The 109,195-nt window shown below is 37.8% G+C and overlaps 7 protein-coding genes and 1 long non-coding RNA gene across 9 annotated transcripts; 5 read left to right on the top strand and 3 right to left on the bottom strand.

Annotated features, from left to right (window-relative positions):
- Window positions 1-53,541: 53,541 nt before the first annotated feature.
- On the top strand, window positions 53,542-54,754 carry LOC130421360 (uncharacterized). The gene is made up of 3 exons (XM_056749191.1): window positions 53,542-53,884; window positions 54,007-54,315; window positions 54,465-54,754. The coding sequence occupies exons 1-3, from the start codon at window positions 53,542-53,544 to the stop codon at window positions 54,752-54,754; spliced, it is 942 nt and encodes a 313-aa protein (XP_056605169.1).
- Window positions 54,755-54,878: 124 nt separating this feature from the next.
- LOC130421345 (histone H2B-like) lies at window positions 54,879-58,971 on the bottom strand. Its single transcript, XM_056749175.1, has 2 exons — window positions 58,593-58,971; window positions 54,879-54,954 (listed from the first exon to the last, which is right to left on the bottom strand). The coding sequence occupies exons 1-2, from the start codon at window positions 58,961-58,963 to the stop codon at window positions 54,951-54,953; spliced, it is 375 nt and encodes a 124-aa protein (XP_056605153.1). The 5' UTR covers window positions 58,964-58,971; the 3' UTR covers window positions 54,879-54,950.
- An 894-nt stretch (window positions 58,972-59,865) lies between these two features.
- Window positions 59,866-60,451, bottom strand: LOC130421355 (histone H4). The gene has a single exon (XM_056749186.1). It carries the CDS (start codon window positions 60,175-60,177, stop codon window positions 59,866-59,868), a length of 312 nt encoding a protein of 103 aa, XP_056605164.1. The 5' UTR covers window positions 60,178-60,451.
- A 764-nt stretch (window positions 60,452-61,215) lies between these two features.
- On the top strand, window positions 61,216-61,694 carry LOC130420898 (histone H2A-like). The gene has a single exon (XM_056748430.1). The coding sequence runs from the start codon at window positions 61,229-61,231 to the stop codon at window positions 61,613-61,615; it is 387 nt and encodes a 128-aa protein (XP_056604408.1). The 5' UTR covers window positions 61,216-61,228; the 3' UTR covers window positions 61,616-61,694.
- Window positions 61,695-62,377: 683 nt separating this feature from the next.
- Window positions 62,378-62,737, top strand: LOC130420900 (histone H4). The gene has a single exon (XM_056748432.1). It carries the CDS (start codon window positions 62,408-62,410, stop codon window positions 62,717-62,719), a length of 312 nt encoding a protein of 103 aa, XP_056604410.1. The 5' UTR covers window positions 62,378-62,407; the 3' UTR covers window positions 62,720-62,737.
- A 651-nt stretch (window positions 62,738-63,388) lies between these two features.
- On the top strand, window positions 63,389-64,308 carry LOC130420899 (histone H2B-like). The gene has a single exon (XM_056748431.1). It carries the CDS (start codon window positions 63,389-63,391, stop codon window positions 63,761-63,763), a length of 375 nt encoding a protein of 124 aa, XP_056604409.1. The 3' UTR covers window positions 63,764-64,308.
- A 13,392-nt stretch (window positions 64,309-77,700) lies between these two features.
- Window positions 77,701-84,975, bottom strand: LOC130421287 (C-type mannose receptor 2-like). Of its 2 annotated transcripts, none has more exons than XM_056749091.1 (4): window positions 84,854-84,975; window positions 84,359-84,422; window positions 81,996-82,364; window positions 77,701-78,333 (listed from the first exon to the last, which is right to left on the bottom strand). In XM_056749091.1, exons 2-4 carry the CDS (start codon window positions 84,390-84,392, stop codon window positions 77,942-77,944), a joined length of 795 nt encoding a protein of 264 aa, XP_056605069.1. In that variant the 5' UTR covers window positions 84,393-84,422; window positions 84,854-84,975; the 3' UTR covers window positions 77,701-77,941. The 2 variants fall into 2 exon arrangements, with proteins under 2 accessions (XP_056605069.1, XP_056605068.1); XM_056749090.1 differs by lacking the exon at window positions 84,854-84,975 and adding an exon at window positions 84,533-84,568.
- Window positions 84,976-91,981: 7,006 nt separating this feature from the next.
- On the top strand, window positions 91,982-92,796 carry LOC130421442 (uncharacterized). Its single transcript, XR_008906812.1, has 2 exons — window positions 91,982-92,033; window positions 92,542-92,796. It is a non-coding gene; the product is annotated as an uncharacterized LOC130421442 (long non-coding RNA).
- Window positions 92,797-109,195: the final 16,399 nt, after the last annotated feature.

Genomic DNA, 109,195 nt, shown 5'->3' with positions numbered 1-109,195 from the left:
CAAACTTGAGCTTTGCTTCGTAACGAAATGCGAAGTATCTTCTAATGGATTCGCATGCGTATGTATGGAAGTCAATGGAAGGAAAAGTCAAGTATGTTGTGGCCCACGAGTGAATCTGAAAAACTATCTGTGTGTCAGCTCATTGTGTTGTGTAGGACACACTTTCAACACAAATAGTTGAATACTCACCGACTGTAAGATGGTCTCCATCACTGCAGGATCATTGACATTCTGACCAGATTTCAGCTCAAATCTCACAATCTGCTTCTTGGTGTCTGTTGGAAGATTAAAAGCTTTATTTAATTTCAACTCCTATAAAGTGTGAAGAAAACAACAATCACAAAAGTTACACAAATCTACAGTCAATCTTTCTAACACAACAGCTGCATGTGTTTAATACAAATAAAAATAATCATTCGTCAACTCCTCATTTTGTTTTCATAATATTCTGGCAAAAATGTTCTTTACGAAAAACTAAGGAAAAACAAATAAATAATCATTAATTCATCACTTTGTCCCCCGAGTGTTTCTGGTGAAACTTCCACTAGCCCCCCAAAAAAGATTAAGAAATTCAGAGCTCATATATAAATCTTTATTATGATTTTTTTATTTCATTTCTATTTCTTTACTCTTTCAGCCTTCAACGTTTTAACCAAAAATACATTTCAGAAGAACAAATCAGATAGATACAGTAGAACACTAACAATAGCTGCACATCTGACATTAAAACAGAATTTTCTTCTCTTGTGCTGACTTGTTCTTCGAGGAGACTTTATTATTACACTGAGATAGTTACAACAGACAAGTCTCAACACATTATTATTATTTACTAAACGGTCAGTTCTGGTCTTTGATTCTGATTGGCTGAGTGCAGTTCTAACCTGTTATAAAATACCCCGATTTATAACGGCTGACTGCACTACATAGCCTAAATATCATTTTCTTTATTTATTTTATGAAACCTTGCCACACATACGGATTAACTGTTTCATAAAAGTAATAAACATGTGTGAAGCAGTGGGTTAAAGCGCATTTTAAAACAGCTAAAGCGATTTTAATGACTCCGCTTCATGTCGTACAACATCGCCCTTAGCTGTTATATAATACACTGTAACCCACTGCTTCACATGACTTATTGCTTTACTAAACCTTTATTTAAATCTCTCATTCTGTGTATTTATGATGTTTGTGTTGTGAGTAGTTTATGATCACACATAAAAACTTACATGTCTTGCAGATGAATGGAAAAGTATTTGAACACAGTTGATCATCTATAAGACCATCAGGATGTATAACACCACAAGGTCGGTTCACGCCTGTAAAGTCAGGTTGTCCAGTCATCCAGTTAATGGAGGAAACATTTAAAACATTTCTTCCATCTGACCACTTCCACGAGTCTCTGAACAGACCAATCCATGATTCACTAATGCCTTCCATTGACATCTTCAGCGTCAGCACTTGATCCTCAGTTTGAATGTGAATGACGGCCAGATCTGTGTAACGCTGTCTGCAGTACCTCTGTGCATTATTCCAGGTCATTGGGATATTAACAAAAACAAACCTGTCAGCTTCTGTTACATTCTCTGTAGAAAGATGAGATTGAACAAACAACATTAAAGAAATAATCTTTAAAAACAGTTTCAGTATTTTTGGATTTGAATTGGATTGGATTCAATTTATTGTCATTACACATGTACAAGTACTATGCAACGAAATGTATCAAGAAGGAAATACAGCATAACATGAGGAAGGTGGGGAGAAAAACAAGCACACAGTACACATAGACAAGACTTGCAACAGGGTAAGTAATCCAGCTCCGGCAAGCAGCCATCCGGTTCTGCAGCCATTACGGCGCTTAACACAGACCCGCTTGCCAAGCTGGCGGGATCAAAGCGACGGAGGTTTGGAATCAGTCAGAGTCAGTGTTTGTGTGTGTGTCTGTATGAGGGATAAGGTCCAAGAGTCTGTGTGTGTGTGTATGATGGGGGAGGGAATGTAAGAGCGTCTCGCCACATTGCCCTTCAGGGTTGTTTCTCCAGTATCAGCCTCGGCCAAGGCCAATCCTGGTACATGGGGTCCGAAAAGATAAGATTGCAGTTGTTTCGTCTTGAGGTGAGTAAACCGCATTCCAATTCCACGGCTACTCTCTTTGTCCATTCTGGTCTCTAACATCATCAATTTTCCTTTCCATAGCCGTGAGCTTTTTCAAGATATAATCCATATTGCGATTAATAGTCTCAGTCTCAGTGCTGACTGCTCTTCCCACGGCCTCTGTCAAAACGGGAAGCCTTGTGAGGCTTTGGACAGCTGTTCCCGTTTAAAGAATTTTTCGATAACTCAGGGCAAAGCATAATCCAATCAGCATAATACCTGCTATCATGGTTCCGAAAAGGTAGATATCTTCAATGTCCTCCACGGAAAGAGCCGCCAGACACACGCTACGCCATCTCACCCACGCGTCCATCGTGTAGCCAGCTGCGAACTTTCCGTCAGGGCAGTCAGGTTCCCCCAAACCCAGGCGTCTCGTCGAGAAAAAGGTGTCAATAGCGTTGAGAGACATGTTGATCAGATTCATAATTTTCCAAGTTTGGTGAGCAGTGCAGAGAGAGTCTCTCAATAGATGAGACAAAATGAGACAGGAGACAAAGCAGGGAAAATAAGGGCAAGGACGGGGAGTGAAAAAAGCGACCGCCACCGATGAGAGCCAAACGAGAAAGATTTTTATATTCATATTTACTGATTTTTCTTTTCATTTGCATCTCATAGTTTAGAAAGACAGACACCAAGAATCAGTTTATGAATCTCAACACTGGTGACGATCAACAAACTATTCATATCAACAGATCAACACTCAACATCACTAAACAAGCTGGACAATTGAATTGATCTTTTTGATTATTTGATAATTAGCTTTAAGAACTTTGTTTGGTAGACCGGTTCTTATCTCACAGAACATGCTGCTCAACTTCTGGTCCAGACCTTTGTGATCTCTAGACTGGATTAATGCAATGCTCGTCTTCCTGGTCTTTCTGAGGGATGTTTCATAAAACAAGATATAAGAAAATAAGACAGACTGAGTTGAGTTTGTCAGACTTATTGCCAGTGGATTCGGTTTCATAGAGCAAACTTGAAATAGTCCAAACTCATTTACTATAGAAACTAACACTGGGAACTAACCAGGGACCAGATTCACAAGAGCTCCGTTAACACTGAGTCATGAGGACATGATGATATTTCAACTAATTCTCTTTCATGATGAAATATTTTATTACTCACTATTAATAAACAAATAATAAAATAAATCATGTGCATCGGAGGATAAAATAAATAAATGTGTCAACAGGGGTGAAGTGAGAAAGACGTGTGATGAGTCGTTTTGACACTTTATCAATGCGGGTTCAATTTCGCCTTTTCTACTCACTCTTCTACATTTTCTCATCACATATCTTACACTACAGCTGTTTTTTTTACAAAAATGAAGGAAATGTTTGATGTGAAAGGTGTTTAAGAATAAATCATGAGGATAGGGGTAATATGGAGGTTATTAATGTTCCAGTTAGTTGGCATCTAATAAATCATTTGAATAAATCACTTGCACAACTATTATTGTATGTTATACAGTAGGGCTGTGTTCAGCACAGACAAAAAATGTCAAAACATTTTCTTTACAACAGAAACGGTGGTGCGATTAAACACCTTTTTCTTATGAAGCAAGAGTTAAACTATGGCAGCTGAGAAGGACATTTTTGTTTTCTTTTTGAAGAACTTTTGGAGTCTGATGAAATCGATATAAATATGTGTTCAATACTGCAAAACACATGTCATCTTATATATTCAATTGTTGCGTGTACCGAGCTGAAGTTGACACATTTGTATACGACTTTACTTAGACCCATTTTGGGAGCTGATTCTTTAATACTGTGTGGGTTATTTACAGCCTGTTGGGTGGACGGACATTCTTGACAAACACAAAGAGAAAACAGCTCTCACACACGTTGCAAACCATTTCCAGGAAATGTGTCGTTCAAAACGTGCATCGGTTTGAGCTTGAAGATGCCCCAGTTCTAGCTGGTTCTCGAATCTAACTGGCTGAGAGCCATGTGATATTCCTCCAGTATCACCACTGGAAATACTTCAGCAAAAGCCGAGAACCTCCGTAACCTCATAGAAAATAACAAAAACAAGCCAAGGTTTTTATTTAATACAATTGCTAAATTAACAAACAAACAGACTCCCCCTGACCTGGCTATTCCGCCGGATCTTGGGAGCAATGAATTCATGAATTGTTTTGCAGAGAAAATCGAAAAAATATGAGACAACATAGCTAAAACCAAACCTCCAAGTGTGTCCGAAGAATTAGTATCGACCAACACCCAAAAAGAAAAGCTACAGTGTTTTTCTCCTGTAAGTCAGGAAGATTTAATTAAATTTATTGCAACATCCAAACCGTCAATTAATCTAGGCCATGTCCCAGGACCCTTTAAGCTGGCTGTAATTAAGCCTCTTATCAAAAAAACAAACTTAGACCCCAATGAACATGGAAGCTATAGACCGATTTCAAATCTCCCGTACTTGTCTAAAATACTAGAAAAAGTAGTGTCAACTCAACTGTGTACCTTCCTACAAGATAATGACATGAACGAAATGTTTCAGTCTGGCTTTAGACCGCATCACAGCACTGAAACTGCGCTCGTTAGAATTACAAATGACCTTCTTATTGCTTCAGATAAAGGAAACATCTCACTCTTAGTCCTGCTTGACCTTAGTGCTGCTTTCGATACTGTAGACCATAAAATACTATTAGATCGTTTACACAATTATACTGGTATTCAGGGACGGGCACAACAATGGTTCAGATCTTACTTAACAGACAGATATCAATATGTCCATTTAAATGGGAAATTGTCAAATTGTATATTATGGATTACCTCAGGGATCGATTTCAGGACCCCTGCTTTTCTCCATAAACATGCTGCCCCTTGGCAACATTATTAGAAAACATGGAATTAGCTTCCACTGTTATGCAGATGATACTCAGCTATATATCTCATCAAGACCAGATGATTCCTTTAAGCTGTCCAAACTGGCAGAGTGCATCGAGGACATAAAACATTGGATGACTAGTAATTTCCTCCTTTTAAACTCTAGCAAAACAGAAATATTACTTATAGCACCAAAATCACGTAAACAGAATTTCTCCGATTACAGGCTGCAAATTGAAGGCTGCACTGTTACTCCAACAAATACAGTTTAAGATCTAGGCGTTATATTAGATGGCAACCTGTCATTTAAAAATCACATCTCAAATATCACAAAAACAGCCTTCAACCTTAGAAATGTTGCCAAATTACGAAATAGTTTATGTGTTGCTGACGCAGTAAAGCTTATTCATGCATTTGTGACCTCACAACTTGACTATTGTAATCCTCTACTTAGTGGTTGTCCTGTATCATCGATAAACAAACTACAGTTAGTTCAGAATGCAGCTGCCAGAGTTCTTACTAGGTCAAGAAAATACGATCACATAACCCCAGTTTTATCATCGCTTCACTGGCTACCTCAGACCACTACATCCCCAACCAAGAGCAAAGACGGACTACTTGTAACATTAATGCTGAAGTTACAATACTTGTTATTTAATGCTAAACTTACATCACATGTCAGCAGTTTGAAGTTATAGCTGCATTCAGTGGCCCTGATTGGAGATTGTTGGGTGGGTTTTTTGTGGGGGGGCTCGTTGGTTGTGGGGCTGTGTCGGTCCGGTTTGGCCTTGTTTTGTGGTCGATGTCAGAAAACAGAGGAATAAAGCTACAACATGCCATTACTATTTTCCCTGGTTGTTCCTCTGTTTTCTGGTGTCGATCTTGGAGTGGGACCGGGTTGAACCAGCACGGTTTTTGGTGAGTGAGACTTTCTGGGTCGCGGATGGTGGGCTCTCCCTCTTCCTCAAAAATATTTGCTCGGTGGCTTTTAGAAAGGGGTCACTGAGTGCAGCTATGACATGTCAGAGGGAATCTTGCCCTCCAGGCTGAGCCTGGTTTCTCCCGAGGTTTTTTTCTCCATAAAACAATCATTGGAGTTTGGGCTATTCGCCACAGTGGGGCAGTGTTGGCTTCCTCATCGGGAGACTGCCTTTATTTATTTATTAATTAGATATTATTTATTAGAATGATCTTACTCGTTGTATAAATACCATGCACTGTGTGCTGTGTTTGAACTTTTCTGTTTTGCCTGTTTGCCCCTGTAAAGCTGCTTTGAAACAATACACATTGTGAAAAGCGCTATATAAATAAACTTGAATTAAATTGAATTGAACTTCACTAACTGGTTTTATCACTCTGAAACTAAACTAACTCTCAACTGCGACCCTATGCAGAAATTGGACAGCAAGCTAACAACAAATACACATACAAATAATAAAAAATTATAGTAAATAAACTTTAAAAGATTGTTTCTGTGCTGAACTGAAGCTGATGCTGCAGGTCGATCGAGATCTAAATCAACACTGTACAGTGTGCATGTATGGAAGAACAGAGTTCAATACTGGAAGATGGGCACTAGGTGGAGACATAACACCAGATAATGGACGTATACACATTTATAAAAGTGAAACTGTTGGCAGTGTCTTTTAGCAATTTATTCACAGTGCTCATGGTTTAAAAATGACATCGCAGACTCGAGGGTCTCGATCAAGTGCTTTAGAGAACAGAAACTGTCACGTCAAATTGCAACACTACACAAGCGCATGAGTTGCCTTTTAAAAGTCTCTCTCTTTCATTTCAAAACCACTTTTTAAAGTGATTTTTTATTAAACATCTCTGCATGGGTTATCAAACCACTTCAATTAAATGAAAACAGCATTTATGTGTGTCTTCCAGAAGTCCAAAACATCTCATCTCAACCCATCCCATCTTAATCTCCCCCCACTAGTCGTAGAACACATCAGGTTAATGTCACTAATGCTCATTCTTCTCACTGCTGGAATGATCTTTTAAGTTAAGTCTAACTTAAAGTCTAAAAAACAATATAATTTTTAATTCTATGAATATTTATTAGATTATCATATTAGCATATTAGAACATCTGCTAAATGCATTCTGGTCAATGAGAGGAGGATGGAATCAAATTACGTAGTTGAATTAAATAGCAATACATTATCAACTTAATCTTTTCATGTGATTGACATGTGTTGGTGTTATTTCTCACCTTTGAAGCAAAAAAAGGGAAGTTCAGCAGAGCATTCTTCATCACACCATCCATTAGATGATATAAGGCCACATTCCTCTTTTCCATTAAAGTTGTTTGGTTCATTTCCAGACCATCCAGAGAATGAAATGTCTTCATTTTGATGTGACCACCGCCAGGTTGAAATTCTATTGAAGAGTCCAATCCAGACGGTTGAAGTCAATGCTGGTTGAACTGCTCTCTCTACATTTGTCCAGTCTTCATTGTTTTGAACGGTGACCAGATCATATTGATGCTGTCTGCAGTAATCCCTTGCCTCGTTCCAATTCATATTCTCCCGTATCAGAACATATTCACATGAGACAGTCTGAATGAACAGACATAGTACTGTTGAGAGAGGGAGAGAGACCGGGAGAGAGAGAGAGAGAGAGAGAGAGAGAGATAGAGTGCGAAGAGAGAGAGAGACAGACCTTCAAATACCTTTTATTTTAAAAACATTATATTATTCATTTCATCCTTCAAATTATTAAAAAATAAAAAGTAAAAAAAGTAAAAAATAATAAAAGACATTATATTACCAGTGGAAAAACAAACTACCAGATTCATGAACAGGAACAATTGCTTCTTTAACACCCCATATCATTTCAAATAAAATATATTTTTTTGATTGCTGATAATACATGTACTCGGTAACTACTCTAGATTTTACCAATGATTTAAACAACATCCCCAAATCAACATTTTGGTTCTCATTCTTGCACTGGTGGGATTTTAAAATGGCAAGTTTAGCTTGTCCCAAAAGCAGGAAATTTCTGAGGCACTTCATCATTATAATTATACTCATTTAAAAAGGACAAGAATCCAGAAGGAAAAGAGACTTTAATACTATTTATAAAACCATCCATAGTCCTTACTGATCTAAGACCAACTTTGTCAGCAAGAGTCTGTACACTTTTCCATTGTTTTTTGTGCAAATCAAGCTAATCAATAATCCTTGTTATCGCTGCTTTAGAAAACACTGCAATAAATTAATTCAGTACATTTGATTTTATTTTAAACAATGGATTAAAAAATAAAGGTTCAAGAATACCATAATGTTCATCTTTTTCTCTCATAATCTCAAACAGTCCCCATGCTTTCAACACTGATGTATAAAAATCAACATAAGACAACCAAGTTCCTGATCTGACTTTTCAATCAGAAACAACTGTTTATCCAGCTTTACATTGGTCATATTTTGAAGCAAAATGAGACTGAATGGTATCCATGACACCCTCTCTGTCCAATAAAGTACCTTTTTTAATGTTTGCCTCATTGCCTTCATCTTTGATTCTAGATGGATAATGCCTTGTCCCCCTTCCGCTACAGGTAGAAAAAGAACTCCAGGTGGAAGCCAGTGATTACCGTTCCAGAAAAACTCAATAAATGCCTTCTGTATTTTTATGAAGAAATCTTTAAGAGGGTTCAAAACTCTGAGATTTAAGCAAGTTGTAAGGTTGTCTATATCCTCAACGTTGCATACAACAACAGTGACATCATCAGCATATGCTGTTAATTTTACAGGGGTTAAATCTGGATAATCAGACAATCTCACACCATGTAATCTATTCCTTAAAGAAACTAACAATTGTTCAATTGAAATGGCATATAGTAATCCAGAAAGTGGACACCCCTGTTTTATTCCTCGAATTACAGAAAAATGTCTGGTCAAGGAACCATTAATTCTGAGCATACTGAAAATATTATTATACAAAGGCTTAATAAGGGAGACAAAATTCAACCCAAAACCAAAAGCCTCCAAAGTTTAAAAAGGATATACATGATCTACCCGGTCAAAGCCTTTTTCTTGATCAAGTGAAAGAAAACCTATGTCCAAAGCATTTCTTTTTCCAAAAGATATCAAATCTCTTATCAAAAAAAGATTATAAAAAATTGTTCGTTTGGGAACACAAAAGGTCTGATCTTCATGAATGACACTTGATATAAAATGCTTTAGTCTATTTGTTATAGCCTGTGACAATATCTTCAAATCAACAGTTAAAAGTGATACAGGGCGCCAATTTTTCAAAAAACCTAAGTCTCCTTTCTTAGGGATTAGTGTCAAGACAGCTCTTCGGGAGCTAAGAGGAAGAATCCCCTGATTAAAACATTCTAACAAAACTTCTTAAAATCCTGTGTCATCAAATTCCAAAAACATTTATAAAACTCTGCGGTCAGGCCATCTATCCCAGGAGACTTTCCAGGATTCAGCTCTAAAACAGCTCATGAAATCTCATCAAAATTAAGAGATCTTTCTAAATCTTTTTTATCTTGCTCTAAAACTTGAGGAAGATCACATAGAAACTCATTTACAACTGGTTCTTCACACGATTCTGCCCGATACAATTTTTCATAAAAGGACAAAGCAACAGCATTGATTTCTCGTTGTTCAGTTAAAAACTCATTAAAAAGTTTTAAATTATGAATATATTTCTTATCCGTACTTTTAGCAGGATACATCTGTTTTAGAAGTGGAACTTCCCTTAGAGGTTGTATCAATGCTGTCTCCGCAGCAATCTGAGCCTCCAGTTTCAGAATCATAAAGAGAAAATCCATCAATATCTACACCATCTCTAGAATCATTATACATCAATTTATCTGGTATTTGTGAATCCATCAAATCCATCACTCCCTCAAATTCCACTTGTTATCCACAGTGCTCAGAAACCCTAACACTGTCAGCAACAGCAGGTTCTGCACCACCCTGTTTTTCTACATGTTCACGAGCCACATTTTCATACAATGCCTCAGTAAATGCGGGACCAGATCAGAGTTCTCGACACAACAAATAGAACCAGGTTCACCAAGACCATCACTAACTTCTTCAGAGTGCTGAACATTTTCATTTTCATTGTTTTCAACAGGAGTAAGATTTACCTGTGCATCACCAATGACTGACTCGTCCCCATGGTTAACTTTTTCAGTGTCCTTCTTTGTGGGACACGTTAGTCTAGTATGACGATGCTTTCCACAGACAAAACATCTCATTATGTCAGAAGTAATAAAGATAGTATAATCCTTGCCCGACACTGTCAGTTTCACTGCAACATTCAACTCCTTATATTCAGCACACAAAAACATGATATGTTTTAAGTTCAGATTTTTTATTCCCAGAGGAATCTTCTTCATTGAACCGACGATTTTGCCGTAATGCACAAGAATGCGTTCAAGCATGTCGTCGGGAATAAACGCCGGGACATTTGAAAGAATAACCTTTTTTGATGGGTTAGACAGCGGCAGTAAAGGCATGAAGTTATCTCTAACTGATACACCACACTCAACTAAATGATCCACCATAGTTAGCTCTTTCAGAAAAACAACAAAAGCCTTATTCATCCTTGACGCAAACAAAATATTTTGCGCACCAATTTCATTTCCGATTGCTATCAAGCAATCTTCCACCGACACAGAATCATCTGATATGCATTTGCAACCATATCGAGCGGTCAAAACTGAAAACCCATCTGAGTTTGGACCCATGATCACCACATGACTAGACGATAAATAAAACTACTACAAACTACTACGTAACAATACAAAGGAAAGTTTAAAGCACTCACTCAAAGATAAGACGCCGTCACTCATTCACTCGCACACTTTCCACAGTCACTCCGCACATGCACACGAGACAAAGAGAGAGAGAGAGAGAGAGAGAGAGAGAGAGACAGAGAGTGAGAGAGAGAGTGAGAGTGAGAGAGTGACAGTGAGAGAGAGAAGACTTTTGACTTTAACATCTCTTTTTATTTAGTCACATTTACATAACCATTTATTTAAATATTAAAAAGAAATAAAAGAAAGAAGCCTTAAATAGTTTAACACGCATCATGAAAGTTCAGTTTTAAAAACATTGAACTCTCAGACCAAAAGATGCAAACCACACTTGTAATCAATTTCACAAATACATTGGTTTTGTACACCATTTGAACCCCTCCCCGACCTGTGGATCAAGGTGTGCTCTGTGTCTGTTTGTAGCTATTATACCGTGCACTATCCTCCACTGAAGGTCTACAGACCTTTTTTCTCAATGGGGGGTTTGTACAGGGTCCTCCAGCAACCTTTAGGGGAAGCACCTGAGCCAAAGATGGACTCCCTCAGTTTTTCAAGCATTTGGAAACAAGTAACTTTGATACATAGAACATAGAGAGCCTTCTTTCCCGTATCACCAAAAAAGCCTAGCTGAGGCGTTGTGAAAGAGAGCAGTCCCCCCTCCATTTCCTGCCATTCTCCCATGTCCGCTGAAAGAGTCAGTTCTGGAAAAGCAGAAGTATCCACCTACGATGCCTCTAAAGATAGTCAATAGTCCCCTGGTAAGAAATCCCTTATTTGAGTTATCAGTCTCTCTGCCACTCTCTGCTAAAGCCTCAGCAGATATCCATCTGCCCTCTGAGATTAAATGTCCAACTTTGGTGATCCTTCCAGACCACAAGCCTTCTCTGAGGGAATCTGATTTAAAAATATCCATGTCCAATGAGGGGTTAAACAATGGTCAGCCAAAAACTCAAAAACTCAGCCAAAAACTCCAAAAACAACACCATTGCCTTCTCTTGAGAACTCAAAAAGTGACCATGTTCTTAGCACTGACCTGTAAAAGGATGTTAAACCGGTCAGGTTCAACTTATTAACGTTCAAGAGAAACAGGTGACTGTCCAGCCCCATGTTGCCTGCTCTTCTTAAAGGGCACAGGCTACTCCGGACCAACTTGCATCCTCCCCATACAGTAGTCTCTGAGCTGTCTGAAGTCTAAAAGCTCTTACTCTGGATCTAACGTTGACGAGTCCTTGCCCTCCTTCCTGAATGGGCAGATATAGCACTGATGCCCTCAGCCAGTGCTGCCCTGACCAGAACAAGTCCACTAGCTCTTTCTGGATCCTTCTCACCAGGTTCTAAGGGGGCTCAATGATCATCATCTTGTGCCAGAGGGGTGAGGCTACTAAATTGTTGCTAAGATCAGGACTCTCCCCCTGTAGGACAGCTGGGGTAGCAACCAATTCCATTGAGACAACCGTGCACACACCTTCTCCACAAGGCACTCCCAGTTCTGTTTCTTAAAATCCTTTGTGCCTAAAAACAACCCTAAATACTTAAAACCCATTCTCCCCCACTGCAAACCACCCGGACGTATAGGACAATTAAGAACCTCACCACACCATAGAGCGTTGCTTTTGTTCCAGTTCACCTTAGCTGAGAATGCTTTTCTGAAAAGTTCTAGAGCTTCTTTTCAAAAGGCTAACATCATTATGACTTTTAACTAACACCGTAACATCATCAGCATACGCAGAGATCTTAATAGGCTCTTGTAGGCCTGTTAACTGGCTTCTTAGTTTACACAACATAGGCTCAATGACAATGCTTTAGAGTTGGCCTGAAAGAGGGCAACCTTGCCTAATGCCTCTGTGAACATTTACAGGAACACTGAGGCCCCACGCAATTTTTATCATACACGTGGCCTCATTGTAAAGAAGCTTAATCATTAAAATAAAGTTCTCTCCTAAACCAAAAAATTTTAAGGTTTCAAAAAGAAAAGAATGGTCAACATGATCAAAGCCTTTTCCTGGTCTAGAGACAAAAAAACCAAGATTAACATTATTTTCAGAAGCAAAGTCAGACACATCTTGAACTAAATGTAAATTGTCTACAAAGACCTTCCTTTTACACAGTAAGATTGATCCTTGTGAATAATTGTACGTAATACATTATTCAGCCTATTTGACAAACATTTAGACAGAATTTTGTACTCGGAACACAAAATTGCCACAGGCCTCCAATTCTTTAACAGGGTTAATTACCCTCTTGAAACGTGAGGTCAGTTCCCAAAGGATTTTTGTGGTTTGAAGTTAAAATCGGAATATCCAGTAGCAGTTAATTTCTGCATTGTTCATGGATTGTTTCAGCAGCAAACAAGTTGGAATAAAAGTCTACAGCAATCCTGCGCATCACTACCGGATCTGAAGTGTTTTAACCACCATTGTCTTTCAAGCAGTACATCTGCTTTTCTTGTCCCACTTTTCGGGAAAAATAAGACGTTGAACCGACCATGTCTTTTAGTGTTAAAAAAACGACTCCTGATGAGAGCACCTTTATTTTCTCATTTAAAACATAGCTCAGCTGATTCTTTTTCTCAGTCCACAGTTCTTGTAGATTTACAGCTGCACTGATGGTCATACTCTTCTCAATGTCATTTATCTTTTTCAAGCAACTCTAATGTCTTTTTAAAAAAAGGAGGGATGATTTGCATATTGTTGACAGAATGTTCTTGTATGCACTTTACCAATTTCCACCATTGGGTAACAATTTCATACAGAAACTTTTCGCTCTTCCAAGTTTCCCAAAAAGACTTAAAACTCTCACAGAAATGTTTATCTTCCAATAATTTGTTATTGAAATGCCAGTAGTAACTCTTATGCGTCCTTTTCACTAAAGCACATTCCACTGTGATGAATTTGTGGTCAGAAAGGTTGTAGGGATTATAACTGTGTGCACCACCCTATTGTTCATATTGTGTGATGTATAAAATCTGTCCAACCGTGCTCCAGAAACCCTTCCATTACTAAATTTCACCCAAGTGTACTGCTGTGTTGATGGGTTGTGTTCTCTCCACATATCCGAAAACTTTAGATTTTTTATAACTCTGGCCAGACGAGAAGATGACTGCTTGTGAGGTTCTTCGCCATTCCTATCATAGGTGAAATCTAAAGTGCAGTACCAATCACCTCCAACTATAACAGAACCCCCATTGTTCTGCTGCTTTAAAAATTGCTCAAGCTTTGCAAAAAGCTGTAATCGGTCTGCTCCAATATTAGGAGCATAGATATTTTCAAACAAAAAAGACATATGACTGATTTCAGCTCTAACAGCTACCGGTCTCCCTGGTTCTATTTCAGTTTTCATTAAAACTTTTACTTTAAGAGCTGGGGAGAAAAGTACAGCCACACCAGCCCTAAGGTTAGTCCCATGACTAAGTACTCGCTCCCCTTCCCACCACAAGCCCCAATCAATTTCATTACTAAAACTGCTGTGGGTCTCTTGCAAAAAAACAACACTCAGATTCTTTATCTTTATAAACTCTGACAATACGTTCCTCTTTTTTCTATCCTTCAAACCATTTATGTTTAGGGAGCCGACACTCAAGACTTCCATAAAGAAGAGAGAGAGAGAGAAAAAGGAAACAGTAAAGAAGAAAATAACGCCACTTAAACATCATAATTACTTCATTTTTCCCCTTGCATTAACCATCTTTCTGCCTGACCTTATAATAGTCAAGTGCTTTTTGAGACGAAGGCGCTTTTGTTGTGACAGTTCAGTGTTGTTGCTTCTTTTCCTAGCCACCATTAAAGAAGAGACAAATGTTTCAATATCAGGACAATGAGCACTTATCTCAACACCAGCTTTTACTTTTGTTTAATCAAGAAAAGAGTTAATTTGCTCAAGGGTGTATAACTCATTGTTATTCATTTTTCTACCATCAGACCATTGCTCCTAATCTTCTCTTAATCCATCGTCAGTGCACTATGACAAATCCTCCATTTCATCAACCATATTTTCCTGTGAACCACCATTCTCTTCTACACTTCTACTCTTCTACCGCAGGCCTCCTGCTGGCCCTTCGTTTCGTCTGTTTCTCCTTCACCCCGCTCTCAAGATCTCGGTGTTACACTTGTGTTGGCTCGTGATGCGGGTGCTCGTTTTTTATCTTTGTATGGGCATGCAAAGCACTTATGGCCCAATTCTCCGCAATAGAAGCACCTCATGCTATCAGTACTTGCGTACACCATGAACAAATCATCTCCGTGAGTGACACGGAAAGAGACTTCCAAAGTTCGTTCAGGGGAATCCAAAAACATGTAAACCTGCCGTCTAATAGAAAGCACATGTTTTAGCGCGGCATTTTTACAACCGAGGGGAATCGTTTTTACAGGGCTTGCGATCTTTCCAAATGCAAGAGGAAAAAGTGTAAAGGAAAAAAATTAAAGGAAAAAAATACGATCAATCAGCCACGCTCTCACAAACGCGCTCACAAACACTCTCCCAGCATGCACCAGAGAAAAGAGAGAGAGTGAGAGAGAGAGAGACATAGAGTGAGATGAGAGAGAGAGTGAATGAGACAGAGAGAGAGAGAGAGAGAGAGTGAGAGTGAGTGTCAAGAGAGAGTGAGAGATAGAGAGAGATAGTGAGAGATAGAGAGAGTGAGGAGAGTGAACAGAGAGTGAGTGAGTGAGTGAGTGAGAGAGAGAGAGAGAGATAGAGAAGACAGAGAGAGAGTGAGTGAGTGAGTGAGAGAGTGAGAGAGAGAGAGAGAGAGAGAGAGGGAGGGAGACTTTTTACAATCCTTTAATTTTTACGTATTCATTGAATACAAGCACTACGTTATCCCCAAACAAATTGTATCATATTATAATGAGGGAAGAGTGACAGAAGAAATAATAATGTGATAAAGTATGACACTGAGTCAAGAGAGGTGATGAGAAGACTCAGATGAAACACAAGATAATTATCATAAGGAGTTTTATTAAGACATATGAAGAGGTTTGAGGTCACAAGTTCATAAGTTATAACTTGAATAAAAGACTGAAAAAGGAATCACATATCTGTACATCCAGGCTTCTAGATACACATTTGCTCAAACTGACTATGAACAAAACATCTGCTGTAACACAAAACCAGCACAAGGATTAACACACTGGCACCCTCCTCCTCTCTGGAGTGACTATAAGAGAGACTGACTCTAATAGACCAGATTCACCAGGTGAAGCACCAGAGCAGATCATTCTAACATCAGATACAATCCAAAAAGAGAAGAAAACATTACATAGATTGAAATCAGGAAGAATAAAGCATGTTTTAAAGCAATATAGTCTCCTAACCACTTATTCCTCAAACACATTTCCTGCCGCTTATATAAGAAAAAGGAGAAAAGCACCCCCACTGTGTGGAATAATGGTTTCCTCCAGAACTTTAAACATCTCTGAGAGCACCAGACCCCCTTAAGAGAACACACCACACCTGAAGCAGATGTCAGTGGTGCTCACATCATAAGCTCCATATACATCTGTCTGACTGCACAAATCAACACAATAAATTGTCAAGTTAAAAGTGTTTTGTCATTATTTGATGAAAACTAAGACAAAAGCCAAAATCACATCTCATCATCAAGGTCCACTTGAGAGGCCCATGTTTCATCATGTGTGTAGTGATAGAAACACAGCCGCACACAATGTGATATGATAATTCCTGAAGCCTTTGTGTGTTTAATCAATTTAGTTGTTACATAACAGTTTGTGAATATGTGTGTTGATTCTTATGAAAATATCACAGCCATTAAACTGCTTTAGCCTCATGTTGTAGTATCACAGACATCACAGGACAAATGTTACACATTAATAGACATTCAGACAATGTGCATCATCACTTAGACGTCATCATCTGATCTCATTGTATTTAAACCACAACACATTCATCTTAACACACTGTTACAATAGCAGAAATAAACCTTACTTAACATTAAACACAAGAGTCAAGAGCTCAACTAATCTCTATCACAATAAAGGTGATTCAATTGAATCAACATTAGTATGTTACGAAAGTGATACTGATTAAAAGTAAATAATATTATTACAACAAATAAACAAATAAAAGTCTTGCTGCATTCAGATCATTTAACTCAATTCATTTCAAACCGCCTCATTTAACTGATTTCTATCCTTGTGAAAAACTGAAACGGGTCTGAAAAACATTTGATCCAAATTTGAACATATTCAAAATTATTATTTATGTCTTTTTAACTTGAAATTAACTTAATTTGTATTAGTTTTTTGCATAAACAGTTTATGGTTTCTTACAACAAATGCTGATTTATTCATTTCATATTTGTACTTTATTTTGAGTTAAACCTTATAAAGTTCAATTAGTTTTGTAATTGAACAAACATAAATTCAAACATTTAACATTTAGATGAAAAGTGTAACACTGACCTGAGAACAGCAGCACATGAATGGGTTTTTCCATTGCTGATGGCTTCACAAGTATGAAATGAATCTGAAATGATGAAAATATCTTATTGAATCATAACAAACACATGAAAGTGAACAAAGTGACTCAAAGTGAAGCGACTGGTTTGAATTATAAGAAGAAAACACAAGTTTACCTTCAACAACACTCAGGAGTGAACATCAGACTGTCTTTGCTTGTTCAGTCTCAACATTTCAGCTTTAGTGTCCTACACAAATGTGTGCATTCACCTAAATGCAAAACCTGTTATTGGTTTGAGATCCTGAGACTGATTTCCATTTAGATTTTATTTGCATGGAAACTCTAGGATTGGCCCAGGTGTGTGTCTGTGTACATACATGTGTTTCTGGGTATTAAAATCATGTACTTCATGTGGTTTTAAGCAGAATGGAAATGGGAGGTGGGGGTTGGTGGTCTTGAAATAAATTGAACTTCAATGAATTTCTATCCTATTAGATCACATTAAACCACTGTGAAAGTTCAAAACACACAATTATTGTCACTAAATTCTGTAGTCTGAAGGAGAGACACACAGATCTGACTGAAGTCTGTTTCCTGTGTCATGAAACCACGTAATAAAACACAATATTTTCTCTTTCCAGGAGGATTAACATTTATAGATTTTGTCCAAATATTCAGTGTTTTAATGTAGATCATTTTAATCAGATAATAATCTCTCACTGGAGACTGTACAGGAGTCTTATGAAGAGAATCAAATAAATGATGCTCTTATCATCACACTGTTGATAAACAAGATTTTATAATCCCTAAACACTCCTGATAGAAATAATCTCACATCTTTACAGACACAGAAGCGATTTGAGTCAATGCAAATGCATCTCATTACAGACATAATTAAAAAATCATTTGCATTGTTCAACGAATATCTGAATTCCATTCACTTGATGGTATTAAAGAAATTAAAAGATTAAATAATCTTCAGTATATATGAGTTTAACTAGTAAACATGACAGGACTTGAACATCATAGTTTCCATTAGTGTCCTCTGCATATCATTTGTTTTTAAAACACGACGCTGTTTTTCATACATTAAAGGTCTTCGTGATCACCGTCTGTCACGCTCAATTGAGTTTTACTCGCGTCATTTAAGATGCATATTAGACACATCTGTGAGTTTGAACCCTGATCTTCTCGACACCATTTGAGAAAAATAACTTCATCTTAAAGTAAAAACTTCTGCATCGGACCTACGCCATAGCCTGACGCACGACTATGATGTTCATATGTGTAAAAGGTTTACTAGTTAAACTCATATATACAGGAGAATATTTAACCTTTTAATTTCTTTAATACCATCAAGTGAATGGAATTCAGACTTTCACTTATTTATGCAAATGATGTATTACGTAAGTGTTTTTTCCTAATGTCTGTCATTAGATGTATTTGCATTGACTCATACTGTAAATCACTTGCTTCTGTGTCTGTAAAGATGTTAGATTATTTCCTGGGAGAAATTGTTTAATGATTATAAATCTTGTGACAGTGTGATCATAAAAGCATCATTTACTTGATTCTCCTCAAGAGACTTCTGTATGGTCTCCATTAAGAGATCTTTTAAATTCTTATCTAAAAATAACATTGAAACAATTCATATTTGGATAAAATCTACTACTGTCATTAACACAAAGTAAAAGACTTTGTGTTAAAAAGAAATGTTACATTTCTGAATCAGTTGGACATGAATAATCTGTGTATGAATCTCAACAATGTTGACAATCAACAAAAGAAAACACACATCTGACGTTTACTTTGTATTAGTTTTTTCTTATTTCCATTTTCAAGAAAATTGTTTATTGTTTCTAATAACAAATGTCACTGATTAAAATGACTTATTAAAATGACAATCATTTTTGTAAAATACACATGGCATTGTCAATCAACCTCTGTTGTAAAGTTGTTTTATTTATTTATATTTTCTGTTGTCACAATTATATTGTGAACAAACAAGTAGTGAATTCAATGAGGAACAGTATTATTTAAGCACTATTCTTTATCAAATATGTAAGAATTATCATGAGCTTCGATCACAATTATAAGTAATATATTCTCCACCACCTTTTTAAGGGAATCAAATATCAGACCAAATTGGGATGAATTAAATTAATAATGATCAATTATACTTATATGGATGAAAATTCATTATGTGGGGAAATCACTTAGCATTACGAGCAGGTAGCAAGAATCGGCATGTTTAGGGACTCTGGATTATGAGCATGTGTAACAGAGTCAAGCCAGTGAAGTGCTGGGCAAGTATGTAAACCTCATCCCCGACCTCAAGGACTCTCTAGCGATAGACGCTAGGGACGGCGGTCTTTAGCCTCCTCGATAGAGCACCTGACTCCCATGCCGGACCGACTCGGTTTGAAGCCTGCCTGGAGCAGGTGTGGTTCGTTCCATCACACATGAACTACAAACAACATCACGTGTGAAATAAAACAGGGCTTATCTGTATCTGGAAATAGGAGGCCGCTGCCTGGCACAAACTTATGGGTTGAAGGTGAAGTCTTCTTCTAGTCCATACTTGGAGATGCAGAACGCAAGGAGAGAAAGAACAAACAGATACAAAGGTTTAAACCTTGTGTAAAGTCTCACACTGACCTGAGAACAGCAGCACATGAATGTTTTTTCCATTGCTGATGGCTTTACAGAAGCTGAAACGATGAAAATAGCTCAGTGTATTATAACAAACACAGTAAAATTTACAAATTGACTCAAAGTGAATCAAGTAAATGCATTTGTCTTCATCGCTAAAGATGAATGGGCTAAAATACCAGTGGAGACATGCATAAAGCTGGTCAGTAATTATAGGAAGCGTTTGATTGCTGTAATAGTCAATAAAGGCTTTTATATTGATTATTGAGAAGGGTGAGAATAATTTTGGCATTGCCACATTGTGGCAAAAACAACTTGCTGGTTGAATAAAAGTATCTTTACGTCAGAATTGCCAGGGGTATAAATATTTTCAGGGTGCAACAAACCTCTTCTTCTTCAGCTCTTGTCTTGGTTACATAAGAAACACGCCTGCGGACACTGATATACAGTGACAATTGCCTCTCGACGGGGACAACAACACTCAAGTATAAACATAGTATAAACAAACAAGTATAAACCAACAGCGTCTTGAGGTGCCATCCCAAAAAGGTAAAAGATCTCTCATGCGCACCTTCAGCAGGATCTGTTCCACCTGTGTGGAATGATCTGCCTGCTGCTACAAGATCTGCAGATTCTGTAACCATCTTTAAGAAACGTCTTAAAAAAAAACACTCTTCCGTCAACACCTGACCGTTTTTTTTCTAACTCTATTTTCTTCTCTACTCTTTAAAAAAAAATGAATAAATGGTTCTGTATACTGTGTTGCGTTATATGAGACCAGCCCTCTTTTTTTTATTGCACTTATGCTTTTGTTGTCCTTATGCTGTCCCAATTGCTTCTATTGCTTACCCCACCTGTAAGTCGTTTTGGATAAAAGCGTCTGCTAAATAACTGAATGTAAATGTAAACAACTTTATGTTTGTTTACAACATTATAACCGGCAATCCACAGCAGGCAGTCAGCTTGAGCACAGGATATGTTGTCCTACCAAAACGCGTCTTGTGCCTCTGAAAGTAACTGCAGGAAGGGAACACCATGTGACCTGTTGTCTCAGATGAAGGGAAAACTGTGTTGTTTTTATTACTGAATTCATTATGTATTATTGAAACAGCCAAATTTATTAAAAACATCTGTTCATCTCCCTCCAGAACTCTCACTTCAATGGATCTGCCAGATCGATTGATTCACATTATTATACGCCAGTTAAACGTCAAGGGGCAGAGATAACTTTTGTGCTGAAAGTAGTAGAGTTTTGAACTTTCATTTATTCAACCAAATATCTTCACAAATAGATTGTCTTCTTGAAAAAACAATGTCACCCACATCTTGGATGGAAGGGTGGTGAATTAAAAAGACAATATCCCTTTCAATTAAATATATTGAAAAGGCACACATATTGGAAGCAATTTTTGTGTGCATGTTTAAATATATGACCTATATGTTACGTATAAAATTAACAACATGCAATAAATAACAGAAATATTAAATAACAGATGAAATGAGGATGTAGTAAAAATTGGCCCACTTTTGGAATCTGGCTCTTAAATAAAAGTAGTTGAAGACCCCATGGGCTTTTTTCTCAAATGGTGTCGAGAAGACCAGGGTTCAAACTCACAGATGTGTCTAATATGCATCTTAAATGACGCGAGTAAAACTCAATTGAGCGTGACAGTGGTGATCACGAAGACCTTTAATGTATGAAAAACAGCGTCGTGTTTTAAAAACAAATGATATGCAGAGGACACTAATGGAAACTATGATGTTCAAGTCCTGTCATGTTTACTAGTTAAACTCATATATACTGAAGATTATTTAATCTTTTAATGTCTTTAATACCATCAAGTGAATGGAATTCAGATATTTGTTGAACAATGCAAATGATTTTTTAATTACGTCTGTAATGAGATGCATTTGTATTGACTCAAATGGCTTCTGTGTCTGTAAAGATGTGAGATTATTTCTATCAAGAGTGTTAAGGGATTATAAATCTTGTAATAATAATCTTGTGACAGTGATGATAAGAGCATCATTTATTTGATTCTGTTCATAAGACTCCTGTACAGTCTCCAGTGAGAGATTATAATCTGACTAAAATGATCTACATTAAAACAATCAATATTTGGACAAAATCTATAAATTTTATTCCTCCTGGAAAGAGAAAGTCTTGTGTTTTATTACGTGGTTTCATGACACAGGAAACTGACTTCAGTCAGGTCTGTGTGTCTCTCCTTCAGACTACTGAACCTAGTGACAATAATTGTGTGTTGAACTTTGACATTGGTTTAATTTACATTTACATTTAGGCATTTTGCAGACGCTTTTATCCAAAGGGACTTTCGTTGCTTTATCCTATACATTTTAAATAGGTATTTACAATCCCCTTGGATCGAACCCACAACCTTGCTTTGTTAACACAATGCTCTTACCACTGAGCTACAGGAACGTTTTAAATGATCTAATAGGATACAAAGTCATTGAAGTTCAATTTATTTCAACCCCCACCTCCCATTTCCATCCCTGCTTAAAACCACATGAAGTACATGATTTTAAAAACCCAGAAACACATGTATGTACACAGACACACACCTGGGCCAATCCTAGAGTTTCCATGCGAACAAAATCTAAATGGAAATCAGTCTCAGGATCTCCAGACGAATAACAGGTTTTGCATTTAGGTGAATGCACACAATTGTGTAGGACACTAAAGCTGAAATGTTGAGACTGAACAAGCAAAGACAGTCTGATGTTCACTCCTGAGTGTTGTTGAAGGTAAACTTGTGTTTTCTTCTTATAATTCAAACCAGTCACTTCACTTTGAGTCACTTTGTTCATTTTAATGTGTTTGTTATGATTCAATAAGATATTTTCATCATTTCAGATTCATTTCATACTTGTGAAGCCATCAGCAATGGAAAAACTCATTCATGTGCTGCTGTTCTCAGGTCAGTGTGACACTTTTCATCTAAATGTTAAATGTTTGAATTTATGTTTGTTCAATTACAAAATTAATTGAACTTTATAAGGTTTAAGTCAAAATAAAATACAATTATGAAATAAATAAACTTTAAAACACAGGTTGATTGATGCCCTGTGTGCATTTTTATCAGTTTGTCATTTAAATCACCATTTGATGTAAGAAACCATAAACCATTTTTTTTTCTTTTTTAAAGTCAAATGCAGATGTGTGTGTCTTAAACCGTGTTTAAAATGATAAACGATAAGATAATTAACTATTTCATTATTAATAATGAATAATTGTTCGTATGTTCAAATTTGGTTCAAATATGATGTTTTTCAGACTCATTTCAGTTTTTCAAATGGAAATAAATCAATTATATGAGGCGGTTTGAAATAAATTGTGTTAAATGATCTGAATTCAGCAAGACTTTTACTTGTTTATTTATTGTAATTATGTTATTTACATTTAATCAGTATCACTTTCGCAAAACTAATGTTGAAAAATATTGAAATTCAATTGAATCACCTTTATTGTGATCAGAGTTTGCTTTACTTGAGTTTGCTTTAAATGTTGAGTTTATTTCTGCTATTGTAACAGTGTGTTAAGATGAATGTGTTGTGGTTTAAATACAATGAGATCAGATGATGACGTCTAAGTGATGATGCACATTGTCTGAATGTCTATTAATGTGTAACATTTGTCCTGTGATGTCTGTGATACTACAACATGAGGCTAAAGCAGTTTAATGGCTGTGATATTTTCATAAGAATCAACACACATATTCACAAACTGTTATGTAACAACTAAATTGATTAGATACACAAAGGCTTCAGGAATTAACATATCACATTATGTGCGGCTGTGTTTCTATCACTACACACATGATGAAACATGAGCCTCTCGAGCGGACCTTGATGATGAGATGTGATTTTGGCTTTTGTCTTAGTTTTCATCAAATAATGACAAAACACTTTTAACTTGACAATTTATTGTGTTGATTTGTGCAGTCAGACAGATGTATATGGAGCTGGTTTACACCCGTGTTCTCATGATGTGAGCACCACTGACATCTGCTTCAGGTGTGGTGTGTTCTCTTAAGGGGGTCTGGTGCTCTCAGAGATGTTTAAAGTTCTGGAGGAAACCATTATTCCACACATTGGAGCTGCTTTTCTCCTTTTTCTTATATAAGCGGCAGGAAATGTGTTTGAGGAATAAGTGGTTAGGAGACTATATTGCTTTAAAACATGCTTTATTCTTCCTGATTTCAATCTATGTAATGTTTTCTTCTCTTTTTGGATTGTATCTGATGGTAGAATGATCTGCTCTGGTGCTTCACCTGGTGAATCTGGTCTATTAGAGTCAGTCTCTCTTATAGTCACTCCAGAGAGGAGGAGGGTGTCAGTGTGTTAAACCTTGTGCTGGTTTTGTGTTACAGCAGATGTTTTGTTCATAGTCAGTTTGAGCAAATGTGTATCTAGAAGCCTGGATGTACAGTTATGTGATTCCTTTTTTAGTCTTTTATTCAAGTTTCTTATGAACTTGTGACCTCAAACCTCTTCATATGTCTTAATAAAACTCCTTATGGGAATTATCTTGTGTTTCATCTGAGTCTTCCCATCACCTCTCTTGACTCAGTGGTTTACACTGTTAGCTCTTACCTGCTGTTTCTACAGTAGTATATTGTCAACACTGTTGCCAGCTAGTTACTGTAGATCATACATCTGCAAAACCTCTTATTGAGGTTAAATATGTAAGTCACCATTAGTGTGATCTGTGTTTATTTTAGTTGGACTGTTCACTGTAAAAAATTGCTGTAGATTCTACAGCAAAATTCTACTGAAATTTATTGTTTTATCCTTTTACAAGTTATTACTGTAATTCGCAATGCATTATGGGTCAAAAAGAGTATTACAGTTGTTAACAGTATATTTCCCTGTCAACTGTAAACTGATTTACAGCTAAGAGGTGTTTTCACTGTAGTTCATATGGTTTTACAACAATTAACTGTGATGTGGCATTATGGGATTGTGCGGGCTAAGATTTGAAAACTGGTGGACTGGAGCAGGGCAAGAAGAGTTGAAGATAAAAGGCACTATTTTTTCAATTTTTGGTAAGTTAACTTAAATTTACGTCCATAAATATTACAAACTAATGTACTACTTAATGCTGTTTTAGCAATTCATATTTTGAACAGATGTGAGATGCTATTTATTTTATCGACTTGTTAACAACTGTGTGTTATCAGGACATTTAGTAAGATGTAAAAGTGTTTGATTCCAATATTTTTGTCCGTCGAAACGTTACGTTTATTTAGTAAAGGAATGTGTCTTTAACTTTAAATTTCAGGCGAGTCATAGAATCGCGAGGGGCGCGCCGTAACAGCGGTTGAGACGACGAAGCTGAACTGTTATAAGGTAAAACCATCGTAAATATGGACGAATGCTGCAGATTGTTACAGTTTTATTCGCCTTTGCTCTCAAGAGAGTGTTTTTAGAGCATTTGCAGTTTGGCAGACCAGACAAATTCGATGAAGTGTTGGTGAGACAAAACTAGACGCACGTGCAGTTAGCTTTTTTGACGAAAAACATTAGTTAAGGCTATATGATATTAGCATCGTTAAATGCTGCTATTTTCTCATTTATTTCACCAGTTTTGATTTCTTATTAGCATTTTCAGTTTGGAAGACAAGATATAAAGTGCTGAAGTGCTATTGAGACAAAACTACATTTAATGCGCACGTGCAGTTAGCTTTGCTGATGATAAACATTAGAATATATGATTTTAACATCTTTGATGCTGCTATTTTCTCATTTATTTCACTAGTTTGGATTTCTTATTGAGAGCATGTAAAACCAGTGTTAAACAAATCCCTTATTCATAACTAAATTCAAAATCATTTTATTTTCTGTTCAAAGTTCCCATAGTTGTCGTCTTCGTAATATTACTTGAACCTAAATCTGAAAGAGAAATGTTTGACTGTAAATCGTGTCAACATGAGAGCAATACCATTGTAGGTTTTACCAAGCATATGAAAGGTCACAGTAATGTTCCAAACTGCTGTTTTACCTGTGGTGTACCTGACTGTTCTTGTGCATATACCAAATTTGCAGCTTTTAAGTCACATCTATATAGAGACCATACAGGTTATCAGAAGTCTCGTAAAGGTGCCAAATTTGACCAAATTGTCATGATTCCACTATCATGTCATGTTTATTCTTGTTGTTTGAGTGGAGTCATGGCATAACCTATGGTTTTGTGTGAGATTGAGTGATCTTTCTCGTGTCTTGTCATTGTTCCCTACATCTCGTTCCTTGTCAGCCTCTCCTTAGTGCTAATCCCCAGCACCTGTTTCTCGTTAACTATCCTTTGTCTGTTTCCCCTATAAAGAGTCCTCATGTTTCTTTGTCTCGTTGCTCGTGCATTGTATGCAGTACCTGTGAGTCTGTCTGCTGTTTGCTTCACGCCCCCGTCTTTACTTGTTCCTGTCTCCTTGTCTAGTAAGTGTTAGTTTAGTGTTTGTTACCAGTGTTTGTTTATAGTTTAGTAAGTCAGTGTTTCTTGTTAAAATTATATATATCCCTGTCTTGTTTTCCCCCCACGTGGGGTTTTGTTTTGCCTGTCTTGTTTAGTGTTTATTTGTTAATAAATATCCTCGTTTTCCATCAATACCGTCTGTGTCTGCCTGCACTTGGGTTCTCACGCCATGTCTCACATGAGAGTTCATGACAGAATGCACGAGCCACAACAGAACCCAGTAGGCAGCATGGACGGTACGACGTTGTCCTTGCGGTCTCGCCAGGCCCACTTGATGCTTGGATTCCGCCAGGGGAATTATGGTGACCAGGAGTTCGCCAGGGCATTCTCGGCGGTGGCGTAGGTGACCGAGTTTGGTGAGGCGGAGTTGAAGACGATCTTCAACTGCTGCCTCACCCGGCGCCTCACACCGTCAGAGAAGAGGCTGCTGGCTCCCTTGGGGTTTGCGGACATGGTCAGGTACGTGGCCAACCGTAGCGATCCCGGGGGTGAGGTTCCACATGGGACTTTCACCCCACGGTCGAGCGCTGCGGAGGGTATCGTCCTGGCCGCCGCTGCCCTTGGGGAGTCAGTACCCTCTGGCTCGAGCTCCACGGTCGCCAGCCCTTCTGGTGGAGTCCAAGGTGAGTGGGTGGCTAGAGACTCGAGGACGACGTCGCGGGAGTCCTCCTTCCCGGTACTCCCTCGGTTCCCCACTGGCCCGGCTGAGTCAGCCGTGGGCCAGACTGACCGTAGTGGGAGGAGAAGGCCACGTGGAGGACGTCCTGTGGTCCCGATTCCTGTGGTCCCGAGTCCTGTGGTCCCGAGTCCTGTGGTCCCGAGTCCTGTGGTCCCGAGTCCTGTGGTCCCGAGTCCTGTGGTCCCGAGTCCGGTGGTGTCAAACCCCAAATATTTTTTGGGGGGGCGCTGTGGGATGGTGACGGTCCGTCCGGCACCGAGCCCGGCAACGAGCCCGGCACCGAGCCCGGCCCAGCAGCCGCCGGAGGTCGCTGCCCAGCCGCCGGAGGTCGCTGCCCAGCCGCCGGAGGTCGCTGCCCAGCCGCCGGAGGTCGCTGCCCAGCCGCCGGAGGTCGCTGCCCAGCCGCCGGAGGTCGCTGCCCAGCCGCCGGAGGTCGCTGCCCAGCCGCCGGAGGTCGCTGCCCAGCCGCCGGAGGTCGCTGCCCAGCCGCCGGAGGTCGCTGCCCAGCCGCCGGAGGTCGCTGCCCAGCCGCCGGAGGTCGCTGCCCAGCCGCCGGAGGTCGCTGCCCAGCCGCCCGAACCAAGCCCGGTCCAGCCACCGGCACCAAGCCCGGTCCAGCCACCGGCACCAAGCCCGGTCCAGCCACCGGCACCAAGCCCGGTCCAGCCACCGGCACCAAGCCCGGTCCAGCCACCGGCACCAAGCCCGGTCCAGCCACCGGCACCAAGCCCGGTCCAGCCACCGGCACCAAGCCCGGTCCAGCCACCGGCACCAAGCCCGGTCCAGCCACCGGCACCAAGCCCGGTCCAGCCACCGGCACCAAGCCCGGTCCAGCCACCGGCACCAAGCCCGGTCCAGAGGAGACCGTCAAGTCCGGCTGCCCAGCCGCCGTCAAGTCCGGCTGCCCAGGCGCCGTCAAGTCCGGCTGCCCAGCCGCCGTCAAGTCCGGCTGCCCAGCCGCCGTCAAGTCCGGCTGCCCAGCCGCCGTCAAGTCCGGCTGCCCAGCCGCCGTCAAGTCCGGCTGCCCAGCCGCCGTCAAGTCCGGCTGCCCAGCCGCCGTCAAGTCCGGCTGCCCAGCCGCCGTCAAGTCCGGCTGCCCAGCCGCCGTCAAGTCCGGCTGCCCAGCCGCCGTCAAGTCCGGCTGCCCAGCCGCCGTCAAGTCCGGCTGCCCAGCCGCCGTCAAGTCCGGCTGCCCAGCCGCCGTCAAGTCCGGCTGCCCAGCCGCCGTCAAGTCCGGCTGCCCAGCCGCCGTCAAGTCCGGCTGCCCAGCCGCCGTCAAGTCCGGCTGCCCAGCCGCCGTCAAGTCCGGCTGCCCAGCCGCCGTCAGCACCAAGCCCTGTCCAGCCGACAATCCAGTCGGCCTTCCAGCCCTGGTCCAGCCCGGCATTCCAGCCGAGGACTAGCCCTGCAGTCCTGCAGGGGACTAGGACAGTTCCCCCCAGGACTACCCCTGTCAAGCCTCCTGGGGCTCCGCGCCCTGGCGCGTCCCCCAGGGCTGGGACTTCCCCGCCCGGCCCTGCCCCTTCTGGACTTCCTGTGTTTTCTTGTTTGCCCCCGCCCCCCCTCCCATGTCTGTTATTTTTGTTATCTCACCCCAACCCTTTTGTTATCATATCTTGTATGCCCCTTGTCATGTTCACCTTGTCTGTCTGGTTTTTGTCTGTTTCCCAGTCAGTCTTGTCTCGTTAGTTACCCCTTGATGAACACCTGGAGGTGCTCATTAAAGGGGGGGCTTATGTCATGATTCCACTATCATGTCATGTTTATTCTTGTTGTTTGAGTGGAGTCATGGCATAACCTATGGTTTTGTGTGAGATTGAGTGATCTTTCTCGTGTCTTGTCATTGTTCCCTACATCTCGTTCCTTGTCAGCCTCTCCTTAGTGCTAATCCCCAGCACCTGTTTCTCGTTAACTATCCTTTGTCTGTTTCCCCTATAAAGAGTCCTCATGTTTCTTTGTCTCGTTGCTCGTGCATTGTATGCAGTACCTGTGAGTCTGTCTGCTGTTTGCTTCACGCCCCCGTCTTTACTTGTTCCTGTCTCCTTGTCTAGTAAGTGTTAGTTTAGTGTTTGTTACCAGTGTTTGTTTATAGTTTAGTAAGTCAGTGTTTCTTGTTAAAATTATATATATCCCTGTCTTGTTTTCCCCCCACGTGGGGTTTTGTTTTGCCTGTCTTGTTTAGTGTTTATTTGTTAATAAATATCCTCGTTTTCCATCAATACCGTCTGTGTCTGCCTGCACTTGGGTTCTCACGCCATGTCTCACATGAGAGTTCATGACACAAATAGACACAACACTGATTTGCCAGATTGGATATTGTCATTTCAACTCTGAATGACTTAATTAGGCATTTAAAAGGCCATATCAATGAGGGGAGGGAAATAAAAATCCAAAATCTTTAAATTACTTAATACATTTTGCCTGTTGTATTTTAGCATACATTTTTATAAAGTGTTTCTTATATTTGTTATTTTTAGGAAATTCTCACTGCAACCCAGTGGTTGCTGAGTATTGAGGGTCAAGTTGTTATGAATCCACACCCCAATTTTATGGCTGGATTTGCTGCTTTGTTTGCAATCTACTACAACTTTAATCTGGTGTACCAGCACGAGGCATCCTGGACACTTGAATTTGTTTACAGGTAACAGTTAACTTAAAAATAAATGTGTATATGTTAAAGGATTAGTTAAATTTCCCAAAAATTTAATTTCTTTCAGTAATTAACTACTGACCTAATTTTCGTAACACAAATTAAGATATTTTTGATGAAATCCTAGAGGTTTCTGAACCCCACATAGAAATAAAAAATCATTGCAACTTTCAAGGTCCAGAAAGGCAGTTAAGACATTGTTAAAATAGCCCATGTGACTTCAGTGGATAAACCGTAATGTTATGAAGCCACGATAATACTTTTTGTGTGCAAAAAACCCCCCAAATAACGTCTATGTCAGTCTCTGACGCTGTTAATGTAAACAAAGTGCAGCGATTCCAGGTGCTACGTTAGAACAAAACGTATTCTCATCACTTCATAACATTAAGGTTGATCCACTGGAGTTACATAGACTATTTAATGATGTTTTTACTACCTCTCTCGGCCTTGAAAGTTGTAATTATGTTGTGGTCTATGTGTGGTTCAGAAACCTCTCTGATTTCATCAAAAACATCTTAATGTGTGTTCCTGAAAATCAATGAAGATCAGTAGATAATTAATTACAGATTAATGAGTAATTAATTACGGAAATGTAATTTTGGGGTGAACTAACCCTTTATAAAACATGCTTATTGTAAAGTGGTATGTTTTCATTAGTCTGCACATGATCCTAAAACTTCTGCTTGTGTTTTTCTGACTGATTTTTGTGCAGATGTTTTCTTGGAATCAACCCATCCACTGGTACCAAGACCGACAGAAAAAGTGGAAAGAGCTCAGAGAAGAAGAACAACACTGTCAATCCTCATGTGTCTACTCTTCTCAGAAGGCTAATGGACTTTGAGTGGTTAAACATGTGAGTTTTCAAATGTGTATATATATGAAAACATTTTTACATGAGGAGATGTCTATAAAATGACACTTAATTCTTTGTATAATCTTGTTCAGTTAAAATAGTTAAAATGTTTTTATAGGGAATGATGTCAATCAGACTGTAATATTTTTTGTTGTTTTTCACAAATATTTATACAAAAAGAAGAAATGTGAGTTTTAACAAGAGATGTGACTTAACCATAATGCCACTCTGTTGATTGAGCTTTTAGTTCACCCCAAAATGGAAATTCCTTCATCATTCTGTTTACTAACCCTCAATTTATTCCAAACCTGAATGAGTTTCTTTCTTGTGTTGAACACTAAAGAAGATATTTTGAAAAATGTTGGTAATCAAACAGTTGATGGCAGCCATTTACTTTCAGTTGTCTAGTTACCAAAATTCTTTACAATATCATCTTTTGTGTTCAACAGAAGTAAGAAACTCATTCAGGTTTGGAACAAATTGAGGGTGAGTAAACAGAAAGATGACAGAATTTTCATTATTGGATGAACTGTGCCTTTAACTTTAATTGAAACCAGAATCTTGCTTTTAAGTCTCACAAGTTATTTGTAGTCATTATGTGACTGACATTGAAAAGATTTCCTGTACTTAAAAAAGTAAAATTGTTACCAGTCTTGCAGTAATTTGCTTATTATTTTAATAAATATTTTTCTACAACAGCTTTGACTTTGTGTTGGTTTTTTGAATGTTTTTTTTAATTAAATTAAATGTTTTAATGCATTTACATCAACATAATGGTAAATAATAGAGAACAGTTTACTGTTAAAATGATTCTTTTCAGCTTTTTAAATGTTAAACTATTACAGCATCTTCTTGAATATTGGGGGTATTTACAGGATTCTATTGGCAACTTTATCGCCAGGTAAATACTGTACTTTAGTGAAATTACAAAATATTGCTGTAAAATATATTTACAGGATTTTATGGGCAACTTTATTGCCAGGTAAATACTGTACATTAGTGAAATTGCAAAATATTGCTGTAAAATAAAATACAAGTTTAATTCAATGTTACTGTAAAAAATACTACAAATAACTGTATTTCATATACAACAAATAACTGTAAATTGCTTTACAGTACTATACTGTAATACATTTTACAGAAATAACCAACATTTTTAAAGGACTTTATTGGCAACTCTTTTGCCAGTAAATTCCTGTAAATTCTACAGGAAATTTTTTACAGTGTTGGCTCTCAATATTTATAATGATTGTCCTGAAATGTTTACTCGAAACACATTTGTTTTAGAAAAGGACATTTTACACAAAAGCGACCACACTGTGGGACAATTGTCATGTAGTGATATAAAACAGTAATAAAAGTATAATATTTAAATTTCCAAAAGTGCTTCCATTATATTTAGTCAAAAGATTAAACTAGAGATTGAGTACAACATACAGATAGATCAACAATCCACTTATGAATCTCATCCATGGTGACAATCAACTGAACTGCATCATGCTGCAATGCATTCTGTGTAAATAGTACAAAAGTCATTCATGATTGTTTCTCAACATTGATGAGATTTGTATGTCATGTGTGTAAGTGTGTCTTAATTCCAAATAAATATTATTCGGACAGAGATTTACAATTAAAACAGCTGTTATCACTTAACCAAATATATCTTCACAAATAATACATGTTATAGTATTATTATATAATAATCAATTTCTTTATGATGTATTTTCAGTTACTGAGCAAACGAAAAGTTGCATTTTCTGAAAAGTCTCTTCCATTACAATAGTAATGTAATGAGCTGCAATACAGTCAACAGTCTAACTAAAGCAAACACTGATCATCATTATGATGATTTAAAACATATTAGAAACATTATAATGAATAGATTTATATTTCTGTTAATACGATATTACACAGATGACAGAAATAAAGTGAAAGTGATGTCTGAAATAAGTGAAGATGTGAATGATGTTTGTGTTTAATTCTCCTCTGGTGAGATCTTGTCAGGCTTAACGTTCATCTAAGACTTTGTGACTTCAGTGAGTTAATAGATTATTTTAATGATGTATCTTCAAACAGTCATTGCAGTTGTTTACTGTAAAACACCTACAGTAACTATCTGATAGTGTTGACAATATATTACTGTAGAAATGTCAGTTAAGGGCTCACAGTGTACTTTACCAACACTGTTATTTCTTCTTTATTTCTCTCCTGATTTTATTATGATACAGTTTGTTTGGGGATAATATAGTTTATGAGGATGTTTTAAGAAAGTGTGTTAAAAGTCTCTCTCTCTCTCATATATTGCAGCAGGTTTGAGCTTCTTGAGTTTTCTCCCAGTATGTATGAGATCTTGTCCTTTTGTTGAAACTGCTCAAAGTCTTTGTGTAAGTTTGTAAACTGGGTGTAGAATGTTTCTCTGATGTGTGTGTAGTTGGGACAGGAGAGGAGAAAGTGCAGCTCTGTGTGGACACAGTCGCTCTTCTCTCGGTGTCCATGTGTGTCTGTGTCTGCCCGTCTCTACAGTGAGCTGGTGATCACTGAGTCTGTACATGCTCAACACTTTTCTTATTTTAGGGTCTGATACGCTTGTGAGGTATTCTGTCACTTTATATTCTCTGTTTAGTGACAGAAAGCATTCCAGTTTACTTTGCTGAGCTGTTGCTTCTGTCCAGTGTTGGAGATATTTCTCTTTTTGTCTTTTCATCATTTGGTTTAGTCTGGCTGGGGTTTGGGGTTGACTTGGGCATGTTTGGGGTTGTAGAGTTAGTTGTGAGATCAGTTGGATGAAGGGGTTTCTCTCTGGGCTCAGCTCTTGATGGCTTAAGGCTTTGTGATGGAGTGTGTCTGTGTCGCTGTTCTTAAGGTGTGTGTAGAATTTTAAAGCTCTTTTTTGTATTTTAATAATTAGAGGATACAGTCCTAATTCTGCTCTGCAGGCATTGTTTGGAGTTTTTCTCTGTACCCGTAGAATGTTTTTACACATTTCTGTTTGCAGAATCTCTATTGGGTGTTTGTCCCATCTGCTGAACTCTTGGTGGGCGAGAGGACCCCAAACCTCACTTCCATACAGCGCCATTGGTTCTATAATTGATTGTATTATTTTCAGCCAGATTACGGTTGGGATGTAAATATTGATATTCTTTTTGATGGCGTAAAAGGATCTTCGTGCCTTGTCTCTCAGGTCATTCACAGCCTTGTTTAAGTTTCCGTTGTTACTAATGTTTATACCAAGATATGTGTAGTTCTTGGTGTGTTCTAGGGGCACGTTGTTTAGTTTGAAACGTTTATGTTGGTTTTGGCTACTGGGCTTTTTTTGGAATATCATGACTCGAGTCTTCTTAAGGTTAACCGATAGGGCTCTCTCTCTCTCTCTCTCTCTCTCTCTCTCTCTCTCTCTCTCTCTCGCTCTCTCTGTCCCTCCCTCCCTCTCTCTCTCTTTCTTTCTCTCTCTCTCTCTCTCTCCCTCTCTCTCTCTCTCTCTCTCTCTCTCACTCTCTCTCTCGCTCTCTCTGTCCCTCCCTCTCTCTTTCTTTCTTTCTCTCTCTCTCTCTCTCTCTCTCTCTCTCTCGCTCTCTCTGTCCCTCCCTCTCTCTTTCTTTCTTTCTTTCTCTCTCTCTCTCTCTCCCTCTCTCTCTCTCTCTCTCTCTCTCTCCCTCTCTCTCTCTCTTTCTCTCTCGCTCTCTCTCTCTCTCTACAGTACTCTGTCTGTTCATTCAGAGCATCTCATGTGAATATGTTCTGATACGGGAGAAGATGACTTGGAATGAGGCACAGGTTTACTGCAGACAGCATCACTTTGATCTGGTCACCGTTCAAAACACTGAAGACTGGACAAATGTACAGAGAGCCGTTCAATCAGACTTGACTTCAGCCGTCTGGATTGGACTCTACAATAACATTTCAAGCTGGCGGTGGTCATATCAAAATGAAGACATTTCATTCTTCAGATGGTATGGAGATCAACCAGACAACAGAAATGGAAAACAAGAATGTGTCAGGATATCATCTAGTGGATGGCATGATGCAGACTGCTCTACTGAATATCCCTTTATTTGCTTCAAAGGTATGAAATAACACCAACACATGTCAATCACATGAATATTTTAAGTAGTTAATGTATTGTTATTTAATTCAAGTACGTTATATAATTCAATCCTCTCATTGACCAGAATGCATTTAGCAGACGCTCTATTTTGAAAAATTTGAACTTACAAGAATTATTAAACAATGAAGTGATATGTTGTACTGAGAGTGCAGAACAACAATTGCTTAAACCAAGTTACAAGGAACAAAACCTGTTTAGAGAAAATGTTGTTGGGTGAATAAAAAAGCAGTTGATGCATGTGTTCCGGTCAAATATTCACAGAAATAAAAATTCAATTGTTTTTTAAATGTTGTGAGAGATAGTTGATGGGCCGACTTTGAAAGATCAGTCCAGCAGTGAGAATAATGAGCATTAGTGACTTAAACTTGATGCACCCGTGATAAAGAGATTAAGAGTGATGTCACATGAGATGTTTTGGACTTCTGGTAGACACGCAGATATATTGTGTTTTGAATTAACTGAAGTGATTTAATAACCCATGCAGAGGGTTGTTTTATAAAAGTCGCTCAGAAAAGTGTAGTTAAAATGAAAGAGAGAGACTTTTAAAAGGCAAATCATGCGACATGACAATTTCAGTTCTCTAAAGCACTTGATGGAGACTCTCGAGCCTGTGATGACATTTTTAAACCTTGAGCACTGTGAATAAATTACTCAGAGACCCTGCCAACAGTTTCTCTTTTATAAATGTGTGTCATGTCCATTATCTGGTGTTATGCTGCCACCTAGTGCCCATTTGCCAGTATTGAACTCTGTTACACTGCACAGTGTTGATTTAGATCTCGGTCGACCTGCAGCATCAGTTTCAGTTCAGCACACAAACAATCTTTGCTTTGGAGAAAGATATAGTCTGTCTGTAAGTTTATTTACTATTATTTATATTATTTGCATGTGTATTTGTTGTTAGCTAGCTGTCCAGTTTCTTCATAGGGTTGCAGTTGAGAGTTAGTTTAGTGGCGGAGTGATAAAACCAGTTAGTGAAGTATTTCCAGTGGTGATACTGGAGGAATATTGCATGGCTCTCAGCCAATCAGATTCGAGAACCAGCTAGAACTGGGGCATCTTCAAGTTCAAACCGGTGCACGTTTTGAACGACACATTTCCTGGAAATGGTTTGCAACGTGTGTGAGAGACGTTTTCTCTTTGTGTTTGTCAAGAATGTCCGTCCACCCAACAGGCTGTAAATAACCCACACAGTATTAAAGAATCAGCTCCCAAAATGGGTCTAAGTAAAGTCGTATACAAATGTGTCAACTTCAGCTCGGTACACGCAACAATTGAATATATAAGAAGACATGTGTTTTGCAGTATTAATCACGTATTTATACCGATTTCATCAGAAATAACACAAAAATGTCCTTCTCAGCTGCCATAGTTTAACTCTTGCTTCATAAGAACAAGGCGTTTAATCGCACCACCGTTTCTGTTGTAAAGAAAACGTTTTGACACTTTTTGTCGGGACTGAACGCAGCCCATTTGTATAACATACAATAATGTTGGTGTTAGTGATTTATACAAATGATTTACTGGATGCCAACTGGAACAGTAATAACCTCCATATTACCCCTAACCTTACGATTTATTCTTAAACACCTTTCATCAAACATTTCCTTCATTTTAGTGAAAATAAACAGCTGTAATGTAAGATATGTGATGTGAAAATGATAAAGTGTCAAAACGACTCATCACACGTCTTTCTCACTAAACCCCTGTTGACAAATTTAATTTTTGTTGTCCTTCCGATGCCCATGATTTATTTTATTTGATTATTTGTTTATTAATAGTGAGTAATAATACATTCCTTTATAAAAGAGAATTAGTTGTAATATCATCATTTCATCATGGCTCAGTGTTAACAGAGCTCTTGTGAATCTGGTCCCTGGTTAGTTCCCAGTGTTAGTTGCTCTAGTAACTGAGTTTGAACTATTTCAAGTTTGCTCTATGAAACCGAATCCACCGGCAATAAGTCTGACAAACTCAACTCAGTCTGTCTTATTTTCTTATATCTTGTTTTATGAAACAGCCCTCACAAAGACCAGGAAGACGAGCATTGCATTAGTCCAGTCTAGAGATTATAAAGGTCTGGACCAGAAGTTGAGCATCATGCTCTGTGAGATAAGAACCGGTCTACCAAACAATTCTTAAAGCCAATTATCAAATAATCAAAAAGATCAATTCAATTGTCCAGCTTGTTTAGTGATGTTGAGTGTTGATCTGTTGATATGAATAGTTTGTTGATCGTCACCAGTGTTGAGATTTATAAACTGATCTCTGTGTCTGTCTGTCTAAACTATGAGATGCAAACGAATAGTAAAAATGTAAATTAAACTCACATGAAAATGTTATTTATTTGAAGTTGTTCTCTAATGGTGTTTTTCAATCTCATCTTTCTCCAGAGAATGAAACAGAAGCTGACAGGTTTGTTTTTGTTAATATCCCAATGAGCTGGCATGAAGCTCAGAGTTACTGCAGACAACATTACACAGATCTGGCCGTCATTCACAATCACACTGAGGATCAAGTGCTGCAGCAGAAGATGTCAATGGAAGGCATTATTAATTCATGGATTGGTCTGTTGAGAGACTCATGGAAATGGTCAGATGAAATAAATGTTGTCAAAGTGTCCTCCATTAACTGGATGACTGGACAACCTGACTTGATGGACTCCAACAAACCTTGTGGTGTTATACGTCCTGATGGTCTTATAGATGATCAACTGTGTTCAAATACTTTTCCATTCATCTGCAAGACACGTAAGTTTTTATGTGTGATCATAAACTATTCACAACACAAACATGATAAATACACAGAATGAGAGAAGAGACATTAGACAAACATAGCTGTTGATAGTCAAAATAAATAGTTTGACCACAAATATACTGTTGAAAATATTGATTTCCATTTTGTATTAAACATCAAAGACAGTCAGAAAAACTGATGCAAAACACATTGTCACATTGATGATCATCTGATGTTAAACAGTCAGTGTCTAATAAAGTAATAAGTCGTGTGAAGCAGTGGGTTACAGTGTATTATATAACAGCTAAGGGCGTTGTTGTATGACATGAAGCGGAGTCATTAAAACCACATTAGCTGTTTTAAAATGCCTGTAACCCATATGTGTAGAAAGGTTTCATACAATAAAGTAAATAAATGATATTTAGTCTATGTAGTGTAGTCAGGTCGGATATTTTATAATATTTTATAACAGGTTAGAACTGGGCTCAGCCAATCAGAATCAAAGACCAGAACTGACCATTTTATAAATAATAATAATGTGTTGAGACTTGTCTGTTGTAACTATCTCAGTGTAATAATAAAGTCTCCTCGAACAACAAGGCAGCACAAGAGAAGAAAATCCTGTTTTAATGTCAGATGTGCAGCTATTGTTAGTGTTCTATTGTATTGATCTGTTTTGTCCTTCTGAAATGTGTTTTTGGTTGAAACGTTGAAGGATGAAAGAGTAAAGAAGGAGAAATTAAATTAAAAATCATAATAAAGATTTATATATGAGCTCTGAATTTCTTAATCTGTTTTTTTTTTGGTCGTGGAAGTTCCAGCAGAAACACTCAGGAGACAATATGATGAATTAATGATTATTATTTATTCATTTTTCCTTAATGTATCCTAAAGAACATTTGCTATGAAATCAAAATGAGAAATTGATTAGTTCCATTTCCGAACATGAAGTTGTTGTGTTAGAAAAGATTGACTGTAGATTTGTGTAACTGTTGTGATGTTGTTTTCTTCACACTTTATATGAGTTGAAAATAAATACAGCTTTTAATCTTCCAGCAGAGACCAAGAAGCAGATTGTGAGATTTGAGCTGAAATCTGGTCAGAATGTCAATGATCCTGCAGTGATGAAGACCATCTTACAGTCGGTGAGTATTCAACTATTTGTGTTGAAAGTGTGTCCTACACAACACAATGAGCTGACACACAGATAGTTTTTCAGACTCACTCAAACATGTTTGTTACTGGATTAAGACACAATCACACTTGACTTTTCATTCCATTGACTTCCATACATACACATGCAAATTTGTTAGAAGATATTTTGCATTTCGCTGTGTTTCAAAGTTCAAGTTTGGTGAACTTTGACCTGTGAATTTGTGTCACGTGAGTGCGTGAGACCAATAGAAGATCAAAACATCACAGCGTGACCTCTCCGTACTGAAATGTAAAAGATGAAGGAATCACTGACACATTTTCACACCGTCTGAAGGAATTAGACGTGCTCAAGTCTAGTGTGACCTCAGCATTAGTGTGTCACTGTGATTATTGTGTTGTCACCAGTGTGTTACTTAAGAAAAGAGTTTACAGATACAAACAAAGAGAACTCCAGAAAGCAGTCTTGTGACTTCACGGACTTTACTGATTCTTCTCAATTCAAACTACAAACAAGAAGGAAAATATGTATAAACTTTAAATTTACATCCATGACATATACAGTTTAATAACACCATCAGTGGTGTAGTGGTGCCTGGAGAAGTGGGTTTACTGTTCATTCATGCCCCATTTTTAAAGCAGCACAGCTTTCTGTGTTGTAAGATTATTACTTTTTGTCCCCCTATCTAAGTTTGAATATTCTAAGGTTGAAGAGTCGAGTCGACGGAACACACAGAGTTGCAGGCCTGGAGACCAAGTTTGACACAGACCAGAGTGCAGTTCAATCAGAGTCCAAAGTTTATTGAAAATAGTTCCCATATTTGTGACCCTGGACAACAAAACCAGTCGTAATTCGCACGGGTATATTTCTGACAAAAAAAATACATTGTTAGGGTCAAAATGATCAATTTTTATTTTATGTCAAAAATCGTTAGTATATTAAGTAAAGATCATGTTCCATGAAGATATTTTGTAAATTTCCTACCCTAAATATGTCAAAACTTTATTTTTGTGAGGCGATCCCTTAATATCGCGAACAAAAAATGGTCAGAAACATGCCTACAAACTTAACTCGCTGCTGTCCGCTCTATGAAAACTACCCATTCAAGTTTGGTATCTATGTAAAGTTAAGAGATTCCGCTTTCAAGTTAATCTACTCTCTTCTATGTCATTACAAGGGTAAGCCAATAGAGAGTGTTAAAACAAACCTGTTTCCTCTTAGCAACGGCCTGCTATAGCGTCGACACAATCCGTCATGATCGCGCTTCAAAACATGGATTATGATGGAAGCGCGTTTGCTCAATCTAAACGCTAATGACAGCAATAATTTAACGAACCTAGTAAATGATTGTTTCGCAAATCATTGGGAAGATAATACAGAATGTCCAGAGACCGGCTTGACATAAGGGGATGCCCCGGAAGACGTCGAATTCAATCAATGTTTAGATCGCTTCGACTCCGTGCCATGAAGGAATACAAAGTGTTCACTGAGGACTCAGAATTCAACCCGCTTGAGTGGGAAAATTCTTCAAAGTTCAGGTCAGTCAGTCACATACGTTCTTAAATGCCTTCTTTACAAAGTAGTGGTTTTCATGAGTTGTTTATGTCAAAGTTATGCCAATTTTGCTCTGACAAAATGTAAACAAAACATCATCTTAGCATGTAGATCTGCCTCTGTTAATGATGATTCGTGGCCAGCTCAAGTGTAAAATTTTATATGTTCCTGGAGAATTATTTTTATGAAATTTTGTGTGTATAAAGTTTAAGCTGTGGTAAATCAATGGTGTAAGTTTCATTTATTTCCCATCATTAGTAATATGCGTTGCTAAGGACTACTTCTGGAAAACTTTAAAGGCGATTTTCTCAATATTTAGATTTTTCCCACTCTCAGATTCCAGAATTTTAAATGGTTATATCTCGGCCAAATAGTGTCCTATCATAACAAACTATATATCAATAGAAAGTGTATTTAGTCAGCTTTCATGTGGTGTATAAATCTCAATTTTGAAAAATTTACCCATAAGACTGGTTTTGTCGTCCAGGGTCACATTTGTATTCATAAAAGAGGAAGTAAATATGTCATTGAAACTATTAATATTATTCACGTGGCTAATTATTTGTTCTTGGAGCTCCTTACAAGGTCTTTTAGGAACTCCTTATAAGTACATTAGTATTTTTAGTAGAAGGCAGCACGATGTTCAGAACATTCTGTTAACTTGGTGCATATAAGGCAGCATGAGTCTGCATATTCTGTTAACTTGGTCAGCACTTGACCTTGAGTAACGTTAGACATAATGTATGTACAATCATCACTGAAATTCATTTCACATAATGTGTGTGGGACACAGGCAAAACCCAAATTCTCACAGGTGTTATAATGTAGTCTGGTCTCCACTCTGGTTTTATGCAAATTGCAAACTTTCATATGAGAAATGAGTGATGACACAGAAAAGATTCTACAATCAATCATGGCCTACAGGCACATGAAGAGACATCAGGGCCGTACAATGTTCATTGATCTATATATCTACATTTTAAGACTTTTACTGTTTCAATTAGTTTTAAATTAGCTTACATTGCGCTCTTTCACAGTTAAACTGGTCTCGAGCTGGGGAGATATATCCTGCAGCACCACACGATCCACAGCACCACTCTCAGGCCGGAAATGAAGGCAACTCATATATGGTTTAGTGCAGATCGTGCCGCGGACAGTTTTTGTAGACTATGTTCTTATTGTCGCTTAGATTTTGTTGACTGTTATGTACAATATCTGAAATCACTACAAAATGCATAATCTACATTTTCATGTAGTTGTTATTTGCATAGTGCTTTCTATTTCACTAGATATAATATTAACTTAGTGTTTATAATATCTACATAATCAATATCTGTTCATTTTGTAAAAAACACTCAAAGTATAGACTTTTAATGTCAAATATATACATTCATTTTTCATAACATATACAAACACCGATCAGAACTCACTCTCCTTCATGCTGTCAATACATTTGACTTTGTCAGAAAACACCTTCTGTCCTGAGACTGCTGGTCTGGATTGTGTTAAATGAGTAACTGTGGGTCTGCAGCTGGACTTCTGTCAAAAGCAACTCTCGTCTTCTTTCATTTGATTGTTCATCTCTGTTAGATTCATGAGCGCTTGTAGAAAGCTGAGGTAGATCAACCGCTAGATGTCAGTGTACCAGACGGTTTCTTTAAATGTCACAAAACTACAGGAGCCATTGAACAAATTGTTTATTTAATACAATTGTCATTCAAGAGAACAATAAAATAAATTAATATTAACATAAATTCAATTAAATAGTTATTTTATTAGACGATAGCCAGACCGATAAACAAACACAGAGTGGAAGATAACTGCAGTCCAGGCACAAACGGAAGATAAAACAGTCGATTCATGGCTCCAGTGAATATTTAACCAAAATTGTAATCCTGTCATCATTTACTCGCCCTCAGATTGTTCCAAACCTGTTTAAATGTATTTATTCTGCTAAACACAAATGAGGATATTTAGAAGAATGTCAGTAATCTAACAGATCTCATCACACATTGACTCCTGTAGTATTTACAGAATGTTTCCTATTATGTCCATAAATGTGAGATGAGATCTGTTTGTATGTATTTGGCTCTAGTTTGTCTGGTGTCTCTGAATTGTTATAAAAGGACACTCAAAATGATTGACGGATGTGAAAAACGCAGAAAAGCGACCCGGTCCGATTTATTTTATGACGGACGAAAATATCGGAGGAAGTGTGTAAATGTGATTGACACAACGTGAGATCATATTTATGTTTTTAACGTGCAGAAATTTCGGACTCAATGTGCAATGAGCTTAAGAGTGTGTGTCATGATTGTTTGTGTTGTGTAGATTCAGCAGAAACTGACAGATTTGGGCGTACACAATGACACAACAGTGACCTGGAGAGTGCAGCCTGATGGAAATGTTTTCACACCAAAACATGAAGATGAAGAGAAACAGAAAGTGTGTTCAGACTTCTGACCGATCACGCCACAGTCGTTGTGTTTAAAGACGTCATTTTCATCATTTGAGACAAACTTTGAAATACATGTTTTATAGGATTTGAAATTACATGTAAACGTTTATAATAACTTCAGTTAGTCTCATTATTTTGTTATCCAGTCAAATATATTTAGTTATTCTTGATTGATCTTATAATTCAGCTTTGAAGATGTGTGTTATTAATAGTGGTGGGCATAGATTAATTTTCTTAATCTAGATTAATCTAGATTAATTCCAAAATTAATCTAGATTAATCTAGATTAAAATGGCTCATTTGAATTCTGCCGAAGGCATTCAGAATATGTGTGCTACCCAAATAATGACTAAAAGTAAGTCTTTGAGAACGGGTTTCTCAAGCCAGGTGGCGCATTAGACCAGGGGCTCATCTCCTGTTTCCAAAATGCATCACAAACTGCTGTTCTGCTGAGAAAGCTGTTCTACTCTGATAATTGGTGATGAAAATTAAATTATGTTCAATAAGATGAACTTGTGTTTACTTCCGCATTAGCTAAGGGATGATTTCCGTTTAGGTGCTACTTGAGACTGGAAGAGCTCCTACAGTACATTTACATTTAGTCATTTAGCAGACGCTTTTATCCAAAGCGACTTACAAAGAGTGAGGGAGCAACAAGCGATATGTCATACAGGAGCCATAATACATTGGATCTCAATACAAAGTTACTGGTTTCAACTAAAGCTAGACCACTACCTGTTGAGAGAAAGTGTTTTTTTTTAAACCAATTCCGCATTGCACAAGGTGCAAACAACCTTAGTCTTGTCAATGTTTCTATTGGGAAGCTTCTTAAAAATTAATATTCCCTGAAGCAAACCCGGCGGCTTCATAGCTGCATCCATGTTAGCACGTCACGTTTGATGCGGTAATTTCACAGTAACGTTATGTTGTGTTCAGACCAAACGCGAATGGCGTGTCAAGCGCGAGTGATTTATGTGTTAATGCAAAGAGGCAATAGACCTACTTGCGGCGCGAATCGCGCGAATGAAGCCCTGGTTATGAGATGATGAGGCGGCTTCTGCTTCCGCGAATGACGCGAATCACGCGAGTTGAAAAATCTCGTTCTCGCCCCATACAGTGCAGTTAAGCTGGTATACATCCGCGCTAAAATATCAAGGTGAAAGTCATCATAGCTTGCGTAGTATAGACCCAGCTCCAAACCCAACTTTGAGAATAGATTAACAGCGACATTTTTTTTAACACCGCGATAATAGTCTCACTGCGTTAACGGCGTTAACGGCCCACCACTAGTTATTAATGATATTATAGTGATAGTAGCGTGACAATCTATTAAACTACAATCTAATGATTACAGATTAAGACAATGACATGTGACAATGTGAGTTAAATGTTTATATTCTGTGTGTTTTATCTTGTGTGTTTGTGTTTGGTGAGGTGTGTAGACTGTAGCAGCTGAACATGTAATGCTTTTAGATAAAAACTTTTACAACATACAGTAGTAGTATTCATAACATATAGTAGTAGCAGACTAGGAAACAGCTTTTTTCCCAGAGCTGTTTCATTATTGAACTCTGCTCCCCACTGATTTCACTACCCTCATAACTTTAACTTAATGCTGCTATTACAATGTTTACATTGCACTACAGGGCTGCCATGCATGACGGAACTGTACACACCAGTACTTCATGTATCTGCTCTACCGGACTGTTTACACGCATCATTTGCACTCTATACTGCTCACTTGCACACAAGGAACATTACACTGAATGCTCATTTGCACTAATGGACTACTTTCATAACTGCATTAACTCATCTACTGCACTGTAACTTTCATAACTGCATTAACTCATCTACTGCACTGTAACTTTCATAACTGCATTAACTCATCTACTTCACTGTAACCTTAATACCTGCATTAACTCATCTACTGCACTGTAACTTTAATAACTGCACTAACTCACCTACTGCACTGTAACTTTAATAACTGCACTAACTCACCTACTGCACTGTAACTCATCTATTGCATTATTGCATCTATCGCATAACTAACTGCATCTACTCATCTATTGCACTATAACTTCAATAACTGCATTAACTCATCTACTGCACTGTGACTGTATATCTGCATCTACTCATGTATTGCACCGTACCTTTAATAACCACATTAACTCATCTACTGCACTGTAACTTTAATAACCACATTAACTCATCTACTGCACTGTAACTTTAATAGCTAATGTCTGTAACTAATGCACACTCAAGTCACTTGCACTATTGTATAGTCTATATTGTTATCTGTTCATAACCTCCTGTACATTAATGTTCACAGTATATAGCCTTCTGTATATATTGTTCATAGTACATACCGATTGTCATATTTTCATAGTACATGCCCAACGTAAATTATTTCCCTAATATTGTATTCTGTATTTATTCACACTGTATATCTGCACTTGCTAATTGCACTTCTGGTTAGACCTAAACTACATTTCGTTACACTGTACCTGTATATGTGTAATGACAATAAAGTTGAATCTAATCTAATCATCTAGTAACCATGTGTGAAGGGTAATTCAACATTTTAAAAACTGTTTTAATCATTTGGTTGTTTGAGAACATGAATATAAATTAAAGCTTCTTAATAAACACTGAATAGACAAAATGATCTTTGAAAATATTTGTGTTGAAGTGAACTGTGCAAATACATAAATAAATAATAAAACATGTTGAACATATTGTTGAATGATGTTTTTCTGAGTCTCATCAACCGCTTCTGTCTCTCAACAACACAATAAGATATTTGTATATTTTGTGTAGTCGACTCTGTGCTGGTTTGTATCTGTCATGGTTTCTCCTCCCCTTGTCAGGCATTTCTTGGTTTAGAGGTGGAATCATACAGAATCCTTTGTTTCATGTGGGAAAGAGACAATTTCTTCTCTCTCTGGTCTTGTCATCGTTCCTACCCTCCTGTTTCCTTGTTTGTGTTGATTAGCTTTCCTTGAGTATAATCCCTTGCACCTGTTCCCTCTTGTTATCTCTCCTATAAAACATCCTCATGTTTCATTGTCCTGTGCGCGTTCATTGTTTGATGTAAGACTTACCTTGTCTGTAAGCTGTGGTAAATATTACCTGTAGTTTGTACCTTACCTTGTTGGTGTTGGAGAAACTGTCTTTGTATCCTGTGGAATTACTTGTTACCTCATTCCTGTCCTGTTCTCCCCTGTCTAGTAAGTGTAAGTTTAGTTTTCATATTCAGTGTTTTTGTTAGTTTAGTCAGTCTGTGTCCTAGTTTACATTATTATTTATCCTGTATTGTTTTCCCCATCGTGGGTTTTGTTTTGCCTTGTTGTTATGTCTTGTTATCTATATATTAAATCTGTTAACCCCGTACCATCTCGTCCTGCCTGCAATTGGGTTCATCCTTGAGATTCATAACAGTATCAGCCGCCTCCAGTTTTCCTTTGGTTTTTTTCTCCAGCTAATGCTGTGACGTAAGTGTGACGTTTACACTAAAAGGGTCTTTGATTTACTTCATAATTTGGAAAAAACATCTGCAAACTTAATATCTAAATAATTGAATAACAGAATTATATTAGTGAAGGTTTTTAATGGGGTCCCATATTAGATGAAAAGATAATATTCGTAACACAATTATACTTATCATGTGAGGCGACAAATATATCCCTAATAAACACCTAAAGCTTGAACATAGTTTGTGGTCTTCTGGATGATCGCGGTGGTTTTAATGTGTAATTCAAATCATTTCATGTGTGATTTAATCAACAACGTTTACCATTAACATGTATTTAAATAATGTAATCTTAGGTGATTTAATTTTCACAGGAAATTCCTTCTGATGTGGTGCTTGTGAATTTTAAACATTTCCTCAAACGCTTTATTTTGAATTAAAAATAATAATTCTGATAAGAATGTGTTTTGGTAAATAATAATCTTGTTTATTTCTGTAAAATTCTGACAACTTTTCTTTTAAATTCCGTATAAAGATGTTTTATTTTTGAACTGGAGAAAATAAACTGGAGAAAAAAACTACATATTTAGTTTTAAGCAACACAAAACTAATGTTTGTACATTTTAGAAAAAATATGAAAATGTGTTATGAAATAACCCGGATATTTTTTATTCAATTATTAATTATTATCATGATCTCAGACTTTCTTAAGGTTTGCTTTTGTTAGAATTCAAATAACGCTGAAATATATGACTGCAATACATGCAGGATTTAAATGATTTAGGATGTTAAAAATATAGAAAACACGCATTCATAACTGAAGACTAAAAGCTTAAAACAGAAATAATTATTGTTGATTATAGTCCTTTATATAGTAATTGTGTGTGTTTGATTTCACTGATGTTTTACTCATTAATAAAGCGGTTATGTAAACTGGACATAAACAGAAGCCTGTAAAGTGGGCTCAGAACAATCCCCATCACTGGACGATCACTGCACAGTAAAGTCTCTGGTGTAAAAATGAGTTCATACCTATTAGTGTTAAACTTACACTGAAGCAGAGTCTTTCTGGTGTGAAATGTTTATTTATTCATGCAGTTAAATAATCAATTGAGTTCACATTACAAGTGATGATTGATCATTAATGATGAACACCTGCTGTTAACAAACACAATCACTGAAGAAACATCAACAATAAGAATTCACTCTGATAGTGTTTAGTGTTTCCTTTAGTTGGGCTCTTGATCCTTATAATCCAGTAATGAAAGTTTATCTTCAGGTGTAATATTGTGCTTAATTGGTGTCTTTATTACAGCAACACTGAAATAATTAACATCAACATATATCAATAGTCTAAGAGTAAGAGATTAACTAAAGGATCACTGTTCACTATAATAGTGATCTCAAGATCTAATGTTATTTATCATGTTTTCTTCAGTCACTGTGTTTGTTAACAGCAGGTGTTCATCATTAATCATCAATCATCACGCTCAACAGGTTAAACTGTCGCCTATTGCAACCAAATAATAGCTGTTTGTTAACATTACAAAACAAAATAAAACTGCAAAAACTCCCGATATAATAAATGAATCAGACTTTACTGTACAATTATGTTTAAATGTTGTTTATAATAAACTCAAAGCAAGTGTACAGTGCGCCTAAACATCCTTTGCACAGTATTTTTCTTTCTCCATATCATGTAGCTTCTCTGTTATAAACTAAAGCCGCTGTGTGAGTGAACAGTGACGTTGATTCCAGTCAATAGAAAAATACTGAATTTTTGGTGTTATTATTTTAATTCTCATTGGGTGGGCAACTCATACGTTTAGGTGGGCTCAGCTCACCCCTGCCCATGCCTGGAGTGGCTCTGTTAACACAATGAGTTTGTGTTACGGGTCCCGTCTGTGGAACTCATATGGAGCTAAACATTAAAAGGTTTCTTTAGTCAGCCAATCTTGTTTTCTGTTTGAGCATAAATGTAAAAAAAATAACTATTAACCTATTCAAACATTTTTACATCAATATGACCTGAAATACATCACCAGCTCATGTGACAAAATGAGCGTTGTATCAAATATACACTTTTCTTATTAACATGAATAAAATATATACAAGTTTGAGCCCTTTTACCTGAAGAGATTTGACTGTAAACATAAGTTAAAGTAGAACAATTGCATAAAACCCACACAGACATCAACAATCACCATATGAACCTCAACAATGATGAAATGCTTCACGCTGCAATGAATTCTGGGAGTCATGAAGGAGGTTTGTATGATGCTTCAGAACATGAAACACGTTACCATTGTTGAAATTCATTCATGAATCTTTATATTTCTGTGTGATCTTCAACTAGCAGAAGTTGAAAGTGGTAAAATTTTTATAACTGAAATATTCTGATTAAAGGTGCGCTGGCTCTAACCAAGATGATAAATGAAATAGTAAAGATTAACTCTCAAATAAAAGCCTTCCATAAGTTAAGTAAACTCACCACATCATAATAATTGTGAACTTGGCACAAAACAGCCGAAAGCATCAGATCAATTTCTCTCAGGACTTTAATGCCATAACAATATGAGCTACAGACATCAGACAGAAACATTTACATTCAGAGTCAAACCACCCGACTAAAACAAACTCTGATCACCATAATGGAGACATCAAACCTGTTATTTTCAATAAAACATTAACAGAAAAATCTCTCTTTATTCTTAATATAAATAAGTAAAGATGTTGATGGTGTTTGTGGGATTGTGGCTGAAGTCAGTTGTAGTTTTAGTGTTTTATTTCTTTCTATTCTTGTTGTTTCTGTGTTCATCAGTGATTCTGCATGTTATCACTTCATTATCTAAACTAAACATTCAGTGTCACATTCATCAGCCTGTAGTATGCACACTAAGCAGTGTTCATTTCATCTGGACTAACCCATGTGGGGTCTACATGGAACCTGCCAACAAAACCAGCTGAGGCCCAAAAGACAGACCACATCAAACCCATCTGGACCCCATACGTCTTCACTGGCTGCATGGATCACTCACTACTTCCTGAACACCTTAAAAACCACAGAACTAAAGCAACATCAAACTCACCACTAGATGGAGCTCTAAACCCTAAATAAAGTAAACGGGAGAATTAGTGCAATAGAAAGCATTAAGAAATTACAGACAAACAATTAAGTGTATTATCAAGTTAGACACAAAATGTAGAATCTGAAACATCAAACTTGTTCCAGTACAACAATTATTTATGCAGTTCATGGTGCATTAACTAATGTTAACAGGTACAATGTTTGATGTAGTAAATACTGATTAAATGATGTAGAAGTATTACAGATTCATTAGATTCATAGTAGATTCAACTGAAACTGACAGATTTTGCACTGCGACTTTTTCTTGTTTTCCAGTAAAAATGTTGAGAAATTCTTAAATAAAGATGCATCTTCCTAATGAGCAAAATGTCAGTGTACGCCACACTGCAAAAATGACTTTCTTACTTAGTCTTTCAACTGACTTAAGAAAATAAGTCTTTTTTTTAAGAAAAAAATATAAAATTTCAGTCAATTTGTGCCAAACAAGCAAAACAATCTGTCAATGGTATAAGGAAAATAATCTGGTATTTAAGGTTTAATTTATTCTTAGTCCCTCAATTCAAGATTTGTTTGCTGGTTTTAAGCACAAATTGACTGAGATTTCATATTTCAGTTAAAAGACTAAAGTCATTTGTTGCTGTGTGGTGTACACAGTGACACAACAGTGACCTGGAGAGTGCAGTCACACCAAAACATGAAGATGAAGAGAAACAGAAAGTGTGTTCAGTTTTCTGACCGATCACGTCACAGTCGTTGTGTTTAAAGATGTCATTTTCATCATTTGAGAGAAACTTTAAAATATTGCAGCAAACCTCTTATGCATTTAAAGAGAATTAAAGAGAACAACAGTTACAAAGTCAAGCAGAATCTTTAGAAAAATAAATCACATTTATTGAAACATTGTTTAGATGATAAGCAAACTGTAAGATATATGCATCAAGTTCAACCACCAACAGCTTTGTATGACTTCACTAAGACAAATGACAAATACAGTTATGATTCACAGCACAACACTACACTCTAGTGGTGACTCAAAGAACTGCGCCACAATATTTCCCCACATGAGTTATGAGCACACAATTTTTGATTCACACACTGATATAAGTTGTCTTGCTCCACGCTCTGTACATTCAACACAGGGTCATTGTAACCTCATCATATAAACTCTAAAACTAACACAGCAATTCATTAAATTAGATAATCATTCAAATACAACAATTCCCCATTTTCAACGTTTGTCAGAGCTTATCTGGACAGCAAGTCTGCTCCCACATTCATATGCCCCGGGATGTGAATTGCTCTGAGGGACAGAAATTTGAGATGGTGATGGTGGTCTAGTGGGTTAAACCACTGAACTGGTAAATCAAAGGTTGCTGGTTTGATCCCAGCAGCGACCACCAGTGTGTCCTTGAGCAAGACACTTTACTCCATGTTGCTCCAGGGGGATTGTCCCTTTAATAAGTGGACTGTAAGTCGCTTTGGATAAAAGCGTCTGCCAAATGACTAAATGTAAATGTAAATATGCCCTCCGCCCAGGGCAGAATCTGCTGGACCAATTTGTTCAAGTGGCCTGACCGCAGTCCGCCCTGGTGATTTATGTACGAGACTACTGAAGTGTTGTCCACCCGCACTAGGACGTGGTAGCCTCGCAAATGCCGGAGGAAGTATTTCAGGGCCCGAAATACAGCCATCATTTCGAGGCAATTGATGTGCCAATCGAGAAGATGACCTCTCCAGGTCCCTTGGGCTGGACGGCCATTTAAGACCGCACCCCAACCCGTGAGGGATGCGTCTGTCGTTAGCATCTTGCAACGACAACACGGAACGAGAGTGGGACCTAAAGTCAGAAACCGAGGTCTGAACCACAAAGAAAGAGTGCGAAGCCCCTGGCGCGTCACCCTTATATGCCTCTGGGGGTTGGCCCTTGGATGAAACCCCCTGGCTCTGAGCCACAACTGAAACGTGCCTGCATTTCAATCGAGCCCCATATGACCCCGAGATACGTTGTATTTTGCGTAGGGGAAAGAACGCTCTTTTTGACGTTGAGACTCAACCCTAGAGCTTTGAGATGAGCTAGGACGACATCCCGATGTCGAAGCGCTAGCTCTCGAGACTGAGGTAAAATCAGCCAGTCGTCTATGTAATTCAAAATGCGGATGCCCTGGAGTTGCAAAGGAGCCAGAGCTGCATCCATGCATTTTGTGTATGTGCGGGGTGACAAGGCTAGGCCGAATGGAAGAACCCGATACTGGTAAGCTTCGCCCCCAGATATCTGTCGTCAAGCTTTGAACGCTTGGGGGCCTCTTGTTCCTGCGGCCAGTCGAGGTGGAGCCTGTCGACTGCCTTGGTTACCGCCCCGATTAGATCCTCAAACGCCTTAGAATCGCGAGAGGAATGCTCGGAGGCGGTGCTATCTAACCCCGCAGAAACAAGAGAAGCCTCGTCCTCCGCTGGCTCAGAAGAAGTGCCGTGGCACGCTCCAGTAGCAGACGCTAGGACGTCGCAGTTCGGTGGATCGGACGGATCACACTAGGCTAAGTAACTCAGAGAGTGCTTGGTCACTAGTGTAAGAATCTAGGTAATATCTTCTTTTTTTTTTCTATATTTGTTTGTAATAATAACAGAGAGGGAGACTTCTCCATCACAACACACGCACACACCAAGAGGTCCTTGAAGACAAAATAACCTGATGACGCGTCCGCATTCACGCGTATTTATAATCGGCAGGTGCAGGTGTAATTAGTCACGTCACCTGCCGAGGTTATTTAAAGCCAAAATAATTTTTGGCGTGTTTGACACACGTGCTTCACAACCGGTCGAACAAAGACTGTTCTCCCATAGCGTTTGAAACGCAGCATCGAGTGTAGCTTTTGATAGGGAACTGCGATACACAAATAAGAATTGAAAAGCACCCTTGTGTGCAAAAGAAAACCCAGAAGTGTACAAAGCGCCAGACAATACTCTGAAACATCATTGGTCAGCTACAACCACATAACACATTCTCATTGGCTAATCCACTGCCCAAGAAATCAAGATACCTTGGCTCAGATATATTAACAGTTATGTGTTAATGTTATTTGTAATGGATCCTCAATTCTCCTGGAACAGTGCAAGCGAACATGTGAATGTGTCAAAAATATTCAAACTACTTGTTATTTTCCAGTGTTATAACTTCATAATTAAAGCATACGTGAATAATTTTGCATGATTATGAATAAGAGGCATATTTAACTGTAATAATTGTCATGTTACTGGAAAGGATAAAAACTCATTATTTGGTCATTTGGGTTCGGCGGTAGTAGTGTAGTACACCACCTTTTTTGGTAGGACTACACCACTGGAGTGCACATATTGATATAATCTGTGACAGAGTTAATGTGTTTATTAATATCTGTGTCTGCTGCATCATGGGTAATCTGTTGATCTGTGGTTTGTAAGAAGTGTGAAGATGACCTCACTCATGTCCTGCTTTTGTGTGTGTGTGGAGACAGAAGAAGAACGGAGGTGTGATCAGCTTTAATGAAGGCTGTGCGTCTGCTCTGCTCGGGCAGGAAAGTCTTGTGTTGAATGAATCTGGAGAAAACCTTCATCATGTTAGTCCTGTTAAAGTCTCTGACAACAAAAGTCATAACTGAGCTCTGTGTCCAATTATTTTAAGACAACAGAAGTATTTTATAAATATCACCATTAAACTACAGAATGTGTTCTAGTCTATAATAGTGTCATGAGAAAAGAGGAAATGAGAAACACAGGAAGAGTTACAAATGTTCTCAGAATAACTATAAGTGGATGATGAGAAGAGACTCAGTAAGAGAAACACAACATGACTGAGAAGAGTGATATATGTCTGCTGGGACTGATCCTTCTCTCTTCACTATTCACAGGTAAACTATACAACACATTTATTTCATCAGATTTCATTTCATTACTCTCACTGACATTCTGACAAACATGTTCAGTTTCATCTCATGTCACATTTATTATAGATTTCATGTGTCTTATTCTCACGTTCAAAAGTCTGATGTCAAGAGTCAATAGTCTCTTTCACACATACAGCCTTTACTGGTTAATTGCAAGAAAATTGCAGTTAACAGATCATGTGTGAACAGGACCTTTAGGGTAAATCGTACTTCCATTTTTCAGATATAAAATCATACCGTCACCATATTTTCAAACATAGCTACGGTTGAACGTCCGCCTGATGACATCATATTACTGGCTGTGTGAACGCTGTCTTACTCTTAATTTAACAGAATGCCATTGTTTGTGTGAACAGGACATTACCTGAATGACTTTACCAACTAATTTACCAGCATTTCTGAGTGAAAAGGGATAAAGGAACTAGATCACATGTTTTACTGTCAAATCTTCTGATTTATGTGATATTAAAATAAGAAAACTCTATCTGTCATTGAGAGATAAATATTGAACTGTTTGAATATATTGTGAAGTATTAATATGAATGATGTCATCTGCTGTTTCAGGTGTGAGTGAAGCAGAAGTGAATGATGTGTTCATCAGTTCTGGTGAAAGTGTGTCTCTGTCCTGTAATGATGCTCTTCATCAATGCTCCTCAACTACATGGATCTATAATAATTATACAACATCATCTACAGTAGAAGTGTTTACTGGAGGAATAAATCGGAATAACACTGAAAGATCTGAGAGACTGAGTCTGACATCTAACTGCTCTCTCAACATCTATAAAACAACACAACATGATGCTGGAAGTTACATCTGCATACAATATGTGAATGGACGTCTACATGGACCTTATTCACATGTTTTTCTACATGTTCTTCATGGTCAGTGTGTCTCTTCATTTATATGAACACATGTTTAACTTCAGATCACAGTTCTCTTTATCTCTTGTGTTTTCACTGAAACTCATGAGTACTGAGAGTGTGTTGTGTGATTTGTGTTTCAGTGTCTTCATCATCATCATCATCATCACAGACTGAGATAAGAGCAAACACATCTGTCACTCTCTCCTGTCAGCTGTTTTCATATGACTGTGATCATGTGTTCAGTTATTATGAATACCAGCTGGTGTGGATGAATCAGACTGATGTTGATCTACAGACAGACTCCAGATATCAGATTAGATCAGATGAACTCTGTCTCATCTCTCTGACTACAACACTCGTGAATGAAGACGACAACACAGAGTTGAGATGTGTGCTCAAACACAAGAATGACATCAAGACCTCAGTCACATATACTGTCAGATTTACAGGTAAGACATCACTCTGACAGGAGTGTCCTGAACTCAAAGTGACTTCAGTCATTAAACTCTGTACTGATGATGAAGAAATGACATAAACATGAAATATGATTGTGATGTTCTACAGTATGATGTCTCTGAACATTCATCATCTTCTACAGATTCAAACAAGATTCTAGTGACCACCACAAACCCTGAGAGATTCTCAACTCATAACACACCAGAAACTACACAACAACAAGGTATATCATCGGCGTTTGTGTGTGTGTGTGTGTTTGTGTGTGTGTGTTTGTGTGTGTGTGTGTGTTTGTGTGTGTGTGTGTTTCCACATTATGACTCATCTAAACTAAAACTAAACTTTGTTTTTTACAGCATCATCTACAACATCAATAATAATAAGAGGTATGAAGTGTTGATTGTGATCCATGTGTCCTGTTACATAAGTACATGAGTGAAACTCTCACTGAACTCATCTTGTGTTTGTTTCTCATGTGTAGTGTTTGAGAGTTTGATGGATTTAATGGTGTTCTTGTGTCTTCTAGTGATTGTTGAGGTGTCAGTGTTTGCTGCTCCTACTGTCATTCTTCTTCAGATCATCTGTGCAGGAAGAGCGCGTGAGTTTTCATCATCATCATCATCATTCACATTCACCTGAAACAATCCAGAAAACAAACAGCAGAACTTCATCACTTTTATTGACTTTTATCTTCTCAGAAAACAGAAGAAGGACTCAGAACGCTCATCCAGAAGACACAGTGATGTCAGCAGTTTAGGAATAAAATCCTCTTTATGATTAAATTACAGCGAGGTTTATTTGATCAGATTTTACACATATGTGTGTAATGCTTTTAGTAGAAACCAGAATCTTTGCTGATTTGATTCCTTCACTGAGGTTTATATTATTCTGTTAAGTTACCTTTCCTTTAGTTTTGATTTCAGCTGTATTTGTTCATTTGTATATTTTGATGTGTTTAGTGATATGTGGTAAATGTAATGTATGTTTGGTTGTCCCCTCTTGTTTAGAATGGGCCCATCTTTTTCTTTATAATGTATTTGTTTGTTCGTTTGTGACCCTGATTGACAAAACGTTAAGTAGCACAGGAACATTTTTAGTAAAAGACAAAAATACATCTTACGGGTCAAAATTATCGACAGTAAAGATCACGTTCCATGCAGATATTTTGTACATTTCCTACCTTAAATGTATAAATGTATATTTTTCTTGTTTTCCAGTAAAAATGTCTAAACATTCTAAAAATCAAGATGCATTTTCTTGACAAGTGAATTAACCTAAGAAAACAAGTTTTTTTTTTTTTTTTTTTTTTTTTGAAATTTCAGTGAATTTTTGCTTAAAACAAGCAAAAATCTGAGAGTGTAAAAACCTAAATATTGAGAAAATTGCCTGTGAAATTGTTAATGAGAGACACTGTGTACTGCAAAAAAATAACTTTATCACTTAGTCTTTGTTCTTGTTTTTCAGTGAAAATGTCAACAAATAAACTTGAATCAAGATGCATTTTCTTGATGAGCAAAATTACCGATGAAAATAAGTCTTGTTTTTAGTAAAAAAATATGAAATTTCAGTGAATGTTTGTTTAAAACAAGCAAAAAAAAAATATGCCAATGGGGTAAGAAAAGTAATCTTGAATTAAGGTTTACATTTTAGTAAGTCACTCAATTCAAGATTATTTTTCTTACCCCATTGGCAGAGAATCCTGAGTTTTCTGATCCAGAGAAGAGCCTGACAGCGTGTGTCCCACCCTGCGTTAGAGTTAGTGTAACCGGAACGCTCCGCACCGCTCTCAGCGGGCCTCGAACCGGTTTGGTCCTGCATGGGAGTCGGGCGCTCTAGCGAGAAGGTTAAAGACCGCAGTCTCTAGCATCTGTCGCTAGAGCGTCCTTGAGGCCGGGGAGTGAGGTTTACATACTGCACAGCTCTTCACTAGCTTGCCTCCGTTACATTATTAACCCTGCTAATACTAACTAAATAAGAAAGTGATTTAAGTACAAGCACTACATAAAAAAACAAAACAGAAAACTGCATGCAGATCTGTCTCTTATCTGCTGCACTGTCTTCAGTATCAGCTTCCTTGTCAGGGAGCTGTCAATCAAAAACTCACTAGCCAATGAGGGTAAAGTGGCCATAAGTCCTCCACATGCCTCTGAAAGTGTAAATAAGAAAATCTAGCCAATCAGTCTAGACCAACATTTAACTAAGGTAAACATTTAACTGAACGACTGCCTCCACAACCTCCTCATAGGCGGAACACAAGATGTGTGTGACTGGTCTACATCCCCTGAATCCATTCTCACCACATCTCATCTACCTCCTCAAAGCTAGAGGAGTGAAACACAGAAGCACAACCACTCACTCCTGTGAGAGACATGAGTCTAACCTAACACAAACCTTTCTGTCAAAGTCACCTGACATTATCAACATGGTTTAGTTCTGACACAGTTTAACTCTGAGTTCTTGACATATTTTATTACTGTTTTATAAACTATAGCGAATAAACTGTGATCGTATGAAACATGTTGAAGGTGTCTGAATACCTTTTGGTTTGACGTATATTTCTAATAAATGAGCACAAGAAAACTGAACATAATACAATTAAATACGTTTTGGTCTATGAAGAGACATCACTTCTCAATTTGTCAAATATTATTGCATCTGGTTTCACAGAAATACAACAATGTTGTCTCTCGAGAACATGCATCCTCTTTTGTCACCACATAATTCATTCATTTGTTGTGTTGTGCTATTGTTATACCTCAGAAGACCAGCAGAGGTCAGTGGTGGCGTGTGTTGTTGTGTAATGCATTGTTAAGAGAGATTGATATACACTCACTACCATTCTTTTTCTCCTACTATGACAGGCTATTGTGAAGTGGCTTTGTTTTAAAATATGAAACATGTATGTTGTAATTCTTAACATAAGAAATATTATTGTCAATATATTTTTACACATTCAGTCCCATATCTTATCACGTGTACATCAATATATAAAAAAGTATTTTATTGATTATGAAATTGCATATATTGGGACAATAACACTCACCTTAAGGATTATTAGGAACACCTGTTCAATATCTCATTAATGCAATTATGATGGTGGTGTAATGGTGTGGGGGATGTTTTCTTGGCACACTTTAGGCCCCTTAGGACCAATTGGGCATCATTTAAATGCCACGACCTACCTGAGCATTGTTTCTGACCATATCCATCCCTCTATGACCACCATGTACCCATCCTCTGATGGCTACTTCCAGCAGGATAATGCACCATGTCACAAAGCTCCAATCATTTCAAATTGGTTTCTTGAACATGACAATGAGTTCACTGTACTAAAATGGCCCCCACAGTCACCAGATCTCAACCCAATGGAGCATCTTTGGGATGTGGTGGAACGGGAGCTTCGTGCATCCCACAAATCTCCATCAACTGCAAGATGCTATCCTATCAATATGGGCCAACATTTCTAAAGAATGCTTTCAGCACCTTGTTGAATCAATGCCACGTAGAATTAAGGCAGTTCTGAAGGCGAAAGGGGGTCAAACACACTATTAGTATGGTGACCTTATAATCCTCTACGTGAGTGTATAATCAGTGTCAGCTGAAGATCTTGCACACCTCATTATTTTGCCATATTTCAGTATGTTCAATACAGTTTTAACCTACACACTTTCGAGTACAATATACAAGAAAATCTTCTGCTTTCCTCTATTTAAAACTCATATAAAGACTGAAGTTTACTGGTGTCTGAAGTCTATCATCAGATGTTTAGTGAAGTTGTCATTCAGTTACTCATCAAGTTTTGATATAACAAAATAACATTTTTAGTTTATTTGAAGTTGAGCAATAGTTTGTCTATTTATCAGTGGTATTTATCTTTAAAGACATCTTCAAACCATCTTTAAATTAAATACATATCAAGATTATTTGCAAATTAGAAAACTGTATACACTTTTCTATCTAAAGACTTCTAATTTTGTTTTACTGCAGTAAGTTCTACATTAGTGCCCATAATGAACCAAAATTAATCTTAATATTTTTAATAACTTTGTCACACAAATTAAGTCACTTTGAAAATCAAAAATGGCTGTTTTGTCTAATGGGAAAACCATCAAATGTAAACATATTTGACATTAATCAAATCGTAATTTATATCATAACACTAATGAAAAAAACACAATTCACATCTTTACAAAAACAATAATCTCTTTTAAAGGATTAAGTGTGTGGCTCTTAAAAGAGCCTTTGTGTGCGGCGGATGAAAGCGGCGCTTTACTTGGAGCTGGTGTACTTGGTGACGGCTTTGGTGCCCTCGGACACGGCGTGTTTGGCGAGTTCACCGGGCAGCAGCAGACGCACGGCGGTCTGGATCTCTCTCGACGTGATGGTGGAGCGCTTGTTGTAGTGCGCGAGACGAGACGACTCACCGGCGATGCGCTCGAAGATGTCGTTGACGAAAGAGTTCATGATGCCCATCGCCTTGGAAGAGATGCCGGTGTCGGGGTGGACCTGCTTGAGCACTTTGTACACGTAGATGGCGTAACTCTCCTTCCTGGACTTTCTGCGCTTCTTTCCTCCCTTAACGGCGGTCTTGGTGACGGCCTTCTTAGAGCCCTTCTTGGGCGCGGGTTTGGCTGGTTCAGGCATGATGCTTCTTCACAGATGAGTAAATGCTGAATGTTGAAGAGTCTCGTCGCTGTGGTATTTATTCACTCTCACATGCAAATGTTTAGCGTCACGGAGCCTGTTGTCTGATTGCGTGTCTTCGCCGGCCAAATCCCATAAAATGTGTTTATTGGTCAGCTCATAGTTTGACGGGTTCGATAGAGAGCCAATGAAAGTGTTTCCCGCCCAGTGTTTGAAATTTGAACATGACCATCCCCCGCGCGATTCAGTATTCACTTCCCGCTCTTTATCGAATTTGATTAAAAATAACATTTATATCTGTAGTACGTCATCGTGTCATCAAAGTCACTTAAAGAGTTCATACAAAAGCATTTCACCCTTTTATGCTTTATTCACAAACTTTGGGCAGCTTACGTTTCTATAGTTAGGCGATGATGATGGTGTTTCTTTTTCGAGCACCAGAAGTGTGTAACACAACAGATTAATCTCATCAGTTGAGGTTCTCCAAAACGCATCCGGGTTAATAAAACGTGACATTCATAACATTTCGTTTGATATGATATAACTTCTGAAGGTATAAACTACTCGAGTAATAAAGTGGCTTTTAGAAGAGCCGTTGTGTTTCATAAGTCTTGTTTCAAAGTGAAAGTACGTCATCGTGTCATTACAGTCCGTCAAAGTTTTCGTACAGAAAGCATTTCACTCGATTACACGTTATTCACGATACATTGCACGTGCAGACGTTTATAGTTACGCCATTATGACGGTGTTTCTTCTTCGAGCGAAGTATTTAACACAAGTTCTAAAAGTACGATTTCTCGTTAAATATGATTTATTTTATGAAATTCATCTCCTCAAGTGAGACAGTGGGTGGCTCTTAAAAGAGCCGTTGTGTTCAATGTTTTACTTCAGAATAAACGCGTTTAACCTCCGAAGCCGTACAGAGTGCGTCCCTGTCGTTTCAGCGCGTACACGACGTCCATGGCGGTGACGGTCTTTCTCTTGGCGTGCTCGGTGTAGGTGACGGCGTCACGGATAACGTTCTCCAGAAACACCTTCAACACACCGCGAGTCTCCTCGTAGATGAGACCTGAGATACGTTTCACTCCGCCGCGTCGAGCAAGACGACGGATGGCAGGCTTGGTGATCCCCTGGATGTTATCACGCAGAACTTTACGATGACGCTTCGCGCCTCCTTTTCCGAGTCCCTTTCCGCCTTTGCCTCTTCCAGACATGATGAAATGTTAGCTAAGAATAAAGCTTATCAATGGGAGAAAACCGTCGGCAGAGTGTTTAAACATGTGCTTATAGGACCTAATAGAAACATGCAGACGAGGGCGGGAACAGCCCACGTCATTTACATGTTTTTTCTTCACGCCTCTGCCATCCCAATGCTTTCAGTAAAAACAAACGTTGTGTAATTTACAAAAAAACAACAACTTCAAGATTTTCTAAGAAACTAAACAATAAACTTTAAATGATAGTTCATCCAATAAAATGATGTCATCATTTATTCTGCCTCATGATATTTCATATCCCTTTAAATGACTTTGTTCTCACAAACACAGATTAAGATATTTGTAAGAATGTCAGCAATTTTCAATCCTTTGACATCATTGACTGCCACAACAGATTCAACTTTAAATGATAATCAGGAAATAATTGACTTAATGAGAAAGAGAGATGGGTCTTTAAATGATAATGAGGAAATACTTTTCTGTATGAGAAGGAGAGATGTAACATAAAGTGATAATTCACCCCAAAAATGAAAAGCCTGTCATCATTTACCCAACCACAGGTTGTTTGTCCAGTGTACGTTTCTTTGTTCTAATGAACATGAAGGAAGATATTTGGAAGAATGTCGCTAACCAAACAGATTTCATCCCCTTTGACTCCCATTGAATTTATTTGATGTACTGTGGCACCAAATTGGGGATGAGATCTGTTTGAATACTCAAATTCTTCCAAATAGCCTTCTTTGCGTTTAGCCTAGTGTTAATTTTGGAACAATCATATGGTAAGTAAATAATGACAAATTAGTTTTTTTGGATGAACAATCACTTTAAGTTTTCTCATTATATCAAAACTGTTGTGCGTCACACAGCATCTGTGAGGAGAAAGAGGGGGTTGGGCTTTGAGTTTGGAGGGAAGTTGACTGATTGGTTTAAAGTTTTACCGACTCCAACCAATAGTCGACAGGCAGAGGGTTTCAAATATTGAGAACTGCAGCGCTTAAGCTTCATCTTTCTTTCTTACAGAGTAAGTAAAATTCCACAGCTGAAGGAAATGAGCGGCAGAGGCAAAACCGGCGGCAAAGCGAGAGCCAAGGCCAAGACTCGCTCCTCTAGAGCCGGACTTCAGTTCCCCGTGGGCCGCGTCCACAGACTCCTCCGTAAAGGCAACTATGCTCACCGTGTGGGTGCTGGCGCCCCAGTGTATCTGGCCGCCGTGCTCGAGTATCTGACGGCCGAAATCCTTGAGTTGGCCGGAAACGCCGCTCGAGACAACAAGAAGACTCGCATCATCCCCCGTCACCTGCAGCTGGCGGTGCGCAACGACGAGGAGCTGAACAAACTTCTGGGAAGAGTGACCATCGCTCAGGGCGGCGTTCTGCCCAACATCCAGGCCGTGCTGCTGCCCAAGAAGACCGAGAAGCCCGCCAAGACCAAGTAAACGGGCGACAGTTCGTTTCAAACCAAAGGCTCTTTTAAGAGCCACCCACTTCACCTATAAAAGAACGATGCGATTCCTGTGTCTCCCTGCCGGTTAATTACAGATTAAAACTGCACATTCTGCTTTCAATTCATAAACCTGTATTGGATTATTACTGGTCTGAGACGACTAATCGAGTCAGTCAAACCGCTGAAGAATATTTGTAGTCTCCCGAGTCATGTATAACCGGCTCTCATATATTGAAGTTGAGCGCTTGTGTCAGTAAATGTGTTCATGCTGCACTTGTGATGAGATGTGAAGAAATGTTATTTTTAATCTTAGGAGATAATCTTTTTATCGTGACGTTACTGCGTTGATCTGCAAAAGTTGCAAATTTCTGTTCAGATAAAATGACACGAGTATAAAATAAAGTCAGGAGAAATATTTATAGTCCAATTTTATCCTGTTTCTCATAAAATCTTAAAAGTCACGCTTCTTTGTACATTAGATTATGTTGTACTCGGGTAGAATAGAACAACGCCGAGGTCATGGGTTCGATCTCAGGGGATTAAACACTCAGAAACAAATGTATAAGATAATGTGATGTACGTCACTGTGGATAAAATCATCTGCTAAATGCATAAATGTATATTTACTGATTTACTGAAGGAGCGGTGAGGAAAATAAAAAAGTGACGTGCCACTAGCACCGCCCTCGCACGCGTGTGTTTCAAATAGGTCCTGTAGGTACATACAAATTTTATCCGCTGTCCTTTGTTAAAGCATAACGTTTGTATCTGTACTCTCGTGCATCATGTCTGGAAGAGGCAAAGGCGGAAAGGGACTCGGAAAAGGAGGCGCGAAGCGTCATCGAAAAGTGTTGCGTGATAACATCCAGGGCATCACCAAACCCGCTATCCGTCGTCTTGCTCGTCGCGGCGGAGTGAAACGTATCTCCGGTCTGATCTACGAGGAGACTCGCGGTGTGTTGAAGGTGTTTCTGGAGAACGTTATCCGTGACGCCGTCACCTACACCGAGCACGCCAAGAGAAAGACCGTCACCGCCATGGACGTCGTGTACGCGCTGAAACGACAGGGACGCACTCTTTACGGCTTCGGAGGTTAAACGCGTTTATTCTGAAGTGAAACATTTGAAACAACGGTTCTTTTAAGAGCCACCCACTGTCTCACTCGAGGAGATGAATTTCAGAAGTTTTATCACATCAAACGAAATGATGTGAAAGTCACGATTTATTATCCCGGTTTTTTTTCTGAGATCTCGTTCTTTATTAACTGATGAGATTAATCTGTTGTGTTAAACGCTTCTCTCGAAGAAGAAGAAACTCCATCATATCAACTATATAAACGTAAACACGCCCAACGCTGCTGAATAAAGCATAAAAGGGTGAAATGATTTAATGCTCGAACTCTTTAAGTGACTTTGATGACACGATGACGTAATTCTGTTCTAGTGTAGAGTTAATACAGAAATAAACGTTTTATTTTAATTCAAATTTGATAAAGAGCGGGAAGAGCAAACAAAGGAAACTGAATCGCTTGTGGGAGGGTCACCTTCAAACACGAGACTGTGGGCGGGAAACACTTTCATTGGCTCTCTATCCGACCCGTCAAACTATGAGCTGACCAATAGAAACATTTTATAGGTTCGGCCGACGAAGACACGCAATCAGACAACAGGCTCCGTTCCGCTAAACATTTGCATGTGAGAGTGAATAAATACCACAGCGACGAGACTCTTCAACATTCAGCATTTTCTCATCTGTGAAGAAGCATCATGCCTGAACCAGCCAAACCCGCGCCCAAGAAGGGCTCTAAGAAGGCCGTCACCAAGACCGCCGTTAAGGGAGGAAAGAAGCGCAGAAAGTCCAGGAAGGAGAGTTACGCCATCTACGTGTACAAAGTGCTCAAGCAGGTCCACCCCGACACCGGCATCTCTTCCAAGGCGATGGGCATCATGAACTCTTTCGTCAACGACATCTTCGAGCGCATCGCCGGTGAGTCGTCTCGTCTCGCGCACTACAACAAGCGCTCCACCATCACGTCGAGAGAGATCCAGACCGCCGTGCGTCTGCTGCTGCCCGGTGAACTCGCCAAACACGCCGTGTCCGAGGGCACCAAAGCCGTCACCAAGTACACCAGCTCCAAGTAAAGCGCCGCTTTCATCCGCCGCACACAAAGGCTCTTTTAAGAGCCACACACTTAATCCTTTAAAAGAGATTCTTGTTATTGTAAGCATTTACTGTGTATGTGTATTATCATTTAAATTATGACGCGTATAAAATGGCAACCAATCGTTTTATCATAAAGAAATCATGTTTTAAAGTAAATATAAGGTTTGACTTTAGTTATTGTTGGACGATTATCGCAGAAGGTGACGGTATTGTACCGGATATAAACTATCAGAGTTCGGTCTTCACCTGTTTTAAGGCTGAAATACACTACAAGACTTTTGCTCAGTTTTCAGTCTGGACTTGTTACAGAAAGTCTGTGTCAGTCTGCAGATTTGATCAGTTTGTGTTTCTATCTGAAACTTTAATAAAGTCTGAAAGTGTTTGATGTCTAGTTGAGATTCTTGTAGTGTTTTAAAGACATAGAGGTGTTTTATCATCACACACAGTCATGTCATCTATAGTATTTATGATCAACATCTCTCTTCACTGCTCTTGTGTTTGATCTTCATACAAAACTAAACACAGTCGTGTGCAGAACTGACTCTTATTCTATTGATCTATAAAGTATAAATGTGACATAGTGAGATGATTTCATATGAAAAATTGAATGTCAAATATGTTTACATTTGTTGGTTTCACTTAGATAAAATAGCAATTGTTGATTTTCATAAGGATTTAATTTGTGTGACAAAGTTAAAAAAATGTTATAATTTATTTTGGTGCATTACAGGCACTAATGTAAAACTTACTGCAATCAAACTCAATTAGAAGCCTTTAAAAGTCAAATGTATACATTGTTCTGACTTGCAGATAATCTTGATAATATGTATTTAATTTAAAGATGGTTTGAAGATGTCTTTAAATATAGATACCACTGATGATAGACAAACAATTGCTCAACTTCAAATAACCTAAACATGCAATATTTTGATGAGATTTTATCTCAAAACTTGATGACCAACTTCACTGGTTTTGCAGGTATTAAATACATTGATAAGTCCAGCTACTCTTTCACTGAAAATATGAGAGATAACAATCCTGACAGAAAGACAATTATACAGTGAGGAGAATAAGTATTTGAACACCCTGCTATTTTGCATGTTCTCCCACTCTCCCACAGACACAATCAAAAAAAATCCAGAAATCACATTGTATGATTTTTTAACTATTTTTATAACTATCGATCCCAGGGGATTGCAAATGCCTGTGTAAAATGTTTAGGATAAAAGCGTCTGCCAAATGCCTAAATGTAAAGGTAAATGTAAACATGTTTGGAGGAAGAAGAATGATGAGTACCATCCCAAGAACACCATCACTACTGTGAAGCATGGGGGTGGTAGCATCATGCTTTGGGGGTGTTTTTCTGCACATGGGACAGGGCGAGGGGGGAACGGTGGCTTAGTGGTTAGCACGTTAGCCTCACACCTCCAGGGTTGGGGGTTCGATTCCCGCTTCCGACTTGTGTGTGTGGAGTTTGCATGTTCTCCCCGTGCCTCGGGGGTTTCCTCCGGGTACTCCGGTTTCCTCCCCTGGTCCAAAGACATGCATGGTAGGTTGATTGGCATCTCTGGAAAAAATTGTCCGTAGGGTGTGAGTGCGTGAGTGAATGAGTGAGTGTGTGTGCCCTGCGATGGGTTGGCACTCCATCCAGGGTGTATCCTGCCTTGATGCCCGATGACTCCTGAGATAGGCACAGGCTCCCCGTGACCCGAGGTAGTTCGTATAAGCGGTAGAAAATGGAATGGAAAATGGAATGGGACAGGGCGACTGCACTGTATTAAGGAGAGGATGACCGGGGCCATGTATTGCAAGATTTTGGGGAACAAGCTCCTTCCCTCAGTTAGAGCATTGAAGATGGGTCGAGGCTGGGTCTTCCAACATGACAATGACCCAAGGCACACAGCCAGGATAACCAAGGAGTGGCTCTGTAAGAAGCATATCAAGGTTCTGGCGTGGCCTAGCCAGTCTCCAGACCTAAACCCAATAGAGAATCTTTGGAGGGAGCTCAAACTTCGTGTTTCTCAGCGACAGGCTAGAAACCTGACTGATGTAGAGAAGATCTGTGTGGAGGAGTGGGCCAAAATCCCTCCTGCAGTGTTTGCAAACCTGGTGAAAAACTACAGGAAACGTTTGACCTCTGTAATTGCAAACAAAGGCTACTGTACCAAATATTAACATTGATTTTCTCAGGTGTTCAAATACTTATTCGCAGCTGTATCATACAAATAAATAGTTAAAAAATCATACATTGTGATTTCTGGATGTTTTTTTTAGATTATGTCTCTCACAGTGGACATGCACCTACGATGACAATTTCAGACCCCTCCATGATTTCTAAGTGGGAGAACATGCAAAATAGCAGGGTGTTCAAAAACGTATTTTCCTCACTGTATATTCAGTTTAGTTATGTTGTATTTAAGTTGGTGAAAACGTGAGATTCCAGCAAACACAAAGTGTTCCTGTAACATTAGTATAGTGACTAACACAACTTTCCCAGAACACTTTTTATAACGTGTCTCTCACTGCAAATGTGTGTGAGTTGGTAATCCTGATACAATCACACAGTTTATCAAACACAATTTTCCCATTTTCCTGTAAACAAGGTTATACACTCCACTATTACCAAGGTGATTCACTAAACATCTGATGATAGACTTCAGACACCAGGAAACTTCAGTCTTTATATGAGTCTTCAATAGAGGAAAGATGTTATATTGTTTCCTCGAAAGCGTTTAGGTTTATAACTTTATTGATCATACTGAAAATATGGCAAAATAATAAAGATGTGTTCAAGATCTTCAGCTGACACTGTGCATGTATATCACTCTCTCTTAACAATGCATTGCACAACAACACACCACCACTGAGCTATACTGGTCTTCTGATGTATAACAGCAAAACAACAAATTAACGAATTGGTGAAAAAGATGATGCACGTTTTCGAAAGACAACATTGTTGTACTTTTGTGAAACCAGAAGCAATAATATTCAACAAATTGAGAAGTGATGTCTCTTAGACCAAAACATAGTTCATTTTAATTGTTACATTTTTTGTGCTCATTTAGTAGGAATGTAGGCTACTGTAAGAAGAAATGTCTTCATGTTTCACATGATCACAGTTTAGCCACTATAGTTTAAAAAACAGTAATGAAATATGACAAGAACTCAGAGTTAAACTGTGTCAGAACTAAACCATCTTGATAATGTCAGGTGACTTTGACGGAAAGGTATGGGTTAGTACGGCTGGGTTTTACGACCAAATTGGCGATTCGATTCTTGTTTTTATGGTTTCGATTGGATTCAATTTCTATTCGATTCATTATCGAATAGTTATTAGTGTGAACTAATGACGATCATTAACTTACAATGGTAAAGCCCAATTTCCGAGCCTCCCCAATTACAGGCTTTCAACCAAATGAAAAGGACGAGCAGAGACAAAACCACAGACTAAAAATGCATTTATTCAAGTTATAAAAAAACACCTGGAGCTCAACATAAATGATACAATTTAATCAATGTGAAGGAATCATCCCAATGGGTTGCGTTTAGACAGTTCCCCTGGGCCGGCCACCCATACACGGGCCAAACGCACCCAAAAAGAACAAAATATACTAACAAAGGAATAATTCACAACAAAATAAAAGTTGGTTTCCTTTGTTATGATGTCTTTGGTTCAACATTTCACCACTCCATTCGGAAAACAAAATAAATCTAAATCAAAAACACTTCAAACCAACCAAACCCAAAAGATATACTTGGTTTATCTGATGGGTGTTGAGTGGGTTTAAACTAAGGTCAAAAGAGCAACAGAACAGATAAACCATAATTACTCAACTCCGTAATAGAGCAGCATAAATGTAAAGCAAGACAACGAAAGGATACAACCAACCCAAATAACGAAATGAACAAACTAAATAAATTGGTTAATAAAAATAAATACCTAAAGTAATAATAATACACTAAAGCAATGTAACTAAACATAAGTTCAATTCCACTCGGTTACATATCCTTCTAAATAATACACAAACAACGAATAAACTAAAAAAAATGAAATTACGCCAGTGACATGAGTGAACACAGTGGCGCACGAGTCAACGGCCACGGGCTTAGAGCGTAACCAACGTGAGCGTTGTACAGACGTAGTAACCAACGTGAGCATTGTACAGACGTTCAAGGCAATCACGAGCATTCCATTCAACAAGAGAATCCCGCGTCCAAAACTGGAAACGATATTTTAACCACAGCAAAACAGCAGTTGGTACTTCTGAAAAACAAATAGACATTTTCGTTTGCTCCCTCCCCACTCCTCTCGGATTTATAGTCACACAAACCGGGTAAAGGAAACACAATATTACCTTTCACGTGCAAGACACTCACTCACACATGCTCACTAACAATGTCTGGACGCACCCGACTAATCTAAAATTACATCAAGCAAGCACATTAAGCAAACATGTGAATTAAGTTAAATTCCCACGAACACCCATATTCTAGATTTATATTTCCCTCCCGTCTATAAGCCACCAGTTTAAAAGAGCCTAACTTTCTCGAGGAGTGAAGGAGATACAAGACCTACACCAACAGATCACATCGATACAATGTCATGAAGCACCTACCTTACCTGAGTCTACATAGGTACGTGATTACCTGACGTACCCACCCACTCAATGCCCCACTATTTTTAAAGGGGCCAAGCAGACTACTCTTAAAGGGGCAATCCCACTACAGTAGAACTTTGATTAAAATGCTACTTTTGCAGTCATGGAATCCACATTTAAGTATATGCTTGCAATATAGTCAGGGGTGCAAATACGTTTTTCTATCTGGTTCTCAAGAGAGCACATGAAGATTCGGTTTGGTGCTCACATTGTGACAAATTTTATTTACCCATTAAAAATTAAAGTAAAAAAGTAGTTGCTTTTAATGAACAATAAACAAAATAATAAAGTGGGTTAATACTATTTTTATATTGTTTTAACGTACACTTAAAATACCGTGGTAACGTATTTATTCTTCTTTTTCTTTTTAAATTAGTAAATATTAATTTATAACACCAAATTTGAAACCTAAAACGACAACCGTTTTGTGGCAAGTTGCTGGGAAGTGCACTTGTGAGCGCACATAGACGTCAGTGTCACTTTCAGAACAGCCTCTCCCTCTACATGTTCTAGTTACTAACATTCATGTCTCTGATCATTTCTTTATCCACTTCACTGTAACTCACCCTGTAATCTCAACATCCTTCGTTCACTCTCCCCACCTGCTTTTATCCATGGTGCCGTCCTCCCTCCCTACCCACCATAACACTTTACTGATCTATTCATGTTGAATGAATGAATGAGGTATTCATATAGTGCATTATTGCGTTGACTTGACAGAGATCTTTGATCTAAGCTTATTATTTTTATTATTATTATTATTAAGCTTTCAAGCAACATCCACCAAACTTTCCACAAACCTTCAAACTGGTCTGAGTTGAGTTGCTATATCTTTTTAAACTGATCCAGGTTCTGGTTTTGAAAACCGGACTTTCAAAACCACCAAATTTCCCATAGACTTAACATTGGGAAAAAAATTTGATGGCTAATAACTCAAAGTAAGGATGTTGTAGAAACTTGCGAGTTACCACATTTGAAGAGTCTGGCAGGTTCTATGAGAACATATATCACTATGGGGTGTCAGTTGCACCCCTGGGGTATAAGAACCCCCCCAAATCCCCCCCTATACTTATAATGGAAGAGGAAATATACCCAAGGCGCTATAACTGTCCCGTGTTGAATATCTTTGCAGTACAACCACTTAGAGACAAGGGGGTGGGCTCATTTGACTAAGGCAACCAATCAGTAACCCTAATTTTTCATTAAGCTACGAAGCCACGCCCATAGCAACAAAACATTTTAAATTAGCAACCATTTAACAAGACCTATAACTCTACATCAGAACATCGTAGAGACATGGGGATTGGTTCATTTCACTTAGGGCTTGACGCATCATCAATTGGCAGATGCTAAGCTAGCCCACAGGAACCAAACAGGTTAGCCTAGTTACCGTTTATTAATACCTATATCTCAGAACATCATAGAGACACGGGGGTTAGTTCGTTTCACTCATGGCTTGGAGTATCAGACTAGCAGCATGCTAATTATCCTAGCAAACATGCTAATCATGCTTACAACATACTAAGCCCGGTTTTTACTCACTTGGGTCTGTTTTTTTTTAAATTATGTTAGAAAAAGTTGATCAATAAAACCTCTCAAACTATTTCAAACTCTTCAGGACAGGCTTTGTCAAGCCAACATAAGGTTTGTACTCGAACTTTACAATCTAGTTTAATTTATATTATTTACGTACTGTATTGATAATTAAAGTATATAAAATGCTAATAAAAGTCACCTGTTTTAAGTTTAGATTTTCATATTCTATTACATTTTTATGTGTTGTTATAGTTTACACTATTTAAGAACGCTGAGTATTTTAGTATCCGTTAGTTTTGTGGGTTAATCTGTTGTATTTAACGTTTACAGGCAAAATTGGATTTCAGGGCAACACCAACCAAACACTTTAAAATTGTATCCACATCCACACTATATAATAATTTATTACTTATCATATATATATATATATATATATACATTGTTTATTTATATATATATGAAGAGATTGGTTCAAACTTTTTTAATCATATTGTTTTCTGTTAGATTGATGTATTTTTTAAATTTTTTGGAATGCACCATTGAATTTTTTTTGAAGTATTCATATATATTAAATTATTATTCATGTTACTCATGTTAAGAACTGTATGTGCTTATTTTTATTTGTTACTCTGAGTTCTAAAGCTATATATTGTTAAATTATAAATTAAATATACTAATAAAGATTATAATAACATTCAATGAATACAACATCTGAGTGACACAGTCGGTGTAGGGATCTTTATTGTCCACCAGATGGCGAAGTAGAGCACTGTGACAAAAGCGTCATAGCACCGATGTTACTGAGAACCGTAATGTACAAATAAACAAGTTTTAAGAATCAAGTGTCTAACTTAAGAAAACACTGATCAACATTTTCTGAAAAGCAAAGTTCTGTTCATTTTTAAAAAGAGCTTTTGTATACATAAATGACAGATAAAGTGAAAGTGGTGTCTGTGAAGATGTTAATGGTGTTTTATTTCATTATCTGGTGAGATCTTGACAGATTTCATGTGTTCATCTGTTATTTACACTTGATGTTCATCTAAAGTTGTGTGACTGTGAGTCAGTTGTAGTTGTTGTGTTTTGTTGATCTTTTCTTCAGTGATTCTGCTTGTTATCAGTAAATGTTCATCAAGGATCTTCACTTCATTATTCACTCTCATTAATCTTTACTGTGTAACGTAACTCAAAAGCAAGATGACTGTTTCACAGGAATATACTGTAATGTTAGTGTTAACAATAAATACAATATTTAGTCAAATCTTTTGAAAACCTGTCAATTATTTAACAGTGTGGGTGAAGAACAAACTAATGTTGAACAAGTGGCAACCACATGTGAAATACACACTCGTATCTACATTATAATGTGTATTTGTAAATATTTATGTTTTATTAATGTGTGTTCTGAGCCTGTTTAAATAATTACTGTAACACACTGAGTTTAAAACAGTGTAATACCGGCCTCTGCCATAAGGGGGCGCCTATGTGTTGTCATGGTGACGTGTGTGTGTTTATCTCAGACACTATCAGACGCATCTTAATTAAAGACACAAAGTGTTTCTTGTGTTTATTTCTCATGAAATTTCAGGTTTTATTATAATAGTAAATATGTTTTCCAAACATTCATGTAATACCGAGTAAGTTAATGTGTTTTTATGTGTTTGGTATTAAATAACTTAACTTACTTACTTGATATTTGTATTGTGTAGATTGTGAATCTTAAATGTTGACTGTTAATAGAAACATCTGTAAGTTAACTTATGTATGTCAGTAAAATCTCTTCAGGTAAAAGGGCTCAAACTTGTATATATTGTGTTCACGTTAATAAGAAAAGTGTGTATTTGATACAATGGATATTTTAGTCACATGAGTTGGGGTTGTATTTCAGGTCATATTGATGTTAAATTGATGAATATGTTAATAGTTTATTTTTTATACAGAAAACAGATTGTCGGACTAAAGAAACGTTTCAATGTGTTGCTGCACAAGGAAGAGATTTATGGACAATGTAATGTAGGGTTTTAAATACAAACCTTATTTTTCATATAAACATGTAGATGATATATGTACTAAGAATCACTATTCTTGTTATTTTAAGAATATGTTAAAAATGAAACAGATGAACTGAAGAGAACTGATCATATGACTGAACTGTTTAAATATGTTAATAAACAGACGCTGTCAGACGCATCTGAAGAAAGACACAAAGTGTTTCTTGTATTTATTTCTCCTGAAATTTCAGGTTTTTAATCTGCCTACGAGTTCCACAGACGGGACCCGTGACACAAACTCATTGTGTTAACAGAGACGCTCCAGACATGGGCAGGGGTGAGATGAGACCCCCTAAACGTATGTGTTGCCCACCCAATGAGAATTAAAATAATAACACCAAAAATTCAGTATTTGTCTATTGACTGGAATCAACGTCACTTTTCACTCACACAGCGGCTTTAGTTTGTAACAGAGAAGCTACATAAGAAAGAAAAATACTGTGCAAAGGATGTTTAGACGCACTGCACACTTGCTTTGAGTTTATTATAAACAACATTTACACATAATTGTACAGTAAAGTCTGATTCATTTATTATATCTGGAGCTTTTGCAGTTTTATTTTGTTTTGTGCTGTTAACAAACAGCTATTATTTGGTTGCAATAGGCGACATTTTAACCTGTTGAGCGTGATGATTGATGATTAATGATGAACACCTGCTGTTAACAAACACAATCACTGAAGAAAACACTAAACACTATCAGAGTGAATTCTTATTGTTGATGTTTCTTCAGTGATTGTGTTTGTTAACAGCAGGTGTTCATCATTAATCATCAATCATCACTTGTAATGTGAACTCAATTGATTATTTAACTGAATGAATAAATAAACATTTCACACCAGAAAGACTCTGCTTCAGTGTAAGTTTAACACTAATAGGTATGGACTCATTTTTACACCAGAGACTTTACTGTGCAGTGATCGTCCAGTGATGGGGATTGTTCTGAGCCCACTTTACAGGCTTCTGTTTATGTCCAGTTTACATAACCGCTTTATTAATGAGTAAAACATCAGTAAAATCAAACACACACAATTACTATATAAAGGACTATAATCAACAATAATTATTTCTGTTTTAATCTTTTAGTCTTCAGTAATGAATGCGTGTTTTCTGTTTTTTTAACATCCTAAATCATTTAAATCCTGCATGTATTGCAGTCATATATTTCAGTGTTAGTTTAACAAAAGCAAACTGTCACGGTTCTGCCTATCTTGGTTGATTTATTCCTGGTCTTGAGGCAGAACCGAAACAGAATCCTCTGTTTCATGTGGGGAGAGACGTTTGTTGACCTTTTGGCCTTCCATACTCTCCCCGAGTCTCGTCTGTTTTCCCGCCCTTTCCGTCTCATTAGCTTCCCCTTAGTGTTTGATCTGTTTCACCTGGCCCCTAATCAATTATCCTGTGTTTGTCTCCCTATTTATAGTCCTCATGTTTCATTGTCCTGTGCTCGTTCATTGTATATGATACCCGTGTGTATGTAAGTGTTGCCTCGCCTCGCCTCGCCTCGCCTCGCCTCGCCTCGCCTCGCCTCGCCTCGCCCTGCCCTGCCCATATTTGGATGTTCCTTGTTCCTGGTTTGTGTTCACCAGTCTTAGTGAGTTTAGTCATTGTTGTTCAAGTGTGTTGTTTTATAGTTTAGTTAGTCCGTCTCCTTGTTTGCTATTATATTTAAGCCTGTCTTGTTTTCCCCCATCGTGGGTTTTGTTTTGCCTTTTTGTATTGTTTTTTTTGTGATTAAATATCTGTTTACTTCACCCTCGTGTCTGCCTGCAATTGGGTTCGTCCACGCAATCCTTGACACAAACCTTAAAGTCTGAGATCATGATAATAATAAAAAATTAAATAAAAAAAATCTGGGTTATTTCATAACACATTATTTTCATACTTTTTCAACCGGGGATGTGTCCTTATTTCGACATATAGGCCCAGTTAGTAATTTAGCTTCATTACCATGTGACATGACACGTGGCTTCTTCTAATGGGATTGTCACGTCACATCTGGTGTGAAAAATATTTACGGACACGTTATCAATAGATACACTTTTTTTAAAATAAAATATGTGTTTTGACATTTTCCATTCAAATGCTGTTTTAAAATAAGCAAACTTCGAGTTGTTATGTGGTCTGATGAATTCACAATTTTTCTTACAACACAACAATTCAACAATAGTAAATGTTTTTCTTAACAGACACAGTTAATCAAAAGTTGACATGCAAAATATGAGCCTACATGCAACAGCTTTTAATTAAAAATAAACCGCTTGGGGAAATGTTTAGTTTAAACACCTCATCATAAGAGATTTCCTGTGAAAATTCGATCATCTTAAAGCTTATTGTTAACGTGAAAAATTGTAAGAAAAACCTAAGATTGCTTTGTTAAATGTTAATGGAAAACGTTGTGGATTAAATCACACATGAAATGATTTGAATTAAACATTAAGACCACTGTGTAGGTGTTTATTTGGGATATACTTGTCGCCTCACATGATAAGTATAATTGTGTTACGAATATTATCTTTTCATCTAATATGGGACCTGTTAAAAACCTTCACTAATATAATTATGTTATTCTGTTATTTTATTATTTAGTTATTAAGTTTGCAGATTGTAAACCAAAGACCCTTTTAGTGTCAACTTCACACTTATGTCACAGCATTAGCTGGAGGAAAAACCAAAGGAAAACTGGAGGCGGCCAATACAAACCAGCACAGAGTCGACTACACAAAATATACAAATATCTTATTGTGTTGTTGAGAGACAGAAGCGATTGATGAGACTCAGAAAAACATCATTCAACAATATGTTTAACATGTTTTATTATTTATTTATGTGTTTGCACAGTTCACTTCAACACAAATATTTTCATAGATCATTTTGTCTATTTAGTGTTTATAAAGAAGCTTTAATTTATATTCATGTTCTCAAACAACAAAGTGATTCAAAACAGTTTTTAAAATGTTGAATTACCCTTCATACATGGTTACTACTATATGTTGTGAATACTACTACTGTATGTTGTGAAAGTTTTGATCTAAAAGCATTACATGTTCAGCTGCTACTGTCTACACACCTCACCAAACACAAACACACAAGATAAAACACACAGAATATAAACATTTAACTCACATTGTCACATGTCATTGTCTTAATCTGTAATCATTTGATTATAGTTTAATAGATTGTCACGCTACTATCACTATAATATCATTAATAACACACATCTTCAAAGCTGAATTATAAGATCAATCAAGAATAACTAAATATATTTGACTGGATAACAATATAATGAGACTAACTGAAGTTATTATAAACATTTACATGTAATTACAAATCTTATAAAACATCTATTTCAAAGTTTCTCTCACGTGATGAAAATGACGTCTTTAAACACAACGACTGTGTCGTGATCAGTCAGAAGTCTGAACACACTTTCTGTTTCTCTTCATCTTCATGTTTTGGTGTGAAAACATTTCCATCAGGCTGCACTCTCCAGGTCACTGTTGTGTCATTGTGTACGCCCAAATCTGTCAGTTTCTGCTGAATCTACACAACACAAACAATCATGACACACACTCTTAAGCCCATTGCACAATGAGTCGTTAAAAACATAAATATGACCTCACGTTCTCAATCACATGTACACATTGCCTGTTTCTGCGTTTTTCACATCCGTCAATCATTTTGAGTGTCCTTTTATAACAATTCAGAGACACCAGACAAACTAGAGCCAAATACGAACAAACAGATCTCATCCCACATTTATGGACATAATAGGAAACATTCTGTAAATACTACAGGAGTCAATGTGGGATGAGATCTGTTTCATTGACATTCTTCTAAATATCTTCATTTGTGTTCAGCAGAATTAATACATTTAAACAGGTTTGGAACAATCTGAGGGTCAGTAAATGATGACAGAATTAAAGTTTTGGGGGTTAAATATTCACTGGAGCCATGAATCGACTGTTTTATCTTCCGTTTGTGCTTAAACTGCAGTTAACTTCCGGTCTGTGTTTGTTTATCAGTCTGGCTATCGTCTAATAATATAACTATTTAATTTAATTTATGTTAATATTAATTTATTTTATTGTTTTTTGAATGACAATTGTAATAAATAAACAATTTGTTCAATGGCTCCTGTAGTTTTGTGACAACATAGATTGTATAATATTTGTTGACCATGAGTTTACTTTTTTACTGATGCTGATAATAATGAAAGGACACACATGGTTATCTGTTAGCTATTGTTATCTAATTTAAACTGTAAAAGACTTAAAATGCACATATATAGATCAATGAAGTCAGTGTACGGCCCTGATGTCTCTTCATATGCCTGTAGGCCAGGACTGATTGTAGAATCTCTTCTGTGTTATCACTCATTTCTGATATGAAACTTCACAATGTGCATAAAACCAGAGTGGAAACCAGACTACATTATAACACAGACGGTGTGAAAATGTGTCAGTGATTCCACCATCTTTTACATTTCAGTACACAGAGGTCACGCTGTGACATTTTGATCTTCTATTGGTCTCACGCACTCACGTGACATGAATTCATAGGTCAGAGTTCACCAAACTTGAACTTAGAATATATTTTGCATTTCGCTGTGTTTCAAACAAATTTGCATGACAATTAATAGAAGTCAATGGAACAAAAAGTCAAGTGTGATTGTGTCTTAATCCAGTAACAAACATGTTTGAGTGAGTCTGAAAAACTTTACTATCTGTGTGTCAGCTCATTGTGTTGTGTAGGACACACTTTCAACACAAATAGTTGAATACTCACCGACTGTAAGATGGTCTCCATCACTGCAGGATCATTGACATTCTGACCAGATTTCAGCTCAAATCTCACAATCTGTTTCTTGGTCTCTGGAAGATTAAAAGCTGTATTTATTTTCAACTCATATAAAGTGTGATGAAAACAACATCACAACAGTTACACAAATCTACAGTCAATCTTTCTAACGCAACAGCTGCATGTGTTTAACACAAATAGAATAATTTGTCAACTTCTCATTTTGCTTTCATAGCAACTGTTCTTTATGATACACTAAGGAACAATGAATAAATAATAATCATTAATTCATCATATTGTCTCCAGAGTGTTTCTGGTGGAACTTCCACGACCCAAAAAACAACCAGATTAAGAAAATCAGAGCTCATGTATAAATCTTTATGTAGTCATATTCTCCTTCTAATCCTTCAACGTTTTAACCAAAAATACATTTCAGAAGAACAAATCAGATCAATACAGTAGAACACTAACAATAGCTGCACATCTGACATTAAAACAGGATTTTCTTCTCTTGTGCTGCCTTGTTGTTCGAGGAGACTTTCTTCTAACACTGGGATAGTTACAAAAGACAAGACTCAACACATTATTATTATTTATTAAATGGTCAGTTCTGGTCTTTGATTCTGATTGGCTGAGCCCAGTTCTAACCTGTTATAAAATACCCCGATTTATAACGGCTGACTGCACTACATAGACTAAATATCATTTATTTACTTTATTTTTTGAAACCTTGACACACATATGGATTAACAGTTTTATTAAAGCAATAAACCTACGTGAAGCAGTGGGTTACAGTTCATTTTAAAACAGCTAATGTGGTTTTATTGACTCCGCTTCATTTCGTACAACAACGCCCGTAGCTGTTATAAAATACACTGTAACACACTGCTTCACATGACTTATTGCTTTATTAAACCCTGACTGTTTAACATCAGATGATCATCAATGTGACTCTTTTTCATCAGTTTTTCTCACTGTCTTTGATGTTTAATACAAAATGGAAATCAATATTTTCAACAGTACATTTGTGGTCAAACTATTTATTTTGACTATCAACAGCTTTGTTTGTCTAACGTCTCTTCTCTCATTCTGTGTATTTATGATGTTTGTGTTATGAGTAGTTTATGATCACACATAAAAACTTACGTGTCTTGCAGATGAATGGAAAAGTATTTGAACACAGTTGATCATCTATAAGACCATCAGGATATGTAACACCACAAGGTTGGTTCACGCCCGTCAAGTCAGGTTGTCCAGTCATCCAGTTAATGGAGGACACGTTGACAACATTTATTTCATCTGACCCCTTCCATGAGTCTCTGAACAGACCAATCCATGAATAACTAATGCCTAGCATTGACATCTGGTGCAGCAGGACTTGATCCTCAGTTTTATTGTGAATGACGGCCAGATCTGTGTAATGTTGTCTGCAGTAACTCTGAGCTTTATGCCAGCTCATTGGGATATTAACAAAAACAAACCTGTCAGCTTCTGTTTCATTCTCTGTAGAAAGATGAGATTGATAAACAGCATTAGAGAACAACATCAAAGAAATAACATTTTGATGTGAGTTTAATTTCCTTTTTTACTATTCATTTTCATCTCATAGTTTAGACAGACAGACACCAAGAATCAGTTTATGAATCTCATCACTGGTGACGATCAACACACTATTCATATCAACAGATCAACACTCAACATCACTTAACAAGCTGGACAATTGAATTGATCTTTTTTGATTATTTGATAATTAGCTTAAAGAACTGTTTGGTAGACAGAGCATGCTGCTCAACTTCTGGTCTAGACCTTTGTAATCTCTAGACTGGACTAATGCAATGCTCGTCTTCTTGGTCTTTCTGAGGGCTGTTTCATAAAACAAGATTAGAAAATAAACCAGGCTGATTTGAGTCTGTTGGACTTATTGTCAGTGGATTCGGTTTCATAGTGTAAGAGTGGGGAATCAAACTCAGGTCTCTGGCGTGAAAGTCTTCTATTCCACCACTGTGCCACGGGAGAGGTATGAACCCAAATGCAGGCAGACAACTTGGTGAAGTAGTAACACATATTTATTATACAAAAAAGCAAGACTATACAAAAAAGCAAAATAAATCCCATGATGGGGAAAACCAAAACAGGATGACATATAAATAGACAAGGACAGTGACTAACTAGACTAGAACAATTAACACTGGAAACAAAACACTAAACTGACACTTACTATAACTCGAGGGACAGGAACAAGGTAACAAGGCATGTACATTCAAAGAACAGGAACGAGGGACATCAAACACGCCAGGTAAGACGTACAATGAACCAGCACAGGAAAATGAAACATGAGGACTATTTCAAGGGGAACAAACACAGGATAATTGGTAGGGACCAGGTGACACAGATCAAACACTAAGGGAAAGCTAGAGAGACAAAAAGGCGGCAACAGACGAGACTCGGGAGAGAGTATGGAAAGCCAAAAGGCCAAAAATGTATCTCCCCACATAAAACAAAGGATCCTGTACGATTCCACCTCAAGACCAAGAATTACCCAACAAGAAGAGGTGGAATCATGACACATAGAGCAAACTTGAAATAGTTCAAACTCAGTTACTACAGCAACTAACACTGGGAACTAACCAGGCACCAGATTCATAAGAGCTCCGTTAACACTGAGCCATGAGGATATGATGATACTACAACTAATTATCTTTCATGATGAAATATGTTATTACTCACTTTTAATAAACAAATAATAAAATAAAACAAGATTGGAAAGTTCGAGTATAAACTATATGTTGGCTTGACAAAGCCTGTCCTGAAGAGTTTGAAATAGTTTGAAAGGTTTTATTGGTAAACTTTTTCTAACATGATGGAAAAAATAATGTGACCTCATTTTGTGAATACCGGGATTAATATGTTGATAATATGATTAGCATGTTGCTAGTATGATACTCCAAGCCATGAGTGAAACGAACCAACCCCTGTGTCTCTGCGATGTCATCTGCCAGTTGATGATACTCTGAGCTGTCAGTGAAACGAACCAGCCCCTGTCTCTCCACGAAATTCTGATACAGAGATATAGGTTTTGCAAAACTGTTCCTAGGCTAACCTGTTTGGTTGCTACGGCCGTGGCTAAGCATCTGTCATTTGATTATACTCTAAGCTATAAGTGAAAGAACCAACCCCTGTGTCTCTATGATGTTCTGATGCAGAGATATGGGTATTGCAAAACGGTTGCCAGGCTAACCTGTTTGGTTGCTATGGGCCTGGCTTAGCATCTGTCACTTGATGATACTCTAAGATATGAGTGAAAGAACCAACCCCTGTGTCTCAACAATGTTCTGATATAGAGTTACAGGAATTGTTAAATGGTTGCTAAGTTAACATGTTTGGTTGCTGTGGGCGTGGCTTCGTAGCTAAATGAAGTTTCAGGGATACTTATTGGTTGCCTTAGTCAAATGAGCCCACCCGCTTGTCTCTACGACACTGTGCTGCAAAGATATGCATCTGGACTTTTTATAATGAGAGTCTATGGGAGCAGTTGATAGGTTGCTATAAATGGTTGCTATGGGCGTGGCTTCGTTACTTTATGAAGTGTCTGGGATACTGATTTGTTGACTTAGTAAAATGAGCCCACCCCCTTGTCTCTAAGTGGTTGTACTGCGAAGATAATGAACACGGGACAGTTATAGCGCCTTATATGGGTATATTTCCTATTCCATTATAAGTATAGGGGGATTTTGGGGGGCTCTTACACCCCAGGGGTGCAACTGACACCCCATTGTGAGTTATGTTCTTATAGAGGCTGCCAGACTTTTCAAACGTGGTAACTTGTAAGTTTCTACGACATCCTTATTTTGAGTTATGAGCTGTCAAAGTTTGTCCCAATGTTAAGTCTATGGGAAATTACATTCCTGATCTACCAGAATAGGTAGATGGCCCAGAGCAGCTCAGGTACGTTGTCATTTGGGAGAACGTAAGTTTCCACAGGGCTACTCTGGTTCGTAACTGGTTCACTGCCCACCCACGCTTTTAAGTTTGTATCTCCCTCCATATTCTTCATTCCTCAATCCTATTGAGGAATTTTCTTCTTCCTGGAGATGAAAAGTGTATGATCGAAATCCACAAACGCGTATACCTCTTCTCCAAGCTATGGAGGACATATGTGGAGATATAGCAGCTTATGCTTTTCATGGCTGGAATCGCCATGCTAGACGATATTTTCCCCGCTGCTTGGCCAGGGAAAACATTGCTTGTGATGTGGATGAGGTGCTGTGGCCAGATCGCAACAGAAGAGAGGATGCAGCATATTTTTTTTTTTTTACTGTAACGTTTTTTACTTTTACTGTAGTAGATTCTTCTGTTGTTTTGTATGTAGTGTATGTCCAACTTTGTGTTGGTTGGGAATGGGTTGTACACTGTGTACCGTGTATTTGTGTGTTCTGAGTATAAAAACAATATTCTCAAATATTTTACAACACGCTTATGTTTGTACTGTCTGTAGTAAGTGTAACAATGAACCACAAAAAGTTCTAAGTCATTATGATGAATGGAGAAGAAGTGTTTTACATTCATCATAGTGTTTTACATTGAGCACATCAGTGTTCAGCTGGTTCTTATAAATGTCTATACATATGATGGCTTGTGTGTATCATTTGAAAACAAAATCCCATTTTGAGAAGAAATAACATTGTTTTGAATGTAAAGTTTCATTTTGCAGGAAAATTGAGGAGTTTTGCCCATTGTGTGTGTTTTTTTGGATTTGTGTGTAGAGTTCTGTGAATATGAGGCATGCTTTCACAGAATGTGTGTAAACAATTGAGAAAAACTGTAAATCAAAACACAGCATTTCTGTGTCTTCCAGAAGTTTAAAACATCTCATGTGACATCACTCTTAATCTCTTTCCTTTAGCTTTTTCATTCACTGAAAAACATTTTCTCTCAACAAGTTTTGTTCCTTGTAAATTGGTTTAAGCAAAGGTCTCTGTACAACATATCACTTTATTGTTTATTAATTCTTGTAAGTTCAAATCTTTCAAAATAGAGCGTCTGCTAAAGGCATTCTGGTCAATGAGAGGATTGAATCATATTACTTAGTTGAATTTAATGCAAAAACAATACATTTACTACTTAAAATATTCATGTGATTGAGATGTGTTGGTCTTATTTCATACCTTTGTAGCAAAATACGGGAAATTCAGCAGAGCAGTCTCTATCATCCCATCCACCATCAGACCATAAAGCGCCACATTCCTCCTTTCCATAAGCGTTGTTTGGTTCAGTTCCAGACCATCTGGAGAATGAAATGTATTCATTTTGATATGACCACTGCCAGCTTGAAATGTTATTGAAGAGTCCAATCCAGATGTCTGAAGTCAATGCTGGTTGAACTTCTCTCTGTACATTCGTCCAGTCTTCAGTGTTTTGAACGGTGACCAGATCAATGTGATGCTGTCTGCAGTAAACCTGTGCCTCATTCCAAGTCATCTTCTCCCGTATCAGAACATATTCACATGAGATGCTCTGAATGAACAGACAGAGTACTGTAGAGAGAGAGAGAGAGAGACAGAGAGAGAGAGGGAGACAGAGAGAGGGAGAGAGAGAGAGAGAGAGAGAGACAGAGAGAGGGAGAGAGAGAGAGAGAGAGAGAGAGAGAGAGACAGAGTATATGTGCATAATTAATTTAAAAGACCTTTAAAATATCTGCACATATCAAACTAGTAGAATCTCACTCTATACTATCAAACAAACCGACAGATTTCTCACAATCATTTACCAATTATTATCATCCAAGACTCCTTTGATATAACTCGATATAACAAATGTGCTCTACCATAGTAAACACACAGTTACAGCAGCCAGAGGAAGAGAAGTCAAACACTGTAGAGTCAAGACTAAAGCAAACACTCATCATCATAATGATGACTTCAAATGACAAACCAGAGTCACATCTAAACCTCTAAGATCACAGTTTGAGAACACAGTGAGTTTGATGTGAGGTTACAGTTTGACCTCATCGTGAGCTTTCTGTAAACTCATTGTGACATCACTGTGAGATTGCTGTGACATCACAGTGTTGACTGGGTAATCAGGGAAGAATTAACAGTGTGGTAAAGTACACTGTTAGTACTTAACTGCCATTTCTATAGTAATTTCTTGGCATCCCTCCACAGTGCTATTTTAATTTCTCTTATAATTTACAAATAATTGCTCTATTAATTCTTTTTTCAATTTTAAAATATTGAACCTTTTTATGAATGCATGAAGTCTGAAACAAAAAGAGCACAACAATGGAACAAACATCTTGGTTGCTTTACTCTGTGGTTATTTTACTGACAAAATGTTGGAAATATAACGGCAAAAATGTCAGTACATAGATGGATAGATTTGATGGTTCAGCAGACATCCAGTCAGTAAAGGCAGGGTTAGCATTTTCTCAAAAAACACTTTAGAAAACTAAGTCGGGCGAGTACCAAAACAAACTTGTAGCCTATCAGCAGTAAGGGGCTTGCCTGTGTAATGGAGGCCAGCGAGAGAGTGCTCTGCAAGGTAAACCTCACTTCCTGACCAACAGAGACGCAGTGGCAGTGGATCAAACCAGCAACCTTTGATTTACCAGTTCAGTGGTTTAACCCACTAGACCACCATCTCCATAAGTCTCTGTTCCGTAAGTCCATTTCCGTTAATCATCTGTCTGTGTAAGGCATCTGGAAAAGTGTTAAGAACTAAGGTTTTTTATGACACTAAAGGGATAGAAATAGGGATTAATTAACAATGGATAATTACAAAAGGGAGGTGACATTTTCTGGACAAATTCATACAGTGTACTTCCTTCAGTCCGCACATTCCTCCCATGAGTTCTCCCCTACCGGCAAGGCCATGTTGGTGTCTCCACTGAACTCCTCCCTACGGTAGGAAGTGGTCACTGTGGCACGTTTCCTCAGTGAGGAAACACATCTTCCCCATTGACCCTTATGATGAGCCTGGCCTTGGTTATCCAAGGCCAGAAAAGTAATATTTCTTAGATTTGATGTACGATGTACGATGTACGCTGGACGAGTGCATTAAGTTCGTTGCTATTATTTGGTCTGCCGAATCCGACAAAGTGTATAAAATAGGTATAGTTAATCATCATTAATTATACGTCTTTTACTGTGATCGAATTCATAGTTTCCCCGAAATACACTACAACATGTTAGCAGACAATTAAATGAAAGCAAAATGTATAAATGTAAAATATACTGATGTGCTTTGCAGGTGTCTTTGCTCGGTGGAGTCACGCAGGTAGAGTCGCAGGTCTTTACTCTCGTCGGTCTTCACACGAGGGGGCTGAACACGAGGGCTGACAAATAGAAAATATAAATTCTCTCTCTCTCTCTCTCTCTCTCTCTCTGTCTGTCTCTCTGTCTCTCTCTCTGTCTCTCTCTCTCTCTCTCTCTCTGAAAACACTGATTGAGTTCAGAAAACGCTGCCAACTACTGCGAATACTTCAACAGTCATTACTGAACCTTAGACTTGTGTAAAGTTAAACACTGACCTGAGAACAGCAGCATATGTATCAGTCTTTCCATTGCTGACGGCTTTTACAGTATGAAATGAATCTGAAACAGTACAAATATTGAATAAAAAAGTAAATATGATTGCAAGTGTAAAAGGAAGTACAGAACAAGACACACTCTGATAAATGATAGTATGAAGCAGTTCAGTTTACCTGTAACAACAGTCAGAGGTGAAGATCAACATGAAGTGTCTCTGTTTGTTCAAAGCTTATATATTTAGTTTGTGTCAGTACGTCCTTCATTGCCTTCATTTACCTACACTAATGTTAATGAGTCATCCTTATGCAAAAGCATTCCCAGTCTACTGGAACAGGTGCTCATTTCCATTTAAACTTTGCAACGTTATTTGAATGAAAGCCTCGAAGCTTAAACAGTGTGTGGAAATATTCACCACTGCACACATGAATCTCAAAGACGTTTGTTAGAAATAATCTTTTTTGAAATGTGTGCAAACATTTCATTAACATCCTCACCACGAGCACTGACACGGGCCCGGGGAGCATGTAGGGGTGAGGTGTCTTGCTCAGCTTTATCAGCTGCAGGTCTGAGTCTGGCCGTGCCGTAAAGATCCCTTAAACTGGCAGTGAACGCTGAGCTTTAACAGGACTGGCTTACATCCTCTACAATCACTGTGAAAAAAAGGATATTTATTATATAAAAAACAGCCTTATCTGATATTTGTAGTTGTATATTAGCAGTTATTAAGATTTGATATCATTCATTTTGGGTATATCTTTGGGACCATTTAGTCTTATTTGTATTATTTCATTTACATTTACATTTAGACATTTAGCAGACACTTTTATCCAAAGCGACTTACAAAGAGTTCAGGAGCAATAAGCGATAGTTCATACAGGAGCCATAATACATTAGGTGCCAATACAGAGTTACTGGTTTCAACAAAAGCTAGACCACTAACTGATGGGTTTTAAGTAGTTTTTTTTAAATGTTGTGAGAGATGTGGTTGAACGGATAGAGTTAGGAAGAATGTTCCACCAGGAAGGAGTTGTGAATGAGAAAGAGCGGGAGAGCGATTTACTGCCCTTATGGGAAGGCAATACAAGACGCCGCTGGTTTGCTGAACGCAGGGATCTCGATGGGGTGTAGGAGTGCAGGAGAGAGTGGAAGTAAGCCGGTGCAGATCCAGTGATAGTCCTGTAGGCAAGCATTAGTGACTTGAATCTGATACGGGCTGCAACCGGTAGCCAGTGAAGAGAGATGAAAAGGGGAGTCACGTGAGCCCTTTTGGGCTGTTGGAAGACGAGGCGTGCTGCTGCGTTCTGAACCAGCTGAAGTGGTTTGATAGCCTTTGCAGGAAGACCAGCAAGGAGAGCATTGCAGTAGTCCAACCTTGAGATTACCAGGGCCTGGACAAGGAGTTGTGCCGCATGCTCCGTGAGATATGGTCTGATCTTTCTAATGTTGAATAAGGCATATCGGCATGACCGTGTTGTCTGTGCAATGTGATCATTGAAGGACAGCTGTTCATCAAATATGACTCCGAGGTTCCTGGCTGTTTTGGAATGGGTGATCGTGGTATTGCCAAGATGGATGTTGAAATCGTGTTGGACCGTAGGGTGTGCCGGAAACACGAGTAGTTCGGTCTTGGCAGGGTTCAGCTGCACTGTAAAAAATGTTCCGTAATTTTTACGGAAAAATACCGGCAGCTGTGGTTACCAGTAAAATTCCGTAAAAAATACAGGAAAAGAATGTTAACAGCTTTGCAGTTTAAAACTTCAGGGCACAAACTTCAAACTGTGTATGAACTTAATACATTTGAGCTTTTTATATTAACAACATTTCTTTATAGAAAATGAAAACTTGGTCCAAATGCATAAAAGTGATAACATTACATTTACTTAATTTATTTCTTTGTAATTCATTATTAAAGTCACTTTTAAACAAAGCAACATGCAAGCATGACATCAGAATACCTTTGCCTGACCATGAGTTAAACACAGACTCCACTCTTCAGCATAGTGGTGACCCACATAACATTTAATATCAGAAAAGAAAAGAGAAAATACAAATTCCGAAGTTTTTACGGAAAAATACCGGCAGCTGTGGTTGCCAGTAAACTACCGTAAAATTACGGGAACATCCTGTTTTTATTCATCCAATCAATTCACAGTGGAAAACATGAGCCACACCCACTATTCATCTTGTAAATACGTCAGAATACTGAAGACGATCATCACTTCTGCTTCACAGGGACTGCAGCATAACAGCCATGACTTGATGCTTTATTGGTGTATTCAAAGTCACCGTTTTTGTGATCAGGGTTTGCTTTAGTTGGCCTCTTTCAGCCGTCATAAATAAGTTTACAGTTATCTTTGTGCTGCTATGACATTGTTTTATATAAAACATAGTCTTGTAGCAAATCACATCAAATGAAAGTGTGATTAGGTATTTACTCTTTATCTGGGATGTTGTTTAATTACTTATTGTATTTCTTGTTACAAACGCCTCAATGAATTTAGTTTTAAAATTCACATTTCATGCAACAATCAATCTAAAAAGTATTTGAAGAATCAGTGTATGAATCTCAACAGTGGTGACTAACAAATGAAAAGCTTACAGCCGCAATGCATGCTGGGAGTCATTGATGAGTTTTGTGCTTTGATGATACCCAGAATGCATTGCGTTTATCTTTAGAGGGCTTTTTCTGTTGTCACCATCTTTGAGACAAACTGTTATATTCTAGATATCTGCTAGAACATTTATCATGTGTTAGATGTGCTGTTAAAGACATTCAGTATATTAATTAATTTCATTCAATATCATAAATGAAGACAACAAGTAACTTTAAAGCACTATCTACACTCTAGAACATGTACTTACTCACCAACACAAATAATGTAATGCGTTAGCTTTATCTGAGCTTTCCACCCACCTGAGTCAGTGTGTTTCAACTCATAGATGTCAATACTGTGGAAAGACTTCTTCACATGTAAAGCAAAGGGTCAAGACCACAACTAAAGCAAACACTCATCACCATAATGGTGACTCAACAAAACCATCAACATGTAAACTTGTGTTCATTTTCAATAAGAACTTTTGTAGACGTGCAACAGAAATAAAGTGACAGTGGTGTCTGTAAGTGAAGGTGATAAAAGTGTTTGTGGAGTTGAAAAAAAACTCCTCGTGAAAACTTTGGAATTTCATTGTTCATTTCCCAGAGAATTTGACAGTGTTATCCGTATTTTATGGACGTTTTTTGACAACAGTTTTCTCTGTGAAAACTACAGAATTTTACTGTTAATTTCAGCATTTTTTTACAGGGTTTTTCCGTAAAAACAATGGAATTTTTGCTGTTAATTTTACAGACAATTTTACAGTGTTTCTCCGTATTTTTTACGGACATTTTCTGATAACAGGTTTTTTGTGTGAAAACAACAGGATTTTACCGTTAATGTCACAGGCATTTTTTACAGTGAGGTGGTTATAAAACATTTACTAGTTGTCAGTTAACTATTTTTGTGAGCTCATCTAAAGTGAGGACTATGTATGCCTTGTAGAGCATTTACAAATGAGAGTTAAAGGCTCAGTTATCTTCTAAACAGAAATAGGAAAAACACAACACCGAGGGATAAAGAACATAAAGTTTAAAGATAAAGAATAAATATTTATTTCAAGATGCAAAAGAAATTAAACTGTACAACTGTACATATTAATGAATATAAAACGATTTAATTTAAAATAAATAATAAACCTCTGCAAAATTAAAATTGTACAACCGCACATATAAATTAACATTAAATGAATTGCTATAAAATGAAAAATAAACTTCTGAAAAAAAAAAAATTCCTGCACACAAAAAATATAACTGTGAAGTGATATGCAACTCTCATTTGTAAATGCTTTACAAGGCATACACAGTCCTCACTTTAGATGAGCTCACAAAAAATAGTTATCTAACAACTAGTATGTTTTATAATTACCTTAATTAATCATGAATTACAGCAGGAATGTTTGTTAAAAAAGCATTTATTATCAAATTAAGTAACTGTTACTATATGTCAGAATAATAAGATGCATAAATGTGCATTCAAAGAGTTTATTAATCATTTACTTACACTTTCTAAATGATCTCATGAACCACTGACAACTCCTAACTAACTGGTTTGTAAGTAATGTAATCCTTTAATTTAGAAATGATGAATTTATCCTTAACAAAATATGAAAATTTGATTATTAAGCATATTATATACATGCTTATAAATCAAGAACAAAGCATTTATAGCTGTATTTATAAACTGCTTACTAATGTCTATTAATGTGGGGCCAATACTTCATAAATGATTAATTAACTATGTACTGATGCTTAACTAATTATTCAGGGCGTGCAGTTATTATAAAGTGTTACCAACATTACAGATGAGAATTTTGACACAAAACAGTAGCAGTGGCACTTTTGATTTTAAAAGATTATTGTCAGTTTAGACAAATCCAGCATTTTACTAGATCTAGGAATAGGTGTAAGCCCTGTCTAACGGAGGCCGGCTAGTAAAGTGCTGTGCAGTGTGTAAACCTCACTCCCCGACCTCATGCAACGCTTGAGACTGCGGTCTTTAGCCTCCTCTTTAGAGCGCCCGAATCCCATGCTGGACTGACCCGGTTGGAGGCTCGTCAAAAGCGGTCCAGGAAGATCTGGTTACATCTGGGAACCTTTCCCTAAGATCATTATAAGACAATGAGTTTTTGGACATCTCAGCTTGGATGAAAGCCAACACCTCCAGCTGAACCCTACCAAGACAGAACTACCCGTCTTTCCGGCACAACCCACGCTGCAACACGATCGCATCATCAATCTTGGCAGTACCACAATCGCTCCTTCCAAAACAGCAAGGAACCTCGGAGTCATATTTGATGAACAGCTGTCCTTCAAGGATCACATTGCAAAGACAACGTGGTCATCCGTATGTAACACGTCACATTTGGCTGATCTCCAAAAGCAAGGCTACTGACAGACTACGCCACCCCAATTCGACAGGAAGGGGGACCTGAATGACTTATGCACACAGGTAGTTCAATTCAATGAACCTAGAGTCACAGAACACCAACCCAAATAATTTAAATCTTCACGGTTTATTATAAATAAATTAAAAAAGGTCTATCGTCAAAAATACAGTAATGTTCTACCTCACAGGACTGATAAAGAAAAAAAAGAAACTAACAAAACAAAACAAAAGAAATAAAGTGGGAAAGACAACAGTGGCTCTCGGATACGACCATCTATCCAGAGCCTGCAAATAAACAACATTCAACATTTAAAATGTCCATGCATACAACACAACATTATCTGTATGACCATTAACATTAATATACAATGCTCATACCTCTTGAGTCTGATTGAATGAACTGTACAAGCAGGCTGCCTCATAGATAGGAGAAACGCTGTAAACGGCCACAAGACGAGCTGCCTCGTGAAGGGGGAGAGACCTTGTGTTGCTGGGCTGCCAACCACCTCACTAAAGAGGAAAGTGATAAATATAAAATCAAAATAGTCACCTAAAATGTTGCCCAATCCTTTTATGCTCAACACGATTAAGGTCATTAATACATGACATCCTTTCTCCCAATTACATTATCATTCCCAAAATCATAAATATACATACACCATACCTTGATTAATATAATTAATACTACTAGACTTGTAGAAGCCACTTCTTTCATAAAGGAGACGACCATCGCACACGGCATCTCCTAGAGACCCCAAATATTGACCCCAAATATCCTCGAAGTAGGAAGAGTCCTATCACAACACATTACATTGCCCCATTACACTTATGTACGCCTTTATTCTATTTAAAAGATGTTTTTATAAAACTACTTTAAAAGTATGCAAATCCCACACATACGTTCTCAAACAGAAGTCACCTACAGCTCTTCCAATCGCCAATCCAGGGGAGAACAACTGCCGCGTGCACTCGCAGAGATGAGAACAAACGATAGCCTGTCTACTACCGCGAGACTAAAAACCCTGGACCATTTACTTCCCCCGCCCCCTTAAAGGGGCCGTATGCTGTTCACTACTTCCAGTCACACCTATACGCCTTATTCAACATTAGAAAGGTAAGACCCTATCTCTCTGACCATGCAGCACAACTCACTGTCCAGGCCCTGGTGATCTCAAGGTTTGACTACTGCAATGCTCTCATTGCTGGTCTTCCCCCAAAAGTTATCAAACCACTTCAGCTGGTTCAGAACGCAGCAGTACGTCTTCCAACAGCCCGAAAGGGCTCATGTGACTCCCCTTTTCATCTCACTCCACTGGCTACCGGTCGAAGCCCGTATTAGATTCAAGTCACTAATGCTTGCCTACAGGACAATCAATAAACTCATCAGAACCACAATCAGCTACAGTTTCGATCATTGTCTGGTCTCTCTTTGGGTTATAGACTGAATGCTAGCCTGCTATTACTGACCTCTTGAAGATCCTGTCTCCAGTCTTCCACAAGTATCTGTGAATTTCTCCACCCATCTCCTCATACTTTGTCAGCCCTGTTCACTATCACCCCTGTCACGTCCCGATATCTCAGTTTAAAGCTGCAAATGAGGTGCACATGCCAGTTTTATATTGCTCAGTTGCTGTTGTTTCACACGATTAACATAATTTGCATATTTCTGCTGAAAAACAATAGAAACATTGCAGAAATGTAGCTTTTTCTATTTTTAACCATTACAAAAATGATACTTAGTGTGTTTCACTGCTAGATAACACCCCGCCAATAGATGCCATCACATACCAGTAAACAACTTTATGCTTTCCATTAAAACCAATACAATGACCATTATAACCACTGACGTTGTCTATTGTTCTTGGCCATGGTTCTGTGTTTTTTTCAGCAGGGGTTACAAGCTGTAATAACAGGTAACAAATGTGCTATTTTTTTTTGTCCCTGTGGACTCACCACTAAAATGTACATTTACAGAATGCCAGTTTGAACGTAATTTACATGAATTTACATGAATTTTCAAAAGTGGCTTGTTGCCTTTTTTATGTACTTTGGTCCCTTTAAGTTTTGTTTAAGTTTTTTTTTTTACCACAAAAAAATATCACCAGCCTGTTCGCTTATTTAGGGCGGTTAAAAAAGTCCTGGAAAAAAGCCTTGTGTCTGGGAACATGCAGAGATGCAAACTATGCCATAATGTCACCTGAAATGACTAAAAGCAGCATGTCCACAGCTTAGTTAAGTTTATTATTATACCACTGGTCTTGTTCCTCCCTTTTATAATCTATACATTTGAAATGAATGAGCATAACAGCGTTTCCCAACAACCCAGAGTCAGCGCCAGAGCAGGTCTACTGGAGAGGCATTGGGTCACTGGCGGCATTTGACGCAGTGGTGACAGCGAAATCATAGTCCAACACAGCAGGAATTCTTTAAAAAACGATTTAATAATTACATTATTAATAATAATTTGCTAATTTCATTTATTCTTGTTCTTGTTCATTTCCATATCATGTCTCTTAGTCGAAGCTATGTATAATAAAAGGCCGAAAGGGGTGTGGTAAAGTTATGCTCTCTGTTAGAAAGGCTGAGTCCTGTGCGCATGCGCTGATTGCGTCAGTCTTCTTTGTCGGTTAGAGTGACTAAGCATTGGATGCTAGCGGGACTGTGTGCGCAAAGTGTGCGTTAATGAACAAATGTAAGTTTCTTGTTTAATCAACGGAAGATAAATATTACTCTTATTGTTTGTTGAGCATCTATAGAATGTCATCCGGTTTCTATCTGACGGTTATTTATGCGTGTTGATGCCATTTATCGCGTGCTTCTGAGCGCACGTGGATGTGTTGATTATGTTCAGTATTACCTGCCATCTGTATTTTGTATCTTGCAACTACTGCTTAGTACGTGTATAAACATAGCATTGGTCGCTGACATGCTAGCGAATTTATTGCTCATGTATGCAATGTTTTCAGATTGCGCACAGACGTCTAAATCCTTTAATCATTGTTACGGTTTAAAGTGTATTTCCGATTATACCAAAGGGTGGCAGTATAATACAATGTTAATGTTAATGCTTGTATTTGGTTTCTTTATTTTACTCTTAGCATAGCATGAGAACTTCTTTATTTGTGGCTTGTTATTATAATCATATTGTGTAATAATGCTTACTACATATGTTAATATATAACTTCATTTTTCCTTTGTAGACCACACAGAAACAGAGATTTGAACAACTAGCCTGTGTACTGCTGGGTTGTGTACCTCCCAGTTTCTCGAATAAACGCCACCTTTTTCATGGAACTGATTGGATTTATTGTGTTCTAATCGGCACCCCATTGAGGAATGCTAGATACATACCTTCACCTAATACAGTCCAACCTTCACAAACTTTGCTATCGAACACTCTCTATACTCCTTTTGTGGAGGCTAAACACAAATAAATGCAGTTTACCCATCTCTGACATGTGTTACCTTTTTGTTAATCCGCCACTCCGGTCACAGATAATGTTACAGTGTCAGTTTTCTCTGGTCTATTTCTCACAATGATGACCCGACAAAGTTATTACGACGCACGTTGTTTAATCTCGTCAGCGAAAGCTCCATCCATCACTATACCATTTGACAATCACTTGAACTCCCGGGTGGTTTCACGAACTTACAAAGAAAACAACAAAACCTCTAAAGCAGCTTACTCTCTTTTTCTCTGTCTGCTACTTTTCTCTCACACATGTGAATACCCCGCACCCGCACTACTTTTTCCCATCATTCAGTACAGCCAGGACTAAAAAACTTCTTAAAGGGACAATGCCCATATTCCCACAACACATGTCAGAAATAGTTTGTTTACCTCTCAACAGTTTATGCACTTCCAGAAAACCATTAAGTAGGCCTACCTAGGTCATAAACATTAGACAACACCAGCCTCCACCATCATCAGAAACACCCCTGGACAACATAGAAGTAACATGACATGACCGCTGACATAACTGAGGCATGCATTCAGGCATCAAGAAGCCTATTGGACAAGGCACGCACCAGGCAGAAATTACATAAGCTGACATATCTTACAGGCAGCCAAGTATAAAACACAAATGCAGATAGAGCCAGCAAACATTCATCAACAATTCATCTGCTTAGTAGGCCTTATCATGAAGCCAGGGCTGGCTGCAATAAGTGAAATGAACAAACGACTTACCCTCAGAAGAGTTGCAGATGACTTTGTCCTTCCATTCGCTTGTGCATATGCGTGTCAAGTCTTTCTCAAATGCAAGCCGCACCAACCTTGGCTTTCTCTCGTGTAGCATTGTGCGTCTGTGAAAAATGTTTTTTCGGAACAGAGTGTAGAATGAATTCTCACATATTGCTGTGGAAGCGCCAAATGTTAATGCATGTTTGAAAGCAGTCAGCACACTGGGCATGGATTCAAATACACGATTCAGACAACAATTTGAAATGCATTCTTTGTGCTACAAATCAAGTGTAAAAGTCTTCCCAGTGACCAATAAGCATTGACCAATGATGATCAAGCTTAGTAACATATCATGAATAAATAAAACTATGTGTTTTCCCCACTAATTTCATTTTATTTCGTTTAAGTTACTGTTCGCATTAAATATTAAAGAATAACTAAAAGGGACAGGAGGGGCATCAGTGACAACTATGGGGGGGGGGGGGGCACGGCCCTCAAATGGCCCACCATAGCGCCGGACCTGCAACAACCTGTCACTTTTATCAACTGTTTTGATATACAAACATGAACACAGCTCGTCTGTAAATATGCAAATGGTTACCTAGTTGGAAGTTGTGAGAAAGAACAAAGCCAAAATCACTGGTGATCTGTTAAATGATGTTATGTATAAGTTAGAACTGACAAATGAAAAATGTGTAAATGAGGGCGGAATCTATGAATTAGAATAGGCCTGCCCTAACCATTGTTTTAATTCAGTTGTTTTTTCATGTATTTGGTGGAGTTTAAATTGATATAATGTTGATCAGTAACTGCTTATGTCATGATTCTGCCTCTCCATGTAATGTCTATCTTGATCTTGTGGTGCAGAGTCATGACAAAGTCTTAGGTTTTGTGTGGAGAGAATTATATTATTGTCAATAATGACTTAATGTGTTCTCTCTGTTCTCATCTTTGGCCCACCCCTCTCGTGCCTTGTAAAGCTTTCCACCTGTGTCCCATTACCCACACCTGCCTGTTGTTATTTTCCTTTGTTAGTCTCCCTATATATAGCCCTCGTATTTGCTGTCTTGTGCTGGTTCGTTTTGTGATACCTTGTGTTCATGCTTCCTTCCTGTTCGTGCCCTGCATTGTCTTGCCCTGCCTTGCCTTGTTTTGCCCCTTAAAGTATGTTTTGTTAGTTTTGCATTAGTTACTGTTTTGCCCCATAGTGGAACGTTTTTCTGTGCGTTTTGGAGAAGTCTTTTTGTTATTGTTTTTGTTCCCTCATCGAGGGTTTACATTTTTCCCTTTTAAATAAAGTTTTCTGATAACCCCGTATTTTCCTGTCTGCACCTGGGTCCTCGTTGAAAACCATGATACTTACTTCAACCATACATTACAAAATGTCTAGATATATTTACATCTTGCAGAGATGAAGCTTGATCGCGAACAGCTGGTACTGGTCCACTCTAAACAATCAGTTTCTGGCAGAAGGTAGAACTGTCATGATTCTGTCATCATCCCTTGTTCCTTATGCTCTCTCCGGTCTCTTCTTTGTTCCCGCCCTCTTGTATTTCTCGTTATTGATTGTTTATTAGTTCATGCCCCACACCTGTCCCCACTTGATTTGATCCCCTTTATAACCCTCGTGTTCAATGTCCTGTACTCGTTCATTGTGCTTACTTGTGGATTTATGTACTACTGTGCTTCATTGTATTCATTACACTTACCTGTTCCTCAAGCTCGTGTCCCTGTTGTAGGATTTTTCCGTCTTGTCTCAGTAAGTGTTGAGTTTAGTTCATGTCTAGTGTTTGGTTAGTCTAGTGTTTAGTTAGTCTTCGTTTCTATTTACCTGTGCTTATTGCTATAAACTTTTAGTGTTTTATGTTAACAAATCCTTTTTGTTAACCCCCTGAAACTGCTGTCTGCAATTGGGTTCTTCCCCACATTTCATGACATGGACCTAAGCACTCATAAGGCGGAGTCTGTGAGCGCTCATGGGCGGGCGTAATCAATGTGACATCACATTGTTCTGGGATAGTGGCCCTTCTAATCCTGCAGGGTTCAGCTCCAACCTGTTCATCTGTCCCACTTGTCTTCTGTGTTTTAACTGTGATGTTTATTATTGTTTTCTTATGATCATGTTTTGTGAAGTGAAGGTTTGCTGTCACTCACCATTGTAGCAGATGAACTGTGATGGCACATTAGAGTCCTGATGATGCAATTTTCCATTTCTTATAATAGCAGAATTATTTTTGTCAGTTGATTGTTAAATTTCCCAGTTCATATATTTCACAGGATCACCCAGAGACCACTTCCATATATTAACACCTGTTCTCTTCAGTCCAATCCAGACCTTCTGATTGTTATTTACAGTCTTCTTCAGCTTGTTCATGTCATTGATGTTGTTGACTGTGGCCAGATCTGTGTAATTCTCTCTGCAGTATCTCTGAGCTTCAGTCCAGTTCATCTTCATGTTTATATAGTGATAGCGGTGCTGTATGCATTCAGATATTTAACAGAATTTTTATTCAAACACATTCACTCAGAGCTGATCTAAGCGGGAGTGGGCTGACACCACACAATCATCATTTACTGACACAACGTTTGTATTGAAGAAGCAGATTCTGACAGATTTGAGCCTTTCTGTGCCTCACAAATAACTGAGTCAAAGGAACAAGATAACAAAAAAATGTAAGACAAGGGATTTTTTTACAGTGTACAACAACAAAAGGCCACAATATTAGACATCTGTGCACAGATTATCTTCCTGCTTCAGGAAAAAACATGTGCGCTTTGTTTGTTTGGAAAAACATTTGTATGGATTTGAATTTTAACCACCATAACAACACTGCTCACAAAAATAAGCATGAACGGACCCCTGTGACATCAACATTTGGATACAGAGAGTTATTGGTCAAGAGCTGCATGCAAACTACATTTAAATCAGAAAGAGACCTGAACACGTGAACATATCGTTTTAAAATAACAAATAAACAAGTAAATTGTTTCTTTATTAGAATTTATTATTAGAAAACGCATTTAACTACTTGCATTTAATATAGTCAAACCTGAACCTATAAACACTTTTAAGCCACACATATGTCGTAGTGAAGGTCTGAGGAGGATTTAATGGGTGGTATAGCAATACTTGGTAACCACATTGCAAAAAATGACTTTCTTACTTAGTCTTTTTTTCCTTTTTTCCAGTTAAACTGTCTACAAATTCTTAAATAAAAATACATTTTCTCGATGAGTAAAATGACCTAAGAAAATAAGTCTTGTTTTTGGGGAAAAATATGAAATTTCAGTGAATTAGTGCTTTAAACAAGCAAAAAAAATCTACCAATGGGGTAAGAAAAATAATCTTGAATTAAGGTTGACCTTTTTCTTAGATGCTCAATTCAAGATTATTTTTCTTACCCCATTGGCAGATTTTTTTGCTTGTTTTTAACAAAAATTCTATGAAATTTCATATATTTTAATAAAAACAAGATTTATTTTCTTAGGTCAGTATTCTCATCAAGAAAATGCTTCTTGATTCAAGAATTTTTAGACATTTTTACTTGAAAACAAGAAAAAAAAAGTCTGAGCAAGAAAGTCATTTTTTGCAGTGCATTACATTTATTCACAGTAAGACGTTTAAAAGTATATTTATTGTCATAAGAAATAATGAAAACTCACACTTCTATTAATATAATAACAATGGACTGATGGAATAAAGAGGAATAAAGCTAAGTGAGTATGGAGACAAGATATGAGAGCCTCATCATATTAGAATTATTACTTTTGCTTCCTGAACGTCACACTGCAAAAAATGACTTTCTTACTTAGTCTTTATTCCTTGTTTTCCAGTAAAAATGTCTTAACATTCTTAAATCAATTTGCATTCTCTTGTTGAGCAAAATGACCTTAAAAAATAAGTCTTGTTTTTAGTAAAAAAAAAAACCATGAAATTTCAGTGAATTTGTGCTTAAAACAAGCAAATGGGGTAAGAAAAATAATCTAGAATTAAGGTTTAACTTTATCTTATTCATTCAATTCAAGATTATTTTTCTATATCACACACATGAGATGACAAAACAGCAAATGTTGACATCTCACACCACAAATCTGTTTTCTCACGCAGGGCCGTACATCAATGTGACCTCCTTCTTTAAATAAGACCTGATGTTAGGCCAAAGGAAGTCGTCCCTCTGGAAGCATGAGACCCCCAGAGCAGAGGCGTTCCCCATAGTGTGATCATCGATCTCAAAAGGGAACAGCTGAACAGCTCGCTGACTGTAGTACAAAAGTCTATCAGACCTGTTTTTTTAAAGTCATGCCTAAAATCTATAAGTTTGTTGTTTTAAATATATATTTAGTAACTCACCACATCAACTTCTGCTGTGTCTCTAATTATCTTGTGTTCGCTGGCTGACACACATCACACATGCAAATAAGAGAACACACACCTTGTTTCTTCTCATTTGAGTGAACAAGGATACAAATAAGCAGGATGTAAAGTATGAGAATGAGTCTTTCTACAGAAATAACCAAAAGATGGGAGGTGCTGAAGACCAGAAGTAATATAACAACACATGAACACAGAGAGAGAGAGAAACAGCAGCAGATTCAGGAGAGAAACACACACAGAGATGAAGACTAAGAACTATTTACATTCTCATTTCTATTAATATTATGACTCTGTTTTTGTGAATTGATCTGAAAATAACTTTTAATGAAAAGTTATCAAGAAACTGATTTACTGAAGAGATACAGTAGTGATAGAAATGTTGACTTTTAACTTCATTGACTTTTATACATGGCAGAAACGAAGCAAACTTTTATGTCATACACATAGATTTATTTGATTTTACAAACAGAAGTTTAACATTTGAGGTTTTCAATGTGTTTCTTCCTCAGAAATGTCTCAGATTCTGTATTTCAGTCTTCTTGTCATTGGTGAGTTTGTGTTTCTGCTTTTACGTTTGATTTAAATGTCGTAGAGACATTACTGTAAATCTATATTCAATTATTATGAGATCTTTAATGCTTTCAAAAATATTTTAGGCTGACGGTCCACTGAGAGCTGAAATTTGTCCCCTGTTTAGAAAGAACGTACAATTGTTTAGTTTCACTGTCACTTAAAATGAATCTCTTATTGATTTACTATGGCTTGGTCATTATTTCATTCATAGCTAGACCTCTACGTCAGAGCAGTTGAACAGCAGACTGTTCAGCGGATGACATCACAGTATCACAAGAGCAGACTGCTCCCTTACTACTCTCATGATACTTTACAGTCATACGCGGAGCAGCACTGCAGGAGGTGGAACAGACCTGTTCTATTGGGGCAAAGCAACAGACTTTCATTGAAAACGTTTTTTACGTAGTTTTGGTCATCTCTGAGGGTCTAGAGGACCCTGAGGGTTTGTTACTGATTAGTTGAAACTATGATGTCAGAGCACTGTATTATCACAAAACACTCACACATTAATAACACAACTCACTTAAAGGGAAAGAATTCTGTCATCATTTACTCACCCTCAGGTTGTTCCAAACCTGTAAACATTTCTTGGTTCTAGCCACAAGATATTTGTTAGAATATCATTAACCAAACAGGGGTGTGTTTCCCGAACAATGACATAACTCGCTGGTTAACCACCATAGTACGATGCATCATTGGGAAATTACTGACGTAGTTACGACTGTTTCCGAATTACTGTAGTAATTCTGTCAGAGATCAATCCTTTCAACCATGTTGACCCAGCAATCTAGTTTATGAGGCCATACAGGTGATGGAGTAATGACGTCTACTAATAAAACGTTCAGCTCAAATTAATGTAAAATTCTTGCTGTAAATAACATACATTGCATTTAACGTCAACTTTTGTTATCCAAAATTTTATTTCATGATATTTCATTAATTCATAAGTCACTCCACCCAGGGCTGTCAAATTAAATTTGTACAACTTTAAGATGCTGCTTGCGTTTGGTCGTTGGAACGATTGGTTCAGGAAACACTTGAATCGTTGAACCAGATCTCAGATCTCATTCCCCATTTGGTAACATTCTTCCAAATATCTTCCTTTGTATTTAGCAAAACAAATAAATGTTAGGTTTAGAGCAGTGGTTCCCAAAGTGGGGTGCCTTGACAACCGGCCAGGGGTGCCTCCGAATCTCAGGTTTTTTCCAGTTTCATTTAAAAGACATTTGTTGAGGCAAGGAAAGCTATGTTTCCCTGCAATCAGGTGATTGGTGACTATAATCTTTGTGTGGTTATTTCAATAATTGCTCAGGGCTGTTTTATAAATGTGTGAAAATTGTGAGATCCTAAATTGAAAGATTTAAATAATAATAATAATGCATTTTATTTCATGGAGCCTTTCAGAACACCCAAGGTCACCTCACAAGCAATATACAGGTCACTACATAAAACAAAACACACAACAAACAAACAGCATATACATATAAAGTGCAATAAAGTCTCAATAAATCATATTAAAAAGTTATAAAAAAGCCTGTTGAAAAATATATGTCTTAAGACGCCTTTTTAAAAGTCAACAAGCATTCGCTATTGCGAACATCAAGAGGAAGAGAGTTCCATAGGCGGGGAGCAGCATTACTAAAAGATCTGGCACCCATAGTAGTAAATCGAATCCGAGGTACCACAAGAGAAATTGAGGATAAAGATCTGAGTGCACGTATAGGAGTGTAAACATGAAGATGTTGAGTAAGATATTGTGGTGCAAGATTATGATGTGCCTTATAAGTGAGAAGCAAGATTTTGAATTCAACTCTATGTTTAACCGCAAGCCAGTGCAATTGCTGGAGAACTGGAGAAATGTGCTCAGTATAAGGTGTTCTAGAGAGAACACGAGCTGCAGAATTCTGAACCGATTGAAGCTTACCCTTACAAAAGAAAACTGAAGTTTTTTATAAGTAACACTACAGTTTTTATTACATGTAGAAAAATGCTGTTTTTTGGACACAAAAAAAAATCAATTTTGCAGTATATAGTAATAAATGTCATTTGAAGAGTTTTAATGGAGTTACTGCAGTACTGCAATACTTTTAAAGTACTTCTAAAATACCACTGCAATAGTACTACAATACATTTGAAGTACAACTAAAATACAAGTGCAGTATTACTGCAATACAGCTGCAATTCAATAACACTGCTAGTGAAGTAAAATGCTAGTAAACTGCTTAATCATTGAAATACAACCATTGAGTAGCCAGAAGCAGTTTTATTAAACATGAGCAATACTGGATATTCCATTCCATTCCATTTTCTACCGCTTATCCGAACTACCTCGGGTCACGGGGAGCCAGCGCCTATCTCAGGAGTCATCGGGCATCAAGGCAGGATACACCCTGGATGGAGTGCCAACCCATCGCAGGGCACACACACTCACTCATTCACTCACACCCTCACACCCTACGGACAATTTTTCCAGAGATGCCAATCAACCTACCATGCATGTCTTTGGACCAGGGGAGGAAACCGGAGTACCCGAAGGAAACCCCCGAGGCACGGGGAGAACATGCAAACTCCACACACACAAGTCGGAAGCGGGAATCGAACCCCCAACCCTGGAGGTGTGAGGCAAACGTGCTAACCACTAAGCCACGTGCCCCCCAATACTGGATATAATCCATGTAATTTACATAGAAACTGCAACAATAGATGTGAGTAAATAGCTTTTTTAACCTTAAATAACATGCATTATATAACAGTGTATATCAACAAATTGTGCATGTTTGTTTTCTCGCATCAATCAGCGAGGTTTCGTTTTTTTAAGAGCTTGTCCTCATTGTTTAGCTTTGTTCTTATGACTGCCTTTATCTCCGATGTGGAAACACAAAACCCTTTTTGGATGTAGCCTGTAAAAAAAAAGAAACAGAAACAAACTGAATTAACAAATAATAACCCATTTATTCTGAAAAATTAAACCAGAAGTCACCTATTAAGACAGACACTTTGTTAGCCGGAAGTGCCTCATTGCTGGTATCGGCATTGGGCGCCTTTCTTCCATTTAGAGAGTGTGTGGCAAGAGTTTCTCTCCCAAAGGTCACCAAGAGAAGCTCACTTGTAATTTTTTTTAAATCTTGGGTGTTGATCCTCCCAAATTGGCTTCTCTTTATTGTCACCACCTCTCCTAAGTTGATGTAATCAGTTACCTTTCAGGAAATATCAGGTTTGCAGTAATTATTATGAAGGTTTGACACACAGTGACACATAGTAAGGTGTGTGTAGCCCTTAAAATGGCCAACTCCCTGATCAATGCACTGACTACTTAACTGGGAGCTGACTGAGACACACACTGAGACTCACTTACCTGCCCACTTTCTTGAGCAATGCGTGGTTCTTGGTTTTGACCAGCAGTGTCCTCAAAAGATGATGGCAAATGCATTATGTCGGGTTTCTTTTTTGAATTGCACATCACCATAATTTCCCCAACTGTACATTTTAGCTCCTGCACAACAGCATGGATTTCTGGAAGAAAGAATATTTTTCTGTAAAGGTCAATGTAACATTGTGGCAATTGTTTAATTGGATGATTTAATAATGAAAAAAACAGCCATTCAGTATTGTTTGCTAAGAATTTGCTACAGTAAAGTTGTCATGACCCAGGTCGGATCGGGACTTCTTCTGCACGTGGGTGTGTTGTTGTTTGTTGAGCACGAGGCTGGCTACCCGCTAACCGCGTGCTCAGTGTCTACGTCTCTCTCCCCGCCCCCGTGTTTCCTTAGGATTCCCCAACACGGGTGATTTTCCACTCATGCTCACACACCTGTTTAGAATCTCACTTCTAGCTCATTAACTCCATCGCACCTGTTAACCATGTTATCTCGTTAAGTTTCCTATATTATCCCTCTGTATCTGTTGTCCGTTGTCTGGCCGTTGCATTGTATCTTGCCAGTTCAGACTGCCCTAGACGTAGCTGCGGCTCGTCTAAAGAAGTCTTTATTTTGTTCCTGCCTAGTCTGTCGTGTACTACCTTGTCACAGTTTTTCTCGAGCTTCTCTCCACGCTTCCACGCCTGCCTGTGAGTACACCAACCGGTGGCATCTGCCTTCCTCGTCTAATCTGTGGGGCTTTTTCCTACAACTCGATCTGACGCCCCGGGACTACTCTTCCGTGTTTCACGAAACCCCGCACGGGATTGAGCTGCGCCTCTACTACCAACCTACCGGTACCCGGGATTCTGTCTCGCACGGAATTGAGCTGCGCCTCTACTACCGGTCTACCGGTACCCGGAAGTCGACCTCATCTCGCTGTGATAAAGCCCCGAGTTTTTGGACTTTCCCTGTGCTATTGACTTTGTCTCTCCAATAAACTCTTTTGTTCACCCCGCAATTGGGTCTCGCCTGTGTATTGACCATGACAAAAGTAAAGTAAAGTAAAGTGAAATGAATATTTAGGGAAAGGATGATTACTTTGAATATGCTGAATTATCAGAAATTTGGTTTACTTTGGACATGTTAATAACTTAAGTAGGACACAATAATTGTTTAGATTGTTGTTAGAAATTAAAAAATGTTGTGATGTTATAGATTTCATTACCTTTTCACTCCCTCAGTTCTCTCTCTGCTTTTATCGTGAAGCGCCGTTCATATTTTAAATCTTCCTGTAGTTCTTTTATTTCATCTTTTAATTCTTTAATCTTCTCTAAACTACTATAATAAGAACAAACGAATAAAGTAGCTTGCTGCTCACCACAATTTGAGAACAACTTTCTTTCACAGCTCCCATTATCTTTTGTTGAATACTGTTCTTGGTCTTTTTTTAGCTGTAACTGGTGCATTTTCTTGAAAGCACCAAACAATATAAGTAAAATAAATATCTGGATTAAACACCATCTAAAATCAGGTGTACATGTATAGCTCTAGAATCACTAAATCTAGGGAGCAATAAATATATATACCTGGTCCAGGAATGAAGTTTCACCAACATCTGGGAAGTTCCTTTTAACTTTCTCTCTTCTCCCTTTCCCCAACGATTCTTCTTTTGCAAAGAGGGGTATTCTGTCAAAGGCACACCCTTTTTCAATTTTTTTCCTAGTGTCAATTAGGGGTTGGCGCTCTCCTTGAAAGAAATTACACAGTACATTCAGTGTAGGTTCATAACATATTTATAATTGCATAATTAAATTTGTGTACAGCTGGTTGGACTGATTAATAATACAGAGTTTTTCCTTGGTCAAAATGAGGCGGAGGTGGTGCCATCCTGTTCTTGTGCACAAACGCACATGTAGGCCTACCCTACCTTTAAGTGGATTAACAAAGCACTTTAAAAACAACATATAACAAGTTCTAGAATAAAATGAAAATGACAATTATTAAGTTATTTAAAACATTACTTTAATTCAACCAAAAAAAATTAAGCTCTATCATTTTCAACCAACTTTTCAGCCTACAATTGACAGGCAACTGAATTAACCGGTCCTTTGAATGATTAATTGATCTCTTAAAACCGCTAGTGACTGAAAAGTTTCAACAGTTTAAACGAATCAGTTCAAATGAGTCATTTGTTTGCGATTCGTTCTGCGTTCATATTGGCGAACGCTGTGTACAGTTTGACTCTGATTCAACGAGCCAACTGCACAACTGAAACATTACAATGCTGTATGCCACATTAATTTAAGGAACATTTTCAAGAAATTGAACGTGCTTGAATGCAAAAGAAACAAAACCTGAACAGCCGTGAAATACAGCTAATACAGCTCCTTCTGCTACTCTCCAGCGTCTGTGCTGATAACGAAACAGCGCCCCAATTATGGCGTAATGCCGCAACTGCAGTTACAATTGACAGTCCATTGAGTGTGGACAGTTTAGGTTTTTTGTGTGAACACCGACATCATTTTAGCTACAGTCTGAGGTTGCATGAAATTTGACGGAGAAATCCCTCGTTGGGCATCACATGACAAAGTTTAATCATGGTTAGTGAATTAAACTGTAGTCTTTCAATCGCATGAAAGGATAGTTCACTTTAAAAAGTAATATTCTCTATCACCATCGTTTCATTCAGAATTGTATTGGAACTGTTTCTTTAAGTTCGCGCTCCTCAGACTAACTCACTTTCATCCGTTTGGGTAAGCTTATTTCTCTTATTTGTAATATTTTTATCAAAAAAAAAACATATTTCACATTTCGCTAAAATTATAACTAATGTTTTGAACACGATACAACACTTATAACGTTACTCACCACTGAATTGGATGACTCGACAAGGCCAGCGCTGGAGCTCGCATGAAGAACTCTTCTTCCAGAAAATGTACTCCTCTTCATTTTTGTCCCACTTGTGAATGGCATCGGGATTCAGTTTTTTCATACATCTGTGTTTTAATTGCGATAGTTCACATATATGAATAGTGTTGTCAGTGAAGAAATCAACTAATACGTATTTTATATCCATCCTGCAGGATACTGTAGACGCTTGTTTGTGGACTGACTGAAATAGCAGCGCTCGAGACTTGTTGTCAGGACAACTGTTGCATTGGCGCGAAAAACTAAATCTAGTCACGATTTCTATATACGTGAAACATGTCCAAAGGGCGAAAATATAAATACTTTTAGAAGATGACCGCGTAATTCCAAATAAAAAAAAGCAGAAGAAACAAGTACAAAATATTTTTGGAAGATGACGAAGAAGAAACTCCTCTAACACCAGTGTGCGATATACCAGAGAAAGTGGTAGCCTGTCATCTGAGTATACGAATAAAAGAAACAGTCTATGTTTAATTCAGCTCCTTTAGTATAATAATTATATTATATAGTTTTTGTAATTAGCATTTTGCAATTATATGCATATAAAAACTGGAGACATTTAAACAAGTTTAATGGTCATTTGATTTGATTGTCTAAGATACATACAGAAAAGCAACCAGAAGGTACTGACTCTGAATCTGAAGACACACAATTACTATACAGAGAAGAGGTAATAGTGCTGCACTGAAAATGAATTTAGTTTTCTCTTGGAATTAATTGTTTACTTTACATCTTTGTCTGTACTGTATTTTCTTTTCTAATTACTTTACATTTTGCCATTATAACATGTACTGTAGTGAGCTATTTGTTGTAAGCTGTGTGTCATTTAAATATTTCTCCATGTAGCCAGATGACACAGCAGGTCTTGATGCAATGAGGAGTTAAGTGTTCTTATCTAGGGAACTTATTACGAGTGGACTTGCAGTTGTATGCTTGCTCTGAAAAAAACAATATTTACAATATTTATTTTTAATTCATTAATTCATATGTAAAGATTTGTTCTTTATGCATCTGTATTTATCAAGAAATAGGGAATTTAGAAGGAAATCAGGAGAAAGTATATTTAACACAAAGGCAATTTAGTACATACTAATGATTTCATACACATTGACAAAGTAAATTTCATTTGATAGACAAGCAAAACTGTCTTATATCATATTGATGCCTACACATTGTCCAGTTAAATTCTTTCTAGAACCTGAGCAGACCCCTCAATTAGTAACCTAACTTTTAAACCAGCAGAATATTGCTTTTAGCTCTGAAATTAATAGTTATAGGCATTAATCATAGGCCAGTGAATGAATGAAATTAAAAAAATGAATTTACAATTTATATTAAGCTAATTCCTAATTTCTACTAAATCATAAGTTTAATGGAGATCGTATTCTGACGAAATCACATTCATTAGTCATACATCAATTTCTTCTATTTTTTCATCTCAAGAATAGCGAGTCAGTCGATCCTGAGGATGGAAATAACACAGGTCAAACCTTTATCCATGATGGTGACCAGCCTTTGTATCCGGGAGCCAAACTTTCAAAAGGTGAAAGTCTAACCGCACTTCTGAGGTACATGCTACGCCACCATGTGACCAAGGCAGGATGTCAGGATTTACTGGATTTGCTTCAGATGCTTCTCCCTGAAAATAGTTTACCCTCTACCAACTACCTGTTCAATCGAGCTTTTGACAAAACCAGCTGGCAGTTACATCATTACTGTCTTAATCCTGATTGTGCAGCTTACATTGGTATACTAGATGTTGAGAGCGTACTCTGTCCAATGTGTGATACAGAATGCAAGGTATCAGATCATTTGGGTAAGGGTTATTATTTCATGTACACTAGCTTGAGAGATGAAATTAAAAATCTTTTTGAAAACCATAATCTTAAAGACAAACAAGCATTGAATAACAATTCTGATTGTATTCAGGATGTCTGTGATGGTGCACTGTATAAGAGAATCACAATGTTGAAAGGCTGCAGTAATATTTCTTTGACATGGAATACAGATGGTGTCCCAGTGTTTAACTCTTCCAGTTATTCAATGTGGCCCGTTCAGTGTATCATAAACGAGGTAACTCTATCTGAGCGGAAAAACTTTGTGTTGGTACCTGCACTCTGGTTTGGTCAAACAAAGCCAAAAATTGAAAGCTTTTTGAAACCATTCATAGAGGATTGTCGATCATTAGAAAGTGAAGGTGTTGTGTGGTACAACACTGCGAAAAAAACATATTAATTTTCCAAAGTCGCTACCATTCTATGCACTGTTGACTCTGTTGCAAGGGCTCCTGTGCAAAATATTAACCAGTTTAATGGGGCACATGGCTGCAATTTTTGTACTCACCCTGGAGAAAGAGTGGAAAAGGGTGATGGATTTACCAGGGTCTGCCCTCTCTCAGTTCCTATTCCTAGTCTGAGAACACATGAAGGCATGATTCATGATGCTGAACTGGCTTCTGTAACAACCCAGTGAATGGTGTAAAAGGGCCAAGTCTTTTGACAACCTTACAGTGTTTTGACATGGCAGACAGTTTTGTTCCAGACTATTTACATAGTGTTCTTCTTGGAGTAGTGCGCCAAGTAACAGGCTTGTGGTTTGACAACAAAGTGTCCGGAGTAAATGTAAAAAGCCCAAGTGTCATGCAGGAGATAGACAAACGTTTAAAATCGGTGCGGCCACATAGTGAAATAACCAGATTGCCACGATCTGTGAAAGAACGTCAAAATGGAAAGGAAGTTAGTGGAGAACATTTCTTTTTATCTCTCCGTTTGTACTGAAGGGTTTAATACCCACCCGGTATTTCAACCACTGGATGCTACTAGTCTTTGCCATTTTTTTGCTAACTAGTTCACATATCTCAAATGTGAACATTGATAATGCACATATGGCACTTTGTGAATTTGTACTTCTTATTGAGTCTCTGTATAAAAAACAAGAAGTTTCTTACAACATTCATCTCCTCACTCACTTCGCTGAGAGTGTCAGGAGACATGGCCCTTTGTCCTTGACCTCAACATTCGTTTTTGAAGGACATAATGGTAGATTGCTAAAACTTTTTAATGGGACACAACATGTACCATTACAAATAACTCAAAATCTAGCAAGACTGAATGAGCTAAAAATATTATGTAAAGTTTATATTTCAGAAGACTCCCTGGCACATGAACACATGTTGTCAGCACTTAGAGGTTACTCCTTATGCAAAAACATGTCACAGGTAAATGGCTGTACGTTTTTTGGCCACGGTCAGTTAAAAGAGCTACCACTGTCTCATCATATTCTGCTGCAAAATTCTACAATTCATACTGAACAAAGTCAGGGCACATACTTTCAGAGGTTTGTGATGGGACAGTTTACTCCACTTATCAGTATGACTCAAAATACTCTAGATGTAATTCCTTGGTAGTCATTTGTCAACAGGTTCCAAAAATTGAACACATTGCTGTTGTTCAAAAACCATCCATTTCCATGCAGCCTGTTTTACTATTTTTTACTATTTTACCTGTGACAAATGTTTATTACCTTTCCTGCATTTTACCTTGTGTGAAGATGTTATCATTTTAGAATGTGACAAATAAAATGTCTTTTTTAGATATGTGCATTAGATGTTTTACCAATTTTTTATCAAATTAAAACTAATCTTAAACACGATGGATGCTTTATGTAAAACAAATGTATTATTGAAGCATTATAGCATATTGTAAAATGCAGGACTGACATTATTAGACCAAATTGTCTAAATATCACGGATTGGTGTTACTTGACAAATAACATTTGTGATAACAGATACTGTAGCTACAGTATTGGCTACATTTTGCACAAAACAGCAAAACTTCAGTAAAATGCAGTACAAGTTGAGTATAAATGCATTTCATTAATCATTAAACTGCAATTTAAACTTCAGAAGATTGAAAACTTACAATTGTACTTAATTTTACTACAGTTGTATTTTTTGTATTTCAATTTTATTGCAGTTGTACCTCAATGTACTGCAGTAAACCTGTGTTTTATGTTCTAGTCTAGTTAGTCCCTGTCCTGGATTTCATTTATAAATGATCCTGTCTTGTTTTCCCCCTCGTGGGTTTTGTTTTGCCTGTTTTGTAATAGTCTTAGTCTTTTAGTTTAATATTAAAATATCTGTTAACCCTTCATCCCCGTGACTGCCTGCAATTGGGTTCTCCTTGACAAAACCGTAACAATCTATTGATAAATCAAAAAGTGTCAAGATCATGTGCTTTTTATACAGTATATCTATGTGTTTTTGAGAAGCACCTGTTTTTGAGAGGCGTTTGCTATGACTTAATCCTAATATGGTTGGCCGGAAATTTAACTGAATTTAATTTAACTGATAAAAAACTTGAGAACAATGCATAAAAGGTGGAGTCAGTCGTGTCTTCTTTGGGCATCTTCAGATGAACTCTAAGTGTCTCGCTTTG

This window comes from Triplophysa dalaica, chromosome 5 (genome assembly GCF_015846415.1).
Source record: "Triplophysa dalaica isolate WHDGS20190420 chromosome 5, ASM1584641v1, whole genome shotgun sequence".
Lineage (NCBI taxonomy): Eukaryota > Metazoa > Chordata > Actinopteri > Cypriniformes > Nemacheilidae > Triplophysa > Triplophysa dalaica.
This window is presented reverse-complemented; position numbering and strand designations above follow the sequence as displayed.

What these genes read in the sequence shown, in the direction of transcription:
- LOC130420899 (XM_056748431.1), top strand. Translation starts at nt 63,389, where the DNA reads ATGCCTGAACCAGCCAAACCCGCGCCCAAGAAGGGCTCTAAGAAGGCC.
- LOC130421360 (XM_056749191.1), top strand. Translation starts at nt 53,542, where the DNA reads ATGATGTCATCTGCTGTTTCAGGTGTGAGTGAAGCAGAAGTGAATGAT. An exon ending in TTTTCTACATGTTCTTCATG is followed by an intron (nt 53,885 to 54,006) that starts GTCAGTGTGTCT and finishes TTTGTGTTTCAG; the next exon opens with TGTCTTCATCATCATCATCA. An exon ending in ATATACTGTCAGATTTACAG is followed by an intron (nt 54,316 to 54,464) that starts GTAAGACATCAC and finishes CATCTTCTACAG; the next exon opens with ATTCAAACAAGATTCTAGTG.
- LOC130420900 (XM_056748432.1), top strand. Translation starts at nt 62,408, where the DNA reads ATGTCTGGAAGAGGCAAAGGCGGAAAGGGACTCGGAAAAGGAGGCGCG.
- LOC130421287 (XM_056749091.1), bottom strand. Translation starts at nt 84,392, where the DNA reads ATGGAAAGACTGATACATATGCTGCTGTTCTCAG. An exon ending in ACATATGCTGCTGTTCTCAG is followed by an intron (nt 82,365 to 84,358) that starts GTCAGTGTTTAA and finishes CTCTCTCTACAG; the next exon opens with TACTCTGTCTGTTCATTCAG. An exon ending in TCCCGTATTTTGCTACAAAG is followed by an intron (nt 78,334 to 81,995) that starts GTATGAAATAAG and finishes ATCTTTCTACAG; the next exon opens with AGAATGAAACAGAAGCTGAC.
- LOC130421355 (XM_056749186.1), bottom strand. Translation starts at nt 60,177, where the DNA reads ATGTCTGGAAGAGGCAAAGGCGGAAAGGGACTCGGAAAAGGAGGCGCG.
- LOC130421345 (XM_056749175.1), bottom strand. Translation starts at nt 58,963, where the DNA reads ATGCCTGAACCAGCCAAACCCGCGCCCAAGAAGGGCTCTAAGAAGGCC.
- LOC130420898 (XM_056748430.1), top strand. Translation starts at nt 61,229, where the DNA reads ATGAGCGGCAGAGGCAAAACCGGCGGCAAAGCGAGAGCCAAGGCCAAG.